General features: G+C 38.5%; 1 protein-coding gene and 1 pseudogene across 1 annotated transcript; both read left to right on the top strand.

The window, feature by feature from the left end:
- Positions 1-67,179: 67,179 nt before the first annotated feature.
- TMCO5A (transmembrane and coiled-coil domains 5A) lies at positions 67,180-126,680 on the top strand. The gene is given in 14 exon segments (XM_066277610.1): positions 67,180-67,243; positions 74,315-74,351; positions 87,088-87,112; positions 96,449-96,492; positions 111,333-111,482; positions 111,885-112,008; positions 112,391-112,441; positions 113,594-113,665; positions 117,513-117,569; positions 118,010-118,069; positions 118,494-118,558; positions 120,397-120,454; positions 122,778-122,818; positions 126,482-126,680. Coding segments are annotated over 14 exon segments (1,047 nt in total).
- LOC136336732 (small nucleolar RNA U13) lies at positions 123,206-123,297 on the top strand (annotated as a pseudogene).
- Positions 126,681-144,179: the final 17,499 nt, after the last annotated feature.

Raw genomic sequence — 144,179 nt, 5'->3', positions numbered from 1 at the left:
TCTCCATCTCCTAACCCCAGGCAGACATGCCACTGGGTAATTCAGCGCCCAAAATATCACTTATTGTCCCACTGTGGACAGCTGATAAAAGTGGATTTGTTTGGATTATGAAGCAGGTATGAAAACACACAAAAGACGCAGAATTTGGATGTATATAGGGAACAGGTGGAATATTCACTTGGAAAAATATTTGCAAACATAAAAGGAATAGACAGCAGTTCAATTACATGAAAATCTCTCTAAATAAGGGACTCTATCCATCCATCAATCAAGAAGCATTCCTTGTATAACCTACTAATGTTCCTAGTGGATTACAGCATATGCTTGTGAGGATATAAAACTGATGCTTAAAGAAATAACATGAAATAAGTGCTCAATTATGTAGCTGACTAGAAGGTTAACAGGATTTCAGAGACAGTGGATGGCTATTCTCTCTCTCAGCTACATTCTTCTAATGACCTGCCCCCAGCCCAGCAGATAGTGCTGGCAATATGTATAGTGTTTCAGCAAATATTTCCACTTGCATGTTTTACTCTCTCTTTTTGGGCAGTGGTCTCAGCTTGCCCAAAACCATAACATTGCTTGTTCTCTAAGCTTCTGATGACCAGATTTCCAGCTTATTTACAATACCTCTGGCTAGCCTCTAACTCCATTTCTGAATTCTGATTCTATTCTCTCTTCTGGTGAGCATACCCTTCGACAGAAAACTCAGTAAAGAGCCTCACTTGCTCACATTTGTACAAACTCCTACACTTTTCTTCTTATTCTGGTCATGACTCAATCCTACCATTGGGAACCAAATTTGATTCCATTAGCTTCTCTTCCTTGGACACATATAGAAGTATATGAGGGTCCTGAATGTTCTACTGCTCTGGGTCAAGGTCCTGCCCAAGTTGGCCCTCTCTGGGTAAAAATAGGCCCCTTTTAGGACACCTGGGGCCCATTTTGGTGTGGTTGACTAATATATGTACATACAACTCACCCTTGTCAACAAAGCACAATGCCATATCTGGCCACTCTCTCAACAATGACCTAGACCATTTTTAGAAAATCTGGATGTGCTGCCTCAGTTTTTAACTAATTGCAACTATTTTATGATCAACTATTTTCCCAATTGAATCAGAACAAGAAGCATTTTTGATCTTCCAAACACGGGCCTGAATATAAAGTGCTAGAAGAGTACATACTCCTTCAAATACTCAACCTGATGCATCAGCTTTAAGTGATTCATCCTCAGAGAGGCTGTATCTCCAGGGGTTATAACACACACTCTCAGAGGAGGTGGATGAATAGAAAGGCCAAACAATACTTGAACCCATTTACTACATTTAGCCATTTACCTTCCCAATGTCCAAACAATGCTTCAACACCTAATGAAGAACACCCTTAACAGCCTCTTACAGAAGAAGATGAGGAATGGACCAGAGTTCCTGGGTCCAGGTTTTCTACCCATATATTCATTCACAGAGCCTGACCTCCAAACCCTTTGGTAGAAATGGACCTAAATTAACAGCTATATGTTATCTTGGTGTAAAGCCAAACTGTTTCATTTTTTAGTTGTATTTTCAAAATTGCATTCCCGAGCTCTATCATCTTTTCCCCTTAAGAGATGTGGATGATGCCAACAAAAATGGCAATAGTGTAGAGGCTCAGATTACCTTTCTACACACAACCCACTTCTAGCCCTTAGTAACAAGGTATTGGGTCCTGTGGCTCTACTCTACCCACTGTCGATCAGAGGCAACATTCTTGAATGAACAAATAAGTGAGTAGACCGAATCCATTTGGATGTCTGGTGGCACTCTAGCAAAATACGGTGCTATACAAATACCACCACATCAGTGGATTACAGTTGGTATTCATTCTGATTGGTAGTGTTCAATGCCAAGAGTTGCTACATACTTCTACTATAATATTTGCTTATGCCTGATGAAGAAATTGGGAGTATTTGTGCTGAATTGAGGATTTTAGGGCTGATCAAGGAAATGATAAGATGAAGGTATTACACAATAAGCTTTATCGGGCAGTGTTTACATGAGAGGGGCCCTCTTCCTTCCAAGAGGAGTAGAAGACTTCCTAGAGATAGCAGCACAGGACCAACAACCAGAAGAAAAAGAGGGCAATAAAACTCTTGGGAGAGAGCAAAATCAGAAATAGGGTTCATGTGTCTGATGATGTCATTCTGCAGTCTCAGGGCCAGAGAGCTCTCTATAAAAGGGAAGCAGCAGTTTGGGATCTTTTGTAGCTACAAAGTTTGTCTTATCTGTGGTTGGTCAATATTGGATGTAATTTTGGGGTTTATGTGCTCTAAATGGCTTAAAATATACTTGTTTGGGTGACATTTAATCAACTAAATATGTAAGATTAGGAGTTTTTCACTGGCAGGCTTTAAGTTAACTTTCCTGGCCTGTTATAAGAAATGAACAGCATGGGGGTTAATATACAGGGGCATACATGTATATGCATACACTATACATCTTTAGCTCATTTATATAATAGTATCCTATGACTAAAAAAAGTTGTGATACTAAATTTCATAGACCCTTTGCAGATAGATTTGTCCCCCATTCTCCAAAGAGTTAACACCAAAGAAGATAAGGGTTCCCTATAAGCTATAGAGAGATGAACCTTGTTTTTTGAATGAAGCCGATGAGGAACATCTGATGGCTACAATGAGAAAAATTTAGACTCTCTGGATTATCCTATACCTGTGTAAAATGTACTGCTCCTCTGATGTGCTTTAACCATGAACCCCTGTTTATATCCCAGTTTTATATGGACCTTTTTAGAACCTCTCAGGACAAGAACAACCTCTTTCTTGCATACCACCAATGCCAGACTGATAACCAGATGAAATGTGTAAACTATACTTTGCAAAAGCATCCTAGATGTTGCTTTTCCTCTTATTAGTGTCTCCTCAAGTCAGGATTAGCTTAATCTAGTCATTCATCACTTAGAGTGAACCATTTTACTGAAACCATGGATTTGTAACACACACACACACATACACATACACACACAGACATACACACACACACACACAACATTGCTTCCCTGCTCTCATCCACCACTTCCATGTCAAATCCAGAACACTTGGAAAAGCTTCACTTAATACAAGAGAACTTTCATATTTTCTTCTGATAAGTTACATAGACTTTAAGTTTATAGCTATCAAGCTTTACACTCTAGGAGAAGTCATTCAGCTAGCAGCCTATTGCAATGACACCATTAGAGCTTATCAACTTGAAAATAAGTTCCTAAGCCAGGGGATCTATCTGCTTCAGGATCTGCTCAACCTACCATCTTTCACCCACCATGTACCTATGATATCCCATATACCCTGTGATAACCAGACTGGAATGAAATATCATAGATCAGGGTCTGCCCAGTGATTAGAGAGGGGGAACCAAAATACTTGTTGTGGGTCATTCTATATTCTTAGTTCAGTAGAAATATATTGGTATGTTCGAACAGAACCTTCTTTCTTTTGATTAATTAGCCACAGGAATCCTGTGTTTGGCAAGTCAATAAATTCCAATTATTTTAAGTTAGTTTGAGTTGTGTTTCTGTACTTATGACTTAAGAGTGATGATGTATTTTCTCAGAAACAAAAAGACCTATAGTTTGTACAATAAGTGATACAGTAACCACTGGAGAATATATAAAAGTCCCAACCATCATAAGTATATTTCCAAATAATAGCAACTTAGCCTGTCATTACAAACCAAGACCACCTAGGTGTGGCCTTATTGGTAGGGGGAGATAGAAAGTGGATAAACAATCTCTAGAGATACCCACTCTAAGTTATGCAAAGCACATTAAACTACAAGTAAAAGGAATATCCCAGGAGATATTTAGGAATCATGAAATTAGCCTTCATTTTGTAAACATATAACTTTCTGTGGTTTTTGTTGTTGTTTGTTTCTTTACACATTAACAATTCTGTCCCATGTTCTTTTTTATTTATTAATTAATTTTAGAGAGAGGGGGAGGAAGAGAGAGACAGAGGAAGAACCATCAATTGATTGGGTCAAAGTAGAAATAAAAGCAGAGATCAGAAGATACTATATATACAGGCAAACAAAAATTATAATACAACATAACATATCAAAATTTCTGGGATACAGAAAAAGCAGTAATAAGAGGAAATTTTATATTATTACAGGCTTATATAAAGAAATAAAAGAGATCCCAAGTAAATAATCTAACATCACAGCTTAAAGAATTAGGAAGAGAAGAATAAAGGCAACACAAAGTCAACAGAAGAAAGGAAATAGTAAAAATTAGAGCAGAACTAAATGAAATAGAGAATAAAAAAGCTATAGAAAAAATTAATACAACAAAGATCTGTTTCTTTGAAAAGATCAATAAAATTGACAAATCTCTGACTACATTCACTAAGAAAAAAAAGAGGACTCATTTAAACAAAATCCAAAATGAAAGAGGAGAAATTATCACAGACATCATAGATATATAAAGGATCATTGTAGAATAGTATGAAAGACTATATGCCACCAAATTCAACAATCTAGAAGAAATGGATATACAATCTTCCTAGACTGAATCACAAAGAAGTGGAAAATCTAAATAGACCCATAAACAGGGAAGAAATAGAAACAACTATCAAAAACCTCCCAAGAATGTAAGACCAGGACCAGATGTTTACACTAGTGAATTCTACCAAACATTCAAAGATTTTATACCTATCTTTCTCAAAGTCTTCCAGAAAAATAGAAAAAGAAGCAATACCCCCTAACACATTTTATGAACCCAACATAACCCTGATACCAAAACCTGGCAAGGACATCACAAAAAACAAACAAACAGACAAACAAAAAAAACTTCAGACCAATATCTCTAATGAATACAGATGCAAAAACCCTAAACAAAAATACTAGCAAATAGGATATAACAAAACATTAAAAAAATAATACATCACGATCAAGCAGGGTTCATTCTTGTTTCACTTAGTTATGGATTCATTGGTTAATTTTTATATGTGCCCTGACCAGGGATCAAACCTACAACCCAAGCATATTAGGACCACTCTCTAACCACCTGGGCTACCTGGCCAGCGCTCCTTTTCTTTTATCCCTGGCTTGATGACTGAGTGTTCACTTTTCAATTTTGAAAGTCTGACTCTATTGCCTGGACCCCTCTGTAAAAAAATTATTTCATCTTTATTGCTCATTTCTTGGGCCTCCCACATAAGATTTATGATTTATTGTGCAATGTATATAAAATATAGCCTGACCAAGCGGTGGCACAGTGGATAGAGCATTGAACTGGGATGCAGAGGTCCCAGGTTCAAGACCCCAAGGTTGCCAGCTTGAGCGCGGGCTCATCTGACTTGAGCAAAAAGCTCACCAGCTGGGACCTAAGGTCGCTGGCTCCAGCAAGGGGTTGCTCTCTCTGCTGAAGGCCCATGGTCAAGGCACATAAGAGAAAGCAATCAATGAACAACTAGAGTGTCACAATGAAAAACTAATGACTGATGCTTCTCATCTCTCTCCATTCCTGTCTGTCTGTCCCTGTCTATCCCTTTCTCTGACACTCTCTCTGTCCCTGTAGAAAAAAAATAAATTAATTACTTAAAAAAATATATATATATATATATTCAGACATTGGGTCAAGACGGCAGCATAGGTAAACACGGTACTCAAAACCACATCAAAATTTACAACTAAACTACAAAGCAACCATCATTCAGAACCACTTGAAATCCAGCTGAATGAAAGTCTTACAACTAGGGGATTAAAGAAGCTACTTCAGGAGGAGCAGAGACACAGAACACGCTGGTCTCACAACCACAGAGTGGTGGTTTAAAACCAGGAGGGGTATCTCATCTGCAGAGGTTCCCCCTTAGGAGGGAGGGGTCCTGCCTCCCCACCAGGCTTCCCAGTCCAGGGTTCCAGGACCAGGAAAAGAACTCTATAATTTCTGGCTATAAAAATCAACAGGGATTTATGTCTGGCTGGTAGTGCTGCAGTGGATAGAGCATTGACCTGGGACACTGAGGTCCCAGATTCAAAACCACAAAGTTACCGGCTTGAGTGCAGGCTCACCAGACTGAGCGTGGAGCTGCCAGCTTGATCGTGGGATCATAGACATGACCCAATGGTCACTGGCTTGAGCCCAAAGGTCACTGTGTTGAAGCCTAAGGTTACTGGCTTGAGCCCAAGGTTGCTGGCTTGAACAAGGGGGCACTGGCTTATCTGGAGTCCCCTGGTTAAGACACATCTAAGAAGCAATCAATGATCAACTCAAGTGCCACTACTAGTTGATGTTTCTCCTCTCTCTCTCTTTCCCTCTCTCTTGCATGTGCACATGTGCATTTAAAAAAAATCAATTAATCAATCAATGGGAATTAAGTTTGAGTTAGACAGAGGGCTGAGAAAGTTCCAAATAGCTCCTCTTAAAGGCCCTGTACACAGACTCTCAACTGTAATTAAAGTAAATGTTGATTTTAAAATTATAATGTATAATTCAGTCTCAAGGCCTTTAGTAATAAAAGAAGGCTTAGTGAAAGAGTATAGCTAAATCAAAGATAGGAGAGAAGGAGGAAGAGAACCCCAAGTTAAGGAACAATATGAACACAGGCTCTAAGCTCAGAATAAGCTGCTCAACCAGTTCAGAGACTATATCTAATGAAACCAGTTTTTACAGAGAGAGAGACTAAACTATAGGAAAACACAGAGGCAAGGGAATTTGAATTTCTTCCAGGAGTCACTGACAGCCCTTGTTCTAAGAATACTTCAGAAATTTCATCTGGTCACAGAACTATGAACAAGGGCATAATATACCCTTATCTCAACCACTAGAGAATGCTGTATAAATCATGACTCTACCCAGGTACACACACACTAAAACATATGATAGCTTGGGCCTCAAATAAAAACCTGCTTAATTCTAGAAGCCTTTTCTTAACTTAAGAAAGTGGGTAGGGAATGCACTATCCCTGAGACAGTATTACCCCCTACAAAGAATTCAATCCTGAGGAAGTTTGAGCTATCCTTTGTATTGCATCAGACAATTTTTTAAGCTCTTACAGTTAGTGTAACTTCAATGCCAAAAACTTAGATGATATTTGGAAAATTATATTGAAAGCCCAGCAATGCCTAGATTACTTCTCAGATGCTTTCAAATTAAAGATCAATTGAAAACCACAGTCATGCATTTCAAATGTCACTGATCTAATGGGCCATGGATAAAGCAATATGTCTTTATTTTTATAGTAATAAAAAAGAAATAGACATTTTGAAACCCTTTCATTTTCTTTTTGAAATTATTTTTTTTCTAGAACTGAACATTGGTAAATTCCAAAATTGCCAGGGACTCTTTTCTTCAAATACAAAGAAGAAATATCGGAATATAAAATTTTGTGTGTGTGTGTCAGCACTTCTGGTTTCTTATTACACACAAGGAGAGATTAAGTATAGATATTATGTAAGAATGTTACAGAGAAAAGTCACTGAGGACAGAGAAAAAGAATGTTCACCTTATACGAACCTAGATACTCGTAGAAACCCTATATAAAAGGTAAACAATTAGGATAAAGGGCCAAAAGGAGAATAAAAGAACAAAAATATGTAATACATTTTTTATTAAAAATAGGCTTCTGGCCTGACCTATGGTAGTACAGTGGATAAAGCGTTGACCTGGAATGCTGACGTCGCCGGTTCAAAACCTTGCACCTGCCTAGTCAAGGTACATATGGCAGTTGGTGCTTCCTGCTCCTCCTCCCTTGTTTCTTTCTCTCTCTTTCTCTCTACTCTTTAAAATGAATAAATAAAATCTTTAAAAAGAAAATAGAATTCTGAACAAAGCGGCACCCTTTCTCTATTTTAGTCAGAAGAAGTTAGGTTATGCTGTGGTAATAAATAACTCCAAAACCCCATAGTCATAACCCAACAACAGTTTATCTTTTCCTCATGAAAAAATCCACTACAGGTTCTGGTGCCTCTCCAGGGCATCTTCAAATGATTGACTTCACAGTTTCAGTTCTACCATTATAACTCAAGACCTCCTCCACAATTGCCAAGGCAATAAAAAAAGTAAAGGAGTGTACAGTAGCTTTTCAATTCTTCAATCTAGAAATGACACACTTCACACTTCATTTATATCCACATTCTGTTAGCTACAACTAGCCAGTAAGTTCTGCCTAACTGCCGAGAGGCCTGGAAACACAAGGCACCAACATTATTCATGTAGGAGAGTATCAGTGAACAGCCAAAGGAAGAAGAGGCAATGGAAGAAAAATGGAGGGAAATGAAATTTACAGAAGGAAGAAAATGATAAATAATTTAATCACACAGACTTAGAACTAAGAATCTCTAAATTCTGAATTCTGTTCTCAACTCTATCCCAGTCTTATACAATATTTAGGTTCTCCAAGCCTTAGGATCTTTGCCATATAAAGAGAGTTTTTTTGAGATAGATGTGTGCCTGATATGTGGTGGCGTGGTGGATAAAGCATCAACCTGGAACACAGAGGTCACTGGTTCGAAACCCTGGGCTTGCCTGGTCAAAGCACATATGGGAGTTGATGCTTCCTGCTCCTCCCCCCTTCTCTCCCCCCAGACCCCTCTCTAAAAATGAATAAAAATTAAAATAAATCTTTAAAAAAGAGATATAGTTATGCAAAGCAACAACAAAAATAACTATTCTAGAGAGTAAGCCCTGGCCGTTTGGCTCAGCGGTAGAGCGTCGGCCTAGCGTGCGGAGGACCCGGGTTCGATTCCCGGCCAGGGCACACAGGAGAAGCGCCCATTTGCTTCTCCACCTCTCCGCCGCGCTTTCCTCTCTGTCTCTCTCTTCCCCTCCCGCAGCCAAGGCTCCATTGGAGCAGAGATGGCCCGGGCGCTGGGCATGGCTCTGTGGCCTCTGCCTCAGGCGCTAGAGTGGCTCTGGTCGCAATATGGCGACGCCCAGGATGGGCAGAGCATCGTCCCCTGGGGGGCAGAGCACCGCCCCTGGTGGGCGTGCCGGGTGGATCCCGGTCGGGCGCATGCGGGAGTCTGTCTGACTGTCTCTCCCTGTTTCCAGCTTCAGAAAAATGAAAAAAAAAACAAAAAAAACAAAAAACAAAAAACAAATAGAGAGTAAACTCCTTTGAAAAGAGGAGTTGGTAAAACATATACATATATAAGACAGAAACATAAGAGATAGGAGCTAAAACCTCACCAAAACAAGAATACTCTGTATTTTCTATACAGATGATATAAAGACACTTGAAAATGTCATCTACATTTCTATCTATAGGTACCAAAACATTCAACTGGACATTCTAAAGAACTTCTCTGCTTAAGAAACCACAGATTTGACATAGACATTCTGGTGAAGGAGCTACAAGCCAGAGTCAGAACTCAAGTCTAAAAGTCTTTAACTGTAATCAAGCCCTATCACTGTGACAACTCTGTAACTTGATTTTCTCATGTATAAAATAGAACTAGTACCAGCATCATCTATCTGCAACAAGAAAGTTTTTTGAAAGGCTCAGAATGCTCCATGAAGTAAGCACTAACCAGAAAGCTTTGCCATATTCTCAAGGTGGTAGTAGACCTACAAATTTCTTTCTTTTTTTTGTTTTGTTTTATTTTTGTTTTTGTTTTTGGTTTTGTTTTTTTTTTGTATTTTTATGAAGTTGGAAACGGGGAGGCAGTCAGACAGACTCCTGCATGCGTCCGACTGGGATCCACCTGGCATGCCCACCGGGGGTGATGCTCTGCCCATCTGGGCCATTGCTCTGTTGTATCCAGAGCCATTCTAGCACCTGAGACAGAGGCCACAGAGCCATCCTCAGTGCCTGGGCCAACTTTGCTCCAATGGAGCCTTGCTGCGGGAGGGGAAGAGAGAGACAGAGAGAAAGGAGAGGGGGAGGAGTGGAGAAGCAGATGGGCGCTTCTCCTGTGTGCCCTGGCCGGGAATCAAACCCAGGACTCCTGCACGCCAGGCCGACGCTCTACCACTGAGCCAACCAGCCAGGGCCAGCACCTACAGATTTCAACGAGTATACTTGTATCTAAGAGAATTTTTTTTTTTTTTCATTTTTCTGAAGCTGGAAACAGGGAGAGACAGTCAGACAGACTCCCGCATGCGCCCGACCGGGATCCACCCGGCACGCCCACCAGGGGCGACGCTCTGCCCATCCTGGGCGTCGCCATGTTGCGACCAGAGCCACTCTAGCGCCTGAGGCAGAGGCCACAGAGCCATCCCCAGCGCCCGGGCCATCTTTGCTCCAATGGAGCCTTGGCTGCGGGAGGGGAAGAGAGAGACAGAGAGGAAAGCGCGGCGGAGGGGTGGAGAAGCAAATGGGCGCTTCTCCTGTGTGCCCTGGCCGGGAATCGAACCCGGGTCCTCCGCACGCTAGGCCGACACTCTACCGCTGAGCCAACCAGCCAGGGCCTATCTAAGAGAATTTTTTAGGTCACATGGTTACATAGCCATTTATTTGTTTATTTATTTATTTTAGTATTATTTCCTAAGTGGGAACAATGTGATAATATATCATGTTCCCTATTCAAAACATATTATATATCCTTGAAGAAGAATTTTGTTCTTCTGAAGTCCAAAGTTATCTTGCTTAAAGAAAACATGTATGTGTGTTTGCATGTGTATATGGATATATATAAATATATATATACAAACATTTATTATAGGTGTGTGTGTACACATGTTCTTCTTTCTGTGCCCCCTATCCCATTTGTCTCTTCACTAGAATCCTGCCTACAAGACATGCAAAATGAATACAGGCTATATGAGTTCAGCAGCCTCATGTATTTGGATGCTCAAAAGCAGCAGTCATCTATCAAAGAAAGTGTATTGGACTAAATGGAGAGATTTTTAATAAGAGGCAAGGGGGTGCACTTTACCTAATAAAAAGAGCATAGAAAGACCCTGGCTGTGGCTAATGTGCATAAAAAATTCAGCCTGTCAGATCCTCACTTTTCTAATTCAGTAATCTAAATAATTTATTTGACATTTTAGCTCAAGATGACCTTTCTTAGGAAAAAATTACTGTTTTAAACTTTTAGCAAGTGCAATCCCAGCCACAGAATCCCTATTGAAGTCTGCGTTTTCCCAAATGAGCAAAGGTTAATCTCACAGTGCTCGAACACATTGCTGACCCTTTTAAACAGCTCACAAAATGTCATTTACTTTTTAATCTAATTTCAATTATATTGTAATATTTGGATTGAGAATTTGGTGGGGATAGGGGTGCTGATGAAATTCTAGTCAGGTTCTACTTAGAGAAGTGTAGTCAAATGATTCATTTTAAATAAAACAAGTATTAGACAGGGTCATGCACCTCCCTATGGTTTGAATACATATAAAAGAAAATCATGCACAATATGTAATAATATCACACGCAATTTCCCTGAAGGATTAATAAGTAGGCATTCAGGTGGTTGATCCTTGAGAGAAGCTTATGAGAATCCAAGATTCTCAAAGGTGCTGTATGATTGAGGCAATTAGCCTTTATGCCAGGCTACACAAAGGGAACTCATGCCCTCAGCCACCCAGTGTCTAATTTATCCTCAGATTCCATCCTGGGACAGTGCTGGATCAACACAGAAGATCAGTAAGGTGGCAGATGTCATAGACACATCCCCTCTTCATCCATTCCAGAAAGAGTGAAATCCCAACCTTTTCTCTGAAAAGCCACTCCTTAGCTTGCTAGCAAGTCAGAAAAAAAAAACAGAAAAGGTAAAATTGTTAATATGAGGATGGATAACTGCATCTTCCATAGTACGAGAAGCTCTCATTTCTTTTTTTTTTTTTTACATGTTCCACAAACACTGGTTTTATTTAAGAGAATCATGCATACAGCATCCAAATTATTGCAGATTCTAACTCAGTTGGGTATGATTTAAAGAAGTGACCTTCCAACAGCAAAAAAAAAAAAAAAAAAAAATCAAGCGAAGTTTGGTCACAAAACAAGGCTCTAAATTCCCACCTGAGTCACCTGAGTTACCATGTGATGCCATGCATGTCATTCTTTTTTTTTTTATTGTATTTATTTTTAATGGGGTGACATCAGTAAATCAAGATACATATATTCAAAGATAATATGTCCAGGTTATCTTAAAGTTCAATTATGTTGCATACCCATCACCCAAAGTCAGATTGTCCTGTCACCCTCTATCTAGTTCTCTTTGTGCCCCTCCCCCTCCCCCTTCCCTCTCCCTCTCCCCCCTCCCCCCGTAACCACCACACTCTTATCAATGTCTCTTGGTCTTACTTTTATGTCCCATCTACGTATGGAAAAATGCAATTCCTGGTTTTTTCTGATTTACTTATTTCACTCCGTATAATGTTGTCAAGATCCCACCATTTTGCTATAAATGATCCGATGTCATCATTTCTTATGGCTGAGTAGTATTCCATAGTGTATATGTGCCACATCTTCTTTATCCAGTCATCTATTGATGGGCTTTTTGGTTGTTTCCATGTCCTGGCCACTGTGAACAATGCTGCAATGAACATGGGGCTGCATGTGTCTTTACAAGTCAATGTTTCTGAGTTTTTGGGGTATATACCCAGTAGAGGGATTGCTGGGTCATAAGGTAGTTCTATTTTCAGTTTTTTGAGGAACCACCATACTTTCTTCCATAATGGTTGTACTACTTTACATTCCCACCAACAGTGGATAAGACCTGAAACAATAAAGTACATAAAAGAAGACATAGGTACCAAACTCATGGATCTGGGCTTTAAAGAGCATTTTATGAAGCTCTCATTTCTTATGGACATCTAGAAATGTTGCAACACTTCATTAACCATTCTTTTCTCCTACCCACACCAAAGTATAACAGCATTTGATCTTCTAATTTGACAAACAATCTGTTTTATGCAGTCATTCATTGTTCTTTTTTAAGCAATGCCCTCATTGGAACGCCAATTGGCTTAAGTTTCTCTGGTATTTGCAAATCCAAAATATTACGCTTAATAGCTGTGCCACTGGTCTGAGTAGAATAAGCTGATGTGAACATTAAACCAAGAAATGAAAGCTCAGCTGCATAACTTCCTTCTCATTATCACCTCTATGGTAGAGCCTCCCGTAGAGAATCTGCTGCTGCTTCTTTTTCTTACCCTGAAATATTCTATTTCCCTTCATCAAAAGTACCTATAAACCACACTCTTAAGGAAGTCGCCTCAAAACAAGTTTTGTATCTACCAACCTACAGGAAGATGAGCCAATTTCCTGTCCCTCCTCTCACTTTACAACTGATAGTAAACTTGCTTCCAAAGGGCAATGGAAATGCTAAGAGACACGGACACAAATAAAGATGTTTGCTCGTTATTTTTACTGTAAAATATACCTTCTTATATGCACTATCACAAATGAGAACCATGTGAAATCTGGCACATCATGCTGTTTCATAAATGAGAAAGAATCCATTTCTGTTATTTTAATTATATTCTTCCCCAAGGTCCTATACTCAAGGTGTGTCTCAGAATCTCCCTGGGGGCACTGTAAGAGAACACGAGCTCGGGAGCCCCCCCCCCCCTTCCCACTGAACCACAATCTGGGTGTGAGCCCACCCTCATGTATTTTTAAATAGCTCTTCAGATTTTTATCTGCTTACCTATCCCTAGTTAAGAATCACTTACTAGGTAAGTAAGTTTTAACATTGGTTATCTACTGTAATTAAAATAGTGAAAGAGTGTGTAGCCTGAAGAAGAGAATTCCCACCATGGCTTGGTTAAGAGATAATCATTAAAAATACCTGAATGACTAAATCATGTGTAATATAAAAGTCCTCTGTAAAAACATTAGAAACAACATATTATGTTTATAGTCACTTCAAATATATCATATCCCTGGCCTTGATCATTGTTTGGAGTATTCATTATAGAAATTGCTATTCTCAGAAATTGCTAGCATTCACTTAATAATAATACACAGCCAATTTATGGTATAAAAACAAACAAACAAACAAAAAACCTGACATGGTATCACATTGCCATACCACTCATAAAAGAGCTACATAAGGAATTTTGCCTAGGAGCTACCATTAAATTCCCTCACTCCAAATTTTCAGGTTCTGATTAAAGTACAAATGGAATAGATTGACAAGTTGGGGAGAAAGCACAGAACACCAAAAGCTAACTCCTAAAATCTCCCCCTTTTTTCTCACTCCTCTAGAAGATTCTTAAGGATTCATTTCACTTCAACAGCTCAGATTCCAACAGCCCAACAAGTCTCCCAATGTTTGATCCATGAAACACAAGTTCCACAATAGTTCCTAAACAAAATATTTTTAGCATCAAATTTCCCCATGTATAAGATGTTCCCATGTATAAGACACACTTTAATTTTGGGGCCAGAAACTTGAAAAAAAAAGTGTATTATATAAAGTTATTGAACTCAAGTTTTATTCTTCACAAAATTCATACAACTCCTCATCACTGTCAAAACTCCCATCCAGCCTGACCTGTGGTGGCGCAGTGGATAAAGCGTCGACCTGGAAATGCTGAGGTCGCCGGTTCAAAACCCTGGGCTTGCCTGGTCAAGGCACATATGGGAGTTGATGCTTTCCAGCTCCTCCCCACCTTCTCTCTCTCTCTCTGTCTCTCCCTCTCCTCTCTAAAAAAAAAAAAAAAAAAAAATACCCATCCATTAGCATGTCTTCATCTGTGTCTGATGATGAATCACTGTCTTCAACAATGAGCACAAAAACAAACGTGGAAAAGAAGAAAATGCAAGTAAAAAAAATCTACAACCACTGTATAAGACAAACCCAGTTTTTAGACCCCAAACTTTTTTTAAAAGGGTGCATCTTATATGTGGGGAGATATGGTAGGTTTGGGATATTCAAATACATGTAGCATAGTAAGTATCCGGGAAACTTCTGGTGAAACGAAACCTCCTTTAATCAGGCTTCTCCATTCTATGAATAACAACCTTATTTCACATGATGCATTAAGACTCAATGAAAAGCTCCATAAAACACACCTTAAAAACACAAAACAACAGCTGTGAGTTTGAAAAAAATGGGTTTCTGTTTTTCTACCTCTGTGAATTTGGGGGGAGCTCAAATATAGAACTAAAATGGGTAGCAAAGTCAGTAGTACATAAATGTATCTGTATCTTCCTTTACAATGTTGGAAAACAGCTTAAAAACAGAATAAATGAAATTAGACAAAGAGGATAGGGAGAATATGAGCCTGAACAAGGTATGCTATGGATTGAGACTGCAAATCCAGGAATCTTTTTGCTTTTGAAAGCTCAGCAGCATTTTAATATAATTAACTGTTGCTCCTTTCTTCTTAACTTTGAGTAAACTTGCTTACTATGCTTAAGGTTAGACGGGAAACAATTTAATCGCAATGGCCAAGTTTCCCCAACCTGTCACATAAACACAGCCATTAACATTCAGGTCTCAGTATATCTCCAAGCTCAGTTCATTCAGGTCCCACCCACTGATGCCAATAACAGTGCATTGCATCTTTCAGTGAGCTGCTCATTATTGAGGACTTTATTGCCTGCTTCTGGGCTAAAATCTTTACTCACATTATCTGAAAGATTTAAACTAAGTCCTCAGAAAGCCTCCCAATAAGGCAGGTGTTACATAATCATCAATTTTCAGATGAGAGACTGAGGGCTAGGGAAGTTCAATACCTTGCCCCAGTACTTCAGAGAGCTGTGGTTGCAATTCAGTCTTGTGAGCCTTTTAAATCCTCCACAACTTGAGGAGTACAATGCCTGTTCTTGGTGTGGCTATGAATTGGCTCTGTTGAACCAACTTGGAGTCCTGGCTGGAACACTGAAAGCTGGCACTCTATCACCAGCTCTTCCAAATAGGCTTCCATGGCCACCACCAACAGTGCCTCCATCCACACAGCCACCCTTGCCTGAATGCTGATTCCTGCGGAGTGGCCAATGATAGTTTTGTAAAATAAGAATGCTACCTCCTTCCTTGCTCTGTGATGATGAGTTGGAGCTTTGGCAGTGCCCCAGAGTGTTCCAGATCTCTATGAGACAGGTCTGTTTTTCTCTTAGATAAGAGAACCTGTTTTTCTCGTTCCCTTCCTGCCACCATCTAACCTGCAGCTGCTGCCTCACCACCCATCAACATGGAATTGTATACTTTCTGTGCTCACCAAGGGGCAGAGGAGAACTAGCACTGCTGTCCCTTTGATGTTGGGGAAGAGAAGAAAGAATGAAGACCAGTTTCTTATCTCTGTGTAGTGCTAGTTCCAGAAAGGGCTCAGTGGCCGGGTCCCAGTACATTCTGGTATTTTGAAAAAGAGCACTTTCAACAAGCACACACATCCCTTCCATCTGTCAGTGCACACATTCCTGATGGGATGATAGTTACAAAAATATCAGGGGGAAAAATTTTTCCAGCAAAGCTCAACACCACTCCCAAAACTGCATTTAGCCCTGAGGCCCTGGTGCTAAATATGGCTCCTGCAGACTCCATCTCTCACTAAGTAAGTAGCCCCTTTCTTTTCTCTCACCTTTCCTCTAAAACAGTGGCCCCCAACCCCCGGGCCACGAACCGGTACCAGTCCATGGGCCATTTGGTACCAGTCCGCAGAAAAAGAATAAATAACTTACATTATTTCTGTTTTATTTATATTTAAGTCTGAATGATGTTTTATTTTTTAAAAATGACCAGATTCCCTCTGTTACATCCATCTAAGACTCACTCTTGATGCTTGTCTCAGTCACGTGATACATTTATCCGTCCCACCCTAAAGGCCAGTCCGTGAAAATATTTTCTGACATTAAACCGGTCCATGGCCCAAAAAAGGTTGGGGACCACTGATCTAAAACATCCCTTTCATTCAGTCCCTTTTCCCATCCTTACTCTCAACCATCAGAACATAATTCCCCTTGAATATGACTTTCAAACAGTTCCTTCCTGTTGGGCAGATAAAATGTATTATGCTCACTTTGTTAAAGATAACACGAGGAGGCCATCGCCCAGGTGATATTAATGTGTGTTGGGGTGGGCTAAAGGCAGGCAGAATCCTTTAGCCTGGGGCTTGGTTTTGGGATTAAGCCTTTCCTACCCTTTTTGTTGTAGGGCAGTACAATCCTATCATGCCTCAGAGGGTGACTTTGTATTAGAGACTTCCCTGTTTTGTATATTGGATTAAGGGTTTGGATTTCTACACTATAAAATGGGGACGGAATGAGAGTTTGGCGCTTGGTTCCTGAGATTATCATTAGAAGAGAGAGCAGAGGAGAACAGAGAAAGACCACATGGAGGAGGCCAGGAGAAGCAGCCAAGATGGTGGAGTGCTGAGTGAGATGCCAGTTTGTGTAGAGTTTGTATTTGGGATAAGGAAGGTGATGGGGAACAGAGGTGAATAAGTCTGGTGAGCTAGAAACCTTTGATTCTAGGAAACTCGGATAAGTCAGTGGCTTTGTGAGCACTGAATGTGACTGGGTTTTGGAGCCCAGTGTGTATTTTTACTTGCCCACCGGGTGCAAGCTAGGATTAAAGACTATGGCCCACCAGTTTTTGGCTCCGTTGTTTCTTTACCGACTGTCCGAATCCAATGCGAACCTGCATAGGCCAGAAGGCTGCTCTGATAGTGGTCCTGGCCCTGCCTGCTGGCTTTACACTTCCCCACTCCATTTTTAACCTCTATCATTCAAGTCTTCCCCAGATACCAATCAATAAATTTCACAACCTCCCAGTCAAATCAATGGCTACAAAAAGATCCTTTGAGGAAAAGATGTCACCTCTATTCATACGCCCATTAGGCTGAGTTATGACTGAGGCCATCTGATTCCATCCAGTCCCAACTCCTTCCCTAGGACTTGTTCCAAATCTTCAACCTAGTCCCCTTTCTAGGTCCCTCCTCTTAGCCAGTAGATGTTTATTATGCCCCCAGTCTTTTACCTATATCTTGTGAATGCCTTCTTTCTCGCCTTCCTTTTATTTTTGAACTCCACTCTCCATCATTTCTTCTGACCATTACAGCTCCTATAATCAGGCATCTAAAATTGTTATTCCAATTTCCAACCTTAATATTTTGTATACCCAAGGCTACTTTTCAGTCCTGAATTTTATTGAGCTTCCACCTTTCCTCCTTTCCTTTTCTAGACCATATACCTTTTTTATCTGATTATTTTCTTACTCCTCTGACAAATGACCCCTCTCTGATTTGTTTGCAGGCTTTTTCATACTCGATGTGCTTCTGAAGTACTGAGACTTCGCTCTCTCATTACTCTATACACTCTCCCTAGAAACACTTATCTATTTCATGGTTTCATTTACCTCCTATGGCCTACAGTACCCACCTCTTTATCTTCCACTCAATTGTGTAACCTGAGCTCCCTTGAGCTCCAAGAGTCAGTTAAACAAGTGCACCTGGGTGCCCAATAAACACTTAAATTCTACTTGTTCAAAATAGAATAATCTTCTCTAGCTATTCTGCTAACATGTACTTATTTTGATGAAAAGCACCATTATTGCCTGACCAGGAAGTAGCACAGTGGATGAAGTGTCAGCCTAGGATGCTAAGGACCCAGGTTCGAAACCCCGAGGTCACTGGCTTGAGCACAGGTTCACCAGCTTGGGCACAGAGTCACTGGTTTGAGTATGGGATCATAGACATCACCCCATGGTCTCTGGCTTGAGCCCAAAGTTTGCTTTGTTGAAGACCAAGGTCACTGGCTTGAGTCCAAGGTTTCTGGTTGAGCAAGGTGTCACTGGCTCCGTGAGAGTATCCTCCCCCCAACAAGGCATATATGAGAAAGCAATCAATTAACAACTAAGATGCCACAACTGTGAGTTGATACTTCTCATCTCTCTCACTTTCTGTCTTTCTATCTCTGTCCCACAAAGAAAGAAAGAAAGAAAGAAAGAAAGAAAGAAAGAAAGAAAGAAAGAGAAAAAGAAAAAGCACCATCATCCATCCAATACTTTAGTAAGAGAACTGGGAGTCCCTCTTCTTCACCTTCTATGTCTTCAGGTCATGTCAATCCATTCTGTCACTCAAATCTGTTCTTTCCATGCCATTCTCACTACCATTGTTTGGGCACTCATTTTCTGTCTGCCCCTACTTCACACTTGACTAGCATACAACTGCAAGTATGGTCCATATATTTATTTTGAATTGCATTCAGTTCCTCAGTGTGTCATTTCCTTTAATATTTCCATGATTTCACTCATGCTGTCCTTCTATTCAAAATTTATCTTCCTTTTCCTTGTTCATCTTGTAAAATCTGATTTATCCATAAAAACTTAAGACTTCAAATGTAAGTTCCTCCACGAAGCGGTTCCTGACTTTATCATCAAAAGTTCTGCCTTCTTCCTTCCTGCTGCCATGGTACACTGAACATGTACTTATAGTAAGAGCAATGTTTTCACTGGTTCGCAACTCTCTTTGCATCTCTCCTATAGGTAGTGTTTCAGAAGTATAGAAAGACTGTGTTCTAGTCATCTTTATTTCCCCAAAATTTAACACAGTGCCTTTCTCATAGTAGGTTTTTAGTAATTGCTGAATAACTACATGTCTGCTGTGCTTTAAAATAAGTGATGAAAATCAATGTTAAGAAAGAAGGAAAGGGCTTTCTAGTTGGGGGTGCATCAGGGAAACAGTATACTCTCATGGAAAGAACTCTGGAGAGGCAGATAGGTGCTCAGTTTCTCTCGCTTAAGCTCTGCCATTAATTGTGTGACCAAGATTAAGTCAATGACAGGCTCAGAGTCATGATTTAATCATCTGAAAAATAAAATAAATATTCAGCTCAGTTATGTCCAAGATCCCTCTCATCTCTGAGTCTTTAAACACGAGCAAGAATTAGCCAGAAAATAAGGGGGAACTGAGAGAGTCTAGCATAACACTCAGGGCTGGGGTTAAGCCGGGCTCTGTCATTATCTTAAGTGTACCACCTAACCTCTCTAAACATCAGTTTCCTTGTCTACATGATATAAATAATAAATGTTCTCCCATCACAGGAATATGCAAGAGTTAAACCAGTTGATACATGTACAGCATTTAGAACAGCACCCAATACGTGCAAAGCACTTACCTTATAAATGACAGATCAAAAATGAACCTAAACTGGAATTCTCAGCTTGTTACTTAAGTGTTTGCTAGTGGTAACCATAGGATGCCCTACATCTCATAGTCCAAACACCTGTGAGTACCAAGGTAGTCTGCATGTTGTAGCTCAGGTTTGCCATTTCTGCCAAAGAATCAACCATTCTACCACATTGCCGATGCAAAGAAATCTGGCATTGCTTGACACTGGCAGGCAGGATGTTAAGGTTTCAGAAGTCCATCTCTTGACATTTATCCTTCACCAACTCCAATGAGGCTCTGAAATAACCCATAATTAGTCTTCCTCAATTCTGGGGGAATTAAAGGATTAGAGAGCATGGGGGGGGGGGGGAGTTGATACCTGCTCTCTTCCCAGAGAGGAGGCAGATTCATCATAAGCCTGCTCGCTATCAGGAGATAGGAGTGAAAAGAAAGATATCACTCCAAAAAAAAAAAAAATCCCATCATTTTGGGACCATCCTTTTGATGATTGATACCATCTTCTCATTCCACCTTCTTCCCTCTCTCCCAAGCCAATCTCTTTAAGTGAGCTTTCTAAGAAGGACTTCCACTTCAGTCTTAACAGACTAACAGGTAATAGAAGTGGGTGGGTAGGCACCTGTGATCTATCTCCCTCTTGCTGGATCAGCTCCCAGATGGAGAGGCTTAGTAACAGGAACCTCTCACCTCCATCAAAGGTCTGACTCACCCTTCAGAGAGACTGTAAAATTATCACCATCTCTCATACATCAGACAGATTCTATACTTAACCTCTCCATTTGAGGAGCGGCATGATGGATAAAGGGAAACACAGCACTCTGTTCAGGAGATCTTGAGAACAAGTCATACAGCTGGCCATGAGAGCCTCTACTTATTGTTCGGAAAAGAGCAGATGGGGCTGTTGACATGTGCAAGTCCTGGCTACACGGTTACAGCCACTGAGGAGGAAAGGGCAAGATAGGAAATTTTGGCTACAGTTACCACTCTTCCTGATTGGTAATAGAGAAATTGGAAGACATTAGAGCAGTAGTAGTCAACCTGGTACCTACCGCCCACTAGTGGGCGTTCCAGCTTTCATGGTGGGCGGTAGCAGAGCAACCAAAGTATAAATAAAAAGATAGATTTAACTATAGTAAGTTGTTTTATAAAGATTTATTCTGCCAAACTTAGTGAAAATTCGACATAAAGTACTTGGTAAGTAATTATTATTATATGCTTTAACTTGCTGTAACTCTGCTTTATAAATTTTATAAAGTAAAGTTACTTCCCTACTTTATAAATCACCATTACTGTGGAACCGGTGGGCGGTTAGAAAATTTTACTACTAGCAGAGATACAAAAGTGGGCGGTAGGTATAAAAAGGTTGACTACTCCTGCATTAGAGCAATGTCATTAGTCTTAGCTGTCTTTATTTTTAATATGCCTTTGTTTACCCTCATTTCCCTTTAAAAACAAGAAAAGGCCTTGTAAGAATTCATCATTTTCCATCTTAACCTGCTTGTATACCTGAGCTGGCATCACCTTACAAGAGGCTTGGCTTCCTGTTCCAGTGGACCCCACCAGCTGGGCTGCTCCTCCTCCACGTCCAGCAGGAACGGTGGGAGTGAGCTCAGAGATGGGGCCCTCACCTGCCCACAATGAGGCCACCACTAAAAGAAAAAGCAAGCAGCCTAATTTCTTTCTTTCTTTTTTTTTTTTTTTTTTTTTTTTCTTAATTCAAGGCAACGGTGAGGTGTTTGATCTTTCCTGGGCTTGTTTCTCAGCCAGCCCTCTTTCTTTGTCTCGCGTTTTCAATGAGGTTCTGCAGTTTTATTTTTTTTTTTCTAACCAGAAAATGTAGTGTGATTCTGTAAATGTTTTCTTGCTGTTGTACTTTTCAGACTATTTTCCTCCTTGTTTTTTGGGGGCCTGAATCTGCCTTTGGTCACACTATCTGCTCCTCTATGGTCACCTCGGAGAAGATTAACCCTTTCATTAAAAAAGCCTGGCCAGGGTCAAACTGCCGCCTGGCTAGGGACTTTTACATCCCTTTGATCTCCCAGCTATGGAGAAATTATTAGCAAATTCTAAGCCTTCCCATGTGATTTGTTTTTGTAAATTTGTAGAAATTATTCCTAATCCTATTACGTGGCCTAGGGCAAACCTGCATTAAATATAGGAGACTTTTTGTTATGTGGCAGATGGATAATAAAGGAATGCTGAATGCAGCTCCATTCCAAGTTATGGGAATCTGGACACTTCATCAGCATTCTCTTAATCCTCTGCCATGGCTCCGCCTTTGATGAATGCTCTCATTTATGACCACTGATGCCGCTCACTTAATTTCAGAGAAGAAAAATAATACCTAGCTGTTAATGTGAATATTTGAGTTTATGGCTGTACAATGAATAATTGTGACATTATCAAAGGAACATCTCCTTATACATTATTCAGTTGTATAGACCACATTAACCAGAGATTGGAAACTTGCAATTTTGCATCTTCCATCTTCTTTGGAACGGAGACACCACACAGACAAAAGTCAGTGTCTCAAACCAAATTCTACCTGACAATGCATATCAGCCTGCACTATATTTTGCTCATTGTGGTGCCAATCTCCTATCTCACCAATGACATTTTTTCAAAGAAAGAGGGGATTTCCTAGAGACTCGACCCCATGCAACTTCCATAGCTTATTATCGAATAGGAAAATGTAGTCCTAGTTCCTGCTTTAATACTGATGCCATGGTGGATGTCTGGAGGGTGAGACTGAAAATTAAGACAGCATACCTTTGCTGCTTATACTTTATATATAAACCGAGGGTCTTTGCAATGTATGTTTTCACTTAGAAAGCAGGGAAGAATGTTTGCAAGGCATCCATGAATCACTGTGTCTTTGCTGGGTTCAGCCAGGCAGAGATCATGCTGGTACCATTAGGAAGAATCATGCAGAATTCCTGGCTTCCCTGTTACAGAGATAGATGGGCTTCGGGCTGCTTCGGCATTTGTGCCTTTGTTTCTGGGAAGTAGGGGGTGAGGTGCCAGAGAACAGAGATAAAGAATAGGATGGGACATTTTCATTGTAAAAACTCATTGAACAGTGGTTTTAACTAAGACATATGTATGGGATATACATAAGCATGTTGTTTGAAACTACCAGCAATATTTTATAAAAGAGTAAATTTGATTTTCTCTGACATAAACATACCTGTATCAGACTAGGAATGGCACCATGGAGCCACTGACTTTTTTAAAGTACTTCCATTTTAATTTAATTTAAATAATGCTTGGTAAATAGACGTTGGAGTCAAGATTGGATGTCCCTAAGGATGCTTTCTGAGTTGCTATCTGAGCAGTCCTCGTAAGATCAGTTATAGTTATTGATGGCAAAACATCTGCAAGCAGGTCTGTGAGACTTGAGAGATGCGCTCAGGTGAATATATCAGCGTACGTGTCATTTTCTCGGTTTTCGAGAGCTAGAAGCTGAACCGTGTCAGATTCTGCTGGTTCCTACACAATACCCAATTTATTGGCATGAACCATTAACTGGGAGATTGTACAGAAGAATTATTTTAGCCCATTTTCCAAAAATTTGTTATAAAAGTATACCATAGCATTTATGATTGTTCAATGCTAGGAGCAGGTGTAAACAGGACATGGATAGTTCTATTGAAACTATGTATGATTTAGGAAGGCATAGTGTAAGTTATACACAAGGCGGTTAACAGAGGGACTCTGGTCAGCCTTCATTTTAATATTATAGGAAATTAATGAACTGAATAATAAATTTGAACTTAGTTGGCAAACAAGGCTTTCTCAACCAGGCCTCCTAACACTGAGCATCAGGTGTAGAGTCTTCAAACTTCTGAGAATGACACAAATTAAACAAATACCCCCAGCTGAGAAAACTGCAGAGTTACTTCTGTAATGGGTGACTTAGTAAATGCTTTCAACCACAGGTCACCCTTTTTCTCGTGGAGGGTACTATCTTTGATAGATAAAATGCCTCTAACAACAGTTCAAACATCCATTCTACCACCATGGATCAGTGGTCATTCTATATTATCTATTCCAGAAAAATAATGAAAAAACAAAAAACTTGGGTTGAACAGCATACCAATTCTATTGAGAACCAATAAATACTGTATTTGAAACCAACTTAACATAAATGTCTTCTGTCTTGTCAGAACTGTCTTTTATTAACTGAGGGGGGGGGCACTCTCTGCCAGTGGCCCATAGTGGTAGGCATCAGAAAGCCATGGTGTTTCAAAAAATACTGATGCCAGTTTCCTACCCTAAATTTACTAAATTAGGTATTTGGAAGTGGAAACCCAGCATTTGACATTTTTCTTTTTTTAGTTCCATGGGGGTGACTCTGATTTTAAGCCATAGCTGATAGATGCTCCTCTATAATAATAAATGTCACATTTATCAAAGGCATTATGGCAGAGGGAAAAGAGCATCAGCTTTGAAGAAAGACAACCCTAGATTCATATTGTGACATGCCTCTCGCCGGCTGTATGCTCTTGGACGAGTCACATTAACTCTTTAAGTTTCAGTTTTTACCTTTGTAAAATGGGGATAGTGCCTCACAGAGCTACTGTAAAGTTACCATTACAGATCTGGAATGTGGTAGGCTTTCAATATAACTGCGGCTATTATGTGAAGTTGAGCTAATTTCCCATCAGACAAGAAGGAAGAAGAGAAAAGGAGGGGAAATCAAGTCTGCCAATCCTCCCTTTGGAAAATAAACAGGTTTACTGTCCAAACAATTTGCTGTTAATGTTTATTCTGAAAGCGAAACAGCTTTCAAAATAGTCTTAACTTCTTTTTCTTCCAAAAAAACAACAGCCAAAAAAAGAAGAAACAAACAAAAAAACAAAACTAAAGTAGGAATTGTTTTCAATATTACTTGAAGTGGGCAGGGAAGCAAGAGGGAAAGAAAACATCTAACAGTTCTAAGGCCTTTATCTTCCTTTGAGGACTTTTTAAAAGAATAAGACAAAGCCAAATGAGACATCAGAGGTAAAGGCTATACATATATATATTTTTTCATAAGAGAAATAAAAAAAGAAAACGCCAGGTACAGTGGAATTGGAGTTGCATGTTATAATCAGTGGAGACTGCTTGGACAAAAAATGTATACATATTCATACATACATAGATATGTACATGCAAACATACAAACAACCATGGCACAATAATAGATAAAAATACTTCTTTCCCCTAGCCAGTCTGGCATGTAGAGCATTTGCGACCCTGGCGTGAAGTACTGTCAATCTCTTGGACTCACTGATGATTTTACAAAGCAGAGCAACTACTGCAAGACTCCAGACCCACAGACCAAAATGTTCTACTTTCATCTAATATGACTGGTTTCAGTTTTCTTTTATGCAAACACATCTACACAGCAAATGGGTTGGGAAGCTTACCATCTATATCATGTGCATTAAATTATACTTTCCTGAAATGTTGCCTTGCTAAAATATGCTGGGAAAGCTGTGAACAATATTTACAAATAGTTCAGATGTCACAACAAAACACCCACCACTCCTGCATTCTTACAGATCACTATAATAAGTGTGGTAATAGAGGATACCACTCTTAAACATTAGAAAAGTACTTTTTTTATGGAGATGTAATTGGGAGAAATTCTTTAAATTTATAGGATTTTTTTTTCCTTTCTGAAGAGTCTGCTCTCTCAACTGTCAAGACAGCAGCCTCAATTTTGCTTGCTTCCAGCATCTCGTCAGACAGCAGGCTGTTAATACTGACTTTTATTTTGGTACATTGTTAGTTTCCTGACAAAGCAAAAAACTTTGTTTTCTGCTAAGATAGACTACAAACATGTTTAAAAATGAATGCAAACTAACAAATGCTATGTCACTTTAGGGAAGAAGAGTTGCCTGGCATACAAGCCAAATGACCTGTGTTTTAATCTGGGAGGCAAGCAGAAAGGCAGGGACACTGAAAAAAAGGCTGGAAACAGAGAAGGTAAGTGTGTCTGCAGGCCTATAATGAGTAAAGAGAAGAGCATGTATTGTAACTTAGTTCTTCGGCCTCTAGAACCCATGTTATTTCAAAACAAGACAAGCACAAGAGGGAGTTTTCAAAGCAAAATATAGGATACTAGTGTCAGATGCTATTCTTAAAAAAAAAAAAGTTGAAACAACTTATCATTGAAAGATCTCAAAAGTAAGATATTTGAATAGCAAGCATTTTTACCGTGAAATAAGTCCGTCTATGATATATGAGAGAGATCAGAAAAAGTGCTCCATCAAAGGGGCACAAAAAAGTTCTCCAATGTTGATTTTGTTCATAAAGCAACATTGAACTTCAATACTGTGGTGCTTACAAAATTTTGTAGTCCAGCTACTTATACTATTTCTCTTTAATGCTGAGAAACAGCTATGTGTGATATTAACATTATAAAAAGTGATTATGAACATTACAGACAGAATTATTTTTTTTTAATCCAGGAAATCAAATATTTTTAAAGCAAAGCGTCTGGTTCATTGGTTCATTTACAACTACTTTGCTAGTTATGTACAAAAACCTTGCCCCTTGGGTCTGTTTTCTAAATGCTACCATTGAGTTTTTGTCACTTTATTAAATTAACCCTGAATTCACATTCTAAAGGTGGTACTTGAAAAAGAAAACCCTCCGTTCTTGGTTCCCTCGGATGTAAACACCACCCTCTCCGCTGCATCCTCTCAGTACAGAAAACAGAATCAGGTGAAAAATAAATGTTTACCCATCATCAAAACACCTTTCAAGCCCAATACACATTTTGTTCTATTAATGCTAGCACAAATATGTAGACACTGTGGCAAGGGGTGCTTTAAAATATAGCTAGACAGACCGATTAAAACGCGCTGCTTTCTCTCTGCCAAATTCCTGCCTATGGGGAGCAATTAAATGCGCCGTTCATGCATTCAAATACTGAATAAGAAGTGAATCTTGTATCTCTGCCACTTAGACAAGTATCATTTCAATGGAAAGATTTATCAACAACTCCCAGGCAGTTTGGGGTTGGGTTTTGTTTGTCAAACAGTACAAGTCTTCACACTGCATCTGGACTCTGTTACAGTCACACAGGGACGGGAAACCCAGGAGAAGGGCTCTCATTTTGGCCAATGAACAAGCAAATAAGCCCAAACATCAAGGAGGCAGCTTTGAACAAATAAACCACTCTGTGCTAGACAGAACACACATAACATTACCCAGGAATATAACCAAACAGCAGAAGAGCTACTTTGTTGTGGCTTCTTTGCAGTTAAAGAAGTCAAAAGTAATTGCAGAAGCCTATAATTATAATGTTTTAAATGTGAATTTATTCCACCAGTGCCATAGGAAATCAGCAAAGGTTTCTTGAATGACAAAGGACCTCAGCATTTAAGGATATTTGAAAATAATAATAGGGTTACCAATTAGTATGAAAACGAAATGACTCTAGAAGATTTGGTGCTGACATTTTTATTTTTAGGTTTAAATTTTTTTTTCCACTCCATTGATCATTTCATGTGTGTAGGTTTGTGATTGCCAGAGAAATAAATGGTTGATGGCTGTTACTACACTGCCCCAGTTACAACACTTCAACCTGACTGCCTGGCTTCAGTGATCTTTTGGGTATGACATTTCAGCTTTGGCCTGGGTCCCCATCATCCTCTGAGGCAGAGTCCAGGCAATGATCTTTCTGGGACCTGACTAAATGCCTAGTTAACTACAAGGTTACTCACACTGGAGCAGGTCACAAAGAAACATTCAAGCCCCCAGATGTCTTTCTTCTTGGCTCAAACAAAGCAGATGTCTTAGATTTTGCAAGGCTGTGTGTAATCTATTTTGGCTTTGCAATTAAGAAACTATATATTTACCATGCCTATGGACATTTTTTTCGTGTTGTTTCAAGGGGAATCTTTCTTTCAAGTGCATATAAGTCAAATAACATTTGAAACTTTGCAAGTAACGGATGCTTCTCCAAATAGATTTAGGATAAATTGTGGGAGGGAAAACTGTTTTTCTAATTTACTGATCAGTTTATTTAGATCATAGAGATCACAAGATTATCAAGCGTTGTGTTGTTAATAAAAGTCAAATGTGTTAATATGACTGAAATCATTACTGAGCATTTTTATTTTGATATATACTTTCTTTTTTTTATTTTGATATCTACTTTCAAGTCTTACAGGCAGATGAATTCACACTAGGCTGAGAACTGGCAGACAGATTAATATGCCAGAGCTTTGTTCTTAATGAATTTTGATGTGTCTGTTTCAACATATAAAAACATTTTAGCATGATCTTAAAAAAAATATTTTAGTTTCCTGGGAATAAAGAAAAATGAATGATAAATAGGTACCTTAATTGTCATTAAAGATATTTGAATAAAACTCAATAGTTATATAGGTTTTTATGTACATACATACATATATATAACAAATATAAATGTGGGTACCATATTCCAAAAGGAGTTATATCAATTCAAGTAATTTGATATGTCTTCACAGAATCTATCCAAAACCCACTTACAAGTTTTTCTAAATATGTTTTCTTATTTCACTCTTTATTGGTTCCAAACATCACAGCCTAGCTGTTAAGTAACCACTGTCTTTAAAGCATTATAAATATTCATTTTTAGACAATAAAGTCTTTAAAAATCCTCTCAAAGAATTTCAAGCTATCGCAAATGGATAAATCGCTGCACACCTAAGTCTGTATTTGCATAGTTAAATTATGTATTATAACTGTGGAGTCTTTTACTTCTATTATATGAAGACACGCACTGCTGTTTCCATGAATCTTTCCTTTAGGGGCTGCAGCATTATCATAATAAAGTCAAATATCCCATATGCTACTGTAGGTGCTCCATTTTCACCTAGGAGGGACTTGTTTAAAAAAGCAAAATGTACCAGCCCTGGAGTCTGAATTCCTTTCACTTGGTGGCTTATGTCATCTTCTTTGTGGCAATTGAATTGCTCTTGTTCAGTGGATTAATTTTAACAGACTTTCTCTTATTTGCATACAGGCAAAATTAAAAAGCACTTTTGAAATAAACAGTATATATTATGTTACCATCATTTTTTTTAGCTTTGTTTTTCTTTTTTCTCTGGAAGTGCATTAAAATGCTTTAAAGCTTTTTCTAGACTATAAAGTTTTAATAGGATAAAGTTTTAATAAAGAGAAGTCATGTCAACCAGATATGTCAACCACAATAACTAGCCATTCTTTTTCTTTAAATGTAAAACATTTCTAAAACACAAGCTTATTAAAAGTTAAGACTTTAGCCAGTTTTTGTGATTTCATATATACTTATAAGATTTGTTTTGGGGGTGATGTTACCTTTAATCTGATGCAATTACTAAAAGCATCAACTGGCATTTCTGGTTGTCTCCATAAATGTCTCATGATAATAGGTTGCTGGGAGAAACAAAATTTTTAACTAAAGAAAAGTCTATTTGTATAAAAATTCAAATTTCTAAAATATAAAATAATCTGTAGAACACAGTTGTCCTTTAACATAATAATTTAAATCTTTGTTAAATTATTGGTGGTTAAGCAATTTTTAAAATTTATTATGCCTTTGTTTTTGTTTGGTTGTGTGTTTGTTTGTACTTTGTCTTCAAATGCATCAGGAGGAATTTTGTATTTTACATAACTACAGACTTGATTTTTACTTCTGGTGTTCTAAGAAATCAAAGGTGAGTTAGAATACAATAAAGGATAAAAATATGATCAATTGGATAATATCTGTGAAGTCTGAACAAAGTGGAAATCTGAATTGCATCCTGTAGTATTTAAATAAGCTATTACAAAGGAGTGTAAGAAACCATTATATTGTGTGATTTCTTGTGAGGAATGGAAGTGCTCTCTACCAGGTATTTTTGTTTAAATGGAATAAATATTTGAGAGAGATGATGTTTAGCCATTGTAACCTTCCACACCACTAGTATTAGTACTGCTATAACTTTACCATTTGAAAAAGAGACATACGCTGAAAAGAAATTCACAAAGTAATAAAAGAAGTGCAATTTAAATCTATCCTCCATTCCCATCATTTGCAAGTGGATCATTTCTCCCATATAAGAACACTGTTGAAGACTTTCAAGCATCCTTACTCTGAGAATTCTCCTGTCAGAGCTAAACAACATTATAGCACTCTTTTAGGGTAATATGTCTCCTGCAATTCAAAATGCTATGCATTGACACTGCTCTCAGAAGTTCTTAAAGAAATTAAAGGTAGGTTTACTATATAAATAGGCTGTCAACACCTTTATAATCATTGAATTTGCCATCTTCCAAAAATCATTTAGTATAGTTCTCTAAAGGGTAATACAATTTACTGTTATCCATTTACAGTAATTTAAATAAAATCTATGTTGCATAGAATTAAAATCATATTTAGTGGCAATATTCATCAATAAGGATCATACCTAAAAATACTAGGTTGCTCCTAATTCCCCATTTATAAGTAACATTTCCGACTCAGGATGAAAGCTGGAGGAGGCATTTCAGATATTTCTCTGTTGGATTCTGGTTGACTGCAGAAATAGAAAGAGCACTGGACAGAGAGTCGGGGGGTTACTGGAAATCCTGCTACCAGCACTCTTTGTGTTCAGAAAAAAAGCCTGCATGTCTTTGGATCTCGGTCACTTTTTAATATAAGAAGACATCTACATGATCTAGAAAGCTCTCTCTTCTTCTACTAAAAGTAAACATCATCAGGAGGATGTTGCCAGTAGACAGTGTGGCATATAAGCAGAGAGAATGTCATTAAACAATAAGTAGGTCTTCAAAACCATTCTTTCCCAAAGTCAGCGTGCCTCAACCAAAGTTCAGTAGCATTTTGCTGTTAGGTGAAAGACTAAATATGCAAAGTTTGCATCTAAGTGAATTATTTAAGGACACTTGGATATTTAACCAGAACATTACTATTTTTAATTTATTTTGTTTTAAATAACTTTTAATAAGAAATTCTGCATGGTTGCTCAGATTACTTGCAGACCTAAAGCTGTCCACAAAAATAAAAAAAATAAGCACATATAAAAAGAGTCTTTGGTTGCTATTGTTGTTTTCATATATGACGGAACATAAAGTTTCCTTTAAATAAGTACTGACTTCTCTTCTGAAGACCATAGTTCAAATGCAAAGAACTTTTCCACAAGTGTCTTTTATATGGTTGTGTGATGGTAAAATGCTAGCTAGTGTTCACAGAGAATTTATGTGATCGTTCCTGTGATATGGATTATAAGAGAGAGGTAGTAAATGCATTATATGAGAGAAGTATTAAATTCCTCCTCTCACTTGCTAAGGAAATACCTGATGGCTGGAAATGTATTCCTCTAATCACTATTCTTGAGAAATCAGAGGGTGAGCATTCAAACAGCCTCACCCCATTGGGGGCAAAGGGATCTATTTCTGTTGCCAAAACAGAGAACTACCCACTCTTGAATTCATATCCTATCCTTCTTTTCTTCTTTGCTTTTTAAATTCTCCAGTTACTATTTTGAACCATTAGCCTCCCACAGCAGTTCAGTGTTTTCTTGAAGTATAACGATGCTATTAGAACACAATAAATACATAAACAAACAATAAAGGCAAATGACAAAAAGTTTTGAATCATCATGCCTAGGTGACAGAAATATATACTCATCTTCAAAACATACAAAATTATTTGAAGTTTACAGGAATTTTATTTCATAATTTTCTTTGAAACTTTTTCTTTTTCCCTAAAATGATGTCTCTTCATAATAAAATTTATGAAAGATAAACACACATGTAGACAGAGTGAACAAACATTAAACTAGTAAAACCTCATCCTGGTTTGTCTGTGCATGTTTACATACTAGTTTGTGGCTAAATACTAGTTTCAGATTTTTTTCTGACATTATGCTTGAATTATTCCACTTATTATCATTTAGTGAAATCTGAATATATAAATTATCCACGAGATGCACTCAGTTTCTTTCCCATTTCTCTAATTATGAATGCAATGGTCTCTGGTTAGCATGCAGTGCCTGTTTGATCTGAACTTGCCAGCGGATTGCAGATGAGTCTGTCAGCTGCACAACCAGGCTGGTTCAAAGAGAGCAAGAAACTTGTGTCCAAATGAAATCTATATTTGGTAATTCTTAAAATATCATTTTTCCATGGCTTTGTAGTGCGTATTGCTTACTCAGATAATGCACATACCTTTTCTGTGAGGTACTTTTTTTGAAATGTGATCTTAGGTTACTTTATGTTAAACTTACTTACCCTACACATAGGATGAGTAATGCCAGATAAAGTACTGTCATTAAAAGCGTTTTTATGAAGGGGGTTGGGAGAGAAACCCTTAAGTGTTGTTATCGAGCTCTTTGTTGAACCAGGTGGGACATCCATATGAATAGGATCTCTTCAGACCTAGACTTCAGCCACAGCACACCTGGCCTGTGTTTGGAAAAGAAAGTCTCTCTTGTTTGGCTACACAGTACATTACAAAGGGCCAAAATAACCTTAATTTATCCATTAATAATAGAGGCCCATATTTAAGAGTCATCAGCAATAAAGGAAAATACACTGGACCATTTCAAGTGCATGCTAATCATTTAATGTAATAAATGGAGCAACTCTAATTATCTCCTGAGGAAATGATTTCACACTAAAACAATGGGAATGAAGAGGTTACTTCAGGAGCCTAAAACACAGCTGAAAATTGCTCATGTGAATCTGGAGATTTCTCTTGCGAGAGAGAGAGAGAGAGAGAGAGAGAGACTTCCCCCACGTATTCCTAACACAGTGTTTCCTAAATTCTATGGGATAAAATAAATGGGGTTAAAGATATGTAGAACCAACCCTGCAGTAACCCCAAACAAAGGTTCTACCAGGCTCAAGATCAATGTCTATCGCAACTGCTTTGACAGCTTCTTCATAATAAAAGGGTGTCTGATTCAAACGCAGCAAAACAAATAAATTAGTCGATAGACCACTGAAGCCTCAACCCTTACTTTTTCTCTCCTCACCCAAAATGATCGATTTGCCACCTGCACTAGCCATTACAAAAGGAGTTGCAGTGAGATGCTTGAAACTGTTTAAGTGTTTCAATTTTTGTGACCAATGTTTTTTATTCTTCTTTTAAATATAATCCTTCTTTTTTAATTCTGCTAAGGTGTGTGTTTCACTATTTTTTTACATTGTAAAATTGAGGTTAAAAATGTAATGAAGGATTTGTGGAAGAATAAAAGGTTTAATTATTTGTTTGGTTCTCTGGCAAAAAGCAGCTTTCAACCTAAACCTTAAATGGTTTGCTAAATTTCATATTTCTGTTGCCTCGTTGCTCTGTTTCTTTGGAAGAAGCACACAAAATGAGCACTATCCTTTCAGGCACATAAAAAACACTCACATTAAATAGAATAACTATAGTTGATAAGCATATACCCCCTCAGCACTAGGTAACAATAATTTTGACTTTTTTTCAAATCCTTCCCTTAAGCAGATACAAATCTTAAAAAACAAAAGCAAACATAGATAATTTAAACTTGATCTTTGGATAATCCTACCCCCAATTCCTCATCCCCTGCTTTTGGGAATGAAGAGCACATTAGAAGAATTTTCCTCTTCAGAGATAACAAAGAATTAGGAAACTGTGTCTGTTTAAATTCTACATATTAACCTAAGACATTTTAAGTACATGTTTATCATTGTGAATATAGTAAGTGTAAATAAATTCACAGCTTCATTTCTGTTTTGGTCCTATTCAAAGGCATGTTGAATAAAGAATCAAATCATTGTTAGGTTAGAATTGGTAAACAAATTAGAAAGCATAAAACTGCACAAAATAGAAAACAATCTGATGCAAGACTGATTAATTCTCTTATCAGTGTAAAAAGCCTAAATGAAAATCATAATTCTGAGGGAGAAAATTTGCATTTATTTAAAACTGACATCTATATTTCATAAAAGGGAATGCTTTGGCTTTCTTTTTACTCCAGGATCACTGCTCTCTGTGTACATGAAAACAACTGATATCAGATATAAAGTTAATTGGAATCAACTGCTCCCGTCTTTAGAGGCACACACCGGAATGTGTACCACTCAGGCTCGGCTTACCATAATATTCTCTATGGAATAGTTGACCACAGGATTCTCATTCACAAACAGCCAGGTTAAACAGTTAAATGCTAGCAAATCCTGCATAGCCCTGTGGGAAATTTCACTTTAATCCCGAACTTATAAGAGGACAATCAAAGCCCAAAGCCTGGTAACAAATCTGATCCTCTGTTGCAATCTGCGTCCTCATGGGAAGCAGAGAGGTGCTCTCTGTACAAGCCCAAGATGGATAAATACCTAAATGATGAGATAGATGGGGAATGCAGAAGAGGCGTCTGGCCTCAGCCATTCGCTTCCAATTCCATATTACACTATGAGAGGCAATTCTTGTGCAGCTCAGGAGCAGCCAGTCCTGATTACTAGAAGTTGAAGTGTGGCTTAAGGAATGATTAATGACAGTGTCGGGAGAAAAACAAAGCACAATGAGAGTTATCTCTAATCCACCTGCTTGCAGATGCTATAGTAAGGGAATGAAAATGGCCCCAGTGAGCCCTGATGATAAAAAAATCAAACTAGAAAGGTGCAAAGCTGTAGATATGTATTAATCTGATATATAAAAACTAGGTCTTAGCTTGAATAAAGCATTTGGCATGAATGGAGCCCCATAGGTGATAGATACTGGGCTATAGTGGACTTCACATTGTCTGTATTTTTTAAATCAAACAGAACTGTTCCCTTCAGTATTGCCTTTGACATTAATAGGTTGGTATTTGAAAAGTCACAGTTCACTAGATGAGCAGGCTTGTGAGTGCAAGCTCATTAAACAAACCCCCTTTTCTTGTTGTGCTTTAAAAAATATGGTGACACCATACCACCACCTTGTGGTTTCTCTGTGCATGTACATGCCACCCCCAGGGAGAGGTCTAAAATTCAATCACATTTTCCAAACATATAAATCTAGGTGGAAGGTAATTATAAGATCGATGGTGTATTTTATAAGCAAGCGCATTTCTGAGCAGCTTTCACCGAAGACAACACATTGCCGATACGATCATTGGAGTTTCATAATGCATTTTAAAAAGCAATATGAGGTCTCAGCCTGGTCATTTCAATTACATCTGTTCTAATTTCAGGCCACCGGTGCAAAAAAGATCAGAAGACATCAAATACCATCTATCCTAATAAAATGGACAAAAAGCCTTTTACCTACCTGCTTCCCTCCAAAGAGTCACTGATTTCTAAAATTTAACATAGCTAAGTAAAAATGACACTGTAAGCTCTTTGTCATTTTTCTACATGTGAAAAAGATCTTAGAAAAGTGAGATGTATGTGTGCTTTCTTCTAAAACAAAGACTGTTTTGCTCATGTCTCCACACGTATACCAACAGAACTCTAAGGACATTCAAAAGCTAAATTTCTATGTTCAGACAGTTTGTTGTTTCGCCATGCATTAGCCTTTTGATGTGGAGTTAATTCCATGGATGCAGTGGCATTCAGTAATTCTGTATGGGATGCAGTCACTCCTGTTAAAGGTAATATGGATGATTCCCTGATCCTTGTGGCTTCTGGAGACCAACTTATGCCTGGGTTTGGGAAAGCCAAGTCTGCTTTTGTCCAAAACGCTAAATGCCTATTGCATTCTCTCCCCTTTAATCTAACTAGCAACAAGTTAAATGTTAATTCATATTTCATGCAAGTTTTTTTTAAATATTGAAAGTCTAATGAAGATTTAGTGTTCCGTTTTTTAACAAGGATGACATTACTGTTGAGAGAAAGCAAATACATTATTTTAATTAATATCAATTTATAAGTGCTCCTGATTTATACATTAAACAAAGAGAGGAAGTGTCTTGTCATACACTACAATTGATTCTGTATTCACCCATCATTTACTCAGAGCCCCGTTCCCCCTTCTTCCACGGGAAATGCATGAGAGAAGCTGCCATGTAGAATTGTGTGTCTCTCACGCACAGTTAATGCCACGCTGTGATCACCTCGCCCCTTATTTCCTTATGACGAGCTTCAAGTCAGTTCTAGCCAACTGTGCTTGTCTCCACCTGACATCTTCTACTAGCAAATAAGCAGCCTCTATTGTTTTAAGCTTAATTCTTTTGTGTGTGGCAAAGCCTTCCAATAATCACAAAAAGCCTGACAATATGTGTTTTATAAAGGCATAACGTTAGGCCAAAGGAGGTAATTAATAATAGCAGTTTAATGCAGCTGGGAACAAGAATTGCCTCATACACCGAAACATCTTCAGCCATTTAGCTAAGTGCAGAAATAGCAAGATGACAAGGAGCCAAACAGAGACGCAAATGCCCTACTTTACTACAGGCGACTCAGTGGGCAGCGAGGTCAATTCCAGAATTTTGGAAAATGCTCTGATCCCATCAGACCATCACTCAACTGAATATTATCTATTAACTTAGTTCTGTGAGATTCTCTTCTTCTTCTCATTAGTTCTCTCAGTTGCAGCAAAGTGTCTTCTTCTGAAGTCAAAATCGTGTTTTCTTCTTGTGAAATCTCTACCCCAAAGTAGGCGATGCTCTCCCTCCTCTCCCTATCCCTTCCCAATCCCATCCCCAAATATATACTGTCAGGTTACTTATGTCCATTTCAAAAAAAAAAAAAAAAAGAGGGGACACTAGGGCACTTCACATTCAGTGCTTTGAATAAAAAAAATATATTTTTCTCTGAAAGATACTGCTAATCCCTGCCCCAGAACAACCCCAGAGATAAAGGCAGAGCCCGGCAGATATCTTGTGTGTGGGCCAGTGGGAGGGGGAGGAGCCCAAATCCTTATGTAGAAATGTTTTTAAGCCAAAAAAAGGATTTCATTTCTTCCTAATCGTTGGGCTGTGGTACAAGCCAGTAATTATTTTGTCCCCCAGTACCTCGACAAAAAAACCTAAAACAAAAACAAAAACAAAAACAAAAACCCTGAATGCTTCATGCCTGAATCACTCCGACTAATAATGCCGGCTGCTGTTTCCGGGGAGAAAACATTCCAAGGCCCTAAATCAGGATATTAATCCCACCTCGTTTTAAGTGAAAAAAAAAAAAAACTAAATCATTTGCCAAGAGCAAGACAATTGGGACCATGAGAGAGGACCTGACCCGAAATACCAGACAAATTCCTCTCCAGTCAAATACAGTCCCTTCGTTCAATCAGTTTAAATCTAAAGGTATGCTTGTATTTCGGGACTGTCCTGAGGCTCCATCCCCTGGCTTCCTCCCCCAGCTTGTTGAGAGGTGGAATTGGCAGGAGCCTTCTTTGCACGCATTTGTTGCTCTGCAGGGTCAGCTGGGACTGGGAAAGAGCTTCAGAAGTCAAGTTTCAAGGGAAAGTTCAACCCCAACAGGAATGCCAGTTACATTTATGCTCTATAAAATCGGGCACTCCCAATTTATTTATCCTGACATGATTATTTATCTGGCATTATATTGCAGCAGTAACCCAGGGAGTTGCTTTGTACTTCGCTCTTACTGCTCTTGTTTTGCTGTAACTCTGTAAATAACTTGTGTCACTATTCTATGTCCCATTTCCAGATGGAAGATAAGACGTTATTTCTGCTTCAGTGCAAAATCTTAACAGCTGATGTAAGGAGGTGTTCAGATTCCTATCTAAATTACATGCCAGACATTCTGCATTAACGTTGTTAGGTGGGTTATTTATCTACAGCCTGAATATATTTCCAGGATATCAAATGATGACTTATAAGCTATCTTCTATAGTGTGATGTGCATGCCTAGAGCAATATAAGAAAAAAAAATTAAAACCACCTCTGCTGAAGATCTTAGCATAGAAAAACAGATTCAACATTGCTCTATTTACCTTAATTAGCACAAATCCTAGCCATATTTGTTTATAACACTGTGTTAGTGACTACATGAAACAGGAAGCTGTCTACAAGACCACTGGGTATGCAAGGAAAACTACACAGTCATTACTACTCAGTAGAGGGCAAACACATTGTATTTTATTGCTAATTTGGAACAAATCCCTATAATTTAGTGTTTAAAGATTGTGCATGGGTTATGAGCATAAAGTTGTTGAATAAATGTACCATGGTATGTTTATGCACTGTGTATATGGGAATTCAAGCAAGGGATACTATTTGGAGAAGAAATCAAAAGAATTTGCTTTTACTGTCTAGAACTCCCATACACAGGTAGAATCTGGGGGTTGGGGAAATTAATATAAAAAAAAACAAAAAAAAATATATTCAGGTGGACAAAATTTTTTTTCATATTAGCTTCAGTCTCCTTTGTTAAGAATGAAGCTCTATGCTTCCTCCACTCCACCCCGAGGTTTCTTTTCTCCCCAAGTGGAAGGTAGTTTGGGCCACTGTGTCATGTTATTCCATTAGTTTATGTTTTAAGACTAAGAAGAGATATTTCTGTGTTATAAATTATTTATAAACACAAGAACAAAGGGAGGCTGTCAGGACTGCTGCTACTTTGAGAAAATAAAAAAGAAGTGATGAATTTATGGAGAGTCCAATTTGATAAAGAGGGAGGAGACGCAATGGCTAATTATTAACATCCATCTGCAGTCAGAGACCTGAGATTAGAGAATTAGATGGATACATTTACATCTGTCTGTCACCAAAAGAAATCTCACTAATGGTATTCCACCCTGTCACCAAACTCTCCCCATCCAGCTTAGAGAGCCTTGGCGACGTGTGAAGATATTTTAATCAACAGCAGAACATGGGAGATGCAAAGAACTTCAGAAATGGACGTTCAAAAACGACCTCACTTTCCTCTGCACTCGTTCTTCCCTTCTTGAAAACAGAACATTTTTTTTAAAGTGGTGTGGCCTTTATCTTTGGACCTCATTGATACAGGCTAACAAGTTTTGAAAACTTCTAAGCTTAAGCAGCTACAAGTCACATCTCCACTGATCTCTAGCCCTTTTTAGAGGCAGAGACATAATGAAAAGTGTCCAGTTAAAAAAAAAAGGTTTATGATGTCAGAAATGCATATATATATGCATAATATATATATATTTTTTTATTTTGATGTTAAGCCTATGTCTTTTCTCTATGACATTAATTTCATCAGCAGGAAGGAATGAAAAATGGATGCTTTTAAAAACTCGGGATCCTGAGCTTCTGCCTTCCTTTCTTGAAAAGAGCAGAGGGGAAGGATAAATATATTAAAAATTTGCCAGAGAAAAAGAAATGCTTCTTGCATATGTTCAGTTTGCTGATGTGGGAAAGGGGGGTAGGGGATGAGCCCTTCTTTCCTGAGCATTAGTTTAAGTCTATAGACCCTTGGAAAGGGTCGCGATTTCAACTTTGCCCTTGTCATCTTATTTTCAGCAGCAAGAGCATCTATACTTGGGAGGTTTCAAATCACCTTTGAAAAATTTAGGGCACTATTTTTATCTGTCACCCTTCTACACACAAGCCCTGGGCTCGTTCCCATATCTGCTATTCATAGATTTGGCCATTTTCAGCCTGGATTTTTGATGTGTTGTCCATCATGTGATTTTTCCCAGTTGGTCTGAATTAGCCAGACAGGGTATGGGAAGAGGGTTTTTTTCCAATTCTCTTACTTTGTCACATATTTTTAAATCGGACAGGAGGAAAGAGTGGTGTAGCTCTTTTCAGAATTTTGAAGATGCTAATTTATTTATAGTCTTCTGCTCTGTGGCCCTTCAGTGAAGTAAGGCTTTCTGACAAGATCACACAGCTGTTAGTCCACACTAGATTTGATTCTTCTCTAAACATTATTGTGCATCTCATTGAAATTTTCCCAATTAATAAAGCTGATTTAAAATTTTTCATGAACTTTAAATAATATGGGAAACATGGACTTAAGAAAATACAGATGACTATTCATTTCTAAGATTTCTATAAAAGTCTTATTTAGCATTTAGTGCTGGAAATGATGGCTGTCTACAGGAAGCTATGACTACTATATATATGAAACAAAGAGAAAAAAGAGAAGAAGAAACTCACCACAACTTCTTTCTGCCAGGATACTCAAAATGGGACAGGTGGAGAGATTGACATATATTTTGCAATTTTTTACAAAGTTGATTTTGGTTAAATCATTTTCAAATATTGTATAATAATCTCTAAAATGGAGCTGTTTAAAAAATATTTTTCCTCATGTTCAATTATTATTAAAGTCACTGGTTTTTACCATGAAAGTTAAATGCTGGATATAGGCCTGCAAATCTCTATAGAGTCCTATACAATAGAAAGCTGGCCATGAATTTAATGAGGTCACATGGTGAATTGGAATAGATGGGTCTGTTTTTAATAGCAATTTTGTAAGAAAGGTACAGAAAGGTCAGCCAATAAATCAATCTAAAGTAAACTTTTGAGAACTGTTCATTCCTCATTTTTTCCCAAATACTTTTCAGTTATTATCTGGAATGTGTATAGGGATATAGAGAAATTCCAGAAGAATTTAAATCAACATGGTTTACCAGATGTCAGGGTCAGAGCAGGGAGCTTAAGGACCACAGGCTCAAGAAATATTGTAGAATGAAGGGACCTGTGTAGGAACTTATGCTCTAGAGAAGTGACTCCAGGTAGAAGATAGTGGCTAGACTGTGATCCCTGCCTTCCAAACAAACATAGTCCCTACTCCTCAAACCTGAGGAACTTTGACAAAGGAGAAGAAAATCTTTGAAATTTGGGGGGATTGGGCAAGAAATGAAAGAAACAAAAGTAGGTTGAAAATAGTCCTGAGGAGGAAGAAAAGATTGCTTTGGAGGTAGTCAGTGCCCCAAAATAGGGCAACTGAAATCAGTTTTAACTGGAAAGCAAAGGTCCAGAGGCATATCTCGGGGCTCACTCTCACCTCCTAGTGTAAATCAGGTACTGAAGTTTTGATAACACCTTCCCGAGCTCAGAGACAAGCAAGAGATTCTAGTGGGAAAAAAGGGGTGTCAGCAGGAAAAGCAGCAAACATGCCTCTACTTGAGCAAACCTCTTCATCTTTCTGGGCCTTTGTTTCTTCATCTGTGTAAAGAATTTGTATAACAGGCCTTTAACTGGGGCTGCATGAGGTCATCAAGAAAGAAACTGAGGAAAAATCACCAGCTTTCTCTCTTAAAATTTGTGTTCCTAGGACTTAGACTAAGAATACTCTAAAACCTCCCTTTCTCTCTCTCTCTCTCTCTCTCTCTCTCTCTCTCTCTCTCTTTCAATGTATACATACATGGTACACTTGAAAAATAAAATAACTTGGATAAAATTCTTTTGGGTATCAATTAATTATACCATATATTACAGAAAAGTAAAAAGTGAATCTTCCATTTTTTTTCTATTTTCCCTTATCGAGACACCTAACTTTTACAAAATAAAATCACATTCAAAGATCAACAATAAACAAATTTTCCATTAAGTTTTCTTTATCTAATTTCAAAATACCCAATCAATTCTTTAACAACTGAACTGTAGGTCTGCAGAAGACATTGAATTCTCAATACAGTAGACAGCACAGTAAATACTTGATGACAGTACCTCCAGTTCTAAAAGGGGGAACGGCACAAAGGGAAATTCACACTCTTGCAAAGGATAACTACAAATTTATGAGAATTAAAATTATGAAACTAAGATAGGCCCTGGACGGTTGGTTCAGTGGTAGAGCATCAGCCAGTGTGTGGATGTCCTGGGTTCGATTCTTGGTCAGGGCATATAGGAGAAGCTCCCATCTGCTTCTCCCCACTCCCCCGCTTGCTTCTCTCTTTCTCTCTGTCTCTTTCTCTTTTCCCTTCCTTTAACCATGGCTCCTTTGGAGCATATTGGCCCCGGGCACTGAGGATGGCTCCATGGCCTCCAACTCAGGCACTCAGAAGAGCTCAGTTGCTGAGCAATGGAGCAATGCCCCAGATAGGCAGAGCATCAACCCCTAGTGGGCTTGCCAAGTGGATCCCAGTCAGGGCACATGCAGCAGTTTGTCTCTCTGACCCCCCTCCTCTCAAAGAAGGAAGGAAGGAAGGAAGGAAGGAAGGAAGGAAGGAAGGAAGGAAGGAAGGAAAGGAAGGAAGGAAGGAAGGAAGGAAGGAAGGAAGGAAGGAAGGAAGGAAGGAAGGAAGGAAGGAAGGAAGGAAGGGAGAAAGAAAGAAAGAAAGAAAGAAAGAAAGAAAGAAAGAAAGAAAGAAAGAAAGAAAGAAAGAAAAAGAAAGAAAGAGGGAGAGAGGGAGGGAGGGAGGGAGGAAGGAAGGAAGGAAAGAAAGAAAGAAAGAAGCTAAGATAAATTAGTTAAGCCTTTTATCCAAAAGCTTTATTCAAAAATTACTATTATTTCATCATTACGTTTGCTTCTCTCTCAGAGAAGCTTGTCTGCTCCACATCTTCAGTACCTGTTTCTTTGCTCACACTGTTCCCTGCACCCACAGTGTTTGTATTGATTCTCTTCTTCTCTGCATCCAGATTCTATTCATCCCTTAGGCTCAGCTCCCACACAGAGTTAACATATTTCTAGTTAATCCTAGGACAGTACTAGTTTGTATAAACATTTATGGTGCTCCTTTTTGCTATCTAATTTGTACAATAGATTTTATAGTCACCGTGGAAGTTACCAACTTATTGCTTCTCAACTCTAAATACACCCCTCTTTGCTCTATTTTTTGGTAACAGAGCTGGAACCTGTAAATATTCTCCTTTACCATATGCCACAGTGTTATAGCTTGTCAGTAGAGGGCATTGAAGGGATAAGACCAAAGGACTTCTCATCCTGATTCTGCTTTTTTTCTTCTTTCTCCGACTATATGGTGGTCAGTGGGTGGCTTCCTGGCCAGTGGTATATAGGGGCATCCTTTAACAAATCTATCCACACCAAAGCATGTGCCTTCTCAGTGAGTTTAAATGACAACCAAGACACTGTTTCCTGCTTGCTAGCATCTCAGCAAATGTTTTCACCATCAGGAGGCAAAAGAAGTGTTCACAAACTCAGTTTCTGCCTCTTCTAAGAGAAGTAATCAATTAAAGAAAAAGGCAAACATCTACCTGCCCCACCCTGGGCAATTTGTACTGAAATTGACAAAGATAAAGAAAATTTCTAAGACATAATACTGAAGTAAAACAATGTTAACAAAACAACACCCCTTGGATTTATGAAATATATTGTGATTTTTAAAAAATGAGTGTTTCTAATGATATAAAAATCTAGAATTCAAAATCAAAACTATCTAATAAATTCAATGAGAAAAAGTTGCCTACGGTGTAGAATTACAAATTCGTATGTTTGTTTACCTAGTTTGGTTGTACATTTTTTTAAACCATTGTATTGTAATTTCTCTTATGACAGGTTAGTATTTTAGCTTGATAATTAGCACCCAGCATTTGATAAGGAAATATTGAATGGAGAAGAGACATGCCAAGTAGAACTGAAATTTAATAAGGTAGGTATATTCCAGTTTTTAAATATGCAACTGCTTTGGTAAAGTCAAATTCTTACTGATAATAGGATAAGAAGAAAGGAAAACCCTAACGGATCTCTGGAAACATTATCCCAACAAAGTATCTCAGCAAATTCTAAACTGGACAATAGTAGATTGCATCACCCCTCCTACTTGTCCTTTCACCCTTTACCTTGTTGTCATCATGGTTGGCCATGTGACTTGCTTGGGACATTCATAGGTAAGCAGGATAAACTACCAAGACAAGACTTTTGGAGCCACGTTGTGATTAGCATTTCATCTTCCTTTGTGTCATGAAACTGGTCATGTATTCACAGTGGCTTTGCCTTCAGCCTGGATCCCAAAATGATGACAACACTGAATAGCTAACCTACATGGCCACACAAAAAAGTAAATCTTCGTGGTCATAAGCCATGGAAAATTTCAGGCTGTTATGATAGCATACTCTAATTTATTCTGATTTCAGACAGCAGTAGAATTAGAACTGAGAAGAAAGACACTAAGAAACAGGTGAATAGCCTCAATGGCAGAGAGAAGAAGTAGTGCCCAGGGAGGTCATAGCCTTTTGCCAAGGACATCTTCACAACAAAAGTCCAGAAACCCTGGTCTTAAGGATTTTATCTGGGCTTCTACATTGTTAATTTTATTACATTCTTGGCAAGATAGAGTCCATACCTCTATCATTAATTAAAGCACAAAATAGTCTAGATTCTATATATATATATATATATATATATATATATATATATAAACCAAATATTTGAGGAATATGCATGCACTAACAAGAGAATGAAGGCAATTAAGTAAAAAACCCAATAGAAAATATAAAACTCTAATGGCATGTTCACACCCAGAGACATGTACCTATGAAGGCAAAGTAAGGTATGTTTTTTATTTTTCCACAAAATTTGTAGAGTTGTGTTAATAGAAGTTTATAATTGAGTATAATAATGATGACATATAGATTACACTGGACAAAATTACAAGTATGTCTCCCTTATCTATTCAATATAAAGTGGCAAAACTATTAAACTCTTTTAGCATATGCAAAATACTATTGTAAATATGTATAAAGATACACAGACTCCTCTATTATTTGGCACAACAGGGTATTAAGTGCTTAAACTTATTGAGTACTTCTGTCTTATGTAGTTTACCAATTTCTAAGGAACTATAAAACAAAACAAAACACATAAAATCACTTAACACCAAACTATGTTGAATACAATTAATTCATCTTGTGAAGATTCATATGGCACCTAGTCTTGCAATGCCTTGTGATCAGCACTTATTATGACCCTGCTAACAAAGAGAAGATGTGGGAATCATATCCTTTGAGAGCACCGTGAACACAGTCAGAAGAGCCAGACACAAGTCCTCACTGTCACTTATTAAAAGGGAGAGCATGCTTTCGGGTTTCCCAGAATGGCCCCACTTTGTGCTATTGAATTAACATACTCATTAGTGCTATTCTCTTTCGATCTCAAAACTATCCCCACTGAATAATAAATGATATGGTCACCCTACTTATGTATGTCTGACCTTGAAGATTCATTCAAGAATTCAGAACCCTGGTTTCCTCGATTGCAGAACTGAGGATCAAACTGAGATGATATACACAAAAGGGGATTTGCAAGCTCTTAAGTACTACATACATATAAGGTATTATCATTATTATTGGAAATTTTATGTCAATAGAGTTTCAAATAATCAGGTATACTGTCTTAAGAAAATATTGTCTCATTTTTATTTCCTTTCTTTGCTCATTTTGACAAATATTCATTAGGTTACTAGTATAAGCCAGGGACTGTCTACTAATGTGTCTCTGAAAATTAATCCTGTTGGAAAAGTTTGAATGAATAACAGTCAACTTATTGGTTCCATTTAATTGGGGAGACAACTGACATGCAGAAAGTTGAGATTCTCAGATACTCTGCAACTCCATCTATTTCGGACAGAAGCTAAAACTCAAAATCCTGGTTCACACCCGTGCTCTGGCCAGTTCATTTTTTTTTAAGATTAATGGACATTCTTATAGTGTCCTTGATCTTATCTCAAAAGATCTCCTCGTTTATCCTGGCCTCTGAAAGGATTGCTCTGAAAGGCAAAACAAAAATAAGACTAATCTTGGCAATTGTGAACAAAGTTGGTGCAGTCATATTTATACTGGCTCCACAAATCAATCTTTGGGATGTTATTTTCAAGCTTAATGGTCTCATCTTCGTAACTTTATGAGCTTCCATAGTCCTGTAGACCTCAAAACAGTCTAACATTCTAGCTGAGAAATGGAGGACTTTGAAAGGAATAAAAAAAGGAAAGAGGGAGCCTTCTATAGTCAGTATTCCAAATTAATTATAACTGAGCATGTTTTGGCAATGGATCTATAAAGGTAGGTTTTCAGGGTGAAGATAAATATTAGTCTTTTTCTACTATAGTCTGTGGCTATCAAGACAGCAGATCCTTTGACACTATTGCTACACTATAAATATAAAGGGACTAAGTTTATGAATCACTACTATAGATGCACCTAAATAAATGTGTCTTCGGTTTCAAAAGACCAAAGCCAGAGACTAATAGCATCTTCCACATCCCTTTCAGGTTCCAAAACCATATTTTAATCAGATTTGTCTGAGACTCAGAAAACATCCTGACAAATCTGAGCCCAATGCCTGGTCTGGTGCAGATGTGACAGCCATTTAGAGAGCTTCAAGTGCCCTCTTTTGGCCTGCAGAGAGAATTGCAATCCCCTTCTATTGTCAAAAGAGCTATTGGAAAAAAGAATGCGTTTACAACAAAGCCCTTTACTTATGAGAAAAACACAACGATGACTAGAAAAGTGGAAATTGCCTCTAGTCAAAGTACTCCTGCTTTCAGAAAGCCTCATTAGATGAGTTTTCAACGCACACCCTTCACAACCCTGGCTAGCAAACACAGCTCACTCTTAACCAGTAGTGGGATACAAATAATTTAATAACCAGTGCTCTGCCCTAATGACTGTTTTAAGTATAAAAAACTAGTATACCGAAAGGTAGTTTATTATTTTATGCATTTAATACCTAAATAAGAACAATAAAAGAGGTAGACAAAACTAGGCTTTATTATAAGAGGTTTAAAACATTATTAAAAATATTAAATAATACTCATAATATCTTGGGGGAATTTTGGGCATAACACAAAGCTGAAACAAGTGACAGCTTGTTACCCCCTGCTTGTTTGACACTTTTTCTCTTTACATTATATATTTGTTTACTGAAGTAACAAACGCTAGGGAGTTAAAAATGTAGTGTTTCATTAAAGGTATAGTGAGTTTTATGAAATGAAAAAATAAATATTACAAGCATAGTTCTATCAAATTTTTTTACCTATGGACATAATTAAAATTACTATGGGTGCTTAGAATATGCTGTTGCACAGATGAAAGTTAAAAAAGAGGAAGGAACGTAAATTTGTGATTTCCACATTGGGCAGCTGCCCAGGCACCCACTTTAGAGAGAACCCTGATTACAAGTGCCATTTTAACAACCGGTTCACCAAACTCAACAAAAGATTAGATATTGGTTCTGCCCAACCAGTGCAAACCGGCTGAATCCCACCACTGCTTTTACCCTCTCAAAGATTGAATTTTAATAGCAATTCATCACTGAACAGCACATGGTTCGTTCTCTCTCTCTCTCTCTCTCTCATTAATTGAATTTATTAGCACTACATTGGTTCACAAACCATACAGATTCCATGTGTACAACTCAATAGAACATCATCTGCTCAAAAACTGCCTCCGAGGACAGGTTATAGCCAACAGTAATCTGCTCTCTTCTCTCTCCATTTGGATTTTATCATTCTGCCTTATACTGTAGTTAGCTATTGACAAAATGACTGATCAATTCTATGAGGACATGAGGACATGAACTGTGTTATTGTTTATCTCTTACCTCTAGAACTCAGCACAAGGCCTGGCATCTAGTTACAAAAATTGAAAGGATCATGGGATGTGGAAGATCTCATTAGGAGAAAATCTTTAGTGGTATCATTGTTGGAATGGATTTTCTCCTTCAATCTATTTTGATCAATTTCCTTGGTAAACTTTTCAGTAGCTTTCCTTTTAGGACTTTTGGAATTTGAGCACAGCAATAAAGATCCAATGGTATTAGATGGCATAAGTTTTTCAAAGGCAAGAGGAGGAACTCAAAGTTTTATCATCCCCTTTTTAGGATTCTGCCTTTTAAAAAATCTAGAGAAAATGGTGCAGTCTACAAATGTTAACTGCAATTCTCAGCCTTCTACATTAGCAAAGAGCTATAGAGTTAGTAATAGTCAGGTAAAAAAAAAATTCAAAACTTACTATGAGGTCAACATCAAATTTTACAATATATGTTCATGAAAAATCTCACCTTTTGTTTTTTTAAGATTGCTATGAGCAGCCTGCCCAGACAGTGGCACAGTAAATAGAGCATCGGACTGGGATGCAGAGGACCCAGGTTTGAAATCTCAAGGTTCCCGGCTTGAGCGAGGGGTCGCTGGCTTGAGCATGGGATCATAGACATGACCCTATGGTCACTGGCTTGAGCCCAAAGGTCGCTGGCTTGAAGCCCAAGGTCACTGGTGTATACGCAAGGTTGCTAGCTTGAGCAAGGGGTCACTCACTCTGCTGTAGCCCCCCAGTCAAGGAGCATATGAGAAAACAACCACAGAACAGCTAAGGAGCTGCAACAAAGAGCCACAATGAAGAATTGATGCTTCTCATCTCTCTTCCTGTCTGTCTGTCCCTATCTGTCCATCTCTGTCACACACACAAAAAAAATGATTTCCATGAGCACTTTTAAAATATCTTGAATAATATCTTAAACTAAATATTTTCTCAAGCAATTTGCACATTATTTTAAAACTCTGATTAGTGCTTCTGATGAGATGGTTGTTGGAGATAATTGGTTAATAAATTAAAGTAAAATTTTTTAATGTAATGTATACTTCAGCTATTATTAAATGTGACTTTCTGAAATTCTGAGGATAGAGTTGGCTGTATGTTACATCTATAGTCTGAATCACACAGCACAAGTCCCTAATGACTACCAATGTAACCAAATTAAGTTTTATCACACTATTTCAAAAGAAATTTGAAAGTGTATTGGGCAGATTGATCAGATAGGACCACCCTTTGCCATGCATGGGCATTTACTGAGCACCTTCCAGATCCAGAGCACCATGGCAGCTACTGGACTAGAAAGGTAATAGATGATGCCAGAGACCATGGTTCCCAACCAAAGGGACTCTTAGCCCACTTAATTGACTACTTGAGTGGCCAACATTAACAGAAACTAGTGAAACACAAACTCAACTAGAGCTATCCCAACTGAAATGAATAGAATAAAACCTACTGTAGAAGTGAGTAATAAATACCACACTCAAGCCTACTCAATATCTGTGTAGAAAAAAATATAAAATAAATATTTTAATGATATTTGTTGAAAACAGTAAACAGGAAATATAAATCACTTCTGCTTTTCCCTAATCCAAGAAGACTTCATGTAAAGTAACTAAAATAAGAATGTTGCTTGCAATTAAAAGCTATGGCAAAGGATTAAAGTAACGTGTCAGTGGATAAAAATCTATGTAGGGTAATATTTAAGTAAGACAAATATCTTTGCCAGAAATAAACAATATGTTTGAAAAGTAAATTTTAAAATCCAAAAATTTACCTCTTTCTATACTACTATTTGAAGAACTGATGACTAAATTGTAGTGTAATACAATCTAATGGGACAAAATTAGTTAATTAGTAGAGATTTTATAAATTTTTTATTTTATTGTTTTAATCTAAAATATTTAATAGAGAATAATTTTACCTTTATTAAAAATAAAACAAAATACTTATTTCTCACACTTAATAATTGATTAACTTTTTTATTATATTCTTTTTCATTTGAATTTATTGGGATGGCACTGGTTAAATTTATTTTTTAACCCCCAATAGTTAAGAAGCAGAGAGATTTATTAATGGGGAATACTAGTATTTAAGACAATGGGAAACTTTTATTTTAAGTGTTAGCTCTAAAGTATATCATTAATAAAAAAGACTTTTCATTGCATAATAGATAAAACTCTGATGTCTATGTCTGCCCATGCATGTGTATATAAATATCGACTTGCATGTATAAATGTATTTGAATATATACACATACCATACATAATCACAAACTATAGTTGCTTGGGAAATATTTAAATTAAGAAACAAACTGATAAATCCCTTGCAGAAATTATTTGTTAGCATTTCCCCCAAATATATACTAAACAAAGAAAATACGATATTAAATACCATATATTTATTAACATTTTCTCTCTGGACTGAAACATTCTGCATTTGATCATCATGCACAATTATTTAGGTAAGCAGAAACGGAGGTTTTTAAAAACTATGCTCAGTTCTTTGCTATGGCTGTAGTGTCAACAGTTTAAGAATGACCCTGCTGCTGGATCATCTACTGACTCATAAAAAAAGGGGAGGCAAAGGAGGAAGTCAGGCTTATGGTGATGGTATCTATCACCTATCTATCATCTATCTATCTATCTATCTATCTATCTATCATCTATCAATCTACCTATTTACCTATCTAATCTGTTATTCTAGATCTAATTGAAAAAATATTCTGTTCTAGAGTTTATAACTTCTTTAGTGCCATGGAATCCATTGACCATCTGATGAGATCTGTGAATCCTTTTTGAGAATATTTTTAAGTGTATATAATAAAATACAAAAAACATGTTTAAATATATTTAACCATTTTAAAATGGAAAATTATGATAATAACGTATATGGTTTTTTAACTTATTAAATATAAATATCTAGTGATAGATTTAATAGCTACCATAATTTTAAAGTAGTATTGATCATAAATGACATTTTAAGAAATCCAAAGTTTAAAACCCGAAGTTTCTAGCTAGAGCACAGGCTCACCAGTGTGAGGGCAGGGTCATTGGCTTGAGCATGGGATCATCAACATGATTCCAAGGTTGTTGTCTTGAGCCCAGAGGTAACTGGCTTGAGCCAGAGGTCACCGGTTCACTTTGAGCCTCCCAGTCAAGGTATATATGAGAAGCAATCAATAAACTACTAAAGTGAAGCAAATATGAATTGATGCTCCTCATCTCTCTCCTCTCTCTTCCCCCCACAAATGATCTGTGATAGCTCAACAAACTACAAGTGTTGGCAAGAATGTGGAGAAAAGGGAACCCTTATATATTGTTGCTGGGAATTCAGCCCCTATGGAAAACAATATGAAGGTTTAAAATTTAAAATGGAATTGCCTTATGACCCACTAATTATACTTATGGGTATAAATCTGAAGAAACTCAAAATACTAATTTGAAAGAATATATGCACCCCTGTGTTCATTGCAGTGTTATTTATTTACAATAGCCAAGATATGGAAGCAACCCAAGTTCTCATCAACAGGTGAGTGGATAAAAAAATCTCTGGTATATTTATATGATGGAGTATCACTCAGCCATAAAAAAGAATAAAATCTTACCATTTGTGACAGCATAGATGGGCCCAGAGTATATTATGCTAAGTAAAATATCAGACAGAGAAAGACAAATACCATATGTCTTTATTTATATATGGAGAATCTAAAGAACAAAATACATGATCAAACAAAATAGAAACAGACTCATAGTTACAGAGAACAGAATGACGGTTGCCAGAGGGGAGGTATATTGGCAGGCTGGGCGAAAAAATATTGATATAATTTACAAAAATCTTTACAATGCTGAACTTGCCCAGAAAAAAATGCTTACTGTTATACATTTTAAGATTATTAATGAAATTATCAAGGCCAATTAGTAAAGCATTGAATTATTTCTAGACATAACATAAGGAGAGAATATTAGAGAATTAAATGACAAATAGGTCAAAGAAAAGGAGATCAGGCATAGCTGGATATTTTAATAAAGTAGTGAAATATTAAACTCAATTAATAGGAGATTTCATATACAAAGATATTCACTAACCATTGTTTGCAAATGTTCTATGGCTGCAAATCTGGAAATGAACAGCATGCACCACAGAGCTACATGTACATAGAGCTTGAAAAAACTGAGTAAACTAAATATTAGAGTTAAGAGAAAACACTACTTATAAAAATCTCACTTCTTCTTCAAGATGAAGTTCAAATGTTAATTCCTTGAAGTGCTTTTTTAATGAACACTCCATAGTAGGATTAACTTCTACTCTGCTTTGGCCTTATATCATACTATCATATCACAGTAGGCCCTTCATTGGGTTGGCTGTGTAAATGACCAATTAAAATGACTAGACTTGTCTGGCAAAGATCATAAGTTCCTCAAGTTTGATGTTGTCTGCAGTATTTAATATCATACCTAGAATATAATAGACACAATAAATGTTTATATATTATCAGCAATATCTCATCAATATGAACCAAATTCAATGATTCTATACCAATCATGGAGCCATGTTGCTCCTGGCCAGTAGAAAAGATGTTACTGTTCATTCATTAGATATCTCCAGAAACAACCCCACCTCTTTTGTTGAGTTTTAAAAATAAAAAAATTAAATTTCCCCAAATATTTTCTTATTACCCAAGATCACAGAAAAAAATAATATAGATTTTTAATACCCAATCCACTGATCTTTTGGCTTTAATATAAAATATTATTAAGAAGAGAAGACAGCCTGACCAAGCGGTGGTTCAGTGGGTAGAGAGTCAGATTGGGATGCAGAGGACCCAGGTTTGAGACCTTGAGGTCGCCAGCTTGAGCGCAAGCTCATCTCGTTTGAGCAAAGCTCACCAGCTTGGACCCAAGGTCACTGGCTTGAGCAAGGGGTTACTTGGTCTGCTGAAGGCCCATGGTCAAGGCACATATGAGAAAGCAATCAATGAACAACTAAGGTGTCACAACGAAAAACTAATAATTGATGCTTCTCATCTCTCTCTGTTCCTGTCTGTCTGTCCCTATCTATCCCTCTCTCTGACTCTCTGTCTCTGTAAAATAAATAAATAAATAAATTTTTTTAAAAAAGAAGAGAAGACAACAGGAGCTCTGGATTAAAAGGCCATAATTCTAGTCTTCTCACCATATTAACTGTAGATATTAGGGAGTTTGAGTTGCACAGTTTCTTAGTAACTAAAAATTAAAAATAAATGGAAAAATTAACAGGATGCAAATGATATGTCATGGGAAAGATGGGGACAATCCTAAACTTGAAGGTAAATTATATCAGTAAACAAGCAATAGAAGAGTTCAGAAAGACAGAAGAAGCAATGTAGAAGTAGGAGCTGGAGAGAGATGAGTAGAGATGGTAGTAAAGGCTGACACATCTTCCTATTGTTCCTCCAGTTCCTCAGACCAAATACTCTGTCAATCCTTAACTTTCCTTTTCCTCACCTCCTCATGTAGTAGTCCATCAGCAAATCCTGTTGGCTGCACCCTTAAAATATATACATCCATGATTTGACCATTTCTCATGACCCTCACTATCATCTCTTGTCTAGATTATTGCAATATCCACCTAAATGGTCTCCACTTCTATCTGGGCAGTCTATTTTCAGCATAGCAATTAGGGTCACCTGCTAAAATGTTTGTGAGATCACATCACTTCTCTATTTAAAACTCTCCAAAGGCTTCTCATCAGCCTCAAGATAAGGGTCAATATTCTTACCTGGTCTACAAGCCCAAATGACTACCCCTTCAGTATCCATTAACTTTATATCATATCATACTCGCTCACTCAATTTCAGCGACGCTGGCCTCCTCTGCAGTCTTCTAATCCTGGCCCACTGTTGCCTCCAGCTTTTTTTATTTGTTCTTCCAGAACCAGGAAGAGCTTGGCTCGTTCTACAGTCTAGTTCAAAAGCCAAATTCTAAGTGATACTTCCCCTGAACACCTATCTAAATTGAATTCCCTTTCTCCTCATAATTTATTTGCCCTGCTAGTGTTTTCTTTATTCCCCGAGGTCTTAATATTGCATCTTTAACTTCTTTATCTTGTTTATAATCTGATATCCGAATAAAATGTTAGTTCAGCCATGGCTGGTTTGCTTAGCAGTAGAGCATCAGCCCTAGAGTGTGGATGTTCCAGGTTTGATTTCCTGTCAGGGCACACAGGAGAGGCAACCATCTACTTCTCCACCCCTCCCCTTTTCCTTTCTCTTTCTCTCTATCACTCTCTTCTCCCAAAGCCATGGCTCAGCTGTAGCAAGTTGATCCCAGCACAGAGGATGGCTCCATGGCCTCGTTCAGATGCTAAAATAGCTCTGTTTTTGAGCAACAGAGTAACGCCCCAGATGGGCAGAGCATTGCCCCAAAGGAGGGGGCTAACTGGATGGATCCCAGTAGAGGAGTATGCTGGAGTCTGTCTCTCTGCCTCCCCACTTCTCACTTAAGAAAAATATTTTTTTAAAAGAAAATGTTAGCTCAATGAGGGTTTTCTTGCTTTTTGCTTTTTGCTTTCTCTCTCTCTCTCTCTCTCTTTTTTTTTTTTTTTGATATCTGATCATATCCCTAGGGCATAGAATACTCACTGATATGTAGTAGGTACTGAGTAAATATTTGTTGACTAAATACACAAATTACACTCTGCTCTTAATAAGTTCTTAACATAGTAAGCCCTGCATCTATCTAAAGGAAAACTTTACTCACACTCTAAAATCATTTAGAACTAAACAAATTTTCTGAAAGGTAATTAAGACTTTTTTTCCAGAGACAAATTAGACAATTTTCTACTGACTCAAGAGCTCTATACTTGGAATTTATTAAGCATGCCAAATCCTTAATTTCCTTACACACACACAGACACACACACCCCTCCTCTTAAGGATTAGATTGCATTTTAGAGGAGGGGTGTGTGTGTCTGTGTGTGTGTAAGGAAAGGGGACAAAAAGGTATGTTTTTTTGAGAGATACTAATGACCTTCACACCTAAGGATTGGTAAAGGCATGATTGGCAGGCATCAAATTAGCCAGTTACTAAGAAATCAGAATAAAGAGTTTTTCTAAAACTGAAATCTGAACTAAAGAAATTTCCAGAAAGAAGAGAAGCTACGATGTGAAACTCAGAAGTTGTCCTTCTGAACCTTTAGACTCTGAGTATGATTCTCATTCTAAAAATTTGTTCCACGATGTTTCATAATATTTATTTCAGAAAGTTTCCATAAATTTTGGGCATCCTTATGATCCCAACTTAGTGAGAGTGTGTTAATCATATGTGGTGCCTAGAACCTAGAAAATAATATATTTTATAAATATTAATAACTAATATTGAACCGGACTTTTATAGTTTACAGGGTTTTAAAGTACATAGACTACATTTTTTAAATTTTATTTAGAAAATTAAATTTAAAGAGGTGTCATTGATCAATAAGAGTACATAGGTTTCCAGTAAACATTTCTATATCATTTGAATTGTTGATTATGTTGTGTATCCATTACCCAAAGTCAAATCATTTTCTATCATCATATATTTGTTCCTCTTTACTCCTTCCCACCACCCCTTTCTATCATTTCTCCCTCCCCTGGTATTCACTTTACCTACATTTATAAATCTCAGTTTGAAATCCCACTTATGTGTGAAATCATATAGTTCTTAGCTTTTTATTTTTTTATTTTTCCTAAGTTAGAGACAAGAAGACAGTCAGACAGACTCCCACATGCACTCGACTGGGATCCACCCAGCATGCCTACTAGGGGGCGATGCTCTGCCCATCTGGAGTGTTGCTCCTTTGAGGCCGGAGCCATTCTAGCACCTGAGGCAGAGGCTATGGAGCCATTCTCAGTGCCCGGGCCAACTTTGCTCCAATGTAGCCTTGGCTGCAGGAGGGGAAGAGAGTTAGAGAGGAAGGAGAGGGGGAGGGATGGAGAAGCAGATGGGTGCTTCTCCTGTGTGCCCTGACCAGGAATCGAACCTGAGACTTCCACATGCCAGGCCAACATTCTACCGCTGAGCCAACCGGCCTGGGCCTAGCTTTTCTTGATTTACTTGTTTCACTCAGTATAATGTTCTCAAGGTCCATTCATGCTGTCATAACTGGCACTATGTCATCCTTTCTTATGGCTGAGTAGTATTCCACTGTATATATGTACCACCTCTTCTTTATCCAATCCTCTATTGTAAAATACTTTGGTTGTTTCCATGTCTTGGACACTGAATAATACTGCATAATGTTGCAATAAACATATGTCTTTACATGCCAATGTTTTTAGTTTTGGGGTAGATATCCAGTAGAAGGATTGCTGGGTCATATGGTAGTTCTATTCTTAGTTTTTTGAGGAACCATCATAATTTCTTCCATAATGATTGTATTCATTTACATTCCTACTAGCAGTGAATTAGGGTTCCCTTTTCTCCACAGCCTCTCCAACACTTGTTATTACATGTCCTGTTGATAATAGCCAATCTAACAGGTATGAGGTGGTATCTCATTGTAGTTTTGATATGCATTTCTCTAATAGCTAGTGAAGATGAGCATTTTTTAAATATATCTGTTAGCCATTTGTATATTTTCTTGGGAGAAGTGTTGGTATAAATCAGGGATCCCCAAACTACAGCCCCCTGAGGCCATTTATCCGGCCCCCATCGCACTTCCAGAAGGGGCACCTCTTTCATTGGTGGTCAGTGAGAGCTGCATATTTCCAATGAAATACTGGTCAGTTTGTTGATTTAAATTTACTTGTTCTTTAATTTAAATATTGTATTTGTTCCTGTTTTGTTTTTTTACTTTAAAATAGGATATGTGCAGTGTGTATAGGGATTTGTTCATAGTTTTTTTAATAGTCTAGCCCTCCAATGGTCTGAGGGACAGTGAACTGGCCCCCTGTGTAAAAAGTTTGGGGACCCCTGGTGTAGATCCTCTACCCCTTTTTTAATAGGCTTGTTTGCTTGTTTGTTGCTGAGTTTTGTGAGTTCTTTATATATTTTAGATATTAACCCCTTAATGGAGCTGTTGTTTGCTAATATTATCTTTCATTTGATTGGCTGCTTGTTTTGTTGTCAGTTTCTTTTGCTGTGCAGAAGCTTTTTAGTTTGATATAGTCCCATTTATTGATTTTTGCCTTTACTTCCCTTGCCTTTGTGGTCAAATTCACAAATTGATCTCTATGGCCAAGGTCCATGAGTTTAGTATCTATGTTTTCTCTTAGGTAATTTATTGTTTCAAACCATATATATATTTAGGTCTTTGATCCATTTTGAATTAATTTTTGTCCAGGGGGACAAACTGTAGTCAAGTTTTATTCTTTTGCATGTGGCTTCCCAATTTTCCAAGCACCACTTTTTTGAAGAGGCATTTTTTTTCTCCATTGTGTATTTTGGGCTCCATTGTCGAATATTATTTGTCCATCTATGTGGTTTTATTTCTGGGCTCTCGATTCTGTTCCATTGGTCTGTTTGTCTGTTTTTTTTCCAAAACCATGCTGTTTTGATGATTATGCATCTCTAGTATAATTTGAAGTTAGGTAGTGTGATACCTCCAGCTTTATTCCTTTTTCTCAAGATTGTTTTGGTTACTCAGGGTTTTTTATGGCTCCATACAAACCTGGTGATTTTTTTGTTCTTTTTCTTTAAAAAGTGATATTGGGATTTTGATGGGGATTGCATTAAATTTGTATATTACTTTAGTAATATGGCCATTTTGACTATATTTTTCCTTTCAAACCATGAACATGAAATATTTTTTCACTTTATTTTATCTTTTTCAATTTCTTTCAATAATTTCTTGTTGTTTTTAGTATTAATATATAGGTCCTTCACATTCTTTATTAAGTTTATTCCTAAGTATTTTATATTTTTGTTGCATTTCTAAAAAGAATTCCATTTTTTTTAGTTTATTTTCCAAAGTTTCATCATTGGTGTATAGGAAAGCAATAGATTTTTGTATATTGATTTTGTGTCCGGTGACTTTATTGTATTGGCTTATTGTTTCTAATAATTTTTCATTGGAGTCTTTGGGGATTTCTATATACAGAATCACGTCATCTGCAAAAAGTGATATCTTTATTTCTTCTTTCTTGATATGGATGTCTTTTATTTTTTTCTCTTGCCTGATTGCTCTGGCCAAAACTTTCAGAACTATGTTAAGAGTGGAGCAAGTGGGCAACCTTGTTCCTGATTTTAGTGAAAAAGCCTTCATTTTTTCATTATTTAGTATGATATTAGCAAATGGTTTGTCCTATATGGCCTTTATTATGTTGAGGTATTTTCTTCATATACACATTTTATTGAATATTTTAAACATAAAGGGATGTTTTTCTTATCAAATACCTTTTCTGTTTCTATTGAATTATATGATTTTTCTTCTTTGTTTTGTTGATGTGGGTATTACATTGCTTGATCTCTATATGTTAAACCATCTTTGTGCTCTTGAATGAATGTTATTTAATCATAATGTATTATTTTTTCAATGAGTTGTTGTATTCGATTTGCTGACATTTTGTTTAGGATTTTGGCCTCTGTATCCATTAGAGATATTGGTCTGTAGTTTTCTCTTTTTGTGATGTCTTTGCCAGGTTTTGGTATCAGGGTTATGCTGGCCTCATAAAATGTGCGAAGGAATATTGCTTCTTCCATTTTTGGGAGACATTAAGAAGGATAAGAAAAAAATCCTCTTTGAATGCTTCGTGGAATTCACTAGTGTAGCCATCTGGTCCTGAACTTTTATTTGGGGGGTGGTTTTTTGATAGTTGTTTCTATTTTCTCCTTGCTTATGGGTCTATTTAGGTTTTCCACTTCTTTGTGACTCAGTCTAGGAAGATTGTATAGTTCTGGAAATTTACCCAATTATTCTAGATTGTTAAATTTGGTGGCTTATAATCTTTCATGGTATTCTACTATGATCCTTTGTATATCTATGAAGTCTGTGGTAATTTTTCCTCTTTCATTTCAGATTTCGTTTATATGAGTCATGACTTTTTTTTTCTTAGTAAATCTAGCCAGTGGTTTATCCATTTTATTTATCTTTTCAAAGAATCAGCTTTATGTTGTATTAATTTTTCTATAGTTTTTTGTTTGTTTTTTATTTCATTTAGTTCTGCTCTAATTTTTACTATTTCCTTTCTTCTGTTGATTTTGGGTTGCCTTTGTTCTTCTTTTTCTACTTCTTTGAAATGTGATGTTAGGTTGTTTACTTGGGATCTCTCTTGTTTCTTGATATAAGCCTATAATGACATAAACTTTCCTCTTATTTCTCTTTTGCTGCATCCCAGAAATTTCGATATGTAATGTTGTCATTTTTGTTTGTCTGTATGTATCTTTTGATCTGTTTTTATTTCTTCTTTGATCCAGTCATTTTTTAGAAGTATGTTATTTAATTTACACATGTTTTGGGGCTTCTTTACTTTCTTTTTGCAGTTGAATTCTAATTTCCAATCCTTATGGTCAGGATTATGCTTGGTATAATTTCAATTTTCTTGAATTTGTTGATGTTAGTTTTGTGGCCCAACATCTGGTCTAGCCTTAAGAATGTTTCATGCACATTGTAGAAGAATGTATAATCTGATGTTCTGGGATGAAATGTCCTGTAAATGTCTATTATGTCCATTTGTTTTAGTGTGTCATTTAAGGCCGATATTTCTTTGTTGATTTTTTGTTTAGGTAATCTCTCTAAAGCCAACAATGGTGTGTTAAAATCTCCAACTATGATTGTGTTTTTGTCTGTTTCTATTTTTAGAACAGTTAGATGTCCTATTTATTTTGGTGTTCCCCAATTTTGTGCATATATTAAGAAGTGTTACGTCTTCTTGATACATTGTCCCCCTTATCATTATGAAACATCCATCTTTGTCTCTTGTTACCTTTGTTGTCTTGAAGTCAGCATGGTCAAATATTAGTATGGCTACACCTGCTTTTCTTTGGGTATTGTTTGCTTGGAGAATCATTTTCCGATCTTTCACTTTAATCTACTTTTGTCCTTACAGCTTTGATGTTTCTCTTGAAGGTAGCATATGGTTGGGTTTTGCTTCTTAATTTAATCTGCTACTTGGTGCCTCTTTATTGGTGAATTCAGTCCATTTACATTTAGGGTAATTATTGACACTTGAGGATTTTCTATAGCCATTTTATGTTTTATTTTCTGGAACTCTGTGTCTCATTTGGTTCTTCTCTTTTTTGTTTCTGTCAGTTGTTTTTGTTTGGTGTTATTCCATACTTCTTTCTCCTGTTCCTTCTTTTTCTTAAACTATGTGTTTCAGTAGTAGCTTTTTTGTGAGTGGTTACAATTAGGTTATTAAGAGAAAAATGTTCATATGTACAAGAGTCTTTTGTCTTATGAGTATTTCTGTACTCCATTCTTCTTCTGCAGATCTTATCCTCTCCCCATTTATGTTATTGTTGTCACAGGTTATCTTTTTTTTTAATGTGACTTTGTTGGAGCTTTTATTTGTAGTTTGGATTTGTTTTGTTCTTTGTCTGATTGAATAACCCTCTTGAGTATTTCCTGCACTGGGGGTTTTCTGGTGATAAATTCCCTCAGCTTCTATATGTTTGCAAAAGTTTTTAGTTCTCCTTCATATTTGAAGAATAACTCTGATACATATAGTATTCTTGGCTCGTAATTTTTTTTCTTTTAGTACTTTGAATGTTTGAGTCCACTCTCTTCAGGCTTGTAGAGTTTCTGCTGAGAAGTTCAGTGATAACCTGATGGCTCTTCCTTTATATGTTATGTTTTTCTTTTCCCTAGCTGTCTTGAGAATTCTTTCTTTGTCATTGATTTTTAACAACTTTATTACAATGTGCCTTGGAGGTCTGTTTAGGTTGAGGTAACTCGGCTTTCTGTTTGCTTCTTGGATTCAAGGATCTAACTCTTTCCACAGGCTTGGGAAGTTCACATCAATGATTTGTTTGAATAGGCTCTCTATTCCTTTCTCCCTCTCTTCTTCTTCTGATATACCCATTTTTCTTATATCGCTCTTTCTGATGAAGTCAGGCAATTTTTGTAGAGCTTCTTTTTTTTATTTCATGAGTCTCTCTCTTCTTTTCTCTGTAGCATCTCTAGTTGCCTGTCTGCAATGTCACTAATCCCTTCCTCTATATGGCCTGTTCCATTAGCTAAACTTGCTACCTCCATTTTCAATTTATATATTGTGGTCTTGAGCTCTCATTTTAAAGTTTCAATCTCCTTGGGGAAGTACTCATTTTGTTCATTAATATGTCTTTTGAGCCCATTAAATTGCCTATCAGTATTTTCTCACATCTCATTGAGTATTTTCAGTACTTCAATTTTGAGTTTTCTATCATTTAACTCCAAGATTTTCATGTGACTGAGCTTGCTTGCTTTCTGGAAAATTTTTATTTTCTTTCTGAACAATGTGTCTTTCTTGTGTAGTCATGCTATTCCATTTCTTTTTCCTTGGTGGCATTTGAGAGTGGTATTGTTAAGAACTCTAGCAAAAAAACAACTAAAAAATGAAAAGAGAAAGTAAAAAATACAATAAAAAATTTTAAAAATATGACAAGTAAGAAAAAAAGAGCAAAAAACAAAAACATTAAAAACAAAACACCCACAAAAATTGAGAATAAAAAATATAAAAATTAAAGCAAAATTCAAAAGAAGAAATAAAAAGTATTTCAGTTTTGAGAAGTTTTTCTGTTTTTTTACAGTAAGTGTCACTGTGTTACAAGTTTTAGCTCTGTGAAATTCTTTGGCTGACCTCCACTGAGATGATGCTGTCAAAATGATTTAGGAAGGGCTAGTTGCCTTGGTGGTTGAGGTGTGTTGTGAAGACTTTACATCTTTGGCTTTCTGGCTTTACAGCTTTACTGCTTTCGCAATGGTGATCTCAGGCCCCCAGCCGCTCCTCCCAGCATCTCAACAGACCAGACACAGAATACCTCCATTATTCAGGGGAGAGAATGGCTCTGGATAGTTAGCTGTGTGGTTTGTCTCTGCCATTCTTCATACACTGTGAGGTGAGGGAGGCAGGATCTGGGAGGCTGGGACTTCACTTTGGTTTTCTCCATCTCTGCTCAGAGTGCAGGCTATAGGAAAACTGAAAGAACACTGGCCATGACCCCACATTCTGCCCTATTTTGGTTTAGTATCTTCCCCTCTGCCCCTCAATCTCTCCTCTCTTCTAGGCAGAAGGAGACCCAATCACTCCAGGCTCCTGTCTAGGTATTTCCAACAGACAAAACCCATATAGTCCAAGCTTCTCTCCTCTTTGTAGCCCTGGCAGGAAAAAAAAATCACAACAACAACAACCAAAAAATAAAAAATAAACAGTCACTCCAGGCTTCCCACCTTTCTGGAGCCCCAGTGGATGAAATCCAGATAGTCTGGACCTATCTCTTCTCCAGAGCTTACCATGAGTGTGTCCTATCTTCTGCCCCCTTTCTTAACCCTTCCCACCTTTAGTCCATTCAGTGCGTGGATCTTTCAGGCACACTGTGATCCCAGCTGGGGTTGCTTTGCTGCATTACAGCTGTTCAATTTCCTGAAATTTTAAGGGGAGAGATCAGAGGTATCTCTCATACCACCTTACTCTGACGTCATCTTTGATCTGTAACCTAGACTATATTTGTATAGTTTATCTTCCCCCAATCTTTACTAAACACATTCTCTTCATTTTACCTGATTATAAGTTTTATGTTTCATCTATTTTTATCTAAATTACATATGGAACAAGATAAAAAGAGAAGATTAGCTAAATATAGAGGGTATGTATTTACAAAGTTTCATTATCCATATTTCACAGATAAATAAACTGAAACTCGGAGAGTTTAATAAATAGGCCCAAGGCCACATGTATCTCACTAAATTATGAAGCTGATATGCATACATAAATGATCTGGTGCATACTCTTTCAACCAAACTACCCTTCTTTTCTTTGCTATGCCATCCGAGGCTTGTGTAATGTGTTGTGTTTATTTGTACAAGGCTGTCCTTCCAGCTGCAGTATAAACTCTTCGGGTTTTCATATGTAAACATGAGATGACCAGTCAGACTGGTCTCTCTGCACTTAGCACTGTGAAGAGCCCATGCCTACCTAGCACAGCAGCATTCATCTTGGCTGACAGCATAGCTGTGTACATGCACTCACACTGAGAATGCCTTGATCTCCCTATCTAGTGCTCTTCCCAGTCTCTAGCCCCCACCCAATTGGTGTTCATTAGCAAGCACATCAGGCTAGTGTCCAAAGGAATGTTTTGGACATATATTTAGGAATTAGAGCTGTCTATCTTATCCTAATGCAGTACCTGGCATACAGTGGCATGTTCAGTAAAAATAGTTAAATCATGTAAAATGATTGAAATATTTAAAATATAAGATCCATGGATTGGAACATGGACATTTACATTATACCCAGTATTATTAATATTTTGTTCATAATGACAGTCCTGGCAAGATTTGATTTACAATGACATGAAACTCACTGTAAAATTCAGATGCATCAGGATGTTTCCCAGCACAGCTATACAGACTAAGTGAGAGAAGCTCCAGGGAAACCTCTCAGAAGGCTAAAATACAACTCCCATGCAGTTTGGAAGACAGAAACTGAAGGCGTATTCTAGTCCAGAAAGAGGCCAGAAACTACGCCATTTATGGCTAAGAAGAAAGGGCTTTGACAGGATTAAGCTGCACTTCCAGAGTTTCTAATACAAAAGAGACAAATGTTTCCTTTGACTCAGAATAGATGCCAAGGGAAGTGGTGAGACTTGAGTTGCCATACCCAAGTGGTCACCCTCCAGGGTTAGGTGACTCCAACAGATAGAACTGAGATCAAGGTTGGCCAGAGGATACATCTCCTCTGCCAGGGAATATTAGGGGTCTCTGGGAAATCCCAAAAATCTTCCATCTGGCACTCAGAGGGCTACAAATTCACGTGACCATTGTGTTAATTAAGAAAGACTTTAACTTCTTCTCCCCTACCTCTCCCTCACCTCATCCTGAACTTGAGAAGTGAGTAAAACAAAGTGGAATACCAAAGGTGAAGACAGAGCACACATCCTCCTTCCCCACTGCAGGTTTTTGAGCCTGAGTCAGCCTGGGAATTATGGGGTGTGCAGGTGGGGAGAGAATCTTTAAGTTGAGGATGATAGATTGAATATTTTATATTACAGATACTAGGTTTCCAAGTTGAGTACTCTTTCTGTGCATGGTGCTGCTTAGTCATGGCAATTTCTTATTTTCATATACAGTACACCTGTTTTATAGTATATATGTCAGATCACACAGTATCGAGTTTAGGAGCTCTAGTTAACGAGGCAGACAGACAAGTTAGTTAACCTTTGTAAGCTTCGGTTTGCTCACATGCAAAAAGAGACTAACAATAGCACTACTTGTTGTAAAAAATGTGGTAGTCAATAGGAAGCAGTAGAAGATTCATGCATTATATCAGCATTTATTGAATACATACTGTATTCATTTCCTAGGGCCGCACAACTTTAGGTGGCTTAAAACAACAGAAATCTACTATTTCACAATTCTGGAGGTTAGAAGGCTAAAATCAGAGGGTCATCTGGGCCCTGCTCTCTCTGAAAGTGCTAAGGAAGAATCTATTTCAGGCATCTCTTCTAGCTTGCTTGTCTTAATACTTTGGCTTAGAGAAACATAACGCCAGTGTTCATAATGCATTCTCCCTCTGTCTGTCTGTCTGTCTGTCTGTACAAACTTCCTCATAATGCACCAGTCATATTGGATTTGGAGCCCACCCTTCTCCAGCATGACTTTATTGTGACTAATGACATTTGCAACAATTCCATTTCCAAATGAGATCACATTCTGATGTTCTGGGGATTAGGACTTAAATACATAAACTTTTATATAATTCAATCTATAATACCTATTATGTGGCAGAAACTTCTAAATACTGGCAGGCTAGAAGTGAATAAACTGTACTTAGGGTATTTGTATTCTTGTTGAGAAAGTCATACAAAGACGTGCAGAGAAATAAGATAATTTCAGAGCTCTGAAAAAAGGTATGCCAATGAATTAGAGCAGTGTTCCTCAAATATTTTGGTCTCAGGATCCTCTTGTTCTCTTGAACCTCAAAAGTTTTTATATGAACAAATATATATCTGTCAATATTTACCATTTTACTTTATTCTATTTAATCTAGTTCCAAATTCAAATTCAAAAATTGGTGATATGTATTTAATGCTTCATGTGGAAACACCAAGTTTAATATCAAAAGACTAAATAAGTTAATGCTCATAAAAATAAAAAACTTTAGTGTCAACATAAAAAAACATGATTTTTACACCATCGTGGAATGTTAGTTCAAGTAATCACTCAAAAATCATGCCTTAAAAAATAATTATGCCTAGCTAAAACTACATTGAGCTGGAAAACCTAGGCAAGGCATACCTTCTGGTAGGTAATTTATTGCCACTTACCTCTCTCATTTTGTAGTTCTCAGCCTAGCTTCACATTAGAATCATCAGAGGAGCTTAAAATTTTTGATGACTAAATGCCACCCCCAAACCATTTAAGTCAGAATGTTGGAACATGGGTTTTGCTGGGTATCAGTGCCAATTTCCTTATTTTATCATAGATAAGTAAACTATAGTAACTATGAAGGATTGAGACCAAACAGACACAAATGCTGTATAAATCATTTTTAATCCAGGATTGAGAATCACTGCTCTGGTCTAAATTAATATTAACCCCAACAGGTATAGATTAATAAGAGCAACCTCTCAATATTCTGAGAATCTTTAACCTGACCTTGCTCTGCTCCATTGAATCATTTTGATCCAACATGAATATAAACTAAAATATGTACATTATATTAATTCCACCTGTACAAAGACAGTCAAGTGATTTCAATGCTGGAAGGGAAAGTTCAGCTCTCACTATCTTGGAAAATGCCCAACAATCTGTCCTACAAAAAGGTTGAAATGTCAAATGACATTGCTTCCTACAAAACTGAATTAGAGTGTGACATCAAATGTTAATATATGCAGATCTTTCCACTGTCCTCAGAAGGTCAGATAGTCACAACAGTCATAAAATCTACACTGCCCTATCCTCCCTGGATTTCTGAAGCTGCAGTAACAAATTACAAAATTAAATAAAAAGAAACTCCCTATTTAAAGGAAATTTATAGTCTAAGAGAAAGGAAGACTTCAGGAGACACAGCTAAACAGAAAAACATGTCATTGATATCACATTAATACCTAGTAGTCCATGCTTTATATTTTACAAAACTCTTTTGTATCTGCCAGTTAATCTTCACAACAGTTGTTTTGGTGACTATTATTCCTATTTCCTTTTTCTATATAAAGAAATAGAGAGTTCAAGAGGTCAAGTGACTCATCCGATGTTAACAGCACATACCAGAACTGAACTCAGGTCTTAGAAAATTTTGTGCCCTTTCAACTGACTCTCCCAGGATGTGGGAATGTGTCAATTGTTTCTTGAACAATCACCTACATTAAAAACTTTCTTCCCAGACTAACTAAATGCAAGATCTGTTCTTAATTTTTTTTTAATTATTATACCACTCATAAGGCAGAAAGGATGAATTCATTTACTAAAGTAATATTTTTCACAAATATCCAGATTACCAGACGTTGTCTATATTTTCATTAACAATAGTTTAAAACCAACAATTGTGTCTTACCTGTGGTAGTGCAGTGGATAAAGCATTGACCTAGAACACTGAGGCCTCCATTTTGAAACCCTGGGCTTGCCTGGTCAAGGCACATACAGGAAGCAACTACTATGAGTTAATGCTTCCTGCTTCTCTCTCTCGTTCTCCTTCTCTCCTCTCTCTAATAATCAATAAATAAAATTTTAAAAAATTTAAAACCAACAATTGTGCAGTAGAAGCAGTTTGGGACAGATTCTTCAAGTGCTAGGCAGCATTTAAAAAAAATTTTTTTTTCAGTATTGTCTCTAAAGTAAGTCAAATAAATTTTAACAACTGAAAAACCTAACTAAACAGACATGAATGCAATCACCCCTAGGAAACAATTCTGTGACAAATAAAGAGGCACATAGCTCAATTAGAGAAAAAATGGGCTCTCTAGCATTTCATCTAAATATCCGATCTCACAAAGAATGTAGCAGCAGCATAACCCACATTAAAGACAATACTTTGAATAATAGAGATGAATACGAAATGCCCCATTTTAAATAACATCTGTGGCTCTTTGTAATCAATAATTATAAAATGGGACTCTATGGTTTGTGTTCTCATGTAGCGGCTAGGGGAGAAATAGCCCTCAGAGTAACAAGATGGCAGGGGCACCTTCTCCTCTCATACTAATCCCCAAAATCACAATCAGTTGTTTCAGATTCAAATGGCCAAATAATGAAGATTGTACAGAAAAAGAGACCAAGAGCAAGAGAAAAGCAGATGCTTTGGCGAGAAGGCAGGCTATAAATGTTGGTTTCCCAGGATTTTGATAGCAGGAGTGTTTATCTTATTGAAAGCAGAGTCTAATTGAATAAAAGAGTTTTTAAAATAGTGGGCCATTAATTAGGCGGCATGGGGTAAAGCAGGGATTCAGTAGTATAGGAGGCTTCTGGGACCCACATTCTGCACTCATCGATTCCGTCAGTGTGCCAGAGGCAGGAGAGAGCTGAATGTTTCGCCTCTTCTGGAAACCTACCTGATACATTTGGAAGTGGCTTCCCAATGCACTGTCTCTGTTCAAATCATCCTATAATTACTCTGGCACTGTAAGCTGCGAACTTGGCGGGCTCTGAGAGATATCAGATGTTTTTCTCATGCTTGCTGAACCTCTCTTAGACAAATTTTGCATTGTTTTTTGTGTCAGTTTTATCGTGGAACATCGTGTTGCCATCTGGGAAGAAAAACAACATGGTAGAGGAGCAGCTGGTGAATGGTGATGGCCAAATAAACATTGGCAGGCACCCGCCATTAGGTGAGATATGAGCGATGGGCAGCTGCCAACACAGACAATCCCTCACCACTGGAACATCTTTCACTGTCCCCTTCCCTCTTATCTCCATTCAAATTCATGACAATTTTTCATTCAGAGGTCTCAAGCTCTCCCAGCACTAGGTATTGGATTTTCCCTTTCTTGTCCTAGAAGAAAAAGATCTGCAAAGGGCCCTACCGATTGAATTTCTCTCCCTGGGAAGTGCAGTGGGCTTCTTGAATAAAGGGAAAGTTTTTCTACCTTAAGAGAAAGGCTATCCTGAGAAATGAGAGCATACCAAAATTTTCATCAAGCTTTCCAACCAATTTAGTGGCCTTCATTCTGCTCACACCCAACATCATTGACATTCATGGCTTTCAAACCCTTAAATCTTTTAAGGACTATGTATATATGATAAGCAAATGTAAATAATACTATGTCCTTGGGGAAAGGTCACACTTGATTAACAAAGTTATCTCCCATGTTTTATTGTTTCTAAAATATAATTTTTTCATGATAACATTTCTAGAATTATATTTCTACAAGCATAGAATAGATATCTAAAAAAAAATCTGACAACCTCCATGCAGCAGAATAAATTGTGAAATGCCAATAGTCACTATTGCCCTGAAAATGCAAACTGGTGAACGTTCGAAGATGAACATACATCCAAACACCTCAGTTGTTATTTCTACTGTTGAAATCAACACAATTGACTTTTTAACTTAAATTAGGATTCCAAGTTTTGGCTTCAAATATCTTCAAAAGATTATATTGAATACAGCATCCATTTTTTTTAAAGGTATTTAGTTTACAGTAATTTGTTTCATACAGCAATATGATCAAAAGCGATGGAAATTACCTGCCCTGGTGGTGGTGCCAGTAGATAGAGCATCACCCTGGGACACTGAGGACGTAAATTCAAAACCCTGAGGTCACTGATTTGAAGCCCAAGGTCATTGGCTTGAGCAAGGGGTCACTGGCTCTGCTGGAGCCCCCCACTAAAAGCACATATGAGAAAAAAATCAATGAACAACTAAAGTGCTGCAACTATGAGTTGATGCTTCTCATCTCTCTCCCTTCCTGTCTGTCCCTGTCTCTCTCTCTCTTTTGCTAAGAAAAAGAAAGAAAGAAAAAAGAAAAAAAAAGACAATGGAAATTACTAAGTCACACAAAATAACTCCAAATTTTTAAGTTAGTAGAGATTGGAATGTTGAGCACATATGTCATGAAGACTGACCTTTAAGCTAGAGCATCTGACAAAAACCTTCTCACTGACCTTCAATATATAACTCAATTAAGATAAACATTATATATATATAAAATAATTAATAGAAATTTATATAATATAATTAGATATAATGTCTAATATAATTCATATGTAATTATATATAGTGTAGTTAATTAATATTATTATAGTTTCCCTTAATTCAATTACATATTGAAAATATAGTCAATAATATATGCATATATTCAATATATATTATATATAGTTTTTCATATATACATGAATTTAAACAGAAAATGGAAATGCAAACAAGACCATAGTACTCTTGATAAAATTTTATTCCAAGCCCTTAAGGATGAGATCACAAACGAGAAGAGCAGTGAACCATCATGTCATCTTCACTTACCAGCAGCTGAGAACCTTTGAATACTGGAGGAAGAAAAGCTTAAACACAGATTTCAAGTGTGAAAGTCAGGAAAATGGCATAAAATGATATGCTTCATTGATTATAAAAAAAGTCATACATAAAACCTACGTACAATTAATATATTGTTTTTTCTACCACCATCAACAAAAAAAATGCCAATGGGGATGTTTAAGGAAATAAGCTAACTTCCAGAATTGTTGGGAGTCATCTTATTCATTCTTTGTTTTGAAAAGTAAGGTCCTAACATTCCAGAGCTCACTTGTGACAGAAGTCAAACTAGAAATTCTGAGCAAAGTGGGGTCAAGGAGAACTACACAAGGGAGAATGGGGTGTGTGAAATGAAATGCTTTGACCAAATGGGCAGGCCAAATTAGGACCAACCAGTAATTCTCCTTAAACATCAGAACAAGCTGCATGGAAAAATCCCCTCCACTAAATTCACGTTCATTTATAAGTCTATGATTAAACATGATCAAGATTGCTGGGGAAATATATCAGACAAAAACCTAAAGAAAACTTCCTATATAAAGGGGCCAACAACACACAATGGAGAAAAGAAAGCCTCTTCAATAAATGGTGCTGGGAAAACTGGAAAGCCACATGCAAAAGAATGAAACTGGACTACAGTTTGTCCCCTTGTACTAAAATTAACTCAAAATGGATCAAAGATCTAAACATAAGACCTGAAACAATTAAGTACATAGAAGAAGACATAAGTACTAAACTCATGGACCTGGGTTTTAGAGCATTTTATGAATTTGACTCCAAAGGCAAGAGAAGTGAAGGCAAAAATTAATGAATGGGACTACATCAGACCAAGAAGTTTTTTTTTCAGCAAGAGAAACTGATAACAAAATAAACCAACAGCCAACTAAATGGGAAATGATATTTTCAAACAACAGCTCAGATAAGGGCCTAATATCCAAAATATACAAAGAACTCAGAAAATTCAACAACAAACAAACAAACAAACAGTTCAATAAAAAAATGGGAAGAGGACATGAACAGACACTTCTCCCAGGAAGAAATACAAATGGCCAACAGATATATGAAAAGATGCTCATCTTCGTTAGTTATTAGAGAAATGTAAATCAAAACTGCAATGAGATACCACCTCACACCTGTTAGATTAGCTATTATTAACAAGACAGGTAATAGCAAATGTTGGAGAGGCTGTGGAGAAAAAAGAACCCTCATCCACTGTTGGTGGGAATGTAAAGTAGTACAACCATTATGGAAGAAAGTATGGTGGTTCCTCAAAAAACGGAAAATAGAACTACCTTATGACCCAGCAATCCCTCTACTGGGTATATACCCCAAAAACTCAGAAACATTGATACGTAAAGACACATGCAGCCCCATGTTCATTGCAGCATTGTTCACAGTGGCCAGGACATGGAAACAACCAAAAAGCCCATCAATAGATAACTGGATAAAGAAGATGTGGCACATATACATTATGGAATACTACTCAGCCATAAGAAATGATGACATCGGATCATTTACAGCAAAATGGTGGGATCTTGATAACATTATACGAAGTGAAATAAGTAAATCAGAAAAAACCAGGAACTGCATTATTCCATACGTAAGTGGGACATAAAAGTAAGACTAAGAGACATTGATAAGAGTGTGGTGGTTACGGGGGGAGGGGGGAGAGGGAGAGGGAAAGGGGGAGGGGAGGGGCACAAAGAAAACTAGATAGAAGGTGACAGAGGACAATCTGACTTTGGGTGATGGATATGCAACATAATTGAACGACAAGATAACCTGGACATGTTATCTTTGAATATATGTATCCTGATTTATTGATGTCGCCCTATTAAAAAAATAAAATAAAATAAAATAAAGAAAACTTCCTAAAAGTCTGTTTAGATTCATTTCAATATTATTCATGAGAGGTGTCAGTCACTCTGAATATTTCAATAAATACAATAATTTCTTTGTAGCCACATGTTTTTTGTCAATGTACTATTCATTCTTTTTACATCAGTCAGGTATGTATATAACAACCGCTATTACCCTAATTTGAGCTCCAGTGAGATTATTTTATCTCTCACTATGTTAATTCAGAAATTTTGAGATTGTAATCCTTTAGTCTAGAATCCTTAGTCTATGAACTCCACAAGATTGTAGTTTACAGATTATCAATCATTATAATAAATTTTGGCCTAGAGAAGCAGGTAAATACTTTCTAAAGTAAACATATATTTGGCAAAATAAAGCATTTGCTATGTTCTTCTTGAGTATCTACTATACATGTCACGTACATATTGAGTTGTTTCTGGCCTCTTTTACAAATGAATAAATTGAAAGTAAAACTGGTAAATAACTTGCCCCCAGGTCAAGCAGCTTGAAAACCCAGAGAACCGATCTCAAAATCCTGTGGCCTTAATTACTATTCTATGATGCAAGGTGTTTAATAATTAAGTAACAAATTAGTACCTATATTATAACTTTACAGTTAGCTAACATAGTTCAGGTAAGCTTCCTGGAAGAGCTGGAAAATGAACAGAGCCTTGAAAGATCAGTAAGCACAGTTAAGGTAAATTTTGTCAAAGCAAATAATAAGCGAAACTGAAAAGTAACTATTAGACAACAAAGAAAGGAAACTCAGGAGAGAATAAGTGGAATTTTGTAGAAGGTCTACAGGAGAAGAAATTGGAATTGCAATTACATGCTGGCCAAGGCAGTGCAAATCAATTTGTAAACGATGGATGTCCCCATTGGAAAGCTTCCAGGGGACAGGAAGTAGCACCCCCCACCTTGATGAGTAAGTCAGAGCTTTCCTGAGAAGGGTAATAGCCTCACCGTTCAGCAGGGCCCAGATGACAGAATGTAAGAAGGAGACAGAGCTAATATCATTGCATGATAAATTAAAGCATATAATCACATGGATATTTTTCAACTCAAAAGACAGGATCTTCTTGTCACTTAAGAGGATCAATGAAAAAAAAAAAGAAGCTTATCCCTGGCCACTGAGAAGTGCCCAGAGCTGATGAATTTCTGACCTGTTGAGAAGGAGATGGTTTTGACACAGCCGCAAGTCCCTCTTCTGACCAAAGGTCTGTGCCAACAGCAGAATTTTATAGAAATAGTGTAAAATGTAATGACTCCTTACCCCAGACTCCAAGAATGCAACAATATACCTATCTAACTTAAACTCAGGCTTCCCAGATTTAAGATGTCTAGTGTAGAAAAAAACTTGTTAACATTAGAAAAAGGGGCACACTGAGTTTGAAAAATTAGGTGCCTGACCTGTGCTGGCGCAGTGGGTAAAAGCATCGACCTCGAACGCTGAGGTTGCCAATTCGAAACCCTGGGCTTCCCTGGTCAAGGCACATATGGGAGTTGATGCTTTCTGCTCTTCCTTCCCTTCTCTATCTGTCTCTCTCTCTCTCTCTCTCTGTCTGTCTCCTCTTTCTGAAATGAATAAAATCTAAAATAAATAAAAATATAAAAAGAAAAATTAGGCAAAATATAATGAGTAAAAAACAAAAAAGATGCTGTCATTGCACATTTACAAAACCAGGCCTGGGGTGGAGGTGGGGGGGTTGGAGAGGGGAGAGTCCCTGCCACAGAGCAGACATAGGTGGGAGCCCCGAGTTACAGAACCTGTTTAAATATGAAAGGGTCATTTCTTAGTGGTAGGCATCACCTTCTAAGGCAAATGGCCCTGAAAGAAAGAAGCAAGTTCATGACATCTAACTGACATCATTCTCTGAAACATGTGTGGCATTAATAGTCTGATTTGGAAGTGTCAAGAGCAAGTGAGGTTAAAAATAAATGAAGGAAGGTAGGAAGGAAGGAAGGAAGGAAGGAAGGAAGGAAGGAAGGAAGGAAGGAAGGAAGGAAGGAAGGAAGGAAGGAAGGAAGAAAGAAGGTGAGGAACGTGTTTAAAAACTGTTTATAGTAGTTAATTTGCCTTCAGCTCCAAACAGAGAAGACAGCATCTTTTGTATCACACAGGCACTGCTGTAGTATTTTAAAGCAGTAGCAATGTTTGGATTCTCTGGCCCTATATCCCATCCCCCTTTCTTGCTCTCTCCTTTCTTTCAATTGCTTTTTAATTACATCTCCAGGAGAGCCCATGTGCATAGGCAGCTGCTTCTAGGTAAAAACAGGCTCTGTTGTGCTAGTTACAACTCCTGGCTATATTTTTATTCCCTCTTATTCTAGTTAGCTACCATTTATTTGCCCACCAAATATCAAAGCATATTGCATAGATACAGTAACTAGGATGCTGTGGGGCTGGTATAAGAATTGACAGGGGACAAAAGTTAATAGAGGGCTTAGAAATAGGAAGTAGTGTTTATTAAAATGTTTATGTTGTAAATGTGATAACCCAAATCAGTTTTGCCAATAAATATTATTGAAACGTTCACTATTAGAGAGGCCTTTACATCCATTTAATTCCTTGTCCAGTTAAAAAAAATGTACAAAATATATATCAGAAAAAAAAATGAAAATAAAAAGTAATTTCATCAATTCTCTAGCTTTTTAAGCTTTAAAATTAAATAAGAATTACAGAAAAGAAATTTAAATTTGACAACATAATGCTTTTTATTTATATCAGAAAACACCTTGAACAGATAAAAAATGCAATAAACACCTAGTTTTTTTTTGGGGGGGGGAGCATGGGGTGGGGTTGGTAGCAGTACCTTTACATTTCTTTGGACAAGCAGTGCTCCTTCTTGACCTATTTGGGTCTATCTCCATTTCCCCAAAAATGGTTGACTGAGGGAAGTGTGTGACCCATCCTGCATTCTATATCCTTGGGCAGAATAACTATTTTAGGAATAGGCACATGGCCATGCCCACCTAGTAAGAAAAAATTCAAGAGATTGTACTGAACAACTGGGAAAGAGAATCCCTCACTGGGGTGACTGAGTGGGCTGAACCTCTCCCTGCATGGTCATTGGCATTTGCCACAAACAGAAAAGGTCTACTTGAATGAGGCTCATCCAGAGGGACTCCGAGCTGAGAGATGGACAGATTCTGAGTCTAGACGTTGCTGTTTGTCCCTGAACTCAGCTCTGCCTAAAAGCAGTTCTCCAAAGCCTGCAGTGAGCCAGTAAGTTCCCATTTTTATTCAGTTAATTTAAATTGGCTTTCTGTCTCTTGAAACCAATACAAAGCATTAAAACTCTAAACGGGATGGAGAGTAGGGGCGAATAGAATATAATATTGTATGAGAGTGGTGATTTTTCTGAATATTTAAGTTACTCATAAAAATTGGTATTTTCCTCATAGAAAATTAGCAATTTAATAAGAGGATAAAATGGCTAATAAACACCAAAAAAATTTAAATATGCCATATTAATAATTGAAGAAATGCAATTAAAGCATATTTCTGTATAATTTTTCACCTATAAAGTTTACTAAAAAGTTGTGATAATCATATAAAATGGAAGCAAAGGTAAAATAAGATGAGCACTACCAAGCCCTGCCTGTGAGTCTGTCTGTACAGACACTTCATTGGCTGGAGGGCTTTCCCACATGAAATTGAAAACCGTCCCCTATACATGGAGGGCAGGGAGAGACAGAAAACAGGCAGGCCACTCCAGATTGGTAGGAGGTACTTTTATTCAACAAGGAAACTTACATATGAGGCTTATTTTGGGTGACCCAAGATGAATAAATCTCCACATCCAATTTTTATTTTATTGAGTTTTACTGAGAGGAGAGGGAGTAGGGAACGAGATGTAGTTGCTTCACTCTAGCTGTTCATTCCTGCTTGTTGTATGTGGCTTGACCTGGCAAGCCCCGGGTTTCCAACAGGCAACCTCAATGTTTCAGTTCAATGCTTTATCCACTGCACTACCACAGGCCAGGCTCCTCTGGACAGAATCTTCAAGTTTAAATAGAGGCCTTAACTGGGCTTCATCATGTAATACTATCTAGAGAGTCTCAACAACACATTTCTTTTCAAGGCTGCATCCTTGAAAATGGCTCCCACTGTAAGAACAGTGGACAGAGCATGCATTTCATGCTCTGGAAGAGGAAAGATGAGGAGCCTTCCATTTCCAAGGTCCAGCAATTGGGTTAATCAATGGTCATATCCCCTTAATAATTCCTCCAACAACTTTTTAAAGAACTATTTATATATACACACAACTTAAAGGCTCTAACACTTTGTTAAAACAACTCCACATTTAGGAACCTAACCTAAGGAATAATCTGAAATAGAGATAAAACATTATGTTTAAATAATTTCAAAAATCATGTCATTAAAAATGACATTTACAAAAAGTTTTAAAAGCATAGTAAAATACTTTTATTATCTCCTTTAATCCAAAAGACAATACATAAACTTCTGTTTAATCTGATTGTGACTGAAAAATTATGTGAACAAAGAAATAAAGGAAGAAGGTAAACCAATATTCACAATGCCTATCACTGGGTGGTTGAGTAACAATTTTTTTTTTTTTTTTCCAAAGCTGGAAACCGGGAGGCAGTCAGACAGACTCCCGCATGTGCCCGACCGGGATCCACCCGGCATGCCCACCAGGGGGCGATGCTCTGCCCCTCTGGGGCGTCACTCTGTTGCATCCAGAGCCATTCTAGCACCTGAGGCAGAGGCCACAGAGCCATCCTCAGTGCCCGGGCCATCTTTGCTCCAATGGAGCCTTGGCTGTGGGAGGGAAAGAGAGAGACAGAGAGGAAGGAGAGGGGGAGGGGTGGAGAAGCAGATAGGCGCTTCTCCTGTGTGCCCTGGCCGGGAATCGAACCCGGGACTCCTGCACGCCAGGCCGATGCTCTACTGCTGAGCCAATCGACCAGGGCTACAATTTTTTTCTTCATACCACTTTTCTGAATTTTCCAAATTACCTATAAGTATAATCTTGATAATCAAATCACATTTTTAAAATTATTTTTAAAAACTTACTTGCCCCTTTGTCCCATTTTTTCAGATATATATGGACTTTTGGAGGGCACAGAATGTCTGACTAAATGGGTACTCTAATTGGAAGAGATTTCAGAGGTGGTATGGATCCACATTTCCCCTAATACAGCTATCACTTCCTAGCATCCCTGACTGAGAGTCCTTCTTCCTTCTTTATTTGAAGCCCTGCAGTGAGAATGGGAAGGGTAAGGCACAAAGTTCATTCATACTCAAGAGGACTCTTAAGTCTAAGCGATGGAGAGTTCTCCCTTACAGCATCTTATGCTGAATTTACTTATGCTGACTCGCCTCTTGGTAACTCCAAATCATTAATCTTAGTTCCATTCTTTGAAGAATGAAAATTTTGTCATGGGAAGACATGGTCTTATCATTAGGTAGATCAAAGTTTGAATGTCTGCTACATCACTGTCCTAGTATTATGATCTTGGGCAACAACTTTGAATTTTTGTGTCCTAATTTATAAAATGGAGATAATTGATACCCATTCTCAGGTAATTAAAAGAGATCTCATGTGTAAAGCACCTAGTATAAAGAGAAACAGTGCCCTGGCCGGTTGGCTCAGTGATGGAGTGTCAGCCTGGCATGCAGGAGTCCTGGGTTCGATTCCTGGCCAGGGCACACAGGAGAAGCGCCCATCTGCTTCTCCACTCCTCCCCCTCTCCTTCCTCTCTGTCTCTCTCTTCCCCTCCTGCAGCCAGGGCTCCATTGGCACAAAGTTGGCCCGGGCGCTGAGGATGGCTCTGTGGCCTTTGCCTCAGGTGCTAGAATGGCTCTGGTTGCAACAGAGCGACGCCCCAGATGGGCAGAGCATCGCCCCCTGGTGGGCGTGCCTGGTGGATCCCGGTTGGGCGCATGCGGGAGTCTGTCTGACTGCCTCCTCGTTTACAACTTGAGAAAAATACAAAAACAAAAACAAAAACAAAAAAAAGAGAAACAGTACTTATTGAAAGTTAATTCGTTCAATGTTTAATGTTTTAAAAAGAAAGAAAATACAACACACCAAAATTTATGGGATGTGGCTTTAAAAATAAGAAGTTAATTCTCTATTCTTTTATCTTGAGAGCTAGGCATATTGCCTAAGCTACAACAAGATTTTAAAAAATATTAATTGAATGAATGAATGTTTTCTCAAGTAACTATGAATGTATCTAAGCAAATAACAAACTCCGTAGGTTTCCTCATCATGATCTGAGGATAAAATGAGAGAATGTGAGATGCTTTACAGAATTTTACATTATTATTTCAGCTTTACACTGAATTACTAGTTTTAAAAAGGGGAAAGATTTATATAATTGGTCTAGCTAAACTTCCTCTTGAGCCCATGTTCCTGTTAGTGGTCACCTTCCCCTTAAAATTGCTCATAAACCATCTACTTAATAGTCTAGTTGAGAATTACACTTATGATAACATCAAAATTGCTAGGCTATACTCTTCAGAATGCTTTTTGTTTTTTTATTTGATTTTTTTTTTTGCATTTTCTTTATAACATATTGGTGAACTCAAGAGAAAAGGTGAAAGAATAAAAAAAAGTCATCTCTCTAAATAGTGATTTAAAGGTAATCAGAAATTATATTTATTGGTTCTTTGCATCCTAGAGTATAATCAGGGCCTAAAGATCTAAACTTACTAAACCACATCAGTGTTCTATGTTTTTCCCAACTCTCTTGCATTTTTATTCTTTTTTTCTATTTTCAGTTCTACTCTTTCCAGGGGGAAATCAGGTACAGGGGGTCCTCCGGTTACAACACAGTTCCATTCCTATGACAGTGACATAACCAAATTTTGGTATAAGTGGAAACACACCCTAGCTTAAGTCACTTACCTATCGTAACACAGCTGTGAAACAATAATCTAGAACATAAAAACACAAATAAGCCACAGAAGAAGAATACTGCATATTCTTCCGCCACGTGCAACCAAACTAGTTTGCCCACATAGTCATAAGTGCAACGCTAACAGCATAAGCCAAAACACTCACGTCTCAATTTTTTAAAGATTTTATGAAAGTGAGAGTCCTAAACTGAAAACATTGTATGTTGAGACTGTTGTAACCCGAGGACCCCCCGTCAGAGATGGATTAAAGTTGGTTGAGGCCTCGGACACAGAAGAAAATATTTGGCCCCTTAAAAAGAGAGAGAGAGAGAATAAAAATACATGTTAACCATATTTTTAAATAAATAAAAATATTATGTACTATTTATGTTAAAATTACACATATGAAATCAAATTTGGTGTCATTAGAAAACAGTGTAAAGTTGGGGTTTTGCAGGGCCCTTCAGAAGTTGGGCCCAAGGCATGTGCTCAGTGCACCCACTGTTAAATCCACCTCTGCTCCCTGTACTCAAAGCCAACAGCATAGTAGGATTTTTGTTTTTTCTGTAACTGTTAGTATTGCACCAGGTGCCACTGAAAGGCGTTTCATCTCTCTGGGCTCCTTTTAAGATTTCCCTCTCTGGCCAGTGAATTTCCCTCTCTGGTACATAATTGGTTTCTGCCCTTTATCTCTATTTATCTGACTCTGATCACTTTCTTTTAGGATAGGAACAGCAATAGTAGTTTTATATTGTAGTCATTATTCTCCCTCCTTTTGTTTTCTCTGAATATCAAGTAGAAATTTTTCAATTTTTTTCCACAGCTGTATTCAAGATCAAAGCCAAAGACTAAAATACACTTAGACTCCCATATTCTAATACATAAAATTTCCCTATTGGACTTATTCCTAATTGACATTGGTTTAGAACAAGACTTACTACCAGTCATTACCAGCTCTTCCTGGGCAATGTAAGAAAAGAACTTAGAGGGTAGTGAAAAGAGTAACCTTTTAAAGAGACACAATGCCATTAAAAAGAAGGAAAGTAGTTTATCTTGTTACTAACACCCAGAAAAGAGGGTTCAAAGAAAATTCATGTTAAGAATAGGGGTGACAATAAGAAGGAAAGACAGGCAGTTCATTTTCCAGTTGGCAATCTGCTTGGCCACCACACCTGGACTACTTGAGCCAAAGAAAAGAGAATTAGAGGGCATAGTGAGGCTGGGGTAAGAGGCAGCCATTAAGCTATCTGCCCCATTATCTGACATGTCATGGAGGGACAAGGAGAAAAGTTGCAGTACTAGCTGTCTTCCCAGATTCACGAACAAGGCTGACCACCAGGAAAGGGGATCTCAGTTTGGGGGCAGACAACTCTTCCCAGGGCTAAGGGAGTGGAAAAGGTAAAGCCAGATTTCTCACATCAAGAAGTATGTATGAAGGCCCTGGCCAGCTGGCTCAGCAGTAGAGCGTCAGCCCGAAGTGTGGATGTCCTGGGTTCGATCCCCGGTCAGGGCACACAGGAGAAGCACCCATCTGCTTCTCCATTCTTCTCCCTCTTTCTCTCTATCTCTCCCTTCCCCTCCCACAGCCAAAGATCCATTGGAGCAAAGTTTGCCCGGGTGCTTAGAATGGCTCCATGGCCTCTGCCTCAGGTACTCTTAGAATGGCTCCCGTTCCAGTGGAGCAACACTCCAGATGGGCAGAGCTTCGCTCCCTGGTGGGGATGCCGGGTGGATCCCGGTCTGTCTCTGCCTCCCTGCTTCTCACTACAGAAAAATACAAAAGAAAATAAAAATAAAAAAGGAAGTATGTATGAAGAAAGGAAGGACATTTTAGATCCTCAGAAGAACCTATATAGGAGAGGATGAGCAACTACATGTCTGCCAGACAGAGAGCATTCATGATTACCCTGAAGCAAACAAATGAGGACAAGTAACCAAGCCAAAAACTCAACCTCACCACAGGGCAGTAAAATAAGGAGAAATTTCCCCGTTCCTCTTCTATATTGCCTAGACATGATAGGAAAACTCCTGGCCAGAAGACAGAGGAGGGAGAAGTCAATTCTTTGTAGAAAAAAGGGAAGAAATGAACTTTGAATTTAATTTAAAATTAAAATTTGGAAATAATCTAAGACTATTCTATTAATTAAAAGTGACTAGAACATTCTGCAATCCAGTCACAGATTAAGGTACCTGCTATTAATTGCATGCAATTAGGTACAATGAAGAAGAGCAGTTATTGAAAGCTGATATCCAAATGAATGGAAATGTGTCAACAAATATATTTAGTTCTATCTTCCCATGCTTTTATCTTCTTTGAGAATGGTAACAGCCAGATTATCACTATTTGATGTTTTCTCTCTTTTTATTATAGCTGTGCACTCAAGATACTTATGCCTCTTGATATCCCCTGTAGCAGCACAAAAAAAAAAAAAATGACTTGAGGGAATCATTTGACAAGAGAGTCCTCTAAGGGCTCCAATTCTACCTTTACAATGCAAGAATTCAAACATGCCAGGGGGCTTCTTCATAGATTAGCTGGGACGGAAACATTGCAGGGCCTTCATCAAGGAGCAATGACTAGATGGGGTAGAGATGTGATTACATAAACATTCAAAGAGAGGGCCTTGGAACTCCTTGGCAGTGTGAAATATGGAGGGAATTCTCACTGATGGGGGATTCAAGATGCCAGTTACAGTAGAGGGCCAGGGATTGAATTTACAGATCACCACAGGCAAAAGCACTTAAAATCTCCCAACCTATTCTGTTGGGCAGATAAAATATATTATGCTCACTTTGTTAAAGATGGTGCTGCCCATGTGGAAACCCATCATCCAGGAGATAATATTGGTTGCCCTTCTTGCTTGGGATGGGCGTGATTATGTTAATATGTGTTGAGGGAGGGCTTTCACGTCAAAAGGTTTTAAAAAGAAGAGAGATCACGTTGTTCCTGGAGAAGAGTGATTTTGTTCTAGAAGGGAGCGCATGCTATAGGAGAGCAAAGTAAGGCCATGTGGAGGAGAGGAGAAGCAGCCAAGATGGCAGAATGTTGAAGGAGAAGCCAGTTTGTGCAGACTTTGTGCAGAGAGAAGAAGATGGGGAACAGAGGTGAATAAGGCTAGTGAGCTAGAAACCTTTGATTCTAGGAAACTCGGATAAGTCAGTAGCTTTGTGAGCACTGAATGAGTGAGTTTTGGAGCCCAGTATGTGTTTTTACTTGCTCGCTGGGTGCAACCTAGGAATAAAAGTAATGGCCCACCAGTTCTTGGCTCCGTTGTTTTTTTACCGATTGTCTGAATCCAATGAGAACCTGCATTGGCCAGGCGGCTGTGACAATGGCCATGGCTACTGGCTTTACATATTCTAATAATAACTCACACCAAAATCCACAAGAAGGGGTGATACAGGAAATCAAAGGGGTAGAGAGGCGAGTTATTAAATTAAATAAATTAGGAGATCAATAGGCACACTAAGAAAATGAAAACAAGTCAGATTAGTGTACAAAAAGCAAAAAAAAAAAGTACTGGTGGAAAGAGAGTTCTTCAGTGTAACACACTAGAGAGTGCAAGCATTTCAAGAGTCATGCCACCCTAAAGCAAGGACAAACCCTGCAGCCTGCATGAAAGTTAGCTCACCTCACCAAGGTAAGTCAGCCTAAAGCAGGGATGCCAGAGGGTAACAGAGCACATACTGGAAAAAAACATACATGCAACAAACACGTATGTTGTTAAAATGAGAATGAATGGTGGGATGGGCATACGTTAGGGATATAGTATGAATGACTCTGAAGACCTGCCAGGAAAAGGGATTTCAAAGATTACATTGATAAGGATTTGAAGAAAAATACTTTCATAATATTTCCCTTTATTATTATATTTATTCATCTTTCCATTTTGCTTATATCTAATGCCCAGGCTAATTGTGGTCTGGAAGACTACTGAATGATAATTAAGGTAAGTATCAATGGTTGAAAAATTAGCATTTGTATTTTAACTGAGCTTTTCAGTATCTTAGACCAAGTCAGAAGCAACAGGACCTTTCGGAACCACTACAGGGAGAGAAGTCTTCTCAGGAAGAACTGCGTATTTATAAAACCCTTGGCAGCATTATACATTCACATGCTATTTTTCTACAAAAGCACTGTTGCTGACCTGTTATTAAGTTCAATGTGTTGAGGTTTTTCTTTTATTTTACACTCACTGGTGATGAATTTGAGCTGATCCAACACCTGGCTCAAACCTGTGACAACCGAATAAATACAACAGTAGACTCATTGCTACATGCTGTCCAGGTCATACCGTTTGATATTTTTAGGTCTGACCTGAAATTTCCTATAGCTCACATATAAAAAAAAGTTTGCTCAAGTTCTGTTTCAGAATAATCCAGCTGTTTCAGAATATCCAACTCTTTGTAACAAGCCCTAATGTGATGTTGTAAATACTAAGTGATGACTTCTCTAATTTTGAATGTTTTTCGTTGCTTGAGAAAAGAAAAAAAAAAAAGAAGGTAAATCTGCTGTTATAGGACTTATAGAAAACTGAAATTGAGCACATTCCAATCTAAACAATACTATTAATTGGGAATTCCAAATACCTCTGAATTATAGTACTTTTGGAAGGTGAACAAGGAATTGGACAGGGGCGCGATTGCCAGCATGACTAGAGGCAGTGTAGCTGCAAGCAAATAATAGGCATTTTTACCCCCATAGATCTGGGAAATAGGCACAGACAAAACACCCAAGGGCCTAGAATCTAGGTGTGGAAAATTTAAAGCAGCTAAATAGAGAAGGAAATAGCTGATCCCAGGAGAAGCAAGTGAATGGCAGCATGGGGTGCAGTTAAGAGCCATGGCAAAGTAATTCACCATTACTATTTGTTTAATCCAGTCACTCTGAGCAAAGGTAGCTACGATGAGGGAAATGGACTCTCCACTCCAGTATCTGGGGAATTCGAGAATTTCCAGCACAAAGACCCATCAGTTGAAGGGCGATGTGACAGAGGATTCAGAGAAATTGGTTGGCTAATGGACGAGGGAATAAATTCTCCCAGAACACTCCCCGTTCAAACCATTGGAAATGGAGTTGCCCTTCAGATCATCTGTGTGCCTGTTTCTTTTTTCCATTTTCAATTTATAATAACAATAACGACCTAGACATAGGACATTTCCTGGGCTTTAATGACTGTCTGAGGTTAATGGCCCTCAACCACACCTCAGGCCATCAACCTTTCCCAGCTAGTCATTAATCTCCAGGAAATATCCTGTTCCAGGGTCATTATTGTTTCAATATCAACTATACCTTAAAAGCTTTATGGATCCTGCAAATACAGATCCCTTGCCAATAGAGGTTATAAAACCTGTTTAGAATTCCAAAACTATCTTGAGTTTCACCTTTCAGATATGTTTTGTTCAAAAGTAAAGTTGGTTTAAGAAAACATTCAACTTTAGCTCTGAGTACGTTTTCTCAGAAAAGAGGATGATTAAATATTATAAGGACCCAAGTGAAAATCAGTGATTACTGGAAGAAAAAGATCAACTTTAAAGAGAAGCACCCTCTCTCCTGAACAGTAGCATAACTCAGCCTTTGAGAACACTATGTTATTTGTGAAAATAGCTCCCTTAAAGGATTAATGCGTTTAACTGTCACCAGATTACACCTCATGCATAGAATTCTCAAAACACATCCTGATTCAAAAATCTCACTTTTCACTTTTATAAGAAGTACCCCAATTCACAAATTAATATTATTACAGCAAGCATTCCACCTATAGCTGATAAAACATGGGTGAAATACAATGTCTAGAAGAGGGCAGCTATCAAGGTTCTGATTCAGCAGCAAAGGGGAAGATGGTTGCCCAAGAAGTTTTTGAGATCTAGAGAGCTGTTATAAACAAAGGAGGAGATCAGGGCAGGTGTTTAGAACTAAGAAAAATCAATAGATAACAACCAGGGCATGCCCAATGTTGGGCAGATAAAATCTATTATGCTCACTTTGTTAAAGATGGCGCTGCCCACATGGAAGCCCATCGCCCAGGTGATGATATTAGTTGCCCTTATGCTTGGAATGGGCGTAATTATATTAATGTGTGTTGGAGGCGGGCTGTGGGCAGGCAGGATCCTTGTAGCCTGGGGCTTGGTTTTAAGACTAAGCCTTTCCCACCCTTTTTGATGTGGGGTGGACTTTGTATCAGAGACTTCCTATTTTGTATATGGATTAAAGGGGTTTTAATTTCTGCATTATAGAGTGAGGCAGACTGGGAGCTTGCTCTCTCTCAGTTCCTGAGATTAGCTTTAGAGAGAAGAGTAGAGAAAGGCCACATGGAGGAGGCCAGGAGAAGCAGCCAAGATGGAGGAGTGCTGACAAAAAAGCCAGTTTGTGCAGAGTTTGTGCAGGGAGAAGGAAAGAGATGGGGAACAGAGGTGAATGAGACTGGCGAGGTTAGAAACCTTTGATTCAAGGAAACTCGGATAAGTCAGTAGCTTTGTGAGCACTGAATGAGTGGATTTTGGAGCCCAGTGTGTGTTTTTACTTGCCTGCCGGGTGCAAGCTAGGATTAAAAATAATGGCCCACCAATTTGTGGCTCTGTTGTTTCATTACCGTCTGTCTGAATCCAATGCAAACCTGCATGAGCTAGGCAACTGTAATGGTGGCCCTGGCAACTGGCTTTACACCCAAGAAACAGGTAGACCACAGAAACATGAGGACTTGGGCAGGGGGACATTGGAGAGATGGTATTGGTCAAATAAGTTTGTAAATATGGTATATATGTTTGCTCACTTATAGTTTGCATTGGGTGTGAGGGACAGGCTATAAGCAGGCAGGGTCGTTATAGCCTAAGGCTTAGTTTTAAGACTAAGCCTTTCCCACCCTTTTGAGAAATCCCACTATGCCTCAGATAAGTGAGTTTGTATCAGAGACTTCTTTGTTTGTATATTGGATTAAAGGTTTTGATTTCTACACTATAAAAATGGGGCAGAGGAGCCCATGCAGGGAGAGAGCAGAGAAAGGCCATGTGGAGGAGAGGAGAAGCAGCCAAAATGGCTGAGTGCTGAAGGAGAAGCCAGTTTGTACAGAGAGAAGGAGATAAGGAACAGAGGTAAATAAGGCTGGTGAGGTGCAAACCTTTGATTCTAGGAAACTCGGATAAGTCAGTGGCTTTGGGAGCCCTGAATGGAAAGGGGAGTGTTTTCCTACTATGTGTATTTCTTGCCCACCGAGTGCAAGCTAGGATTAAAGCTAATGGCCCACCAGCTCTTGGCTCCATTGTTTCATTACCGTTTGTCTGAATCAAATGCGAACCTGCATGGGCCAGGTGGTGTGATGGTGGCCGTGGCTACTGGTCATACAGATGGGGAAGCTTTGGGTCAGAGATCCATGCTTAGCTGTTCTGACAAGAACAGAGTCTAAGTGCAGAATTAGCCAGAACATAATGTTCAGGTAGACTTGTGACAGAGTCCAGATCCTGAAACCAAGCAGTAAACTAGGCCACTGGTCACAGGAATAGTCACAAGCCAAGGTACCAGATCAGGAGTACAGTCAGAGGAAAAAGGAAGGCAGGCTTACTGCTTCTACCGGAATTAAGATTCCCGTGATCGGTGAGATAGCAATCCTGAGCCTGACTCAGAATTGAATCTACCGTTCAGATGACACACAGCTATTTATTTCAATATTACATTTTTAATAGGAAAGAAAAAAAAAACACCTTTTCTTTGAAATTCCACTTGAAAATTTTACTCTAGTTTCAATAATTGTGAAAACTGCAAGATATTAATTAGGACACAAAACAAGGAGTAGAAAGAAACAATAACTTCCCAGAATTTTCACATTAAGTTTTTATCAGAGGGAAATCAATTAGTTAACTAGTAGAAAATGAAATGATATGTTATTGTTTTCCTACTTGACCACAACTATAACATTTTCTGTAAGTACCAAAGCTGACATACAAATTGCTACTGGAATGTTGTAACAGTTAAATGAGGAAAGCATAAGACAAAAGATATATTTGAAACAGACCCTGAGATAAGGATTTGAGTGTAAATAGTTTACCTAGAAAAAATTTTAGATGATTTTTAAACCCCTCACCGACTTTTATAATTAAATTTGAGCCAAGATTGAACGGAAGATTTCTTCAGAGGTCTGTTCGCTGAGACTTTGCTCACAAGGGGGAAGGAGAGAGTGCTATTCCTCCCCAGCCTGGTGAAATGTGAGTGCCAAACAAATAAGAGTTGTCTCTCTGTCGGTCAAATAAGTTTGTAAATATGATATATATGTTGGCTCGCTTATAGTTTGCATTGGGTGTGGGGGACAGGCTGTAAGCAGACAGGCTCATTGTGGCCTAAGGCTTAGTTTTAAGACTAAGCCTTTCCCACCCTAAGTGACTTTGTATCAGAGACTTCCTTGTTTGTATAGTGGATTAAAGGTTTTGATTTGTACACTATAAAATGGGGCTGACTGGGAGCTTGCTCTCTCTCGGTTCCTGAGATTAGCATTAGAGAGAAGAGTAGAGAAAGGCCATGTGGAGGAGAGGAGAAGCAGCCAAGATGGCAGAGTGCTGAAGGAGAAGCCAGTTTGTGCAGAGAGAAGGAGATGGGGAACAGAGGTGAATAAGGCTGGTGAGCTAGAAACCTTTGATCCTAGGAAAACTCAGATAACTCAGTGGCTTTGGGAGCCCTGAATGGAAAGGGAAGTGTTTTCCCACTGTGTGTATTTTTTGCCCGCCAGGTGCAAGCTAGGATTAAAGCTAATGGCCCACCAGTTCTTGGCTCCATTGTTTCATTACCATCTGTCCGAGTCAAATGTGAACCTGCATGGGCCAGGCGGCTGTGATAGTGGCCGCAGCAACTGGCTTTACACTTTCCCTTTCCTCCACATGGGGGTGGCAGGCCCCAAAATGTCATGTCCTAATGCCCAGTGAATATGTTTCTTCACACCGCAAAAGGTCTTTGCAGATATGATTAAGGATCTGGAAATAAGAAGATTATCCTGGGTTATTTAGATGAGCCAGAAATAATCACAAGGGTCTTTATAACAGGGAAGCAGGAGGGTTGGAGTGAGAGAAGGCAATGTGATAACAGAAGCAAAGGTCAGAGAATCAGGGATTTGAAGATTCTATGCTGCTGGCATTAGAAATGTAGGGTGGGGCCATGAGCTGCATAATGCAGGTGGCCTCAGGAAGCTGGAAAAGGCAAGGACACAGATTCTTCCCTAGTGCCTCCTGAAGGAATGCAGCTCTGCCATCACCTTGATTTTACCCAGTGAGAACCATGTCAAGCTTCTGACCTCCAAAACAATATAATAATAAATCTGAGGTATATTAAACTGCAAATTTTGTGATAATTTAATATAGCAGCAATAAGAAACTAATACAACAAGAGAAGACTTTGGGGAGCTCACTAGGAGATATTACTATGTGTCCTCTAAAGTGCAAACAGTCAAAACTGCTAGCTGACTCCCAGAAAATCTAATAACATGATACAGGCTAGCTAACTGTTTTGACAGCAGAGTAAACAAGTAGGAACTGGTCTATGTTTCAAAGCCTTAGATAAAGTGTATGCTGCCTACATAGGATTATTTTAGGTCTCATTCATGAAACCCACCTGTAGGGCCAGCTTCATGGTCATGGGAATTGTGCGGTCACATGGGGACTTGTGTTTTTGAGGAATCTGTACTTGGTTTCATGTTCTGCTGTCAATGACTTGAAATTCTTAATAAGTTTTATCCTATATTTTCATTTTGCAATGAGTTCAGCAAATTATGTAATCAGTGTTGACCACATAGAAAGGCAAAAACACCAGCAGAGAGAAGCTGGCAGAATGCCAAAAGTCTTGGTGGCTGAAGGAGGAGCAAGTGAACATCTGGATAGACATGCAATTGCCCAGGTCAGAGATAAAGATTCCAGGTACATCATGACAGTGGTCAGGCAAATTCCACAAACTGTGTAATACCATCCCCAATAGAAAGAATCAGGTTTAAATACCAAGCAGGCCCCAGGGATACAGGGTGCCAGCGCACAACTGTATTAGTCAGGTAATGACTTATAGCCCCCCCCCTTCAACCTAGTAAGTGTCTGAGAGTGTGGCCAGCTCAGTGAGGAGAAGTAGATGTGCTCCATGTGGAAAGAGGAATGTCAAGTAAACCCCATTGCCAGTTGTTGCCATCCCACCCAACAGTAGGCCTCAGCTGCCAGAGAGAAGAAACTTCAACTCCACACCAAATGTAGAGTTTTGATTGACATGGTACTAGGTCCTCTGATTGCTGAACTGGAACATTGTCTCATGACTGAAAGCAATGAGAAAATGTCAGGAGGTTGCCAAATTTTCAATGGGGGAAGTATTAGCCCTGATGAAAAAATTTAAAAGAACAACGAGAGACCAAACTACAACTGTTCAACACAGTGGTCTACACACAGGTCAAGGTGCAGGAATTAGGGATAAAAATTCTTTAAATGCAAGTTTGGTAGACATTGTTCACCAATTCAGATTTAAGATTGTTTTTATAAAACAAACTAAGGATAAAAAATATAAAGGGGGAAAATGCCAACATTCTATTTCCAACAGGAAAAAAAAAATGACAAAAATTTGAACCTTCATTCCAAATGGAAACATCAGTAATCTATCTCCCCTAAGATGTCTGACTATAACACACAGTATGAATCAGGAAGGGGTTTCTTCTTCCCACCCACCCTTCACTGCCTCAGAGTTTCCTTTTTTAAATACAATGACCATGTCATTCTTCTACCTAAAATGTACCTGATGCCCCTTCTGGTGTTTCAGATGAACCCAGTTTGACCTGTGGTTGTGCAGTCAAAGCGTTCACCTGGAATGCCGAAGTCACTGGTTCGAAATTCTGGACTTGCCTGGCAAGGCACATATGGGAAGCAAGAACGAGTTGATGCTTCCTACTACTCCTCCCCTATCTCTCTCTCTCCTCTCTCTGAAAAAAATTAAATAAAATCTTTTTTTAAATTTATTTTAAAGATACACCCATAGCCTTGAGCACAAGTATGCCGTGCTCCCCAGCTGACACGGCTGCCCCTTCCTCACCATATCACGGATGCTCTCGGAGCACTGACGTCCGAGCTCCAGTTACTCACTTAGCACCCTCAGTGTTCACTGCATTGTCATTCCCCGATAATAATTCTCTATTCAATATATTTCCATTAACCAAGTACTGTTTTTATTCAAATAAATTTATTCTCATTCAAAACTATCTCTTTAAATCAAGCTTTAATGTATTACTTGTAGTTTTACTAAAGAGTTATCTATTGTTAATAAAATTTATCTTCAAAATTAAAAATGTTACTGCCTGACCTGTGGTGGCACAGTGGGATAAAGCGTTGACCTGGAACACTGAGGTTGCTGGTTCGAAACCTTGGGCTTGCCTGGTCAAGGCACATATGGGAGTTGATGCTTCCTGCTCCTCCCCTTCTCTCTGTCTCTCTTTTTCTCTCTCACTCTTCTCTCTCTAAAAATCAATAAATAAAATATTTTAAAAATCTTAAAAAATTAAAAATGTTACCTATATGTCCCACCTAAAACCACCTGTTACACCACCAATTTTTCATGCAACACATATTGGACATGCTACTCTAGATAGAAACTACAGTATAATTTTTACCACTGAGCATACTGTGCCTTTGAACCTGTTGTTCACTCCTCTTAGTGGATCCTTTTCTATTATTTATAAACTTATATCCTTTTTTTAGGATTCAACCCAAAACACACTTCTCCTTTGAAGCTTCCCTAAGTCATAGTTACATGTTTCCCTTTATATTCCTAAGCACTTTCTACTTGCCAACACTATAACATTTATCACATGGTAGTACCTTATGAAACTTACTACTCTAGTCATCTTTGGGTCATTTTATTCTCTAAATCAATACCTATTGAGTATGCATAAAAATGTCTGCTAAATAAATAAAGAATGATGGAATACAGTCATACACCACATACCGTTTGGTCAACGATAGAGTGTGTATACAATGATGGTCCCATAAAATTATAATGAAGCTGAAAAATTCCTGTCACTTAGTAACATCATAGTTATCATAACATCATAGCAAGACACATCACTGCACTTCCAGTTGTATAAAAGTATAACACATACCATTAGATTAGTGAGCTATACTGTCTAGGTTTGTGTGAGTACACTCTATGATCTTTGCACAATGACAAAATTGCCTGAGGACTCATTTCTCAGAACACATCGCTGTCATTAGCCATGACTGTATATAGTCAAAGCTAAGTCAATCATGAGTCACTTATGGTATTAGTATTCTAGCATAATTTTATTTCTGTTAAACAAACAACATCCCAAAATCTCAATGTACGAAAGACTTCTCTATAATGATCAAATGAGACTAACAAGCAAATTTAAAGGGCTGTGTTTCCAGTATATCACAAAAGGACACCAAAGAATTAGAAGGTAGTACAAAATTACACCAAACTTCAGTTTATCTTTTTAATAAACATTTGCTTGCAGAGATCTAGTTATCTTTTTAGGAATCCTCCATTTATTGACCACTTTCCAATTGCAAATTTTTAAGATTAAAGCTAGAGAAACAAATTTGAAATAAAGCAAAGTGTAATTAAAGCCAAGTTCGAGCATCAGTTGCTTCAAAAGAAATGACATCATTGAAAACAAAAATAGCCTCTAGCCGGTGCCTTAGTGAAAAGAATATAGGCCTGGCATTTGGACATGTTGGGTTAAATTCCCAGTCAGGGCACTGAGGAGAAATAACCATCTGCTTCTCCTCTCCTCCCTCTCCCCCTTCTCTCTCTCTTACCTTTTCACAGCCAGTGGTTCAATTGGTTCAAGCAAGGCCCTGGGCACTGAGGATAGCTAGTTTGGTATCAGCAAGTCAGCCTCAGGTGCTAAAAATAGCTCAGTACTTGAGCATCGGCCCCAGATGGGGTGCCAGGTGGGTCCCAGTTAGGGCACATGCAGGAGTCTATCTCTCTGCCTTCCCTCCTCTCACCTAATAATAATAATAATAATAATAATAATAATAATAAAAATGTCAGTAACATGTAGGGTACACTATATAACTGCTCTGTAATACCAGCTCCATGTTATAATTAAGGAAATTCTCCTTTCCTATTGTACTTTCCCAGGCTTACAGAAGAATAAATCAGAAAATGTTGAGGGGTATGGCGTCAAGTATAGGAGATGGTTTTTAATCATTTTTTAAATCTAGCAAGACATTTAATCTTTCTGATCCTTATTTTCTTCATCTGTAAACTAAAAAGCAGTTGACTATATACTAATGAATAGAAATTTAAAATGGAAAAATATCTAAGTGCACATTTTAGTTATAACCAAAAAACTTTAATGACTATACAAATATATTCTTTGAAATGCTTTTATGAGAGGGGGGTAGGAAAACAACCTGATGTTTATAAATTTAGTCACATTTGTTAAATACCTCATATAGATTGAGTTGTATTCCCAAAATGCATATGTTGAAGTCCTAATCCTTCAAAATGTGAGCTTATATGAGGCAGGATCTTTAAAAAGTTAATTAATTTTAAATGAGGTCATTGGAGTGTACCATAATCATGTATGACCAGTATCCTTATAAGAAGAACAATAGGCCTGACCAGGCAGTGGCACAGTGGATTGAGCATTGGACTGGGATGCAGAAGACCCAGGTTCACAACCCCAAGGTCGCCAGCTTGAGTGCAGGCTCACCAGCTTGAGCACAGAGTCACTGGCTTGAGTGTGGGATCATACACAGGACTTCACGGTCACTGGCTTGAATGCAAAGGTTGCTGGCCTAAAACCCAGGGTCACTGTCTTGAGCCCAAGGTCGCTGGCTTGAGCAAGGGGTCTCTTGCTGTGTGTGCTGTAGCCCCCTCAGTCAAGGCACATATAAGAAAGCAATCAATGAACAACTAAGGTGCCATGATGAAGAACTGATGCTTCTCATCTTTTTCCCTGGCCCTATCTGTTCCTCTCTCTGTCTCTATCACACACAAAAAAAGAAGAAGAAATTAGGAAACACAGACACATACAGAAGGATGACTGAGTGAGGACACAAAGAGAACACAACCATCTGCAAACCAAGGAAAGCGGCTCAGGAAAACAACCCTACCACAACTTGATCAGGACTCACAGCTTCCAGAACAGTGAGAAAATAAATGTCTGTTGTTGAAAGCACCCAGTCTGTAGAACTTGGCTGTGTCAGCCCCAGCAAATTAATACAGGCACTCTCCTCAAAAGGAGACAGATATAGAAACAGATAAATCATATGGTAAGAAAGGAATGGTGAAGCAAGTACGAATATGATCAACTGGCAGAATTTTATGTAATGAATGAAATAATGATCATAGAGAGTATTTAGCAACCTGGAAAATGTTTATAAAAATATTGAGTGAGAAGGCAAAACACAACAATATAGCTATTCTATAATAAGTATAAAAGATGGTTTGATAATCAATAAAAAAATAGAAAAACTTGGAAAATTGCAGGATTTTTGCTAAGGTAAGATCCTTAAAGAACTTGCTTTTTAAATTTTTTATTGCTATTTCAATAGGATTTTTAAACATTTAATTTTAAAGGAAAATATATAACATTTTTTGCCAGTTCAAACTACCATAATTATTGCTAATTGTTTACTCTCTCCCTCTCTCTTTCTCTTTCTCTCTCCTTCACATTTCAGTTGATGATTTTGCCTTTGAGAAAACTATACCAAGAAGATTCTGAAAGAAAGTTCAAAAAAAGTTTAGGAGTCTAAACATTGTACAGAAACAGTCACTAAAAATAAGTAGGGACATAAGGAAAATAGCATAATTGATTCTCTATTCAAAAAACATTGACCTAAGATGAGGTTCTAGAGCCTTGCCTGGATATGAGCCTCAAAAGTGGGCTCGTTATAAAATTATCTAAAAAATAACTTGCCAAACTGACAAGCAGGCAAGCAAGGTGAGAAGCAGAAATCGCTCTCCATCCCTGTGAAGCAGCGGGAAGGCCCAGGCACTCCCAATCAAGGCTCAAGTCCCAAGCCAGTACCCTCCCAGCAGAAGGGCAAAGGCCCAGCAAACAGCCTAAGTGCCCAGCCTGAAAAAAGAGAGGTGTTTTCACAACAGATTTCCACACAAAGGCCACTGTGTTCCTGGCAGCAATGCAGCAAAATCTGACATCTCTCAGCGACTCTGCAGGACAGGGCCTGGTGTGGAAAAGTTAACAAGGTGAAAACAGCTGCTCTAAAGCTGCACTGGGTGTTAATCAAGCCACCTCCTGAATAGCAGGAAGGCTTATATCAAGGACCTTAATTTTCCCCCAAGGCCCTGTTTCCACCTTGATATAACAATTCTCACTAACAGCAGTCTCTTGTCCTCATCCACCACAAGGCCGCAGCCTTAGGGTTCTGCAGCTCCTACGGGTTTGCCTTTGGTAGTCTCTCAAGGAGAAGGCTCCCCAGGAAGAAAAAAGAGCTTTATTTTTATCCCAGTTAAAGTTGCTATCCAATCCATTAATAGCTTTGATAACCTTGGAACAGGGCATTTCCTGGAGAAGCTATAACCTGCTGGGGTTAATGAACTCTCCCTACCATTAATTCCTGGGAGAGGCCATTGGCCTGAATTGTTACTTAATTACTCTTCTGTGTACAGCTTCATAAAGCAATGAAATGCCTTCTTTCAGGAAGAAGGGAGATGGTAATGGGGGTCATCAGAGGCCATTAATTTTACAAATAGTTTGTTAGAAACTACAGTGTGTTAAGAAGTCACTCTGAACCACAAATCAACTCAATGCAGTCCTTATTAAGTCAAGATCCAAAACTTCCCAAGTTAACATGATTCACACACAAAAATAGTTACAAATGGTGCAGGATCCAGCCAAAATGTACATACTTCAGTACGTGGAAACATATTCATTATATGTACTCTGCAATTGCTTTTATCTGCCTCCTCAAGCTCCTATGCCTCAAGTTGGCAAAAAGACTCAATGGGACCAATTCAGGATAATCACGAACTTTTCCCAGTTAGAAATCTCTTGTGGGTAATTTGCAAGTGTTTTAGGGAGATTCTCCTCCAGAGCTCTCTTATTTCCCAGGAACTGGGAGGTACAGGGAAAACTATGTATCCTTAAAGCACTGAAGCAGGAGCTTCAGGTGTTCATGCCTCCTCTTGGTGCTCCTGGACCTGCTGGCCTTTCAGGCTCTGTGCTGGCCCATGCTGCTACTGACCATAGATTTTGCTGTTGCCTATGATTGTGAGGTCTGTGGATTGTGCATCCCTCTCAGGAAGACCTAAGTGTCCCATTTCCTAAGCCTCATAACACATCTACACTACTGGGTCTGAAAATGCTCAGCTACTTCTTTCAAACCATGCTATTTAACAAGTGAAGTTGACTCAAAGGAACTGCTGAGCTAAAGCTAGCCCCACATCGTGCTATTAAAACTGTGACACCTTCCTCCTACATACACAATGCACAAAGCATTTTCTTTTATGCCTTTCACCCATTTGTTCCTTCCTAGCATTCTCCTTTTATATCACACCAAATAATCTTAGTCATTGATTTTGTGGTTTGTGTTACCCCTCCCCCCACATACACACAACCTAGAATGTAAATTCCATGACAGCAGATGCTTTTGGCTGTTTTGTTTACTCTGTCTGCCTAGTGCTTAGAACAGTGCCCGGCCTACGTGAAACCGGAAAAATGACTTACAGGTCTCGCTACCGTGAAAACCAATTACACGACACAGGTGCTGATGAGAAAGAAAGGTTTATTCAAGTGCCTGGCACCTGAAAAGATGGAGGATTCCTGTCCTCAAAAACCCATCTTACTCTTCCAGTGCAGACAAAGGTTTTTATAAAGAGAGAGAAAAAAGGAGGAAATGAACAAAAATAGAACAAAGGAATCAAAAGAAGGGATTTGAGCAAAAGAAGGGATTTGTGCAAGCTGGTTCAGTGTATTCAAATAACAGATTGAAGGCTACACATCTCTCAGGGCTGGTATATCTGAAGGTCGGAGTTCATTCTGTTGCTTATTACAGGAACTAAAACTAGCAAGTAATTTATAATTTAGGGGTTTTTTTTCATGCAATAAGTGTTCACGGATTCCCACAAGCAGGTTGTTCTCTTGGCCTTGAACAAGAATCAGAACTACAAGTCTCAGTGTGGCCGGAGCAGGACGGGTGGGAAGAGCTGAGGGGCACGCTTATGCTTATTCTTCTTGCTTGGGTGTTGGAGGGGAACAGGCGTTTTAACTGTAACGAGAACTTGGCCAGAGGTGAAAGCACAGGATTGATTATATACTTTTGATTTGTTTTAAAAAATTACATAACTGTGGCCTGACTGGTGGTGGCACAGTGGATAGAGTGCTGACCTGAGACCCTGAGGCCCCACGTTCAAAATTCCAAGGTCATGAGCTTAAGCACAGGCTCATCCAGCTTGAGCCCAGGCTCACCAGCTTGAGCGTGGAGTCACTGGCTTGAGTCCAAAGGTTTCTGGCTTGAACCCAAGATTTCTGGCTTAAGCCCAAAGGTCACTGGCTTGAGCTCAAGGTCACTGGCTTGAGCAAGGGGTCACTGGCTTGGCTGGAGCTCTCTAGTCAATAAAGAGCAATCAATAAAGTGCCACAATTATGAGTTGATGCTTCTCATCTCTCTTCTTGTCTCTTTCTTTCTCTCTTAATAAAAAGATGAAATTAATAAAATAAATAAAAATGCATAACGGTGATCACTAAACTAGTAATATTGAATCATGGTTACAAGAGCAACACACTGGATTTAACATTTTACAGGAATCCTTTTATAAGCTTAGTACATTCTTATTTAGCTCTGTTTTATGGCTAGACAGACTAAAATCAGTAAATCAGTAATATAGCATACTTATTCCCAGCTACATACATAGATGCTCTTTCAATGTTTTAGTGTTTGTTGAGTGAATGAGTAATTAGTGGGCTATGTGATAGGATTAGACTGCTGACCTTAGGACTGACTCAGAGGTTCTATTAATATATTAGTCACACTTGGGCAAGCAGAGAGCTCAGACCCATTAAACCTACTGCTACCAGTGGAAACAATCAACCATGAAACACATGCCTTCATCTAGGCTCTGAATTCTGCACCAATGATGAGAAACCATTGTCATCCTGCCCATTATGACATGCTGCCCTACCCACCCAATGTCAATAGCAGAGTTATAACCCCTTGGAAGGTTCTGGGATTCTATCAGATAGTTCCAGTGGGGAAAAATTGGACTCTTCAGAAGAAAATTGATTAGGGCAGAACCAGAAAGACCATATACATCAGAGGGAGGTAGAGTTTGTTGAAGAATGGAGAAAAAGAAGAATCTAAGGGGCATAAAAAGCCAAATTACTTACTTCTGCTTGGTTTTTCTTAGCCCAATTTAATACTAAAGATCTTAATATCTAGAGTTCTTTGCAGAAGGCAGGCTAAAGAGCAGAGAGATTACTTCTTTAGGGTGGTTATATACTTACACCATTCCCATAGGGCTTTAAAGAAAGCAGCTAGGCCTAGAGAATAAAGGGACTTAAGAACAGTTGATAACTTTATAGATTGTTGCTGCTGTGTATAAATTTCCAAAGGGTTTTGGACTGGTGAACCACCTCTGACACACCTGCTAGCTAGACATATGTGTGATTTGCCAGCATTATCCCTATATCCTCACTGTATTACTGAGGCATAATCAGATCATGGACAGAAGAATCAAAAGGCTGGTTTTTGTCATGGCCTAAATGTGAAGGTTGGAGGGAGAAAACCAGTTATCTTAATTTTGTTCCCCTATATTTTGGGACTTGTGGCTAGTTACTCTGTTTTCATAAATGGGCCATTTTCCCCAATTCATTAGATACATCTCTGCTGATGTTATAGAGATCTACAATGGAAGAACAAAAGGAAAATCTGCTAGATTATGAGTAAGTAATCATGATTATGCAAAACCACATCAAAGGGCCAAAGTATCAGTCTACTATTGATACTTTCCCTCATCTTCCAGTCTTCTTCTCTTTTTCTCCTCCTACCTATCCACCCCCACTGCACTCCACCCCAAGGATCCATGCTTTCCTGAAGTGAGAGCATTTGTAAATCCCCTAACAAAGCCAGTCTTTCCAAAGTAGGATTTTCTTTTCTAAAATCATCCCATTCCTATTCAAAAGTTCTCACTACCTTATTCCTGGTTGATCATTTCAGAGATAAACCAAGGAAAAGAAAAGTTTATTAAAAGCTTCCCATTTACCAGATACCCTTCCTAGACTACTCTAGCATTTCCATTCTGTTTTTTTTCAAATTTACTTCAAATAAGATGTTGCATTTTTTATGAAATTTGAGGTTATATTAATAAATAAAATGATATAGGCTGCAAGTGTACAATTCTATAATACCTCATGTGTCTATTACACTGTGTTTTTACCACCCAAAGTCAAATATCTTTTGGCATCATGATTTTGACCCTCTCTACTTTTTACTTCCTTCCCCCACTCACCTCCCCTCTGGTAACCACCAGATTGCTGTCTGTGTCTATGAGTCTCTGTTTTATTTGTTCATTTGTTGTTTTCAGTTCTATATACTATATATGAGTGAAATATGGTTCTTGACCTTTTTTATCTGACTTATTCCACTTAGCATGATATTCTCAAAATCCATCCATGTTGCATATGACAAGATGTCATTGTTTCTTATGGTTGAGTAGAATTCCATTATATATTCGTACCACATCATCTTTTTATACAATCATCTGTTAAAGAACACTTTCATTGTTTCCATGTTTTGGCCACTGTGAATAATGCTGCAAATGAACATAGGGTCCATCTATTTTTACAAATAAATGTTTTCAAATTTTTCAGGTAGATACCCAAAAGAGGAGTTGCTGGGTCATATGGTAATTCTAATCTTAATTTTTTAAGGAACCACCATACTTTCTTCCATAATGCTTGAACTAATTTGCATTCTTACCAGCAGTGAATGAGGGTTCCTTTTTCTTCACAGCCTCTCCAACATTTGTTATTACCTGTCTTGATAATAGCCAATCTAACAGGTGTGAGGTGGTATCTCATTGTAGTTTTGATTTGCATTTCTCTAATAGCTACTGAAGAGCATCTTTCCATATATCTGTTGGTCATTTGTATGTCTTCTTCGGAGAAGTGTCTGTTCAAGTCCTCTCCCAAATTTTTAATTGGATTGCTTGCTTGTTTGTTGCTGAGCTTTGTGAGCTCTTTATATATTTTGGATATTAACTGCTTATCAGAGCTGTTGCTTGCAAATATTATCTCCCATTTAGATGGCTGCCTATTTGTTTTGTTGTCAGTATCTTTTGCTGTGCAGAAGCTTTGTAATTTGATATAGTTCCATTCATTTATTTTCGCATTTAATTCCCTTGCTTTGGGGGTCAAAATCATAAACTGTTCTTTACAGCCAAGGTCCATCAGTTTAGTATCTATACTTTATTTTTCTTGTTTCAGCTCTTATATTTAGGTCTTTGATACATTTTAAATTAATTTTTATGCAGGTGGACAAATTGTAGTCAAGTTTTACTCTTTTGCATGTGGCTTTCCAATTTTCCCAACACTGTTTATTAAAGAGGCTTTTTTCCTCCATTGTGTGTTTTTGGCTTCTTTGTCAAAATTATTTGTCCATCTATATGTGGTTTTATTTTAAGGTCGCTGGATACATAATCAATATACAAAAGTTTATTGCTTTCATACATGCAAATGATGAAATTTTGGAAAATGAAGTAAAAAAAATAATCCCTTTTATAGTTGTGACAAAAAAAATACCTAAGAATAAACTTAACAAAAGATGTAAAGGATCTATATATTGAAAACTACAAAATATTATTAAACAAATTAAAAAAGATACAATGAAGTGGTAAAATATTCCATGTTTATGAATTGGAAGAATCAACACAGCTAAAATGGCCATTTTATCCAAAGCAATATACAAATTTAATGTAATTGCCATAAAAATTCCAATGTCATGTTTTAAAGAAATGAAACAAAAAATCACCAGGTTTGTATGGAGCCATAAAAAAGCCGATTAGCCAAAGCAATCCTGAGAAAAAATAATAAAGTCATAGATATTAAAATATCTGGCTTCTACTTATACTAGAGACCCATGATAATCAAAACAACATGGTATTAGCAGAAAAATAGACACACTGACAGAAGGAAAAGTTTCTTGCTTTCTTTGTGAGTTGATTTTCAAATTCAGAACACTATGGTCAGAGAATATATTAATACTTGATATGATTTCAATCTTTTTAAATTTGTTGAGGCTAGTTTTGCATCCCAGTATATAGTCTATCATGAGAATGTTCCATGTGCACTAGAGAAGACTATGTAATCTGACACTCTGGAATGAAAGATTCTGGAAATGTCAATTATTCCCATTTGGTCTAATGTGTCATTCAAAGCTGATATTTCCTTACTGATTTTCTGTTTGGATGATATATCCATAGCTGTTAATGGGGTATTTAGATTCCCTGCTATAATTGAGTTTTTGTCATTTTTTAATTTTAATTCTTTTAGAAGTTGTTTTATATTTTGGTGCTCCCTAAATGGGTACATGTATATTGAGAAGAGAATGTCTTCTTGATGTAGTATCCCCTTTATCATTATACAATGTCAACCTTTGTCTCTTGTTACATTTTTATTTTGAAATCTACTTTGTCAGACATAATTATGGCTATACCCACATTTTTCTGGATGCCATTTACTCAGAGAATCTTTTTTCACTCATTCATTTTGAGTCTATATCTGTCTTTGCAGCTGAAATATGTCTCCTGAAGGCAGCATATGGTTGGGTTTTGTTTTGTTTTGTTTTATCCAGTCTCTGCCTTTTTATTACTAAGTTCATTCCATTTTCACTTAAAATAACTATTGATGTATGACCATTTCCTATAGTCATTTTATCTTTTGTTTTCTGGTAGCTAGCTCTATGTCTCCATGGTTTCTTTTTTCTTGTTTGTCTATTGTTGTTTTAGTTTGATGATATCTATGGATTTTTTCCTGTTTCCTCTTTTTTTATTTTACTTTATTTATTTTTTGTATTTTTATTTTTTTTGTATTTTTCTGAAGTTGGAAATGGGGAAGCAGTCAGACAGACTCCCACATGCACCCGACCGGGATCCACCCAGCACACTCACCAGGGGGTGATGCTCTGCCCATCTGGGGCGTCAATCTGTTGCAACCAGAGCCATTCCAGCGCCTGAGGCAGAGGCCACATAGCCATCCTCAGCGTTCGGGCCAATTTTGCTCCAATGGAGCCTTGGCTGCGGGAGGTGAAGAGAGACAGAGAGGAAGGAGAGGGGGAGAGGTGGAGAAGCAGATGAGTGCTTCTCCTGTGTGACCTGACCAGGAATTGAACCCGGGACTCCTGCACGCCAGGCCAACACTCTACCACTGAGCAAACTGGCCAGGGCCATTTTTTTTTCTGAAGTGAGAAGTGGAGAGGCAAAGAGACAGACTCCCACATGCCTCTGACCAGGATCCCCTGGCATGCCCACTAGGGGATGATGCTCTGCCCATCTGGGGTGTTGTTCCGTTGCAATCGGAGCCATTCTAACACCTGAGGTGGAGGTCATGGAGCCATCCTCAGCTCTCGGGCCAAATTTTCTCCCATGGAGCATTGGCTGCAAGAGGGAAAGAGAGAGATAGAGAGGAAGGAGAAGAGGAAGGGTGGAGAAGCAGATAGGCATTTCTCCTTTGTGCCCTGGCCAGGAATCAAACCTGGGACTTCCACACGCCAGGCCAATGCTCTACCATTCAGCCAACCAGCCAGGGTCCTGTTTCTCTTTTTTAAGTGATGTGTCTCAGTTTTGGATTTTTGTATGGTTATCATTGGGTATATGCAAAAATAAAATTTCATATTTACAGTAGTCCCTTTTCTCTTAAATGCATTTTATCTCCATTTCCCTTTGCAAATTCAGACCTTTAATCCCTCTTTTATGTTTTTATTATCACAAATTATCCCTATTTATGCTGTGAGTTCATTTCCAAATTGCAGTAGCTGTTGTCTTCCATGTTTCTCTATTTTTAATATTTTTATCCCCTTTAATCTTTACATTTAAATACCCATTTCTGAAAAGGGTTTGCAATATCTTGTTTCTCTCAGTCTGTCTGTTAGTTATCTTAATCAGTGTTTTATATCATTTTGTCTTTTGTTTCAGGTAGAATTAATCCCCTTTATTCTCCTGTAATGGAGGTTTTAGTGGTAAATTCCCTCAACTTCTGTATGTCTGGAAGTCTTTATTTCTCCTTCATATCTAAAGGATGAGTTTGCTGCATATATTAATCTTAGCTGGTGGTTTCTCTCCTTCAATCATTTAAATATTTTATTCCACTCTCTTCTAATTTGTAGGGTTTCTTTTGAGAAATCCAATGATAATCTAATGGGCATTCTTTTATATGTTACTGTCTTCTTTGCCCTGGCTGCCTTGAGAATTCTTTCTTTCTCATTAATATTTGACAGCTTTAATAGAATGTGCCTTAAAGAAGGTCTTTTTGGACTGAAATAATTAAGTGTTCTCCTTGCTTCTTGCTTTCAAGGATTTAGCTCTTTCCATAGATTTAGGAAGTTCTCATCAACCATTTGTTTGAATAGGCTCTTTGTTCTCTTCTCCCTCTGTTCTCCTTGTTATACCCATTATTCTTAAATTACTCTTTCTGATGAAGTCAGATAGTTCTTGTAGAGTTCTTTTTCTTTTTCTTTCTCAGCTGTCTTTATTCCTTTGCATCATTTCTAGATTTCTATCGTAAAGGTCACTAATACTTCATCTGGTCATTTCTGTTTCTTAAGCTTGCTAGTTCATTCTCCACCTCTTTTACTGAGCAATTTATCCCCAGAATTTCTATTTGGTTCTTTTGTAAAGTTTTTATCTCTCTGGTAATATACTCATTTTGTTCACTGATTTTACTACTGAGTTTATTAAATGTCCTATCAGTTTTTCTTGTATCACATTGAGTTCTTTCAGAACTGCAGTCTTGAATTTTCTGTCATTTAAAGTACATATTTCCATCATTAAGTTCATTTTCTGAAGATTTTTAATTTTTTTTTCTGAGCTGCTTCATTACATTAGTTGTTTTAGTTTGATGGATTCCTTCTCTGTCTAGGCATCTATGGAAATTAGATTATTAAGAGTGGCATTTTCTAGTAGGTTGATAAGAGAAAGTCTATCTTTTATTTCCTAGTTGGTGACACTGGAGCACAGGTTTTTTAGTTTCTCTTGCACTTTTCTGGCTTCTGGAATCTCTGATGATTGTGGGAAATGCCCTCTACCCACTGCCAAGGTAGACATCTGCTTTGTAACCAAGTCCCTTGGTCTCAGGGTACTACTTCCATGGGAAAATGTACTGGACAATGGGGTTTTGAGCCGCAACCAGACTCTGCTGGCAGCACAGTCACAATGAATGAATGTGGGGTGATCTGGGAGAGGTCAGCTGGTGCCTTTGTAGCTTTGTCTTCCTTCAGGAATAGTGACTGCAGACATCAGCCACTTCACTTCTATATCTCTACCCCCTGTCATAAGGATCACCTGTGCATACCAATCAGGGAAAATAAAATCCCTCCATTGGCCTGAATAGTGGTAGCATAGTGGATAGAGCATCAACCTGGGAAACTGAGGTCTCAGGTTCAAAATATCAAGGTCACTGGTATGAATGTAGGCTCACCAGTGTGATCCCATGGTCATTGGCTTGAAACCCAAGGTCACTGGCTTGAGCATGGGGTCACTGGCTAAGGTTGAGACCCACCCATCAAGGCATGTATGAGACACAATCAAGGAAAAACTAAAGTGATGTTACTACAAGTTGATGCTTCTCATCTCTTTTCCCTTCCTGTCTGTTTGTCTCTCTCTCCCTCTTCTCTCTCTCTGTCTATCTCCATGCACACACACACACACAAAAAGCCTTCGTTGTTCTAGTTCTCAGGCTTGGAAACAATGTGCTGTATAACCCACACTCACAGCTACAGTCTCTTCTGGGGTCTGTTGCAAGTTCTGGGAGGGTAAGGGGGGCAAGCTCTGGGAAAGTAAAGGGAAGTAGCCAGACTCCTTGGCTCTGTTTTTCTGCCTGGCAATAGCAGCCTCCAGACAATCACAGCTGCACTTCTGTGCTCCATCTCCTGTCAGATCACTGGGTTCAGCCAGAGCATGCATCAAGCCCTCTGGCAGAGCTCACAGTATCTCTTCGCTTCTCTAGGCTCAGGGAGTGCAGGCAGCAACCTGATTCCTCCCCTCATCCAAGAACTGCAGTGAGCATCAGGCTGCATCAAACGTGGCACAATTGCTGCTTTTTCCCTTCCATCTTCCAGACTTGCTCCCACTCACCCACCTTCACAACTTTCAATGTACAGATCTCTCAGATGTGTTTGTTGAATGATAGCTCTTTAAATTGCTTTAATGTCAAGAGGAGAGACCAGTGAACCTCTCATGTGGCCATTCTTCTGATGTCATCAATGTTTGCATTCTTGAAAATGGATCATATTTGTGTGTGCTCAATGGAGTGACTTCCCGTGGTAAATTCTCAAGCTTTGTAGCAGGCGATGGAGAAGTTTTGAGATGGGAGCAGGGAGGGAAAAACTAAAAACCTACCTGCTGGTGGAAACTTCTTGTAGCTCTGCATAAAGCTGGGTTCAACCACAAGTGATGCTGCCTGGCTAAAAGTATTCAATAAAAGTGTATTGCATGAGAAGACTTTGCACATACATTTGTTTTGAGAAGTCATTCTCTCTTTTTTTATATAAATAAATTCTATTAATGTTAATGGGGTGACATCAATAAATCAGGGTACATATATTCAAAGAAAACATGTCCAGGTTATCTTGTCATTCAATTATATTGCATACCCATCACCTAAAGTCAGATTATCCTCCGTCACCCTCTATCTAGTTTTCTTTGTGCCCCTCCCCCACCCCCTTCCCCTCTCCCTCCTTCCCTCTCACGCCCTCCCTCCTCCCCCCACCCCCGTAACCACCACACTCTTGTCTATATCTTTTAGTCTCGATTTTATGTCCCACCAATGTATGAAATCATGTAGTTTTTGGTTGTTTCTGATTTACTTATTTCACTCCGTATAATGTTATCAAGATCCCACCATTTTGTTGTAAATGATCCGATGTCATCATTTTGTATGGCTGAGTAGTATTCCATAGTGTATATGTGCCACATCTTCTTTATCCAGTCTTCTACTGAAGGGCTTTTTGGTTGTTTCCATGTCTTGGCCACTGTGAACAGTGCTGCAATGAACATGGGGCTGCATGTGTCTTTACGTATCATTGTTTCTGGGTTTTGGGGGTATATACCCAGTAGAGGGATTGCTGGGTCATAAGGTAGTTCTATTTTCAATTTTTTGAGGAACCGCCATACTTTCTTACATAATGGGTGTACTACTTTACAGTCCCACCAACAGTGAATGAGGGTTCCTTTTTCTCCACAGCCTCTCCAGCATTTGCTATTACCTGTCTTGTTGATAATAGCTAATCTAACAAATGGTGCTGGGAAAACTGGAAAGCCTCATGCAAAAGAATGAAACTCGGCTACAGCTTGTCCCCTTGTACTAAAATTAATTCAAAATGGAACAAAGACCTAAATATAATACCTGAAACAATAAAGTACATAGAAAAAGACATAGGTACTAAACTATGTGTGAGGTGGTATCTCATTGTAGTTTTCATTTGCATTTCTCTAATAACTAATGAAGATGAGAATCTTTTCATATATCTGTTGGCCATTTGTATTTCTTCCTGGGAGAAGTGTCTGTTCATGTCCTCTTCCCATTTTTTTATTGGATTGTTTGTTTGTTTGTTGTTGAGTTTTATGAGTTCTTTGTAAATTTTGAATATTAGGCCCTTATCTGAGCTGTTGTTTGAAAATATCATTTCCCATTTAGTTGGCTGCCTGTTTATTCTATTGTCAGTTTCTCTTGCTGAGCAAAAACTTTTTAGTCTGATGCAGTCCCATTCATTTATCTTTGCCTTCACTTCTCTAGCCTTTGGAGTCAAATTCATAAAATGCTCTTTAAAACCCAGGTCCATGAGTTTAGTACCTATGTCTTTTTCTATGTACTTTATTGTTTCAGGTATTATATTTAGGTCTTTGTTCCATTTTGAATTAATTTTAGTACAAGGGGACAAGCTGTAGCCGAGTTTCATTCTTTTGCATGAGGCTTTCCAGTTTTCCCAGCACCATTTGTTGAAGAGGCTTTCTTTTCTCCATTGTGTATTGTTGGTCCCTTTATCAAAAATTATTTGACCATATATATGTGGTTTTATTTCTGGACTTTCTATTCTGTTCCATTGGTCTGAGTGTCTACTTTTCTACCAATACCAGCTGTTTTGATTGTCGTGGCCGTATAATATAGTTTGAAGTTAGGTGTTGTAAGGCCCCCAGTTTCATTCTTTTTTCTTAGGATTGCTTTGGCTATTCGGGGTCTTTTACAGTTCCATATAAATCTGATGATTTTTTGTTCCATTTCTTTAAAAAATCTCATAGGAATTTTGATGGGAATTGCATTAAATTTATAAATGCTTTGGGTAATATGGCCATTTTGATTATATTTATTCTTCCTATCCAAGAACAAGGAATATTTTTCCATCTCATTTTATCTTTTTTGATTTCCCTTAACAATGCTTTGTAGTTTTCATTATATAGGTCCTTTACATTCTTTGTTATGTTTATTCCTAGGTATTTTATTTTTTTTGTTGCAATCGTGAAGGGGATTATTTTTTTTAGTTCGTTTTCTAAAATTTCATTGTTGGCATACAGAAAGGCTATGGACTTTTGTATGTTAATTTTGTATCCTGCGACCTTACTGTATTGGTTTATTGTTTCCAGTAATCTTTTTGTGGAGTCTTTGAGGTTTTCCATGTATAGGATCATATCATCTGCAAAAAGTGATACCTTTACTTCTTCTTTTCTGATATGGATGCCTTTTATTTCTTTCTCTTGTCTAATTGCTCTGGCCAGAACTTCTAGCACCACGTTAAGTAAGAGTGGAGAGAGTGGACAACCCTGTCTTGTTCCTGATTTAAGGTGGAAAGTCCTCAGTTTTATGCCATTTAATATGATGTTGGCTGATGGTTTATCATACACGGCCTTTATCATGTTGAGATATTTTCCTTCTAAACCTATTTTGTTGAGTGTCTTAAACATAAGTTGTGTTGTATTTTATCAAATACCTTTTCTGCATCTATTGATAAGATCATGTGGTTTTTGTTCTTTGTTTTGTTAATATGGTATATTACGTTAACCGTTTTACGTATGTTGAACCATCCTTGAGATTCTGGGATGAATCCCACTTGATCATGATGTATTATTTTTTTAATATGTTGTATTCAATTTGCCAGTATTTTGTTTAGTATTTTAGCATCTGTATTCATTAGAGATATTGGTCTGTAGTTTCTTTTTTTTGTGCCATCCTTGCCAGGTTTTGGTATGAGGGTTATGTTGGCCTCATAAAATGTGTTTGGAAGTATTGCTTCTTCTTCAATTTTTTGGAAGACTTTGAGTAGAATAGGAACCAAGTCTTCTTTGAATGTTTGATAGAATTCACTAGTATAACCACCTGGGCCTGGACTTTTATTTTTGGGGAGGTTTTTAATAGTTTTTTCTATTTCTTCCCTGCTAATTGGTCTGTTTAGGCTTTCTGCTTCTTCTTGACTCAGTCTAGGAAGGTTGTATTGTTCTAGGAATTTATCCATTTCTTCTAGATTGTTGAATTTGGTGGCATATAGTTTTTCATAGTATTCTACAATAATTCTTTGTATATCTATGATGTCTGTGGTGATTTCTCCTCTTTCATTTTGGATTTTGTTTATGAGTCCTTTCTCTTTTTTCCTTGGTGAGTCTTGCCAAGGGTTTGTCAATTTTGTTGATCTTTTCAAAGAACCAGCTCCTTGTTTTATTTTTTTCTATAGTTTTTCTGTTCTCTATTTCATTTATTTCTTCTCTGATTTTTATTATTTCCTTGCTTTGGCTGGTTTTGGGTTGTCTTTGTTCTTTTTCTAGTTCCCTAAGGTGTGAAGTTAAGTGGTTCACTTGGGCTCTCTCTTGTTTGTTCATATATGCCTGAAGTGATATGAACTTTCCTCTTATTACTGCTTTTGCCACATCCCAGAGATTCTGATGTGTCATATTGTCATTTTCATTTGTCTGTATATATCTTTTGATCTCTGCGCTTATTTCTTCTTTGACCTATTCATTTTTTTAAAGTATGTTGTTTAGTTTCCACATTTTTGTGAGTTTTTTCCCTCTTTTTTGCAGTTGAATTCTAGTTTCAAGGCTTTATGATCAGAAAATATGCTTGGTACAATTTCAATTTTTCCAAATTTGCTGATGTTATTTTTGTGGCCCAACATATGGTCAATTCTTGATAATGTTCCATGTACACTAGAGAAAAATGTATACTCTGTCGCTTTGGGATGAAGTGTCCTGAAGATGTCTGTCATATTTAGGTGCTCTAGTGTTTTGTTTAAGGCCAATATATCTTTATTGATTCTTTGTTTGGATGACCAATCTAGAGCCATCAGCAGTGTATTGAGTTCTCCAAGTATGATTGTATTTTTGTCAGTTTTTGTTTTTAGGTCAATAAGTAGCTGTCTTATATATTTTGGTGCTCCTTGGTTTGGTGCATATATATTAAAGATTGTTATGTCTTCTTGATTCAGTGTCCCCTTAATCATTATGAAATGACCATTTTTGTCTCTGAGTACTTTTTCTGTCTTGTAGTCAGCATTATTAGATATGAGTATTGCTACACCTCTTTTTTTTAAATGTTATTTGCTTGGAGTATTGTTTTCGAGCCTTTAACTTTGAACTTATTTTTATCCTTGTTACTTAGATGTGTTTCTTGTAGGCAGCATACAGTTGGATTTTCTTTTTTAATCCATTCTGCTGCTCTGTGTCTTTTTATTGGTGAGTTTAATCCATTTACATTTAGTGTAATTATTGACACTTGTGGGTTCCCTATTGCCGTTTTATAAATTGCTTTCTGTTAGTTTTGTATGTTGTTTGATTCTTCTCTTTTGTTTTTCTGTCATTTGTTTTTGTTTGTTTTTATTCCATACTTCTTTCCTCTGTTGCTACCTTTTTTAAGTCATGTGCTTCTGTGGTGGTTTTTTTAAGTGTGGTTACCATTAAGTAATGAAAAGGGTACCTACCATATTCTTTGTAGTACCCTATCTTATGAGTGTTTCTGCACTTCATCATCCTTTGGTACTTTTAATCTCCATCCTCTCCCCTTTTTTTTGCTTTTGTTGTCACAGTTTAAATTTGGTTTTATTGTGTTCTTGGTGGAGCTTTTATTTGTGGTTTTGTTTTGTTTTGTTTTTTGAATCTGGTTGGAAAACCCCCTTTAGTATTTCCTGGAGTGGGGGTTTTCTGATGATAAATTCCCTCATCTTTTATGTATTTGTGAATGTTTTTATTTCTCTTTTGTACTTGAAGGATAGCTTTGATGGGAATAGTATTCTTGGCTGAAAGTTCCTCTCCTTCAGGGCTTTAGATATTAGGATCCACGCTCTTCAAGCTTGAAGAGTTTCTGCTGAGAAATCTGATAATATTCTAATAGGCCTTCCTTTATATGTTGTATTCTTCTTTTCCCTGGCTGCCTTCAAAATTTTTTCTTTGTCGTTGGTGTGTCTTTTTCATTATGATGTGCCTTGGAGTAGGTTTGTTGTGGTTAAGAAAACTCGGTGTTCTGTTTGCTTCTTGAATTTGAGGCTTTAGTTCTTTCCACAGGCTTGGGCAGTTCTCGTCTATTATTTGTTGGAATACATTCTCCATTCCATTTTCTCTCTCTTCTCCCTCTGATATACCTATTATTCTTATGTTATTCTTTTTGATGGAGTCAGACAATTCCTGTAGGGCTTCCTCATTTTTTTAAATTTTTGAGTCTCTCTCTTCTTCTCTCTGTTGTGCCTCAAGTTGCTTGTCTTCTATGTCACTAATCCTACCTTCTATCTGGCTTGTTCTATTAGCTAAGCTTGTTACCTCATTTTTCAGTTCACGAATTGAGTTTTTCATCTCTGTTTGATTTGTTTTTATAGTTTCAATTTCCTTGGTAATATATTCTTTGTGTTCATTGAGTTGTTTTCTGAGCTCCCTAAATTGCCTTTCTGTGTTTTCTTGTATATCTCTGAGTATTTTTAGGATTTCTATTTGAAATTCTCTGTCATTTAGCTCCAAGGTTTCCAATATATTAAATTTTTTCTCCATAGATTTTTCCACATCTATTGGTGTTACTTCTCTATCTTTTGTATCCATGATATTTAATTTCCTTTTTCTTAATGGCATCTGAGGGTGGTCTTGTTGATAGCACTAATGAGAATTAGTAAAGAATAAAAAGTAAAAAAAGAAGTAAAAAATGGAAAAAAATTTTGGAAAAAAATCAAACACAAAAAATAATAATTTATTATTCCCCCTCCCCTTTTTTTTATTCTCTTCTGCTCCTCTCCCCTCCTCCTTAGGAAAATATTGTGATGAACAGTGAATTATATTATGCTAAATGCAACAAAAACTGCCTATAACAGAGGGCCTGAGTTGGGGGGAAGTGTTCAAGGGGCAAAAAAGGAAGTAGGGACCCACAAAATGCAAAAAAGGAAAAAATTTGGGTCAAGTATAAAATGATTTGTAAGGGATGGTTGACTAAGAGATATAATGAGAAGGATAAGAGGGAAACAGGAAAAAGGAAAAAAATAACTATTATAATAGTGGAGCAAAGACTAAATAGAATGGAGATCTTGGGTTGAGAGGAATGCTAATGAGTTAAAAAGCAAAGTAAAAAGCACCCAACATGCCACAAAAAAAAAAACACTTGAGTCCCAAATTAAATAATTTGTTTGTGAATGAGGATTGAATGAGAGGAAAAGTAAAAGGAGAAAAGAATAAACTAATAGAAAGGGAGAAATAAGAAAAAGGGGAAAAGGAAAGGAAGAAAAAAGAAAAAAAAACAAAGAGAGAGAGAGTTAAGGATTTTGGAGTGTAACCCTCATGGAGAGTAAGGAAGAAGAAAAGAAATAAAATGTAACACTTATGGGTAGTGTAGTTCAAGAAAAGGAAAGAATAAGATGGGCAGAGAATAAAAGGACCAAGGTGGAGGAAATAGAAATAATAATAATAAAGGCAAGAAGATGAAAGAAACAAAAAAATAGTGGAACAAGTTATAAAGTCTGTGGATTTTTCTTGATTTTGAGAGGTTAACTTCTTCATTTTTCTTTCCTCTCCCTCTTCCTGGTCGGTGACTCTGTACCCCAGGCTCTGCCCCTGTGGCATGCTTAGGTAGGGATTTGCAGTTGATGAGACTCTACGGCAATGTCATATATTTGGCTTCAGTCTCGTTGGTAGTCAAGGCTTATTAGCATTTGCAGGCTCCAACAATGAGAGAGTTTGTTTTCCCAGAGCCTCTCTCCTAGTCTCTCCTTCCTGAATTGGCAGCCTGATGATCCAGCTATGAGGCTGCTGCCACCTCTGCCTGGGTAGTAAGAGGCTCAAAGAGCTGGAAAATCCCCACTCTATCCCCACTCAAAGCAGGGCTCTGGGTAAGGCTCTGGCAGTCAGAGCCGCCAGCGTAATCAGGTGGGGCTGGGAGCCAATTGCTCTCAAGGTGACTTTCTATGAGCCTCCAGGCCTGTTCAGCATGCCTAGCACTCTGTGGAGCCACTCTCCCCAGGCTTTCCACACTTTGTAACCTGTTTTGGCTGGGAAGAAGATGCCCCAGTCGCTGCCTGCAGTACAGGAGGTCTTAACATCTGCCAAGTTCTTCTTTTTAGCGTATATCCCTGAGTATGAAAGCTCTGCCAATCAGAAGTTGCCCACCCCTTTATCAAGAGGCACTAAAAAATATCACACCTCTTGTCTTGGATCACTGAACTGAGAGAGATCTTGTCATTCAGAGTTGGGAGGTGAGCAGACTGTGGGTTAAGCTAATTTCAGCGATTGGATCCACTGATCTGCTCCAGAAAGGACTGCAAGCTGCCCACACGCCCCTCCACCCAATGCTTGATTGTTAGCTTGAATAGCTGGGTGAGGCGCCCTGCCCGCCTAGAGAAGCTCGGGCTTAGGGAAGTTCGCTTTGGCGCACTCCCTGTGTGCTGCCAGCAGCTGCTGCTCATGGCACAGGCTGCTGCTCGTGTGGGCTGACCCACCACAGGCACACTCTTTCCTTGGCTTAAACGAACATCCATGCCACAGCCTAGCTTCCTCCACACCCTTAGCTCCCCCTGACTCTCAGTTCCAAGTGAAAGCAGCCTTTGCTCAGGTTAGTGAGGAAGGCAGAGTGTTTCTTTGTCCGATTTATTTCCTTCAGGGTAGATTATATATTTAGTCAATTTTTCGCTCGCTCCTACCTTCGTCCTTCAGTGTGTGGAACTTCCATACACTCCAAGGATAGATTTTTCGGTCTCTGGTTGATGAACTTGTTGAAATTTTGGGAAGATTTGTCGGTCACACTCCTCACGACGCCATTTCTCTAACGTCACTCTGAGAAGTCATTCTCTTAAATTCAGGAGGCTATTTACAGAAGTGAAGCTTCTTTTGGAATCAGAGTAGAGCACTTTGGGTGAAAAAAGCCTGGGAAGACCTCTCTTGCTGACTGAGTTTAGAATTATGGAAACAAATTGTATAACATGATTAAGAAATATAGTTTTCTGGGTGTGCTCTCAAAACCATCATCTTAATGAATTACAGGCCTTCTATATGTCCCTTTGACTTAAAGTTTATTGATCTTATGATAACTGGCACCTGTTTATTTGGGGGCTGGACTTATAGGTCAGAGAAAGTGGAAATCTTAAGACTGTCCCAGTCAAAGAAGAACATTAACAGTTTGAACGTGGACCTTGAAAAGGATATGCAGAGAATAGATGAAGCAAATCAGGAACTTCTTCTCAAAATCCATGAGAAAGAAGATGAGATTCAGAGGTGAGTGCTGGGGTTTCATAAGGGAAGCTCCCAATTCAAAAAAGAGAGTAAAGAAGAGACAAACCTGAATTTTCCAGCTCACTCTATGGATCTATATCTTGTATAGCTAAAACTCTTCTTCATTTTTGGCTTTAACCCCGAAAATTAGCAAGCTTAAAACTGATTTCTAAAAGATTAGATGACGTTTACCTGAGTGGAAAGAGCATTGAGTATTTGACTCGGGAAGCAGGGGAATCTTACCTTTCCTGCCTTTAAAGTGAATCTGATTCTAAGGATCCAAGAAAGAAACATTTCAAACTTGAAATGTGTGCCTGTTGTCATTCAAGTACTCTTAGAACTGATGTGTGTGTTTTATCAGTTCTGAAACTACCAGTTTCTGACAGTGTATACTGTGTCCTCCAGGCTGGAAAGTGAAGTCATTCATACCAGAGACTCAGCAGAAGATGAGGAGTTGGAGAAGGAAAACTGCACCACACTGCAAAAAGAAAGAGCTTTGCAGGAGCTGGAAGAAGAAACAGACAAACTTGTAAGCAAGAAGCTGGGAAGAGCCATTTGATAAGCTCTATTCCTCATCCTGTCCTTCATCAATTGTCAGACAAATTAGTCAGCCTTGTTACATTCAAAGAAGAGTCCATGGCGGAATGGGTCCGTGCATGGAAAGGGATGTGTGGAGGGCAGGGTTTCTTTGGAAACATTTAACATTGGTAAGCCCTACATGTGGGCATCTTTACCCCTGAAAAGTTAGTGTATATATATATTGAGATCAAACCACAGGTCCTTTGTCTGACATGATGAAGTAAGATAGAGTTACTACAGGAAAATGTCACTGGAGTGAAACAGAAAAAATCAACTAAAAAAGATGTGTAGTGGTATGCCAATGCACACTTACACTCTGCTTCTTTCAACAGGAAAGAAAGAATGAGACTCTGGTCCACAGTATAGAAGAACTTCAAAGAAAGGTGGGAGCTATGTTCCCGGTGTCCCCACAGCACTCCCAGTCCTCAAAGAGGAAAGGGAAGGAAAATAATTATAGAGAAACCCAAAAGTCAGAGAGGCCTGTGCTGGGAGGGGGGTGGGCTCTGCTCTTGCTCCAGTCTCCTGAGGCTGAACTCCATGACCTAAACTCCATGGACTCTCTCTGGAAGCATCAGGTAAAAGCAGTGGGTGGGGTTTCCTGGTTATTCAGTGATTCCCATGGGTTCTCCATTCTACCACAAGAAAATATTATAGATTTCAAGAGACACTCTGTTGAAGTAATTGACGGGAACACATTTGGGGAGAGATTAATTTTACTTTCAACAGAGACTTTTGTTTTTGTATTTTTCTGAAGCTGGAAATGGGGAGAGACAGTCAGACAGACTCCCGCATGCGCCCGACCGGGATCCAGCCGACACGCCCACCAGGGGCGATGCTCTGCCCACCAGGGGGCGATGCTCTGCCCGTCGCTCTGCCGCGACCAGAGCCACTCTAGCACCTGGGGCAGAGGCCAAGGAGCCATCCCCAGCGCCCGGGCCATCTTTGCTCCAATGGAGCCTTGGCTGCAGGAGGGGAAGAGAGAGACAGAGAGGAGGGGGGGGTGGAGAAGCAAATGGGCGCTTCTTCTATGTGCCCTGGCCGGGAATCGAACCCGGGCCCCCCCGCACGCCAGGCCGATGCTCTACCGCTGAGCCAACCGGCCAGGGCCTCAACAGAGACTTTTAAAAAATATTAATAATTCCCAAGAATTCTCTTTTCTTTATCAGGCATTCCCTCTACCTCAACTCTTACTTAAAATACAGTGAGTTTCCAAAAAAAAAAAAAATACAGTGGGTTTCCTATGATCACCCTACTTTCTGACCCATGCCTACAACCCTGAGTGACCCAGCATGAATTAGGGGTTCAGGAAACAACTCCTGTCTTGAGTGGATGCTAGTGTTGGTGGCTAAGACTTGTGAGAAGATGGAGGTAGACTAAAGATGTTCCCAAGTGTCCACCAAGCAACCAACTCCTGGAAGTTTTTATCAAGGCCAAGCTACTGGACCCACACATCAAAATGCCATTGTCTTTTATATCTTTTAATTAGGTGTTCTTTTTTTTTTTGAAATTTTTATTATTATTATTTGAAATCATAGCTTACAAGAAAATCTCCTAAGGCGACCAAGTGTGAAAAAGGCAATTCACAGGGAACCCCAGAAGAGTCAAAGGTAAAGAAAATAACAATTTTAAATGGGTTTGGGGTATGACCAGGAAACAGGTCTTCAAGTGGAAACAATTGTCAAAGTTGGGATAAATTCTTTGTAGTTTTAGTCTATGTCAGTGTTAAGCCTGAGCCACTGTATGCTGAATACTCTGCCCTTAGGAAGAAATTTTACTCTGAACCCATATGTTTTCAGGAAAAACAGAACACAAATGCATAAGTACATATATAAGATTGGAGGTAGTTGAAACCCCTAGTTTAAATCCAGGACCCAGGATTTAATGTGGTTGGTGTATGAAGTTGGGCAATTTAATCAGTTTCTGGCAGCCTCACTTTGAAAGTTGATTGAAGTTGTGTTTATAAAATACTATTTTCCTTTTTCTGAAGGCCTAAAACCTTGAAAAGTCACACAATTTAAAGTAATTCTTTAAAAATTGACTGAAGTATATGTGTGAATTCATAGAGGCAGAGCTAGGATTTGTAAATCTACTCTGTGTTAGACAGTTTACACACCTTGTCATCGATTCTAATCCGAAAAGGATTTATTCAGTTGTTCACTCAAATATTTAAAGCTTAGCGTTTCTCTGATTGCAATCTACAGCTAAGACCTGGGCACAACCACAACCCACCCAATCACAAATATAAAAATGATTCAAGACTTATTTTATTCAGAGAGCAATAAAACTCTTAATACTTTGTCCTTGTCTTATCTAACTTCTCTTTAGCTTTTTAAACCGACACTTAGCCCATACTGTATGTACAGAGCCTCTAAAGATATAGCCACATTAAAAGTAGAGATAGAAAATGAAAGAACGGGAATTTACTCCCTTATCTTCTGTTGGTCAAATTAGCGTTGATGGTTAAAACAAACAAACACCTGGCCTGTGGTGGAGCAGTGAAAACACTGACCTGGAATGCTGAGGTCACCGTTTCGAATCTCTGGGCTTGCCCAGTCAAAGCACATATAGCAAGCAACTACTACAAGTTGATGCTTCCTAATTCTTTCCTATCTTTCTCTCTCTCCCTCCTACTCTCTCTCTCTCTCTCTCTCTCTCTCTCTCTTTCTCACTCTCTCTCTCTCTTTCTCTCTCTCCCTTCTCTCTAAAAATCAATTTAAAAAAAAATCCAGGAAGTCTAAATCTACCAAGTACACTTGCTTGGCTATGTTTACCCAGGAAAGTTATCTGGAAAGAAATCGGGAGCCTGCATGTGTATCAGGAAGAAATTAGAGATAAGACTAGAGAGGATTATGAAGCCCCTTGACTATCTTTGCCATATAACTACAGCAGTCAGGAATTTGATTGTCTTCCTTCTCCCCAGAACAACTTTTTCTGACAGTAACCCGGCCAGAATCTAATGGTGACACCTTAAATCTGGCTATGCTGGCTCTGTCAGGCGAGCCGAGCTGATTGATAGACCATAGACAGAAAGTTCCAGATATTGTCAGAACAATGGCCATTATTTTCTTGGAAGGGATCAGCCCAGCCCTTAAGAGTTCTAGAGTATTGTTAACTATTTGAATCATTCCCTTTTGCCCATCTGTGCTTCAGAATTATCAGGTGATATCTCTAATACTATGAAACATACAGCATGTCTTTTCCTTCTGTTTCTCTTGTATGAGAGTGATCAGTGCAGCAGTTTAATAGTATGCTTGCTTCAACTCCTTGTGATTCAGACCATTGTCTTGAAACTATAGCCCTTCACACATTTGATTGTCTGGCCCTAAATGTAATTGACTGGAGGGGAAAAGAACTGTTGAAAGAGTCCAGATGTGAAATAATGGTACTTACATCAAAGTGGAAACAAAAAGAATTGAAAATGGAAAAAGTAATAGATGCAGTCATGTCTACTTTATTTTCAGAATATATCCCAAATGCACCAATTTCTGTCTACTACTATTATTAGGACTACCCTTTGGCAAGGTACCATAACCTCGCACCTGGACACTGAAGTAGCCTCCTAACTAGTCTTTCAGCTTCTATTCTTACTCCGAAACAATCAACTTTCCACACATAGAAAAGTCCTCTTTATGGCCTGGCCTGTGGTGGCGCAGTGGATAAAGCATTGAATCAGCATGCTGAGGTCAATGGTTCGAAACCCTGGGCTTGTCTGGTCAAAGAACACATGGGAATTGATGTTTTCTGCTCCTTCCCCCTTCCCTCACTCTCTTCTCTCTAAAATGAATAAATAAAGTCTATTTTAAAAAGTGCTCTTTAAAAACACAAATCAGATTATCTTTACTTCTTTAAGCTCTTTCCTGCCTTCTCACTACAATTAGAGTAAAGAACCAAAGTCTTTCTAGAACCTAGAAAGCCCCAAATAATTTCATCCATGTCTAACATTCCTTACTTAATTTTCTCCTTACCAGACTCCCCTATGTTTCAGCCATATAACTTCTCCATGCATTCAAAGTGTGCAACTTCACAGTCTTGGCTCCTGCTTTAATTTCTGCATGGGATATATTTCTTCCACATAACCACTTTTCTAATATTTATCACTTATACATCAGATCAACTATCATTTCACCAGAAAGGTCTTAGCCAACCACCTATAATAGTTCTTACACCATCACTCCCTCTCATCACATTACTCTGTTTTTGTTTCTTTCATAGCACTTATCATTATCATGTTGTATCATGTTGACTTATTTGTTATGTCCCTCAATTAGAATGTCAGCCCTATGAGGTGCAGAGCCTATCAATTCCATCACCACTCTATCCTCAGTAATCTCCCTGCCCCCTCCCTGTCACTCCAGTATAGTGGTCAATATAGAATTGGCTTTCAGCCTGACCAGACGATGACACAGTGGATAGAGTGTTGGACTGGGATGCGGAGGACCCAGGTTCGAGACCCCGAGGTCACCAGCTTGAGCTGTCACTCCAGTATAGTGGTCAATATAGAATTGGCTTTCAGCCTGACCAGACGATGACACAGTGGATAGAGCGTTGGACTGGGATGTGGAGGACCCAGGTTCGAGACCCCGAGGTCACCAGCTTGAGTGTGGGCTTATCTGGTTTGAACAAAGCTCACCAGCTTAAACTCAAGGTCGCTGGCTCGAGCAAGGGGTTACTTGGTCTGCTGAAGGCCCACTGTCAAGGCACGTATGAGAAAGCAATCAATGAACAACTAAGGTGTTGCAATGAAAAACTAATGATTGATGCTTCTCATCTCTCTTCGTTCTTGTCTATCTGTCTCTGTCTGTCCCTCTCTCTGACTCTTTCTCTCTGTCTCTGTAAAATTAAAAAATAAAAAGAATTGGCTTTCATCAAATATTTAAGGAAGGAAAGAAGAAGGAATAGGGGGAGGGAAAAGAGAGTGAGCATGAATATATAAAAAAGGAAGAGCCTGACCTGTGGTGGTGCAGTGAAGGAAGCATAGATCTGGAATGCTGAGGTCGCCAGTTCAAAACCCTGGGCCTGCCTGGTCAAGGCACATACAAGAAACAATCAATGCAATGAGCAACTAAAGTGAAGCAACTATGAGTTGACACTTCTCCTTTCCCTCCTCCTCTTTCTATAAAATCAATAAATAAAATCTAAAAAAATAAAAAAGGAAGAGTGAAGTTTTTCAAGATTGATGTTTTCCTAAGAGACAAAGTTAAGAAGGAAGCTATGAATTGAAGTAGAAGGGTAAAGAGAGTACCGGTGTATGTGAAGAGATCAAAAGTAGAGAAAAGCAGGTTCACCAGGCAGCAGCAAAGGATGCTGGATGATTTGGCTCCCCCATCAAATCATCTGAAATCATGCCTGATGCACCCCAGCCACCTGTGGAATAACCTTCGAGAGAGCATTTCAGAATGGAATCCTGTATGGTTTTCACTTTGCTGAGTAACTGACTTTCGTTTCTTTCTATAGGTTAAGGTACAGCAGCTGGAAGCTTCCTGTGCTGACCAAGAAAAGGAGCTGACCAAGGTAATGACAGTAACTTCAATGTTACTTCTCCCAAAGGAAGTGAGACCTTCATCAGACCATCAAATACAGTCCTCAAAGGACTAAGTTGTGATTAGTTTTCAGATCCAGACCACTTTGGAGCCAAGGAGATGAAGAAAAGATGAATACAATCTCCCTACATTTACTTCTTTTTAACATGTTTACAGGGTACATTCTATAATCTATAAATTCAACAAGTTAGTATCTATTCTTCTACCAACTGTTTCCAAATATTTTGTTAGGATTGCAAAACACTGCTTGTTTGTCCTCAAAAAAGGAAATAAGTTCATAGGTTCAGTAAAAACACATTTAGAAAAATTAGAAAACCACAATTAGGGTCTTGGAGGTAGAAAAAATAAGCATACTCTTGTTTTCATAGCAATTTACTGAGAGAAATTTCAGACCAAATTTTGGCTTCTCAGGTCATGGAAGACTTAGCATTACTGGGACAACTCTGTGAAGATCAAGCCTTCTGCATCAAGGTACAGCTTCTCAGTGAAGGGATGGCAACAGGGTTGCTAAGGAACAGGATGAAGTGTGGCCAGGCTTTTCAGAGAACACTGTCTGGAACAATTGTAAGCCTTCAAGGTGGAACTACAAAAGACCTTTAGTGTCCTTGAAAGTCTATTACCAATATCATTCTATTACCGCCCTGGCTTTTCAACCTCTGTGCTCTTAGATTAATAATGAGTATTTTTCCTATTTATCATCCCTAGTACCCCAGGGACTGGCCCAGTGACGGAGTACAGTGGGAGATCAGGAGTGGGTGGGGGTAGGAAAGGAGACAGAGTGGCAGTGAGAACACCAAACATTCAGGTTACAGTGCAATAATATATGTTTATTGTGATTAGAAAATGTATAAAGCTTCTAACTAGTAACTGTGGTTTCTTTTCTTTTTCTTCAAAGAAGTACCAGGAAACTTTGAGGAAAATAGAAGAAGAATTAGAGATTCGGTTCCTTGAGAGAGAAGTGTGAGCTTTGGCAAACCAAGGAACATCCTGGTTTTAGTGGTAACTCCATCTCAGCCTGGGTCAGAGCAAACGTTTCTCTGACCAGCTCCTAGCTGGAACTGAGCGAGGCCCAGCACCGCACAGCTTTCTCTGCCAGTGACCTGGCTGACCCCCAGAGACCACACTAGCTTTTTTTTTTTTTTGTATTTTTCTGAAGCTGGAAACGGGGAGAGACAGTCAGACAGACTCCCGCATGCGCCCGACCGGGATCCACCCGGCACGCCCACCAGGGGGCGACGCTCTGCCCACCAGGGGGTGATGCTCTGCCCCTCCGGGGGGTCGCTCTTCCGCGACCAGAGCCACTCTAGCGCCTGGGGCAGAGGCCAAGGAGCCATCCCCAGCGCCCAGGCCATCTTTGCTCCAATGGAGCCTTGGCTGCGGGAGGGGAAGAGAGAGACAGAGAGGAAGGAGGGGGGTGGAGAAGCAAATGGGCGCTTCTCCTGTGTGCCCTGGCCGGGAATCGAACCCGGGTCCCCCGCACGCCAGGCCGACGCTCTACCGCTGAGCCAACCGGCCAGGGCCAGAGACCACACTAGCTTTAATGTTCAGCTCCTCCTCCCATTGTTCTTAAGAGACTTGAGAAACACATCTCTCTTTAGAATTGTATAAAATTATCAATTATTTAAGTTTATATTAAGGTCAAGAACATATACTTTAAAAAGGGTTATTGGTCAGTCACCTTAATAAGTAGGACATTCCTTATATGTCACAGAAAATGCCTTAAAACCTAATACCATCCTTACTTCCCCCAAATATATGAGAACTAGGTGGTGGCTCAGTGGATAGAACGTCAGACTGGGATGCAGAGGGCCCAGGTTCAAAACCCCAAGGTCACTAGCTTCAGCGCTGACTCACAGGCTTGAGCAAAAGCTCACCAGCTTGAGCATGGGGTCGCTGGCTTGAGCGTAGGATCATAAACATGACCCCATTGTTGCTGACTTGAGCCCAAGGTCTCTGACTTTAGCCCAAGGTCACTGACTTGAGCAAGGGGGTCACTCGCTCTGCTGTAGGCCCACAGTCAAGGCACATATGAGAAAGCAATCAATGAACAACTAAGGAACTGCAACAAAGAACTGATGTTTCTCATCTCTCTCCCTTATGCCTTTCTGTCCCTATCTGTCCCTCTCTCTGTCTCTCTCTGCCTCTATCACACAAAAAAATGAAACTAATCTCTACACACAAATTAAAGCTATCATAATATGAAACTCAAACTGTATTAAACTATAAATGTTAGAAATTAGAAGTGATAAATAAGAATCTAATGGTGAAAAACCCAAACCAAACACCTCATTTCTATTTCTTGAGCCACTTTAGAAATCAAATCTAAATTCAGTCAAGAAGTATTTCTGTTTACGAAATATTTGGGAATCTTGGGAATCAAGAGAAAGAGACCCAAACTGCCCACAGTCTCTAAGTAGGCCAAGTATACACATTGGCCTGGGGGTGAGGGCACCAGGACTTGGAGATCTGCACCCCTAAAGGACACCTTCAAGTCTCCCCCAATTCTTCCGGAGCATTAGGTATGGCTTGACTGCAAAGCTAAGATCCTAGAACATGGCTGCCTGATAGAACATTCTGTGTTATCTAATAGGTAGCAACTATCTACCTACTGAGTTTTCACTAAAGAATTGGTTTTTTATTTTAATTCATTTAAAAGTAAATATCTACATGTACTCACTAGCTACAATAGTGGACAACATAGCTTTAGAATCTAAACCTATTTTTAAGTAACCATCACATACATAATATGAATATTTGAGTGTACTTTATTCAATCCTAGTTTGTTTTTTTTCTCCCAGATCAAAAGTCCTAAGCATGAACTCTGCAGGAAAAGAGTGTTACGGCCAGAATAATAAGGTAGGCGCTTCACTCTACCTTCAGCTTCTCTCCGTGTTGTTGCCTTTCAAAGGAGTTTCCTAACCATTACCAGCCATTGAACACATACTGATCTTCCCGGGTACATTTTCCAAGAACAGGACCAGACATAATCCCAAGACACTCCAAACCTAAACAAGCAAAGAGGATGCTGAGGAACAACTGTCTTCACTCTTTTTATAGGGACACAAAAGACATGTTCTCAAAGAAACTAGCCTAAGGCCTAAGATGATTCAGAATGGAAGTAAAAAGGAATAATGAACTGAGAGTACACTCTATGGAGAGGAGGCCAGTACATGACACTGACACCATTCACTCATTCCATCTCCCACAATCACAGTCCTCTTTCCTGATGATACCAACACGGTCCTGAATCTTTCACAGCACAGAACACCAGGCAGCTCTCATCATCCAATTAGAGGTGGGCTATGAATTAAAACATAGAAGTTGCTTCTCTATGATACAACCTCAGCGTCTAATCATATTTCACATCACTATGTCACCAGGATATATGCAGAAATCTGAAGGAAATAGAATTGGATCTAAAATACCAGGTCACTTGGCCCGTGTAGCATCTGATAGCAGCAAGTCCATAGGCTAAAAGATAACTTTTTATTGGATTTTGTTTTCATAATTTATATTGGATTTAGCGCTCAGGGTAGCACTCACCAGAAATTTTATGTTGTTGAGATATGTAGTCTTTATAATTTAGAACAGAGAAGTTATATGTTCCTTAAAAGCAAGAGTCAATAATTAATCATTGAGCCCTGGCCAGATGTCAGTTGGTAAGAGCATTGTCCCCATACGCAGGTTCTGTCCCCAGTCAGGAACCAGTCAATGTTTCTATCTCTCTCTTTCCCTTCCTTTCTATCTAAAAAAATCAATGAATGAATTTTTAAATTTTTTAAATAATTAACCATTGATTGTCCTTGGAGTCATCCAGACATTTGGATAAATGTTAGGCAATGTTCCCAGTGGCCATACTTCCCACTGTCCTGAACAAGTTACTCTGGCTCCAAGCTTGCATATATAATCAGTAAACAAAACCCCTGAAATTAACCTCTCTAGAACCAAGCTGGACATGCTCCTTGATGTGTTCTGCCATCTACCCCCAGTGGTTCATCAAAGTATTCCCTCTGACCACCTAGCAGAGGGGAAACAGAGCTGTCTTTATCAAGGTGATCAGTCCCATGATGGTTCGATGGCTTATGGTGTTTGAGCGATCTTTACCGGGAGGCTGCCTGAGCAACCGATCAGCTGGTATACCATTTCATCTAACTCAAGCCATAGACAAGGTTGTAACCCAGGAGTTCCTAATTCTAATTCTTTGAGCCTCATGCCCACAATTTTAAATGACTATAATCCCTCTTCTTTTTTTAATATCACAAGGAAGCTGAGAGAAAATGAAATAACTAAAAAATAATTTAGAAGAGATGCCACAAAAATTCAGTATATATCCTCACCTTTACATTTTTATAACTTTTAAAGCTTACCCCTTTGAATGAGTTTTTGTGATTTACATAGCCTGTAAACTTCTTTAAGGATTACTGGCTAAGGTAAGGGTATACTTGACAGAGCCCAGAATCAGAATACCTGGTCTCCAGGCACACTGACATTGGGTGACATATTTTACCTTTTTATGCTTTCATTTATTCCTCAGTATATAAAAAAGGTAATGTAAAATTTTATACATATATAGTAACTTTGAAAATTTCATATGTTTATGCATATGAAAAAATATATAAGATATTATCTAAATATAACATTTAGGCCCTGGCCAGTTGGCTCAGTGGTAGAACGTCAACCCAGCGTGTGGAAGTCCTGAGTTTGATTCCCTGTCAGGGCACACAGGAGAAGCGCCCATCTGCTTCTCCACCCTTCGCCCTCTCCTTTCTCTCTATCTCTCTCTTCCCCTCCTGCAGCCAAGGCTCCATTGGAGCAGGGTTGGCCCAGCGCTGAGGATGGCTCCATGACCTCCACCTCAGGGGCTAGAATGGCTCCAATTGATGTGGAGAACCGTCCCAGAGGGGCCAAGCATCGCCCCCTGGTGGGCATGCCCGGTGTATCCTAGTCAGGCGCATGTGGGAGTCTGTCTGCCTGCCTCCCCACTTCTAACTTCAGAAAAATACAAATAATAATAAAATAAAAAATTCATATGCTTATGCATGTGAAAAAATATATATAAGGTATTATCTAAATATATATAACATTTAACTAATGGTTCACTTAATATTATTTGACAGTGATGATAGCTTCTTCCAGAAATTGCTTATTTATCAATCAGTGTTCCTTCTTCTTCTCCCAGGTTAATTCTCTCCAAAAGAAGGGAATATGGTTCTGTAAATGGTAAGTAAATATTTTTGAGTATACTTTCTAAAAAACTGGGAGTTATGCTTAGTTATCTTGGCAGAAAGCAAAGTCTAGACAAGGAGAACCTTGTATACACACACACACACACACACACACACATACACATACAGAGTCAAATCAACAAACTAGTGTCATCAACGACTCTTTCCCTGTTCTAATGCTATGACTTCTTTGTTCAAAGGCAATTACTAATACCAATTTTCCAGTATTAGAAACCAATGGCCTATAGCAATCAAAAACAAAAATTGTATCACCTAAAACAAATGTGGTAAATCTTATACTTACTCCCTTTTCCCTTTAACAATTTGAATTGGCCTGATGTGTCTGTTTCCCCAGTAGCATCTGTAGATTAGAAATGGAGAGATCTTCTTGTGGTTCATAAGCATGACAATTAAGTTTGCACGCTATTGCTTCCTCGAACCTTGTTACAATGTCCGTACATTACCCTTCTGACATGAAAAATATATATAGAGAGAACTACTTAACACTATCCGGAACATGATAATTGCTCCAAAATACTTATTAAACCAAATAAGAACTCAATGTTCAAATAACTGAGGGGATATTAGTCCTGAAGGACTCACTGTGGTAGCCAAGTAAAATTGGTATTCATAAAGCCTCTGACTTTTCAAGAAAAGGTCAAATTTTGTTCGATATAATTCATTTAAGAAAGCATGGTGAAACATATTCAAAGTGGTATGAAATAAGATTTAGAAAGAGTTCCATCAAAATGGTTAACATAAAATTATTGCTGGTTAAAGGGCAACTCCAATGTCTGGAAATTTTGTTAAAGGAGAATACCCTTTCATACTAGATTGGTCAAGTATTGCGTATTTCAATATCTCTAAATACAAAGTTCCCAGAACAACTAGCAGAATTTCCTCTAAAACTGCTAAACTGTCTTCACCTGTACTTTAATACCAGTGCCCAGCATGAAAGTGCCCATATGGCCTCCCAGAATAAGAACTGGCTGCCTTACAGAGAGTTGGTATCCTGAAGAGAACTGCATGACATCCCGCAAGTCTAGCTTATCACATCAAACTACAGATCTTTCCTCATGTCCTGCTCTGACATCCAGTGGGCCACTTGGCAGTACTGTGCTCTGAGTCAAGAGATAAGAAAGTGAGATATTCCCAGGATTTTCCCTGGATATGTCATCCCAGAGATATCATCTCAAAATCTTTAATGACTATTATATCCAGCTCCAGGGAGAGTAGTGGGAAGAGATTTATAGAGGGCTTCTGATTCTAATTCTGACCAAGATGCTGTACTAGATGAATCTTGGCTCTTGTTGCCAAGATTAAGTCTGCAGGAAAACTTTAAAAACTGGTGGGGAAGGGGCTGTTTTTGACTGTTACGAAAAAGTGGGTAGTGAATTTATCCTGGGGCAACAGGCAGCCCCAGCACAGCTGAATAAGGGTACTGCTTATTCAGAAAAAAAAAAAATGGAGGTTTCTTCCTGAAGATCATATTAAAACTATAAAAGCAAAATAATATATCAGTGAAAGAAGAAATCAGACTACTACAGGGAAATTTGTAAAAAATTATTAGGAAATATTAAAGGTAAATGAATGAAAGAAGAGAAATACCATAGCCATGGATAGGAAGCCTTCATATCATAAATATATCAATTGTCTCCAAATTAATTGTGGCAATTCAATTCCAAAACCCCCAAAAGATTTTTCATGTAACTGAATAAAATAATTGTAAATACACTGTATATGGAAGAATAAAGGATTAAAAATAACCTGGGCAATTTTAAAGAAGAGCAAGGCATGGGAAACATGCCCTTCCAGATATCAGGACATGCTATGAAGCTACAGTAATTATGATAGTGTGGTATTGTCATAGGAATTAGAAAATTGACCAATGAAATAGAACAAAAAGTTCAGGAACAATGCACACACAGAACTTTGATATTTGACAGCAATTGTATGTCAGAGGGGAAAGAAAAAATTTATTGAGGAGAAAATGGTCATTCAGATTTTTTTAAAGTACAGTATATACAAAAAGCAAGCCCAGATGTGTTGAGGACTTAAATGTAAAAAAAAACCCTGGGAATTGGTTATCTACTGCCACATAAAAAATGACTCCAAAAGTTAGTGGCTTCAAACAACAAACATTTCTTATTTTACAGTTTTTATGTGCCAGGAATTTGGGAATCTCTCAGCCGAGTGGTTATAGTTGAGGGTCTCTTAAGAGGTTGTGGTTAAGATAACGGCCCAAGTCACAATCATTAGAAAGTTGGCATAGAGGATCTATTTTTAAGGTAGTTCATACATACATCTGGCAATTTGTGTTGGTTATCGCCAAGAGGTCTTAGTTACTCACTACATGGACCTCCCCACGGGACTGATTGTGTATCTTCTCAACACGCCACCTGGCTCCCTCCTGAGGGTAAGAGGAAGCTGTGAAGTCCTTAGTGTGTGGACTAGGAAGTCATACATGGCCACTTCCACAATATTCTATTTTTTTAAAGCAAGTCATTAAGTCCAGTTCACACTCCAATGGAAGAGAATCTCTTGAAGGAAGAGGTGTCAAATAATTTGTGGACATATTTTTAAACTCACATAAACTCTTAATAGGAAACAGTATCCTTTAGGCCTTTGGGTAAAGAATAATTTATTTTTCTTTTTGAGAGGAGAGAAGATAGAAAGACACACTACCATATGCACCCTGACCAGGATCCACCCAGCAACACCCATCTGGGGCCGATGCTCAAATCAACTGAGCTATCTTCAGTGCCCAGGGCTGATGCTCAAACCATTTGAGCCACAGGTTGCAGGAGGGGGAGAGGGAGAGAACTGGGAGAGGGAGGGAGAGAGAAGCATGTGGTTATCTCTCCTGTGTGCCCTGGGGATTGAACCTGGGTCACTGCTCTACCCACTGATCCAAACAGCCAGGGCCGAGAATGATTTTTTTAAAACAACATACACATAAAAGCTTCATTCTAATTAAAGAAATGGCTGACTAACTAGACTTTTTTTAAATTAATAAATTTTGTTTTTTCATACTTTGAGCAAGTGAAAGTTGCTCTACACAAGTGAAAGTTTCTCACAATGGAAAGGATTGATGTCACATATAAGGAACTCATACAATTAATGAGAAAGCCCACACAACCTAGTAGATAAATGGGCAAAAGGAAACACAACCAATAAATCTATAATCAGATGTTCAGCATCACTGTTCATTAGGATAATGAAAATCAAGACCATAACGCAACATTACATCCATTTGATTAGCTAAATTTTTAAAATTTGATTATATCAAATGTTAGAGAGGATGTAGATTCACAGAAACATATACCCTGCTGATGGGATATAACTTGGTAGAACTACTGTGTAAGACAATTTTCATAAATAAAAATATAAAGGAACAAGATCATTTCAGTGATAAATGCTAGAAGAAAATAAAACACACCAATAGGAGAGAGAGCAGCTAGCTGGAAGGCCAGCACATAGGAAGGGGCTGCCTTTATAAGGGGTTGTTGGGAATAGAGGCAACAATGAGTAGGAAACATCTGAATACCAAGGAGTCAGACATACATTTACATATGACATTTATTTTTTATTTTTTATTTTTTTGTTCCAGGCTTTCTAACCCTCGGATAACAACAGTTTCTTGGCTTTCTCTTTTCAGGATTTTTCAATATTTCTTTTTCACCATCTTGTTTTTCATCAGACTTCTGGGCTACTTGTTTTTCCATATAAGTTTTATAAATCCAGATGTCCTTATCAACATACTGCCCAAGATACTGAGCAGGGGCATATTGTGGAAGATAAGATGCTTCCTGTCTCCATCACTCACACTTGAGACAGAAGATATGTTACCCCACTGATCCTCAAGAAAACTCCTAGAGCAAAAGAAGCAAGTGATGTCAGTCTAGGAGACAGCAGAGCTTGTGGAAGGAAAAGGTTTTCCTAATTTTTCTCCTTGAAGTTCACCTACTTGATTACCTTTTCTCCTCATGCTGTCTTTCTAAGATTAACTTACCCAGTAAAGAGCTCTGTCAATAAATTTCTGTGGTTATTTGGATAAGTAAAACCAGGGCTTTTCAAACCTTTTTACACTTGGGGACCAGTGAAAATAAGAGAATTATTTCAGGGACTACGAAGGCAGAAATTACCCTGAGCATAAGCAAATTTGACTAAAGTCATTGGATCTATAATCTTCATACCAGATGAGGGTTAACTGTTTTGTGGACTGGAACGAAATTTCTGGCAGACCAGTACTGGTTTGCAGACTGGCAGTTATAAAATACTGAGCAAAATAGTACCGGGTAGTAAATAAACTAGATCATTTTTAGAATAATGTCATAGATGCTAAGCAAAGTTAGAGTTTATCAGTTCTTCTAGTGAATCTTAACAATCTAAGAAACTGGATCCCTGTATTGCAGAAGGTTGCTTACTATTTATATTAGAAGTCTTTGGTTGCAAGTAACAGCTTAAGCTAATTTATACATTTATAGCAAAAAAAAAAAAAAAAATGCTGCCTTATGGAACTAAAAATGGGCCGCTTCAGTCATGGCTGGATCCAGAAGCCTCAAAGCAATGTTATTGAGTTTCATTTCTCTCTTCTCTTTTTGAATGGCCATTCTCCTCTTAGTGGCAAGACCTCTTTGGAAAGGTAGGAAGGAGAGACAGATATATCGCATGCATACAGGATGAGTCCTGCAATAGACAAAAAAAAAAGACAAGTGATTCCCCATTCCTATGTCTAGTAGGTAACATCAGATCCATGTATTATGCTAGTTTGAGAGAAAGAGTGGCATACCCAGTACTAAATAAGCTGACCATGTGTCAGAAAAGGCATTCTTTACTGAAAGACTAAAAGCATTGTCAGGCAGATAAGTTATTTTATGCTCACTTTTTGTTAAAGATGACCACTGCTCTCACGTGGTAATGCTCTTACATGATACAGCTAATTGCCTTTCATGCTTGGGAAGGGACTTGGTTAAGCTAATACATACATATGTTGGGGGAGGGCTTTCGCACTGAAAAGTTTTAGAAGGAAGAGCTAGGAGGCCATTTTAGAGAGACCACATTGTTCGAAATGAGAGAGAGAGAGAGAGAGGGAGGCCACCTAGAGGGGAGGAGGCAGCCAAAATGGAGGCGAACAGAGGTGGGAGCCGTTGATGCTAGGAAAAAACTGGAAAGAATGGATTTTGATGCCTGTGTGTTTGTTTTTTACTCGTTGGCCAGTACGAGTTTAGAATAAAGGAAAATGGCCCACCAGTTTTTGGCTCCGCAGTTTCTTCACAATCTGTCTGAATTAAATGAGAACCAACATGGGCCACGCAGCTGTGATGGTGGTTGTGGCTATGGCCCTACAAGCATCTTTTACCCTAAATAAATATTTTAAATAGAAGTAACTGAATAGAAGTACCAAAAAATTAAGCAACTTTCCTTATCTGATAAATTGTGTATAATGTGTCTATTCTAAATTCTAAACTTAAAAGAGAACCAAAGCCTTTTCTCCTGGCAATTACGAGAGTAATGCACAAACTCCTGTAGTCTGACACCCAAATAACTATGAATTATTTACCTAGCACCCTAGATGGAAATACAGTGCCTTCCACTATGCCAGTAAGTTCTATACTGCACACACCATTTATTCCTGCGATGAGTGGCCGTGGAATTCCGAGGCCCAGTGGAATCTGGCAGTTCCTTCCCAGGGGATGGCCAACGCTGCATTAATTTTATTGGACTTTATTCTTGACAGAAGGAAAAGAAAGGGTGTGACCAGCTTCCATTTACCGGTGTCCTGCCACATAGTAGAGCAAGAAATGCGTACCCGCTAAACTCATAAATTTTAAAGTTGGAATTATGAAAGAAAAGGTACTTTCTCACATTGTGGTTTCACAGTCATTTTTCTCTGCTGTGGCTAAGTGGAATAATGCTGAGAAAACAGTTCAAAAGTTATTGCAGAGAATGTAAATCCTACTGCAGGCTTAACATCCTCAGAATCCCCAGTTTTGATGTATAAGTGAAAGTAAATGTTGACTGTGGTTTGTGGTCATACTCAAAATACAGTAGTTGAGAGTGAAAACTCAGAGCACAGATGTCTTCTCAGAAAATAAAGAGCCAGCAATAAAAAATAAAATAAAACAACCTGTTCCCAGAAGGCAGAGAAAGTTAGCAAAAACAGTTTCTACCATGCAACATCATTATTGTAGAAAATGATTCTGTGGCCCTTGAAAATAAAAGATAAAAAAAAAAGATTCTGTGGTATTTTAGATGGTTTTATAAAAAAGGAGGGGGGAGGGGAGAGGGGAAGAAAGGGAGGGAAGAAAAAAAGAATAATATGTTGCTCCCCTGCTGGTGTAAAGTTTGAAAATGAACTACTGTTTTCTAAGGCAGCTGCCTTAAATTGGTTTAAAATTTAAAAGTTTAAACACTGAGAAGCAGAGGTCTTCCAAAGGCAAGGTTCAATAATCAAAATCACCGTCTTAAAAAAACTTTCCGCCAGAGCTTCCTGGTTGGTGACATGTCAAACCTGGGGGGAATGCTGTGCTCAGAGGGGCATGGAAGCCCCTTGCCCCTCCCCCCCAGGTCTTGCCCTATGCATCTCTCCCATCTGCCTGCTCCTGAGTTATATCTTTTATAATAAACCAGTAATGTAGTAAAAAAATAAAAATTCTTACAGTTAAGAAGGAAGATAAATAGAAGCCCTCTGTGTTTACAATGAGCCCTGGGAGGGGAGCATTCATATGCAGCGTGGGGTCAGAGGCTGCCTAGAAACAAGTGTAGGAAAGGTGAGCTGCTGTTGGCTGCTGTCTTGCGTCCACTGTGCATTTACAGCTGAGACCAGCTTTAGGTGCCAGCAGGTGGCCTCCCAGTGTCTTGATGGTTACAAACAACAGAGTAGCTTTTTTTGGCTCTGGAGCAGTGCTCTTTCCTCCTTTGACCACGGCTGCATGGCTCCCTCAGGAACAGTAGAGGGCACTGTTTCATGATGCTGTGAGATTCGGTTCTTTCTTTACATTATACCCCTGCTAGATGCAGACCAGATGGGGAAGGTCCATGGTAAAGGAAATTCTGTCCCATTTCTTTCACAGGTTCCTAAACCAGAGAGGTTTGAACATCAAGAGCATAGATGATATATGTAGCACCTTATTCCAACAGCTGAGTCACTACCTAAAATTATAACCTGCCTAAAATTTACAAAATATGTGTACTGAGTAGATTTCCTTACATACTCTGTGTCCTTATACTTAATCCCACCTTGAAGCAGGACTCCACACTTTGATAAATTCCTAAACTAGATCTCATTCTTCACTGCTATATATATTAAGTTTTATAAATATATAAACTTAAGATTCATGAAAACAGAGAAAAAGGATGCGTGTTGCTTATCATTTTGCAAAAACTGAATCAAATTCCCTCTTGGTAATGGTACTTTTTCCTTTTCAAAGTTTTATCTCCTTCCAACTTATTTTTTTTAAATGAGATGAAGGGAGAGAGTGAGACAAACTCTTGTATGTGCCCTAAAACCAGGGTCCACCTGACAACCCCTGTCTGGGTCCAATGCTCAAATCAGCAGAGCTATTTTTAACACCTGAGGCTGCTTCTAGGATCAATGAGCTAACCTCAGTGCCTGGGGCTGACTCTCCAACCAATCAAGCCACTGGCTAAAGGAGGGAAAGAAGGAGAGGAGGGGTGAAAAACAGATGGTTGCAAAACAAACAAACAAACAAAAAAACAGATGGTTGCTTCTCTTGTGTTCCCTGACCAGGAATTGAATCCAGGACATTCAAATGCCAAGTCAATGCTCTATCTACTGAGCCAACCAGCCAGGGCCTCCTCCCAATTTTTTAAAAAATGTACCTTATTTTTTCTCCACACAGCCTTAAAATAATGTTGCCCCAAACTAGAACCATTCAGCTCTCCCTCTCAGATTACTATATTTTCCAATCAACAAAACCAAATTTTAGGAGTTACCTGTACAGTAAACTGAGTTTTTTTCACCACACACACTTAGATGCCTCAGCAGATCCAGAAAGAGCCCAGCATGACTTTGTCATGACATTCACCCCGCCCCTTTATAACAGACATGATGTTAATGATCATAAATTCTATTTACTGAGCTCTTATTATGTGCCAGACACTTTAGTGTTTTGCTTGCATTTTTAAACACAATCTAACAAGATAGATATTATTGTGCTCAGTTTAAAAATAAGAAAGCTGGTTCTAAAAACATATATATAAAACAACTGAAGTTCTGAGTTGAAATAACCAAGATCCATGCGTATGTCTGGCTCCAAAACTTGGCCTATAAACCCCCTATTGCTGACAGCAGACGTTGACCAGTCTGGCCAGGGAGAGGTTGGGGCACAGACCAGAATATTGGGATGTTTGCTCACCTGTGAAGGGAGAAATCCAAGCTATGGTTGCATTTGTAGAAGAATTGGGCAACCGAGAGACTCTCAAATAAATCATGGACTGGCAGGTAATTTAAGGATTGCTCATCCTAGCCCAATTATGTACTTTCCCCAAGATCACTCAACTGGTTAGTAACAGAACCAGGATAAGAACCTGGTCTCTTGATGCTCTTTTCAGCGGTCCTTCTAGTAAACTAGAATTTTTTGACTCTTTACGATAGGGCATGAACACAATGGAGATTCTGTTGCAATGGTTATTTAAAGTTCAAGATCAACTTTACCCTCCTTTCTTCTAAGGTAAAGGTATAATTCTTACTTCTTAAGATATTGAATTTCACATATTCCTCCCTGTTACTATAGTAACCAACAGGAAAGGAGAGAGAAGAAAGGCTGACACTTGGAACACATCAACTTTTTTTCAGCAGAGCACATTAATAAATTGTGAGTTATGCAAAGTGTGAATTATGGAGGCGTGGTAAGTGCTAGAGCTAAAATGCTCTTTATAATCATAACACAAGGAATTTTTGTCCCATCTGGGAGAATAAGCAAGAGAAAAAGCTGAGCAATGCGATGAGACACTGAAATCCAAGATGGTGAAAATGAACAAAGCCTTTCAGGAGACAAATGAAGCTAATATTCACTTTGTTGGGAAAATGAATTTGAAAAATTTGTATTTTCTGAGTTGCTCACTTTTTTTTTTTAATTTATAAATAAATTTTTATTTTAATGGGGTGACATCAATAAATCAGGGTACATACATTCAAAGAAAACATTTCCAGGTTATCTTGTCATTTAGTTCTGTTGCATACCCATCACCCGAAGAGAGATCATCCTCCGCCAACCTCCATCCAGTTCTCTCTGTACCCCTCCCCCTCCCCCTCTCCCTCCTTCCCTCCCCCCACCCCCATAGCCACCACACTCCTGTCCATGCCTCTTAGTCTCGCTTTTATGTCCCACCAATGTATGGAATCCTGCAGTTCCTGTTTTTTTCTGATTCGCTTATTTCACCCCGCACAATGCTACCAAGACTCCACCATTCCTCTATAAGAGATCTGATGTCACCATTTCTCCTAACTGAATAGTATACCATGGTGTATATGTGCCCCATCTTCTTCATCCAGTTCTCTATTTTTTTACAGTGATTAAAAGCCTTTAAGCAAACTCTTGGCCAATACAGCAAGAATCCCTAAAGGAGTAGTGTCCTTAACATGTTCCCCAAGTCCAAGTTGGCCCCATCACCATGCCAAATCCCTGAAAAATGCAACCCAACCACAGTTCAGTCTGTTAGGAGCTGTCACAGGGAGCAGGAGTCCAGGAAATTTCCCCACAGGAAAAGTCCGCATGGCACTGGAATTGTTGTCACCATTCTATACTTTGCAGCTCATGTCCAAGTCCCAATGACCGCTGCTTCTAGCTGGTAATGATTCAGCCATTTGCAGCATGCGTGGATATGGAGCTTCTATTCTCCTCTGCCTGGAGAGTTGAGACCAGGTTGCTTTTCCCTGGAGCTCTGCGACTGTGGCCTGGTAAAGAGAACCTTGGGATACACTAAGCTGGGTGGCAAAGGTAAATTCATAATACAAGTTGGCAAAAGGAGGAAAGAGAGCTCTAAATTAGGAGTAGGTCCCAGCCTGAAATATGAGTGGGGCATTAAAGTAGGAGGGATAAAGGAAACACTATATATTAAGCAAAGCAGCAGAAAATAGGACTATCAACATCCACAACAGAGATCTTTGAGGGAAGAATAAAAAACTGACTATTCAGGCAACACATAGTTAAGTGGCCCTTGTGCAAATGAGATCAGTTTACCTGCTTCTTGGAAGAAATACCCTAGGCTCGTCCACAGTGTCATAGATGGGGCCGACGTCCCTGGGCACCTTCAGCCTTCAGTGGCAAACCCCAGCTTTCTGGGCAAGGTTAGGTCATAGGTGGCTGGAGCAGGGCTGGAAGAGACTGAACCCTCCCTTAGGGGAGCGAGGGGGAAGCCTACCTTCCAGTGTCCCTGTTTCCTCACAGCAGAGGCGTGTAAGCCTGGCAGGCTTTAGCTCAATGACCTTCCTTTCCACTATTGAAGCAGGACCCAGATGGCATCCTATGAGACCCCTTTGGGGTGTTGGAGCCTTTAAGGGTTTATCCTAAAAGCTGGTAGTTCCCCTGATCTCTATTGGGCTTTTTCTGCCTCTAGATATCTTAAAAGCCATTCTCAGAAGATCTCGCTGAGGGGTTTGAGGATCCCCATCCGCCTATATAAATCTTTTCCATATATCTGGAGCTATTTGGAAAAAGACAGAACAGTGTTATTAGCTAGATCTAATAAAGAAGGTAGTAGTTTGCAGGCGAAAAAGATTTGGTGTCTCCTGTTCATCAGCATTCAAAAGAAATGTATTTTTTTTTTAAGTAAAAAGCATGATATGGTAGACCCATCGGAGTCATTGGCCTGGTGTGCAGGATTCCCGGGTTTGATTCCTGGCCAGAGCACACAGGAGAAGCACCCATCTACCTCTCCACTCCTCCCCCTCTCCTTCCTCTTCATCCCTCTCCTCCCACCCACAGCTCCACCGGAGCAAATCCACCCTGGGCACTAAGGATGGCCCCATGGCCTCTGCCCCAGTCGCCAGAATGGCTCCGGTTGCAACAGAGCAACATCCCAGATGGGCAGAGCATTCCCCCCAGTAGGCATGCCAGGTGGATCCCAGTCAGGCGCATGCAGGAGTCTGTCTGACTGCCTCCCCATCCCCATCCTCAGAAATATACAAAAAATAAATAAATAAAAGAAAAATACTAAAAAAAAAAGGGGGGGGGGGCCTTCCCTTGTGCTAAAGCTCCAGAGAGCATGGAGTGAGCTTGAGTATGTCCTATGAAACATGGAGCTCTATGTTTACATATAAGTCTTTGAAGAAGGAGGAACTGCTGAAATAGTTTATCAGCATTTGTCCCTAAGACAGCAGTCTTTATAGTGGGAACACCATATGTAAATATTTGCTGTCTGTCTATAGATTGAGGGGGGAATATGGCAAATGCTGAAAAGCCATGATCTTTGTGCCCCTCCCCTCCCCCAACTCCCTCCCTCTCCTCCCCCCACCCTGTAACCCCAACACTGTTGTTCATGTCTCTGAGTCTCATCTTTATGTCCCACCTATGTATGGAAACATATAGTTCTTAGTTTTTTCTGATTTACTTCTTTCACTCAGTATAATGTTATCAAGGCCCATCCATGTTGTTGTAAAAGATCCTATGTCATCATTTCTTATGGCTGAGTAGTATTCCATAGTATATATATATACCAAAGCTTTTTAATCCACTCGTCCTCTGATGGATACTTGGGCTGTTTCCAAATCTTTGCTATTGTAAACAATGCTGCCATAAACATGGGGGTGCATTTCTTCTTTTCAAACAGTGCTATGGTGTTCTTGGGGTATATTCCTAACAGTGGTATAGCTGGGTCAAAAGGCAGCTCGATTTTTAATTTCTTGAGGAATCTCCATACTGTTTTCCACAGTGGCTGCACCAGTCTGCATTCCCACCAGCAGTGCAAGAGGGTTCCCTTTTCTCCACATCCTCGCCAGCACTTATTCTGTGTTGTTTTATTGATGAGCGCCATTCTGATTGGTGTGAGGTGATATCTCATTGTGGTTTTAATTTGCATTTCTCTAATCATTAGTGATGTTGAACATTTTTTCATATGCCTATTGGCCATCTGTGTGTCCTCTTTGGAGAAGTGTCTATTCATTTCTTTTGCCCATTTTTGGATTGGATTGTTTGTCTTCCTGGTATTAAGTTTTACAAGTTCTTTATAAATTTTGGTTATTAACCCCTTGTCAGACGCTATGTCAAATATATTCTCCCATTGTGTAGTTTGTCTTTTTATTCTGTTCTTATTGTCTTTAGCTGTGCAGAAGCTTTTTAGTTTGATAAAGTCCCATTTGTTTATCCTGTCTTTCATTTCACTTGCCTGTGGAGACAAATCAGCAAATATATTGCTGCGAGAGATGTCAGAGAGCTTACTGCCTATGTTTTCTTCTAAGATGCTTATGGTTTCACGGCTTACATTTAAGTCTTTTATCCATTTTGAGTTTATTTTTGTGAGTGGTGTAAGTTGGTGGTCTAGTTTCATTTTTTTGCAGGTAGCTGTCCAGTTTTCCCAACACCATTTGTTGAAGAGGCTGTCTTTACTCCATTGTATTGTCTTACCTCCTTTGTCAAATATCAGTTGTCCATAGAGCTGTGGGTTTATTTCTGAGTTCTCTGTTCTGTTCCATTGATCTATGTGCCTGTTCTTATGCCAGTACCATGCTGTTTTGAGTACAATGGCCTTATAATATAACTTGATATCTGGAAGTGTGATACCTCCCGCTTTTTTCTTCCTTTTCAGGATTGCTGAGGCTATTCGTGTTCTTTTTTGGTTCCATATAAATTTTTGGAATATGTGTTCTATGTCTTTGAAGTAAGTCATTGGTATTTTCATTGGTATTGCATTGAATTTATAAATTGCTTTGGGTAATATAGACATTTTAATGATGTTTATTCTTCCTAACCATGAGCACGGTATATGCCTCCACTTATTCGTATCTTCCCTGATTTCTTTTATCAATGTTTTATAATTTTCCGAGTACAAGTCTTTAATCTCCTTGGTTAGATTTATTCCTAGGTACTTTATTTTTTTGGTTGCAATGGTAAAGGGATTGATTCCCTGATTTCTCTTTCTGACAGTTCATTATTAGTGTATAAAAATGCCTCTGATTTCTGAGTATTGATTTTATATCCTGCCACCTTGCCAAATTTTTTGATCAGGTCTAGTAGTTTTTTGACTGAGACTTTAGGGTTTTATATATACAATATCATGTCATCTGCAAATAATGATAGTTTTACTTCTTCTTTTCCAATTTGGATGCCTTTTATTTCTTTTTCTTGTCTGATTGCTGTGGCGAGGACTTCCAGAACTATGTTGAATAAGAGTGGTGAAAGGGGGCACCCCTGCCTTGTTCCTGATCTTAAGGGTATTGCTTTTAATTTTTGCCCATTCAGTATGATGTTGGCTGTGGGTTTGTCATAGATGGCCTTTATCATGTTGAGGTATGTTCCCTGTATTCCCACTTTGCTGAGAGTTTTGATCATGAATGGGTGCTGGACTTTATCAAATGCTTTTTCTGCATCTATTGAAATTATCATGTGGTTTTTCTCCTTTCTTTTGTTTATGTGATGAATCACATTGACTGATTTGCGAATATTGTACCAGCCTTGCCTCCCAAGAATAAATCCTACTTGATCATGGTGTATGATTTTTTCCATATATTGCTGGATCCGGTTTGCTAATATTTTATTGAGGATTTTTGCATCTAAGTTCATCAGGGATATTGGCCTATAATTTTCTTTTTTTGTGTTGTCTTTGCCTGGTTTTGGAATCAGAATTATGGTCGCCTCATAAAAGGAGTTTGGAAGTCTTCCTTCCTCTTGAATTTTTTGAAATAGCTTGAGAAGGATAGGAGTTAGTTCTTCTTTGAATATTTGGTAGAATTCACTTGTGAAGCCATCAGGCCCAGGACTTTTCTTTTTTGGGAGTTTTTTGATAGCTGTTTCAATCTCATTTGTTGTAATTGGTCTGTTTAGGTTTTCTGATTCTTCCAGATTAATTTTTGGAAGATTATATGATTCAAGGAATTTGTCCATTTCATCTAGGTTGTCTAGTTTTTTGGCATACAGTTCTTCATAGTATTTTCTTACAATATTTTGTATTTCTGTTGTGTCAGTTGTTATTTCTCCACTCTCGTTTTTAATTTTATTTATTTGAGTCCTCTCTCTTTTTTTCTTGGTGAGTCTTGTTAAAGGTTCATCAATCTTGTTTACCTTTTCAAAGAACCAGCTCCTGGTTTCATTGATCCTCTGTATTGTTTCTTTAGCCTCTATGTTATTTATTTCTGCTCTGATCTTTATTATTTCCTTCCTTCTACTAGCTCTGGGCTTTACTTGCTGTTCTTTTTCTAGTTCTTTTAGATGCAGGGTTAAGTTGTTTATTTGAGCTTTTTTTAGCTTCTTGAGGTATGCCTGTAATGCTATAAACTTCCCTCTCAGGACTGCTTTTGCTGTGTCCCATAAATTTTGAGTTGATGTATGCTCATTATTGTTTGTTTCTAGGAATTTTTTAATTTCTTCTTTGATCCCAATGTTAACCCATTCATGGTTTAGTAACGTGCTATTTAGTTTCCAAGTGTTTGAATGTTTTTCAATTTTTCTATTGTGGTTGATTTCTAGTTTGATGCCATTGTGATCAGAGAAAGTGCTCGATATGATTTCAATCTTCTTAAATTTGTTGAGCCCGCTTTTGTGCCCTAACATGTGGTCTATTCTAGAGAATGTACCATGAGCGCTTGAAAAGAATGTATATTCTGCTGTTTTAGGGTGAAAGGTTCTGAAGATACCTATTAAATCGAGTTGATCTAATATGTCCTTTAAGTCTGCTGTTTCTTTGTTAATTTTTTTTTGTTGAGGATCTATCTAATGATGTTAATGGGGTATTGAAATCTCCTACTATTATAGTATTGCTGTTGATCTCGCCCTTTAAGTCTATCAAAGTCTGCTTTATATATTTAGGTGCTCCTATATTAGGTGCATAGATATTTATAATGGTTATATCTTCCTTTTGGATTGCTCCCTTTATCATTATGTAGTGACCTTCTTTATCTCTAACTATGGTCTTTGTTCTAAAGTCCATTTTGTCTGATATAAGTATTGCTACCCCAGCTTTTTTTTCATTTCCATTTGCGTGAAATATTTTTTTTCATCCTTTTATCTTCAGTCTGTGTGCATCTTTTGATTTAAGGTGTGTCTCTTGTAGACAGCATATGTATGGGTCTTGTTTTCTTATCCACGCAGCTACCCTATGTCTCTTGATTGGATCATTTAATCCATTAACTTTTAAGGTTATTACTGATATGAAATTGTTTATTGCCATTTTTTTTCTTTAAAACTGTTTTTTTCTTTTGCTATATATTTTTTTCCTTTGATCTGTTTACAACAGATCCCTTAGCATTTCTTGCAGCCTTGGTTTGGTTGCAGTGAAATCCTTGAGTTTTTTTTTGTCTGTACAGCTTTTTATTTCTCCTTCAATTTTAAATGATAGCCTTGCTGGATAAAGTAGTCTTGGTTGTAGGTTCTTGTTCTGCATTACTTTGAATATTTCTTGCCATTCCCTTCTGGCCTCAAGTGTTTCTGTTGAGAGTTGCTCACTTTTATTGTTAAAAATGGCTGCTGCCCAGGTGAAACTGCTAATTACCTTCCTGCTTGGGAAGGGGCTTTGTTATGCTAATGTGTGCTGGAGGAGGGGTTTTTTCCCAAGAAAAGTTTGTGAGGAAGAAAGAAGAAGCATCAGCCAAGATGGCAGGGTGCTGCCCTGGCCAGTTGGCTCAGTGGTAGAGCGTCGGCCTGCCGTGCAGGAGTCCCGAGTTCGATTCCTGGCCAGGGCACACAGGAGAAGTGCCTATCTGCTTCTCTACCCATCCCCCTCTCCTTCCTCTCTGTCTCTCTCTTCCCCTCCCGCAGCCAAGGCTCCACTGGAGCAAAGTTGGCCCCGGCGCTGGGGATGGCTCTATGGCCTCTGCCTCAGGCACTAGAATGGCTCTGGTTGTAACAGAGCAACGCCCCAGATGGGTAGAGCATCACTCCCTGATGGGCATGCCAGGTGGATCCCGGTCAGGCGCATGCAGGAGTCTGTCTGACTGCCTCTCCATTTCCAACTTCAGGAAAAAAAAAATGGCAGGGTGCTGAAGCAGAAGAGAGTTTATGCAGATGGGGAACCAAAGGTGACTGAGCTGATGGGGATCTTTGATTCTAGGAAAACCCAGATGTGTCAGTGGCTTTAGAAGCCCTGAATGGAAGGGAAGTGCTTTTCCTCTGTGTGTGTTTTACTCACCTGCCAGGTGGGAGACTAGAATAAAGGAATGGCCCACCATTTTTTGGCTCCACAGTTTCTTTACCATCTGTCCAATTCTAACGTGAACCTGCACCTGTCTGGTAGTGACAGCAGCAATGGCCACAACTACTGGCCATACACAATTTTATTTCATTTTCTAAGTGGGACTGCAAACTAAGCTCCTACACCCTGACTGCAATGGCCAGTAAAATCTACTGCATGTAGTGATGGATATTTATTTGTCTCTATAAGTTGTATTGTTGACTCTTACAAGCAAATTTTGGGAGAAAAGATTATGTCTCAAGTTTGAACCCATGCTAAATCAGAGATAAACAGCATTATAAGTTATACAATGAAGAAGAAACTAGGAGAAAAGATTTGTGGAAGTTCTCAGGAAAGGAAGAATAAAATAGTATGTGGAATGTGGAGGATAGCAGGAAGGACCATCTTAGCTAGTATCAAAGAGTGGGCGGCTCCTAGTGACATCTAAATTATAAAAGAATCTTTACATCATTCTCTTCTTTCTCCTCAGTTCTCTCCGAAGAGTCAGACCAGTGTCAGGGAGCTTTCCCCCTATGTTTTCTTCTGGGAATTTTATGGTTTTGGATCTTACCTTTAAGTGTTTTGAGTTGATCCATGTTGAGTTGATTTGTGTGAGTGGTGTAAGATAAAGGCCCAATTTTATTCTTTTGCATCTGGATATCTAGTTTTCCCAAAACCATTTATTGAAGCAACTATTTTTCCCCATTTGTATACTCTTAAAGCCTCTGCCAAAACCTAGTTGACCATATATGCATGGATTTTTGTTGTCCTTGCTATTGTTTGTTTTTATTTATTGACTTTTAGCAAGAGAGAGGAAGGGAGAGATACAGGAACATTTATCTGTTTTTACATGTGCCCTGACCAGAGATTAAACTGCAACCTCTGTGCTTCCAGATGATGCTTTAACCAACCAAGCTATCCAGACAGGGTGCATGGGTTGAATTCTGGACTTTCTGTTCTATTCCACTGACCTATGCCTCTTTTTGTGCCAATAACATACTCTTTTGATTACTACAGCTTTGTAATACAGCTTGAAATTAGGACGTGTGGCCCTGGCTGGTTGGCTCAGCAGTAGAGCATCGACCCGACCTGTAGAAGTTCTGGGTTTGATTCCCAGTCAGGGCACAAAGGAGAAGCAACCAACCACCTGCTTCTCCCCCACCCCTTCTCCCTTCTCTCTCTCATCTCCTCCCACAGCTATAGCTCAATTGACTCAAGCACATTGGCCCTGGCTGAACCTCTGCCTCAGGTGCTAAAAAATAGCTCAGTTGTGAGTATGAACCCCAAATGGGCAGAACATCGGCCCCAGACAGGGTTGCCAGGTAGATCCAAGTTGGGGTATATGTGGGAGTCTGTCTCTGTATCTCCCCTACTCTCACTTAAAAAAAAGAAAGAAAAAGAAAAGAAGGAATTAGGTAGTGTTGTTCTTACTCGAGATTGCTTAAACCATTTGGTGACTCATGTGATTCCATACGAATTTTAAGGGGTTTTTTTTTTAAAGGATTTGTTTGTTTTTTTTAATTTTTATTTATTTATTTATTCATTCATTCATTTTTAGAGAGGACAGAGAGAGGGAGAGAGAGAGAGAGAGAGAGAGAGAGAGAGGAGAGAGAGACAGAAAGAGAGAGAGAGAAGGGGGGAGGAGCTGGAAGCATCAACTCCCATATGTGCCTTGACCAGGCAAACCCAGGGTTTCGAACCAGCGACCTCAGCATTTGCAGGTCGACGCTTTATCCACTGCGCCACCACAGGTCAGGCTTTTTTTTATTTCTGTAAAAATAGTGCCATTGGAATATATTCTCTATTTACCTGTGTTCTAATTCTGATTGAATCCTGAATCTTCACACATCAGCTGGCTCACTCAGCTCTCTGTCACATCATACTTAAGTTTGATAAATGGCCTTCTATGGAGGACAGTGCCACAATGTGTCTCGAGAAACTCCCAGATGGCATCAGTTCATATTCAACCACAAGAAGCTCTTTCAATATGAAACTCCAAATATAGTAATGTCTACAGCTGTTGGAGCAAGATGGGTTATAGGCAAGAGTAAAGGGAATGTGCCAAGGCAATACTGAGTGACAGTTGGCAAGGAACTGCTCTATACATTTTCCTATCACTTTAGTATCTCATCAAAGAGAGGAAGTGTTAGCACATCTGGAAGAATTGACTGTTAGGTATCGAATGGTACTAGATCTTTAAAAGCAACAGCTCTCCCTACCTCCACCTATCAGAGCCCACTCTTGACATAGATACCAGCCAATTTGGAAATGAGGAACACACCCTGCAGAGAGGTAGGCCTTGCCCTTCTCCAAGTATCTTAGTGCCAGTAGAACAGCAAAGGCCACTATGGGGTACAAAAGAATCTTTCATCTTTGCCAGCCACTCCCCCACCATGTTATTAGGACTAAAGCCATAGTAAATAAGGTGTTTCTAATTGTTCTCTTCTTTTTTGTTCATTCTCCCAAAAGTCAGGGAGGAAAAATGTAGTTTGATAAAATTATTTTGCTTACTACAACCAGATTTTATTTATCTTCCTTTTTTTCTGATTCAGCCAGCATCCCTTGGCCAATAAAGGTCAGAAAGTTTCCTCAACAACAGCTGCTGGCATTTCTCACAGAGTTCAAATCAGCCAATTCCAAATGAGGTGTCTGATTTCCACTCCGCCTGATACAAAGCTGCGCTCTGCATCTTTCCCAGTCATCTTCCCGCATGCGGGTTAGTCACTTTATAAAAGCAGAAGGTTCTCAAGAGCAGTATCACACTGCTGCAAAATAAAATATTTTTATCACTATGCTGCTCTCGATGACTCAGACAAGACATCAGACATAAGTAAGAAGATACATTCCCAGAGGCACAATGTTGGCTGGTTATGCAAGTCAAAGAAAAATCTGTATCCACTTTTTATCCACACGGTGGTGCTAAGCCCCCAAAAATTACCCAAAAAGGAAATGAAAACAGTTTCACTTTCCTCTCATTAATGATAAAGTTGAACACTATGTTCAAGATGTCACTCATCTAAGGGGACTATACATTAATTCTACAACTAAGCATCTAAAAAATGTGAGCTCATGCTAATCTTCATCCCCACTCTACTTGCCAGTGGGAGTATGGGAACCAAATCACCATTCTTTTCAACTCACTGAATCAATCTTTACCAACCTTGGGGCAGAAGAGTGACTCACACGGTGCTGCCGTGTGTGTGTGTGCAATCCTGGCGCAGAGCCTTACTGTACTGGAGAAGGGGCTGGTCAACTAACCCTCTAAGGCTCTTCAGTGGGTTCTTGTAAGTGCTGCTGGCAGTCAAAGAAGATGTGAACAGCAGACATTTCACTGGTGTCACCGAATAAAAGAAGGCAGTTCAATGTAGGTGTCTTCCAAGTCAATAGGCAAAAAGACTAGAAAGTCTGTTTTGAGCTTCTCAACCCAAAAATATGCTCCCCACCTGTCACATGACCAAATCTCACCAGCTGCCTCCTCTTTTTGTGGAATCCAAATCTTTCCTTTAAATGGTTTTAAAGTTTAGGGAATCTTATTAAATATGCTAAATAGTGCTTAGGCAATGCAGAAGATGCCAAATAGAATCAATTATCAAGTGTATCAACAAATGACTTTTAAAAACGTGGTACATGTCAACAGGAGAAAGCATTCTCAATTTTAGAAAGGAAGACCTGACAAAAGTCCATCGATGTGCTCTATAAAACTCCCCTTACCAGATGCCGATACTGACAATAATGACAACCATGAGCACAGTGATACAGGTCTGGAGTGTTTTCAGACCTGGCCCTAGGCTGGCAGCTGGACGGCACCTGTGACTTGGAAGGTAACATGAGGTGTCACTTGCCAATATATCCAAATGGTCCCCTCTGGCCTGCCTTAGACTTTTGATCCTTTTACATTTTTAAAATCTCCAACTTTGGCAAAGAGTTGCTAAGAATATTATCTCTGTATCTTCATTCATAAAACATATATTTTAACAGAGAAGAAAGGAAAGACCTAAGGAAAAAATCCCATTAGACTAAATGAGTTCATTAGATTGACTAATTCACTCTTAGAATAGCAAGAAGCTGGATTCTGAGAAGATGGCATATGGAAAAACTAAGTATCAACAAAGGCCAAATGATTTGGCATTCATCAGTTCTGAAGCCAAGGAATAATTGGAGGTACAAGCAAGAGTCTATAAGGATTTCTTCATTTATCACAGACCAGACATAGCAAAGTGATGGCTAACAGCCTCCATCAATTTCACAGTTGCATTTCGTTTGGCTTACACAGTTTTTTATTTTTTAATTTGCATTTGTTGCAAATATTTAAAATTCTGGAGATGTTATCTAAAAGTTAGATACCGAACTTCTCTTCAAAATAAAGGAAACATTTTATCACCATTGGACAGAACTCTTATGTGACAATAATTACTCAAAACTGAGAAATAACAGCAAAGTCAACATAGTATACGGCCACTTGTCCACCATAGTCCCCAGCACCCCTACTGTGTCACACTTGGTCAGCCATCAGTGCCACCACCACTCTCTTTTAAGTCCTAATCAATCTTGATTCCTGAGGGCCACATAGAGACAGAGTCCTTAAAAGGAAGATAATGATGCCAACAATGTGAGGAGGTACCAAAAACAGGCAATTTTTTGGAAAAGAACACAATCATACTTGGCAGATCTAAAGAAAGCACCTAGAGAAAATTCAATATAGCATAGCTTGTACTAGGTTCAGTAGAAAACACAAGGGGTCCAGGGCTCAGAGCAGTGTAAGGAGGAGAGACAACTGAAAAACCATATGATGTGATGAGAAATTTTTCCTCAGTCTCAGCTTTCGATTTACGAGGAGGCAAACCACAGGACTTACTAATAAGTCATATGCAATGATTCAAGGCTCCTTGCACAGCAAGGGTGCAGCTTTCCCACAGCTCGTGGATGAGGAGTGATGGCACTGAGTGGCAGTAAAGGAGGTTTGGCTTTGGCTGGACATCAGGAACAAATCATATTCTAGAATTATATAC

Source organism: Saccopteryx bilineata, chromosome 4 (assembly GCF_036850765.1).
Source record: "Saccopteryx bilineata isolate mSacBil1 chromosome 4, mSacBil1_pri_phased_curated, whole genome shotgun sequence".
Taxonomy (NCBI): Eukaryota; Metazoa; Chordata; class Mammalia; order Chiroptera; family Emballonuridae; genus Saccopteryx; species Saccopteryx bilineata.
This window is presented reverse-complemented; position numbering and strand designations above follow the sequence as displayed.